A 144,179-nucleotide genomic window follows, 5' to 3' on the forward strand; every position below is an offset into this window, starting at 1 on the left:
CTTTACAGTTCTCGGGCTTCCTTGATGAGAGAGAATTACAAGATCAGTTCAAGTCTGTAAAGCAATAGGCCATGTGAATTAGGGTAGGATGAGGTAAAAGGTTAAGGCAGTCCCCCGTGCAAGCACCGGGTCATTCCTGACACATGGGGTGACGTCACATCCCAACGTTTACTAGGAAGACTATGGGTGAAAACACATGGTCGTTTTAGCCTCCTTTATTCCCTGTTTCAGCCAGGATTCAGCCAGGATCGAACACATGTTCAGTAGACAGACAGACAGACAGACAGACAGACAGACAGAGACAGACAGACAGACAGAGACAGACAGACAGAGACAGACAGACAGAGACAGACAGACAGACAGACAGACAGACAGACAGACAGACAGACAGACAGACAGATAGATAGATAGATAGATAGATAGATAGATAGATAGATAGATGCTGTCAAAGGCAAACAAATGCTTGTTAGAACAAAGCCAGGGCAAAATGTCCTCACTGTGCACACAATCTGGCAAAAGTCAGGCATACCTATGTCCTATTGAGATGAATGCACTTAGATGCTTCACAGCCTGTCCAAGGGCTGAGGCATTTCAACAGATGATATATTGTATGATGCGGATATAGCCATCTCCTTGACTGAACAAGCAGAGCCTTTAAAGGAAATACTGAAGGAGTTTTATTAGTACAGGAAAGCGTTGGGGTGCAAATTATGAATGCAACAATCTGAAAACTGGGGGGTCAAAGTGAATCACGCAACAACTAAAAAACGTCAGTAAAAATGGTTTACTCCCTTCTGTGGAAAGAAGTCTCAAATAAACATCTGGGTATTGACCTGCGGAACTACCAACTCTGCTTAAGCACTTTTGCATCAGGAATAAAAGACATTGGTCATTTATGCATGGGTACTGTCACTCAAGTTCGCCCCTGGTCTGAATTGATTTGAGCTTGGAGACTGCTGGTGCTTAGATTCTTAACAGGAAAGTGTGGGTCCAGCGAGCAACGAACCTCAGGTAAAACTCCCATGCATAAATAACCATTGAACTGGAGCCTGCAAAGGTTTTCCACTAATGGAGCAGAGACTATTCCCACCTCCTGTTGCAGACATCTGACGCCCATGCTGTTCCTGGGGCAGTAGAGGTCTCCTGCCCTCCAGAAGCAGCAGTTTGGAGGCCATTTTGGGCTGCAGTGGGAGGAGGAAAGCAGGGAAGTCCTGTTCCACTGGCATAAATCGCTTGTTATTGGGTCGCCAACCTCCAGGTACTGGCAGAAGATCTCCTGCTATTACAACTGATCTGCAGCTGATAGAGATCAGTTCACCTGGAGAAAATGGTCACTTTGGCAACTGGACTCTATGGCATTGAAGACCCTCCCCTCCCCAAAAATCTCCCGCCGGTGGCAAAGAGGGACCTGGCAACCCTATCCATTATGGAGAGATTTACCACAGGATCCAAGCCATTAAGAAGAATATCGAGAGAGATGAATGTCTAATGACTTCAAAAGTTAATGATCCAGAAATCTAACATATGTCTTAGACAGCTTTTTGCCCCTTTTATCTTTTCTTTTTTTGCCATCAAGTCACAGCTGACATATGGCAACCCCATAGGGTTTCCAAGGCAAGAGATTAACAGTGGTGATTTGCCATTGCCTGCCTGGACTTCCTTGATAGTCTCCCATCCAACTCCCATCCAGGGCTGACTCTGCTTACCCTCTGAGGTCAGATGACATCGGGCTAGCCTGGACTATCCAAGGCAGGCCTCTCTTCTATTACCTATGAATATATCAGATAGGATTTTGCATCTTTGGAATAGTATGTGTATTAAATATGAATAATGGTACCTGTGGTACCTAGTTAAGTTTTGCCAGAAGAGTTAAAGATGGGGGAATGAACATCCATGATATTCACATATAGAGCAAGATTTGTATATGCTGGGGCTAAATGTGAGCTGGAGAGCCAGCGTGGTGTAGTGGTTAAGAGCGGTGGTTCAGAGGGGTGGATTCTGATCTGGTAGAACATGGTTTGATTCCCCACTACTCCACATGAGCGGTGGAGGCTAATCTGGTGAACTAGATTTGTTTCCCCACTCCTACACACAAAGCCAGCTGGGTGGCCTTGGGCTAGTCACACTCTCTCAGCCCCAACTACCTCACAGGGTATAGGGTGTGGGGAGGGGAAGTGAAGGTGATTGTAAGCCGGTTTGAGTCTCCTTTAAGTGGTAGAGAAAGTCGGCATATGAAACCAACTCTTCTTCTTCTGAAGAGATTGATAGAATTCCCGGGGGGTGGGGGGAAGGCTATTTTTTAAAATTATGATGAATTATGCACAGAAACGGGAAGGCTTTGCCCTCCTTTATTACAATATTTTTATTATAATAGAGCATGTTAGGAAAGGCCAAGTGGACAGATAGTTGATGAGATCGAAAAAGCCTTTTGTAAAATACTAAAAGTATGGGTTTTTTTTAATATTGTAACATTTGCTTAGCAACTGAATCTTCCCTTGAACAAACATTTAGATCACAGTGGGGAAAGGATCTGAACTATAACTTCATAATGGATATGTGGGTGTATATATTTACTCAAGAAATAAATACTAATTAAAGAGGGGGATTAAATGACATACAGATGGTCTAGGATACCAGTTGAGTTAAGAAAATGACAATCGCGGGAGTAGTGGAAAAACTCGACTCGACTTGACGATTAGCATCTTTGGCAGGCTTGCCCTAAAGCGTTTGCATTTGGGAAGGAATACATTGCAATAACAAGAGAAAATAGGACAAGAGTTCCCATTAAATGCATGGATTGCTCATTTAGGATGTATGAAAGATTCTGTAAGATAGGAAAATAAAGTATTAGTAATCATCATTAACATCGAGGACTGAAACGGCATCTAAATGGAAAATTTATGTTTTATCCACTGAAGCTTGATAAATAGGATGGATGGAATTTATTGCCAGTGGTAGAACTCATTCATTTAATTTCACTTAGAGAGGGAAGAGAAATCAGGAATTTATTTATGGATAGCTAGAATTTATTTTTTAAGCTTTTGGAGCAGAAGAGTTTGATTATATGTACAATAAGTAGAGAAATGTTACTGTGTTGACCTTCCTTGGGGAACAGATTTCATTAGTACTGTGTATTTTGGTCAAACATTGTGAACTACTTTTTTTCCCTACTTAGATGCTTTCTTACTTGAATATGTAGGGAAAGTGTTTCAACAAAAATGTTAGGCTAGGGTGGGGTAGTGGTTAGAGTGTCAGACTAGGGTCTGGGAAACCCAGGTTTCAATCCCCAGTGTGCCATGAAAGCTCGCTGGGTGACTTTGGGCCAGTCACATACTCTCTGCTGAACCTACCTCACAGGGTTGCTGTGAGGATAAAATGGAAGAGAGCAGAACGATGCGAGCTGCTTTGGGTACTGATTGTTGAGAAAGGCAGGGTATAAATGAAGTAAATAGTAGCCATTTATGCAGGGTCAATTTTGATGCTCGCTCAAAGCTTTTTTTTAACGTGACCTTTAAAATGCCTATTCACGGTCCCGATGCAAAAGGAGAAATTTCACCCCCACCCACACACTCGCCTGCTCCTTTGCTCCTTCATTTGCATTGCCATTGGCAATGTTTGTTTGCATAGCTAAGCCCAGTTTGTGATTTTTCATGGTTCCTTCAGTAAATGCTTCGGTGCAGGGGCAAAGCAAACAGAAAAGGTCGCGTTAAAGGGGCTCTTAAGAAATGCGAAGCGGGTATGCGCCTGCTTCACAGTCACTTCATGAATGAGGGTTCAGCGTGAAAAACTGAAAAAAATATACGGGGCACTTCAGCCTGGAACATGCTGCGAATAACCAAGCATAAATGGCCAGTGTGTCTAAGTGCTGAATGCAGAAAAACCACATGGTATAACCCTCTAAGACAGTACTGTTTTCTAACCAAAAGCAAAAAAAATGGTTTTTAGCATGGTTTCCCAATTTAAAAAAATAAACACCTGTCTTCATCTAGAAATGTAGCATGTTAGGCTAGAAACCTAACCATCTCCTTCCATTTGCTCGTTTTCTCCTTTTTTAACATGGTCAGCTATTTAAACAAGCAACCCCCTCAGCCGAAGTCCAAAGTAGTATAACCCTATCATCACAAGATTTTAGGCATATCTAACCAATATGTCTCACTGATCTCAGAGGAAAACTCTATCCAGAGACTTTGGGTTTTGTTTTTTTTCCCCTGCTTCTCCCTAGAAAAATATAACTTGTCAATTCAAGGTTGGGAAACAATATCACATCAATCAAACCAGTTGCCTTGAATATGACTGTCAGTCAGCCTATTTTCTTTTCTGTTGCCCCAGAAGGTCGGACCAGAACCAATGGGTTGAATTTCAATCAAAAGAGTTTCTGGCTCAACGTTAGGAAGAACTTTCTAACAGTTAAGTGGAACAGGCTTCCTCGGGAGGTGGCGGGCTCTCCTTCCCTGGAGGTTTTTAAGCAGAGGCTAGATGGCCATCTGTCAGCAATGCTGATTCTGTGACCTTAGGCAGATCATGGGAGAGAGAGCAGGAAGGTTTGCATCAGTGTTTGGCTCTCATGGCCCTTTCTTGCATGGCCAAGGTAGTGCCAATCACCACTTTGGGGTCAGGAAGCAATTTTCCTCCAGGTCAGATTGGCCAAGGATCCTGGAGGGTTTTGTTTTTGGGGTTTTTTTTTTGCCATTTTCTGGGCATGGAGTAGTTGTGAATTTCCTGCATCGTTCAGGGGGTTGGACTAGATGGCCCCGGTGGTCCCAACTCTATGATTCTATGATTCTTCTATGATTCAGTCCCAAAATTTCTCTTTCGTAAATTAAAAAACCCAACATAAACAGAACTAAATGAACGAAAGCTGAGGGGAAAATACAGGTTCGTAGAAAACGAATCTAGGCTTTTCACAAGCAGACAGGACTTGGTTCTACTGCGGTGATTTTCTACAAATTGGAGACTTTAGATTTAATTAGGTTTGACCTTTATTTCGATCGAAACTAATGGGAAAGGTTGTGGCCTCCTTTAAGGTAATGTGGCACCTTCCCCTTGAACTTTGTGGCTTGATTAAGGTTAACAAGTTTCCTCATAAATTTGGTTAAAATTGTAGTTCTTTATTTTGGCTTACTCCCTTAATTCAAAAATTAATTCCAAAGAGCAGAAGCATGAATCGAATTAGCCCAATTAAAGCCAGCTAGATTGCTATTTGAAGGTTGGGGATGGTGCAATGCACAGATGGGACTTCCATGCAGGAATGCCTCTGCCCAAATCCAGGTGCCAGAATGTTCCCACAACAAGCACATCGCCGTACCCACAGCTCCTCCGGTATACTTCGTGAGCCCCGGAGAGAGCTGTGCCCACGTGGTCCCCGCATGGTGTATTGGTGTAGTGGTTAAGAGCAGTGGTTTGGAGCAGTGGAGTCTGATCTGGAGAACCAGGTTTGATTCCTCCACATGAGCGGCGGAGGCTAATCTGGGGAACTGGATTTGATTCCCCGCTCCTCCACATGAAGCCAGCTGGGTGACCTTGGGCTAGTCACAGCTCTCTCAGCCCCACCTACCTCACAGGGTGTCTGTTGTGGGGAGGGGAAGGGAAGGAGATTGTAAGCCGGTTTCATTCTTCTTAAGTGGTAGAGAAAGTCGGCTTATAAAAACCAACTCTTCTTCTTCTTTTTCTTTTTTTCTTCTTCTTTTTCTTCTTCTTCTTCTTCTATATACTTGATATGTACGACTAGGAAAATGGCTCTTGGTGGCAAGAGATTGAACATTGTGACACCTTCCGCTGCCTTGGCTGCACAGAAACTATAACCAAAAAATAAAACACTAGGCTATTGTCAAATTACATACTATGTTCACTACAAATTTCTATCAAACATGACAGTAATGTATAGAAACTAAAGTATTCATGCAATAGTTTGTAAGCAATTGCACAGAGCCCAACCTTCCAACAGAGGTAAAGGCAAACCCGAGAATTGAACAGGTAAGTCAACAAGGTTCAACGGGAAAATCAAAAAGTCCATATCTTTAAAGAACTAAGTGATATATCTTCCTTAGGTGCCAAGTGGGCCAGGTAAATATAATAATCCAAGAATCTCCAGAGACCCCTGGCTCGCAATAGATCAAGAAGATGGGGTCTCCGGATAATAAATAGGCTCCGTTTGCGCTTCCAGCTTCTTCAGTTACTTGATCCAAAAAGTCGCCTGAATAGAATTCCTATACTGTTACTTCTAACCTAATTATGAATGTGCCAACCCATACACAATGACGAATACAAAGAATACATACAATATATGTATGTGGCACAGAACTACCGCTGGCGTCGTGATAATGGCAAGGACTATGTGTATGCACGCACAGATGCCTGTTTGCACAACCATGCTCTGGCCATGTTTCCAGCAGCTGCCCCACACCATTCCAAGGTGATTCCCAGGGGCCATTAAATGTCCCAAAAGCACAGGTTACCCTCATTTTACACTGGTGCAATTTTAGTGCTCACTGCATTTATTTATTTGTTTGTTTGGATTTTTACCCCGCCCTCAATCCCCGGCCAAAGCCAGACTCAGGGCGGCTAACATTTCAGATACGAAATATTATACAAAATACAATAAAATCACACCTAGAACAATTCAACTATCCTCATAAAATCAGAGGTAAAAGAGCCCCGTGGCGCAGAGTGGTAAGCTGCAGTACTGCAGTCCAAGCTCTGCTCACGACCTGAGTCCAATCCCGATAGAAGTTGGTTTCAGGTAACCGGCTCAAGGTTGACTCAGCTTTCCATCCTCCCGAGGTCGGTAAAATAAGGACCCAGCTTGCTGGGGGTAAAGGGAAGATGACTGGGGAAGGCACTGGCAAACCACCCCATACACAAAGTCTGCCTAGAAAACGTTGGATGTGATGTCAATCCATGGGTCAGGAATGACCCGGTGCTTGCACAGGGAACCTTTACCTTTACCATTTTAAAAGAACAAGTCGTGCTCCGTTATAGGCACAGGGTCCACTATAGGGCTGAGAGGCAGGGAGGGCTAGGGTGGCCAGGTCCCTCTTCGCCACTGGTGGGAGGTGTTTGGGATGGAGCCTGAGGAGGGTGGGGTTTGGGGAGGGGAGGGACTTCAGTGTCCAATTGCCAAAGTGGCCATTTTCTTCAGGTGAACTGATCTCTATTGGCTGGAGATCGGTTGTAATAGCAGGAGATCTTGAGCTAGTACCCGGAAGTTGGCAACCCTAGGCTGGCCTGTGCATGTGCAGTTGCTAGGGTTGCCAGAAAGGGGGACTTATTGGTTGGGGAATCCTTGCCAGCAACACACTGACATCATTTTCTGTGCACACTGGAAGTGATGTCAGCATGTCACGGGGCCCTGGCCACCCTACGCAGTTGCCATGTGGGACTGAAAAGAAGACATGACAAGGATGGCTGAGTTATGTACAGACAGACTCTGGTTGACTTGGCACACTTACTCTTGCAGTCCTCCTAGACGTAAACAATTGTCTTGAGGGAAGATGAGCTGGTCCCTGTCCCCTTGATCTTTCTTTGCTGACTTCATTCCCATGAGATCTACTCATTCACTGTCATTGCTGTGACACCATTTATAGAGGGGGGCAGAAAAGGAGAGAGACAGGCAGGCTCAGCTTTCCCAGCAAGCAAGACAAGACATGAGTCAAGGAAGAGACATTTTGATTGTGACTGGGATCCCCAAGAGATTTACCTGAGACATTATTGGTTTTACAGAATAGTTTGTTCTTCCCCACTAGCATTTACTTTGCTAGCAGCTGAGAGATCCTGGCACAGTCATATTAAAAAAAAAATTGAAACGCTTCTGGGGTTGGTAGGTTCCGGCAAGATTTCCTTCGCAAGGGAAGGGGTACTCAGTAACTTTCCTGCCCCAGTTTGCTCATGGCAGACAGAGAGTTTTGAACAAGCCTCCATTTGGGGGGGCCTTTCTCTATTCGCCTCCACTTTGACTCTATGACCAGCACATCGCTGCCACTCAGGACCACGTGACACCCAAGAACATGGTGTTTTGGGCCACTGACAGCAGAAAGGAACTGGACCTATGGTTGGACCAGATTGATTAGGTAGCTATAGCACCTGCTTTATGCTTCTGCTCTGTCACTTGGGCCTATTGCTTCCACCCTGTTGAAAGGAGCACGTTTCACAGTGTGTTTGCGGGGGGGGGGTGATGTTTGGAATATTTAGCTCTTAATTGGGTATTCTAGAGTTGAAATTATTTTGATTGTTTGTATTTATTCATTCTCAAAACCAGGAATGTGGGATTATTCCTCTCCGTAAAATTTGTTTTTTATTCCACTCTATCCAGATAGAGCCTGTTAGGGTTGCCAGATCCCTCTTCGCCACCGGTGGGTGGTTTTGGGGGCGGAGCCTGAGGAGGGCAGAGTTTGAGGAGGGGAGGGACTTCAGTAGGCTTGCCAAACTCCAGGTAGTAGCTGGAGATCACCTGCTATCACAACTGATCTCTAGCCAATAGAGATCAATTCACCAGGAGAAAATGGCCACTTTGCCAATTGGACTCTATGGCATTGAAGTCCCTCCCCTCCCCAAACCACACCCTCCTCAGGCTCCACCCCCAAAAACCTCCCACCGATGGCGAAGAGGGATCTGGCAACCCTAACAGGCTCTATCTGGATAGAGTGAAATAAAAAACAAATTTTACGGAGAGGGACCTGGCAACCCTAGACTTCAATGCCAAGAGCCCAATTGCCAAAGCGGCCATTTTCTCCAGGTGAACTGATCTCTATCGGCTGGAGATCAGTTGTAATAGCAGGAGATCTCCAGCTAGTAACACTAAAGCCTGTTGAGGAGTCTCACCACTCTGTCAACAACAAGAAGAGTTGTTTTTTATATGTCGACTTTCTCTACCACTTAAAGAAGCATCAAACCAGCTTACAATTCCCTTCCCTTCCCCTCCCCACAACAGACACCTTGTGAGGTAGGTGGGGGGGAGAGAGGTCATAGAGAACTGTGACTAGCCCAAGGTCACCCATCAGGCTTCATATTTAGGTGTGGTGAACCAACCTGGTTCATCAGATTAGCATTTGCCTCTCATTAGGGCTGTTGAATTAAAAAAATTCGGTATAGTTCGGATTCGGCTGAATTCGGCCCATTTAGATTCGGGATATGCCGAAGTCCGAACTCCCCTGCTTCGGGTCCATGCAATTCGGCGGGAATTCAAAGTTCGGGGGGGAAATTCGGCCGAATAAAGCCATTAAAAACACAACCGCGCCTTTCCGCAGCTTTGGGGGGGCATTTTTGGGGGTAGAGGTCCCAAACTTTCAGAGGAGCTTCAAAGGACCCTTCTTGCCAGACCCCCCAAGTTTTGTAAAGGTTGGGTCAGGGGGGGGCTGAGATATGGGCCCCGAAAGGGGTCCCCCCACCCTTAATGTGCATCTCTGGGCAGAGCTTGCCACCCACACACAAAGCTCCCAGCCCCGACAAACAGCTGATGAGAGCAAGGGCGGGGCAGGTGCTAAGAACTTTGCAAAGCAACACCTTTACAAACATGCAAAGGGCGGGGCAGGTGTGAAGAATTTTGCAAAACAATACAACTGCAAAGCAACACAAGCACGCAATGCAACACCTTTGCAACAATGCAAAGCAACACCTGACACCTGGGAGTTTGCAAACCATGGAAAGGGACAGAGGCAGCTAGCTATGCATAATGAGCAGGAGGGGGTGGAATTTCTCCTTTTGCATTGGACTTGGGACCAGGCAGATGCATTCTTTAAGTCACCATTTGAAAACCAGTTTTGAGCAAGCATCAAAATAACCTAATTGATCTTATGAATGAGGGAAAACCTGAAGACATAAAAATGAAGCCCCCCCCCTCAAACCAGGGAGAGAGAGACTGGAGGGGGAACACACACCCCAGGCAGAACCGGCAAAAGCCCCCTTTGGCTTCCCCACCCCCACCCACAGAAACTGTTCCCTCCCCACACACACACAGACTCTGCTTTCCCCCACACACACACACACAGAAAAGAAAAATTACAGATTAAAGCCCCCAAAGGGGTCTTACTGTGGCTGTCTTCTGTTCCATCAGGAGGGGCTGGGAGGCTGGGTAATCCAATATGATTCCATTTGTATCCAATATGAGATCCATATGTATGCATCTTTCGAGGGTGATCCATTCATCCCAATAGGGAAAAGGGGAAAGCCCATATCTCGGGGGGCCCTGACTCAATGTTTACAAAACTTGGGTGGTCTCTTAAGAAGCCTTGTCTGAAGCTCCGCTGAAAGTTTGGGGTCGGCACACCCAAAAATGCACCCCCTGCAGCCATGGAAAGAGAAAAGGGGGGAGCCAATATTTCTGCCCCCACTGAACCCATCTTTACAAAACTTGGGTGGTCTCTTAAGAAGGATTGTCTGAAGCTATGATAAAAGTTTGGGGGCTGCACCCCCAAAAAAGCACCCCCTGCAGCCACGGAAATGGAAAAGGGGGGAGAGGAAAAAGGGATGGAGCCCATATCTCGGGACCCCCTGACCCAATGTTTACAAAACTTGGGGGGTCTCTTAAGAAGCCTTGTCTGATGCTCCGCTGAAAGTTTGGGGTCGGCACACCCAAAAATGCGCCCCCTGCAGCCATGGAAAGAAAAAGGGGGGAGCCCATATCTCGGGACCCCCTGACCCAATGTTTACAAAACTTGGGTGGTCTCTTAAGAAGGCTTGTCTGAATAGCCTCTGAAAGTTTGGGGTTTGTACCCCAAAAAAATGTGCCCCCTGCAGCCACGGAAAGGAGCGAATGTGCACAAGCACCCCCGCACACACACACAAGGATTTCCCTCTCTCTCTCTCTCTCCCCGGCCGGGCCGCACATCAGCTGATTCCTCCAGTACTCAATCCTGACTGATTGGCTAGAAGAAGACCCAGCTTGGCCACCGATTGGCCGGGGGAGGAGAATGCTGCTTACTGAAGGTTATGCTGCTTACTGACAGCCCCGAATTGGCCGGATTTATTCGTGAACTCCTGAACTCGCTGAATTCGCCCCCCCCTTTTCCTGCCATTTTTGAGTTCGGTTCGTCCCGAACTAAAAACCACCGAATCAAGTGAAATTCGGCTGATTTTCAGTTCGGGCCGAACCGAATCAACAGCCCTACCTCTCATGTGGAGGAATGGGGAATCACACCCGGATCTCCAGATTCGAGTCCACCGCTCCAAACCACCGCTCTTAACCACTACACACACAATCCTTTATAACCAGCTTGGAGGAATTTCTGTAAGCCAGATACAGAACCTGAGCCAGCAGCTCCTGTACGAACGATGGAAGGTTTTGTTTCACTTACGCTCAGACGTAATAGTGTGCTTTGGGGCCAAACTGGAAAGTGAGTCATATTCATCCTTAAACGTTTCTAGTGTACATCTTTTCCTGAACCACATGGAATAACAATATAGCACTTTAGAGTGTTCTAATATTTTCATACAATACAATACAATATATTCTTGTAACCCAGCCTCCTCACACTGTGGAGGGTAGGATGCCGACATCCAGGTGAGGCTAGACGTTTTCTTACCCATCTTACACCGATCTTCAGACTACAGAGATCAGTTTCCCTGGAGTAAATGGCAACTTCAGAGGGTGGACTCTATGGCATCACCCCCCCACACACACTAAACTCTGTCCCTGAACTCTGCCATCCGCAGGTACTGGCCCCAAATCTCCTGGAATTTCCCAGTCTCGAACTGGCAACCCTGGAAGAATGCCTAAAGCCACCTTGTGAGTTCACATTAGGGTTGGCAGGTCCCCCCTCTCCTCTGGCGGGAGGCTATTCTGCTAATATCGGGAATGTGTGTGTGCGCGCGCATGCACCAATGCACGCGTGTCACTTCCAGTTTAGAACCAGAAGTGCCGCCTCACAAGGGGCCTTATATCTCTTCGTTTGATTGGTAAAGTGGCCCTTTACCACTCAAACGAAGAGTTTGAGTGATATAAGGCCCTTGCGAGGCGGCGTGCGGTATATATGCGCGCATGCACGTTTGCCCACCGACCTTCAGGTGGTTGGCAGGCAGAGGGGTAAATTGCCGGGGTTTGCCCGCCACCAGCGGGCACCTGGCAACCCTAGGTCACATCCGCTGTGCTACACAAGCTCCACACATCTAAATTTTGAAATTGACATTTGACTTCAAAATTAGATATGCTATCTTCGGGATAGAAAGACAGATGGACAGACACAGACAGCAATGTTACATGATGACCCACGGTTTTAAGCAATTACACTGAACTCAGCTGTTACTCTGTTTAATAATATGTTTCCCATTTGATAAAATGAGCGAACGATTCTTTTTTTAAAATGTATTTCGTGTTATTAACAAGTCAGTGACCATCACCTGTCTACTGTTAAAATAGTAATTATCACTATCTAGTGTTGTCAAATTCTGATGTTGATGCACCAAGTTTTCACAGATTATTTGCACATGTGGAAAACACAATCAATATTAATAGGAAAGAATGCTGATGGAATTGGGGGGGAGCAAATCTGTTTCCGCTTCAGAACAAACTAGCAATAAATAGATTGAGTTTTGGGGCTGATAAAAGAAATCTTAAATTGGGGATAGATGAACATGCCAGATTATTTTGGTTGGCATTTAGGGACAGTTCTCTGCTGAAGCGATAGAAGCACTGGGAGACCTCCCATTTAATCACTCCAGACAGTAGAGTTATCAACCCCCAGCCCCAATACTCTATTTCCAAGGAACTGAGTATGAGGAAAAAATGGTCTCCACATAGTGATGTTCCAGGAACTTCCCCCTAGTCTCTATGGTAAAGCCCATAGAGATTAGGGGAGACAGCCTATACCATCACCTGCAGTTGACATCACATCTTCTCAAAACTCCACCCTTACCAGACACCACCCCCAAAATCTCCCAGCATTTGCCAAGGAAGTGTTGGGAACCTTAGATGCTGGTGGTGTCATTGCTATTGATGGTATGAGAGAAGGCAATGGGTATGGTTATGCCCATCATTCCCCCCAACATAGAAGTGCCTCTTACTCTCAGTGTGTCTGACTAAATGCCACCAACTAACTAAATGCCATCTCTGCACCACATTTTGATTGCTGGCACATCAATATCCTCACAAGTCTGCTGAAGAACCAGCTTGGTGTAGTGGTTAAAAACAGTGATTTGGAGCGGTGGACTCTGATCTGGAGAACCGGGTTTGATTCCCCACTCTTCCACATGAGCAGCGGAGGCTAATCTGGGGAACTGGATGTGTTTCCCCACTCCTCCACATGAAGCTAGCTGGGTGACCTTGGGCTAGTCACAGCTCTCTTAGAGCTCTCTCAGCCCCACCTACCTCACAGGGTCTCTGTTGTGGGGAAGGGAAAGGAAGGTGACTGTAAACCGGTTTGATTCTTCCTTAAGTGGTAGAGAAAGTTAGCATATAAAAACCAACTCTTCATCTTCTTCTTATTATTATTCTTCCTCCCAAGTTATTAATTGTATGAGTTTTAATGACCAATAGGTTGACTTTAATGAAATATACACAAACAGAACATGAGATCTGAAGAAACCTCATGCTCTGTTTTTTAGTTAGATGAGGCAAATATCTCACAGCAACTATCACCTTAGAAGAAGCATTCTCTCTAGCATGATGAATGCCTCTCCTAAGATGTTGCCTGCCCCCCCCTTTGATTTTTGTGAACGTTTGTATTAAAAATAATCCACATCTTTTTAAAAAATCTGCTATCCAATTAAGCACAAGCACCTTTTTAATCAATTATTTTTTTAAGTATCCAACTAATTAATTGTTGGAAACATTGCAGCCCTATTGATTTCATAAACTCCTGTAATAATAAACATGTAGGGTTTCAAAAGTGCCTTTAAAAAGAATAGAATTCTATTATATAAATATAAATTGTTTGTTACGGTCCTTTGACCAAACATAAAATATTTACAGGAACGTTGCCCTACCCAGAGCGGCAGTGTAAAACAGTACATTTTGATTAAAACGCTATACAAAATATTACTCTCTTTAAAAACTGGTCAGCAACATAAAATTAAACAATCAATCCCCTCTACAACTTTTCATTTCTATTGAGATTTCTTATAATTAAATACTATTCTGCAAAACTTGGCCACTAACTCTGTTACCTGAGAAAATTCATCCTTAAGAAGGATGTCAACTCTTAACAGCTTCAGGATAACCAGTACTCTTTCCTAAAAGAGGGCCAAGAATCTTCTCCCTGTCCTCCTTATAGTAGCTACACCTAAGGAGGACATGTTCCGATGTTTCTGGTTCCCCACTGTTGCAGGGTCAAAGCCTTTGTGAGAAAGGAATTTTTTGGAATTTTCCTTCTAGTACTGCAGAGGGCATAGCTGAGCATTGGGCTAGAGTAAATGCCCTCCTAGTTGTATTTCCTTCTAACATCGAAATGTATGTCGCTGGGCAAGGGATGTACTTGGCTTTGGCAGATGCCCTAAAAAAACGCCCTCTAGCTAGATCAGATTGCCTTTCAGTGTCTTTTATTCTTTGTTTTACTGCTTGTCTTGCTTTATCATAACCTAAAGCTGTCAGATTCTCTGGAGAAAATAGAATTCTATTGTAAAATGGGGATACACTGCACCCGAGGCAGTACGTCCAACATTTTTGAAAGGCACCGATGCACACAAACAGAAAACATTGCTTAAACCCATGACGAAAAGATGTTTTCTCTTCCCCAAAGTTGTCTGCATCACTCATTACCATTCATCACGTTTATGGCTGCATTTAATCCTCAGTTGACTCCATTATTTATGTGGAATTAGTTGATGGAAACCATAATGAGCTATGTGCCGAAAGGAATAGGAGCTCCTTTTCCCCAAAACAGAAAAAAAAGAAGCAGTAAATAAATGAGGAGGAAGAAAACAAAGAGAAGAGCTTGGTTTGATGAAAGAGACAATAAAGGTTGTTTGAGGCTCATTTGAATGCAGGAGTGCTGAAGCCGGTCAGTGCATTTTGGGTGACTATACTCTTAGAATTGACCCCTTCCTGAGAAGTGGTATGTTATCTTATTCAGATAGTCACCTACTAAGCAGGACTCAACTACTTTACTCACTTAAAAAGTAAGTCTTTTTATTGATGTACTCCAATGTAATTGTGTATATATATGTGTATATGCAAGTATTACAAAGTCTTAATATTCAGTAACAATGTATACAGTAAAGCAAGCAATTCAGTTTTAAAATCCAACACTTAAAATATAACAATCAAATAAGTCTGATTTAGTTCAAAGTATCTAATTCACACTCTAGAATAATATATTTGTAAAACCATACATACCAACTGCCTCTTCTGAGACCCTCTGAGAGAGGTCTGAAATTCTAGCCCTCTCCCTGCCTGTATTTATACTGTTTCAGTCTCCTACAATGAGATTGACTTTGAGAATCCAGCAATTCTCATTTTTACTGCACATGCTCAGTGGCCTCCCATTGTATTACCAAATAAGGACTTCCTCTTTCAGGAGGCTATTTTGCTAAACTATAAACAATCAGTTTTAAGCTTTATTATCACTCGATATAATCCATTTTAGTATCATTCTCATCTCCAGGAAAAAGGTTAAGATTGAACCCATTCATTAATTTCTAGCATCGTGTTTTCATGGTTAAATCATAAAATACACTTATTGTTTACATGACATCACATATCCTTGAATATAGTGGGTGGAGAGCATTTCTGCATATGAAGTCATTGGAAGGTAGGAATCTGACACTTTCTTCATTTCAATAGTTATATAAGGAGTTATATAAGGAGTGGCTAACAGTTTCTCATTAACAACATTAGCTAACCGTTTCTCATAAACAAATAGCTGAGAAAGGTCTTAGATAAGATAAACAGAATGTGTTGCTGGAAAATTACTGAAGCCTCTGACAGAGTAATAGAAGCAGAAGCCTCTTGGCAAAAAATATTCTCCTTCCTTTTAAAAGGAAATTAAACCTCTGCTATATATCTTTTGCAGTTTGTATGTGTAATTGGGGTTTATATTGAATAATTCTGCACATGTACAACATTAATACCATGTTCATGTGCTCCAATATGTCAAAGCCTGTAACAGTGCAAAGAGAAATAAGGGGAGGGGTTTAACATGCACACAAGGCTAGTTATATGGCATAAACACTATGGCCCTGGTATCAAAGCCACTAATTCATAACCGATTAAGACCTGTAAAAAAATAAATTGAAATAACTGATCCTAGCATAATTCCAGCTTCAGACCCTTAGGAATAGCGAAGCATTTACAGTTTTAACAAACCTCGATGAGGTCACATCAACCCACTGAAAAACTGATTTTGTGGGTAGGGTTGCCAACTGCCAGGTACTAGCTGGAGATCTCCTGTTATTACAACTGATCTCCAGCCAATAGAGATCAGTTCACCTGCAGAAAATGGCCACTTCAGCAATTGGACTCTATGGCATTAAAGTCCCTCCCCTCCCCCAAACCCTTCCTTCCTCAGGCTCCACCCCAAAAATCTCCTGCCGTTACATGGCATAATTACATGGCATCGTCAGGAAGCAACACTTCCCCTGCCCTCATCCTCTGATGGGAAAAACCAAATTTTCTCAAAGCAACATTTCCACTGGATCCTGAATTCCTTCAGTGCTGCCATAAGCATACATGAAAATATCCTGCCCAAGTTGGTACCTAAGAGCTTTCCTTGTTGCCCTTTTCCCACTTGGAGTCAAACAAGGATGTCTCCCCGGTAAAATAGGCTGAAAGGAGCTAAAACCCAGATTCAGAGAGCATCTGGATCTGATCCAAACTGGATCTGAGGTGGGCAGACTACCAATAATCTGGAGTCAGAACCACCCTCTCCAGTTTAATAGTTTGCCTCGTCACTTAGCAAAATGTTATGCTCCCAGACTACGTACATCTAGAAAGGCAGCACAGGTTCAATGATAACATTGGCAAGCATTTAAGTTTAAACAGATAAGTTATCTGTTTACTTTAAACGACAACAAATACTTAAGCCTTGTTTCTTATCTTCACCCGCTTTTAAGGTTTTTACCCCGGTACTAAAACATACCAACAATCCTCTGGGGTGTGACCATTCTATCTTGAATTCCCTGTCAAAACTTTCAAGATGCTCCTGGCAAAAGGCAATAAACAATGTCAAGTCATTCAAGATGCAGCCATCAATGACAGCCTCCTCCCTCCCCTTTTTAGAACCGGCGTCTTGCATAAATTAATCGTGCCCTGGGATTTTTTCAAGCCGACTCCTGCTTAAAAAGTTGGAAAGAAACTGGACTTCTTCTGACAATCACTGTGAACAGATTACAGCTGAGTTGAAGTGGGAAGCATGCTTGCAGGCACACATGCATTTAGGTGATTTTGAGGACGGCTGCAAATGGGAAGGGTGAAGGAAATGTTTGCACCGTTCAAACTATTCCGCTTTGTGCCGGGGACATGTAGAAAAGTCTAATTCGTTACATGGCATCGTCAGGAAGCAACGCTTCCCCTGCCCTCATTCTCTGTTGGGAACAACCAAAGCTACCTTATACTAAGTCAGACCACTGGTCCACCAAGGTCAGCACTGTCTAACTGGCAGCAGCTCCCCCGGGGTATCAGGCTGAAAGAGGTCTTCCCCACTACTTGAGATCCTTTAACTGGAGATGTCATGCACTTCTAGGACCTTCTGCATGCCAAACCGGAGCCCTACCACTGGGTCACCGCTCCTCCCTCTGAAAGTTGATAGTGCCATGAAATCAGATCCAGTTGGTTTGGTGGGGACATGACATCACATTGGGGAACGTCACCCCAAGAAGAAGCCTGTTTTGAAAATGGATAGTGCTGCAGCTGCAGACTGGGTTTCTCCGCGAGAAAGCTAGCTGTGGTGGAATCTCTAAAAGACAGCCCCCTATTAATGATTGTGAAAGCAGAGCGGAATTCTATAGTTTGGCTGCTTGAGGAATAAGGTCACACTCAGGCTTATTACTTTAGAAAAGAAATAGAAGTTCTTTACTGTAGGAGAACTCCATATCGGATAGGAAAGGCAGAGTAAAGGCTTCTAACTATCTAACTAAGCTAAGATGGAGAGAGATGGTAGAACACATGCCCAGGCCTCATGGTGGACAAAAAGGGAGAGAGAGAAGGAACTGGAAGGAAGAGAAACCCCTAAGAGTAGCATGCTGGGTAACAAAGGGACAGCAGTGGGAGTGGTTAAAAGGAAAAAGGTCCTATCTACCCCTATACTAACTCTCTACTGCCCTCCCCTGTAGCTCCAAGGCCTGTGTTAGCTTTAAGCGACATTGCACAGACCATTTCTTCCAACAGATTGTCCCTTGCAATGTACAGCTGCAACATGGAGTAGTGTTTGTTCCAGGCCATCGTGTCCTAAGTCTGTTCTAGGACAACACTGAAGCTCCACAGACCTGGCCACTTCTGTATATGTAGTGAACATAGGGGTTGCCAAATCAAGGTGGGATCTGGAGCTCTTTCATAATCCCAAATGATCTCCAGATCCTTGCCTGGAAGAAATAACAGTTCCAGAGAGAGGAGACTATACATGGTGTACCATTGAGTCTAGAACAATGGTTCCCAACCTTTTTTTGACCAGGGACCACTAGGACCTTTTTGTTCGGTGCAGGGACCCCAAGGTTCAAAATAAAAATTCTGAGAATTTGAAAATAAACTTTAATCATAACTGTTAGTTAAACATTAAACTTAGAATAATATTTGAATATATATTTTTATAATAGAGAACTTTTAATTGAAAATATTAATTTATTATGGGTTTATAACTTTGTTTTGCGGACCTTAATTTAGTTCTCGCGGACCCCTGGGGGTCCACGGACCCCTGGTTGGGAACCAGTGGTCTAGAAGAAACAGAAGTCCTAGAATGGCTACAGAGGGTGGATGCTCTATGGCTTCTGTTTCTCCTATGGAATAAACCATCCCTGCTGAGCTCCCTGCCCTCCTCAAACTTTGCCCTCCCCGGCCACCACCACCCAAATCACCAAGAATTTCCCAAGATGGAGTTAGCAACCCTGAGTGTGCATTCAAGAGGATGTAGTGATGGCGACAGGCATAGGCAGCTTTAAAGGGGGATTAGACAGATTCATGGAGGATAGGTCTACCAGTAGATATTAGCCATGGTAACTAAAGGGAATCTCCACGTTCAGAAGCAATAAACCTCTGAATCCCAGTGCCAGGAGGCTACATCAGGGGAAGGCCTCAGCCTCGATGCACTGTTGTTGGACCTCCAGAGAAACTGGTTGGCCACTATGTGAGATAGGATGCTGGACTAGATGGACCACTGGTCTGATCCAGCAAGGCTTTTCTTATATTCTTAACACAAACCAGAATCCTCAGTAATGCCCAGGGCGTTCATCTCATACTGAGATTCATTGGCAGACTAATTTCAGAAGGTTACCTGTGTCTTTTTGCAGTAAAATCAAACAGGAGTCTTGCTTTCCTATGAGTATAGAGGTAGAATCTTAAATTAGCATTTAGTATTGGAAGTTTATAGTTTTAGATTACTGATATAGAAAGGGTATGTGTTTATAGCATCGTAATAGCTACTAGTTGATTATTAATTACTAATTAAGTGCTCCCAATATCTTTGTTTTTCAATACGTAACCCAGAAGAACCATAAATTAATACTAGATTATAATAATGTAAGTTAAACATTGATAATGGACATATATATTACTACACCGAACCTTGAACACCGACATACTTTTTTACTTGATGGTTCCCCCTTCTTTTCCCCCTGCTTTTTTCTTTCTGTGCCCCAATATATAAAAATAGAAATTATTTAAAAAACAAACAAACAAACAAACAAACAGGAGTCTTGTGGAACCTTAAGGTTTATTTTATCAGCAATAGTGAAACTTCCAAGAAGGCAGAATGTGTGAACTTCATTGCATTAGACCATGTTGGCATTTAAAGATAAGCATCCGACAAGCCCTTCTTGCTGTTTTCACTGCAATTTTTTTTCTCTACAGAGAAAAGTCTGCATAATCATGACACCTGTATTCAGTGACATTATTACTTGCAGAGCTATTCATTCCAAAGGAATTCGGAGGAGAAAGCTTGAAGATGATACCTGTGCTGCGTTCTTGAGGTTGACAAACAGATATAAAGGAGGACTAAGCGTTCAGTGGCTTTTGGGTCAATAAAAGATCAGCTACCCACTTACACACACAAATGCAAGCATTACAAATTCCACTACGAGACGTGTGTGTTCTCTCTCAAATTCAGCTAGATAGACGCATGTAACAGAGTCATCTGTGTGTTATACTTTCTGCTTGCCATGATAAAACATCCTGCTGTTTGAAAAGTGCTCTACAACAAATGTAACAGATAACAGCTTTGTTATTTAATAAAAAGATAACTTTACAAAAAATCAGAGAAGAATCATGTTTATAATGGAAATATTCAGAGAAGAATCATGCTTATAATGGAAATATTCAGAGAAGAATCATGCTTATAATGGAAATATTCATCACCAGGCACAAAATGGGGGCTGTAATATGGTTCAGGAAGAAGGATCTGAAGAGATTTAAGCAGAAAATAGAACAATCTTTTTTTTTTAATGAGAACCAGCTAGCAGGCAAGAAATATATACAGAAGTCTCTACCATTCAGGCAACTGCTCTTTCTCAATTTACACTATCCAATCATGCAGGCAGCCTCCATACTATTACCTACATGGTTAGGATGCAATCCTATTCTATTTAGCACGTCAAAACAGCCGTACCAAAGAGACATCCTTTGATAGGATGGTTGTCTTTATTAAAGGCAAGGATAGCCAACTTTTTCAGTCCAGGAAGTAGGGTTGCCATCCAAGCTCTGGCACCCAGCAGGAGTATTTTGGGGGCCTGGAGCAACATTGTGCAAGGTTGTGACGCTCTAGGAATGCACCCATCATTGTCGCAAAAACCATAGAGATGGGTCAATTCTTAAAGCATCTTGATGGCACTTCCAGATACTAACCAGAAGTTACATTGCACAGTGTCACTTCCCACTGCTTTTTGCTCCTCCTGGAGTGGAAAGTCTCGCCTGGGCTTGGAGCCCAGGGGTGGGAGCTTGCCTGCCGGCCTGTGACACACGGGCAAATGGCAAGCCTACCAGGAGGCTAGATGTTGTTCAGGGGCCAGAAAAAACAGTGTTGCACTTACCTGTAACTGTGAGAGCCAGCATGGTGCAGTGGTTAAGAGCGGTGGTTTGGAGGGGTGGACTCTGATCTGAAGAACCGGGTTTGATTCCCCACTCCTCCACATGAGCGGCAGAGGCTAATCTGAAGAACTGGGTTTGAGAGTGCACAGGGAGAAGCTTTTCTCCCTCTCCCATAATACTAGAACACGGGGTCATCTGCTAAAGCTGGAGAGCGAGAGATTCAAAACAGATAAAAGGAAATATTTTTTCACACAACGCATAGTTCAATTGTGGAACTCCCTGCCCCAGGATGTGGTGATGGCTGCCGGCTTGGAGGGCTTTAAGAGGGGAGTGGACATATTCATGGAGGAGAGGGGTATTCATGGCTATTAGTTAGAATGGATACTGGTCATACTGCATACCTATTCTCTCTAGTATCAGAGGAGCATGCCTATTATTTTGGGTGCGGTGGAACACAGGCAGGATGGTGCTGCTGCAGTCGTCTTGTTTATGGCTTCCTAAAGACACCTGGTTGGCCACTATGTGAACAGACTGCTGGACTTGATGGGCCTTGGTCTGATCCAGCAGGGCCTTTCTTATGTTCTTATGTATTTGAATCCCTGCCTCTGGACATGCTGCTTTGTAATTGGCTGTGAGCAAAACCAATCAAGGAAACTGATTTATATCACCTGGATATCAGTTGTAATAGTGAGAGTTCTCCAGCCACCACCTGGAGGTTGGCAACCCTATTTCCAAACAATTGTTATGGATCTCACAATAATGGGTTGAAATTGCAGGAGGAAAGGTACCGGCTGGATATTAGGGGGGAAATTTACAGTAAGAGTTGTTCGACCGTGGAATCATCTACCTAGGGAGATGGTGAGCTCTCCCCCTCACTGGCAGTCTTTAAGCAGAGGCTGGAAAAGCACTTGTCAGGGATGCTCTAGGCTGATCCTGCAATAAGCAGGGGGTTGGACTAGATGACCTGTATGGCCCCTTCCAACTCTATAATTCTATGATCTACAAAATTAAATGCAGTGCTTTGTTACGCAATTAGGATTGTGAACTGCCAGATGGGGCCTGGAGATCTCCAGGAATTACAACCAGTCTCCAGACTACAGAGATCAGTTCCCCTGGAGAAAATGGCTACTTGGAAGATAGACTCTGTAGAATTATACCCTGCAAAAGTCCTTTCCCTCCCCAAAGCGTGCCCTTCCCAGATTCCACCACCAAATTTCCAGGAATTTCCCAATCTGGACTTGGCAACCCTATATGCAATGAAGGCAATTTTAAATAATGGGAATGGATGCTCAATAACTAAAGCATGATGTACAATACCAAGACAATTAACTGTTGATGAATAGCCCATGTGCAGCAGCAAGCCAGTTAGCTATCTGAATGACTGTACTGAGAAATAGTTTGGGGTACACATAATGGCAAGCCAGTTGCCCTATTGTTCATTGGGTATGATCCAAAATAGTATGCAAATCAGTCATCAAGGGGAGGGACTACTCTTGGAAAACTTACATATCCATTTGTAAGTGAACTGCAGAAAGAGCTGCTAGGCTAACCTGGCCCTGTAAGTGAACTGAATACATCATGCAATTTTTCAGCCGGGCAGAAATAGTCTCAGGGAAACAGGGTTGCATTTACCTGTAAGTGTTGTTCATCAAGTCCATGTGCAGGCATGCATTGGGGTCTGTGCAGGCTCAGTCAAGTTTCCTAGAGCTTTCAATAGATCCAGGGGATGCTCCCTTTGCCTGGATCCGAGTCAGAACCTTCCTGCCAAAACCACCTGCATTCAGTAGCGTTGCCAGCCAACCTCCAGGTACTAGCTGGAGATCTCCTGCTATTACAACTGATCTCTTGCCAATAGAGATCAGTTCACCTGGAGAAAAATGGCCGCTTTGGCAATTGGACTCTATGGCATTGAAGTCCCTCCCCTCCCCAAATCCTGCCCCTCCTTAGGCCCCAAAAATTTCCCGCTGGTGGCGATGAGGTACCTGCAATCTTAGCATTCAGCTTTGATATACCCAAACCAGAACCCTAGCAAATCCAACACTTGGGTTGCTTGTAGCAAAACTATAAGAATATGCTAAATATGTCTAGTGCCCCTGTTCAGACAGTGTGGTGACCATGTGCATTAAGAGGCGCATGTTCCTGATACGCATTCCCAACGCAGTTCCCTGAAATCTCTTTCTAAGTTTAAAAGTGGGTAGCACTTCAAAAAGTTCGAGAACCAGTGCTCTAAAGCCCCCTTTTTCTAAAAAGCATGCATCATGCAAATAAGTGCAATGTCATTTGAGGACATGGCAATTAAAAATCAAATAATCCGTCTCTTGTGAAAAAGGACTTATGCCGATCCTTGCGTAGCAGAACGATAACTGTGCGGCCTATACCATATCGGTTTGTTGGATAAAGGATCTTTAATTAATTCCCAGCTATGTCAGGCTTTAATGAGCACGGAATTCATATTAAAACATTAACCAAAAAAAGAAGAAGCCAGACACTTCAGCGCCCATTGTTCTTTGGGATAATGAAGCTCATTAAAGTTGATTAAGCTTCCATAGGCCAAATCCTCCGATTATGTATTTCGGTCATTACCAGAATGCAAGACAGACCTTGGAATTCATCCAGTTTCCATCAGCTGAGGCAATGGCCCATTACTAATCTCAAATTAGCAAATTAACTTCCTTCCTCCCCTCGTTCTCCCAAGTTGGATTTGCCAACTCGACACCAGAAACTTGTGGACACAGAAGAAAAGGACCATATGGTCGGTGGCATTCCAACCCCGAGAGCTATCTCCCGACCACCGAGGGCCTCCGGTTTCTCCTCGGAGGTTTCAGCTTCTCACTCATTGCGATGCGCGGCGGCGCCGTTGCACTTCTGCGCTGTCCGGAGTGGCATGGCTCAAAGAGGCTGGAGGTATTTCACGAATCTGGGGGAAAGAGAGAAGCCTTTGATGTCTCTAAAACATCTTCTGAGGTTTTCCTTTGCCTTTGAAGGGCTCTATGTGGGAGGAGGGGAAGTCAAATAGCTCAACAATAATCCGTATCTGCTGTGGTCACAGCTCCCTCAGACAACAGAGAATTGGGAACTTTGTGTTCAGAATATAACCCGTTTTCTCTGTTGGAGAATTTAAAACATCAGCATGTGGTAAGGAAGGACATATGTCCCACCATGTGAAATTTGGGGGGCCGTTCGTTCTTCGTCCTTGTAACACACATTTTTATCTTGCTCTTCGTCCCAAGAGCTGAGGGAAGAATAGTTAGGGTTGCCAGCTTTGGGTTGGGAAATACCTGGAGATTTTGGGGGTGGAGCCTGAGAAGGGCGGCGGGGAGGGACGTCAATGCCATAGAGTTCAATTGCCAAAGTGGGCCTTTTCTCCAGGCGAACTGATCTCTGTCGCCTAGAGATCAATTGTAATAGCAGGAGATCCCCAGCCACCACCTGGAGGTTGAGGATGTACAGCACCGAGTCTTGTTGTTTTTGGACCACCTGGAGGTTGGCAACCCTAGGAAAAGTTGATACGCCCTGCCCCTAGTTTACCCTCACAACCACCCTGCAAGGGAAGTAGGATTACAGGTGGAGACCGGAGATGTCCCTGAATAACAACTAATCTCCAGACTGTAGACATCAGCAGTTGCCCTGAAGAAAATGGCTGCCTTAGAGGGTAGATGCCATGGCATCAGACCCCGCTGACGTCCCTCCCCTCCCCAAACCTCACCCTCCCCAGGCTTCATCCTGACATCTCCAGGAATTTTCCAACCCAGAGTTGGCAGCCCTACAGGTAGGTAGACTGAGAGTACATGACTGGCCCAAGGTCACCCAGGATACTTCCAATGTGAATGGGGTTTTGAACCAGAAACTCCCAAATCCGAATCGGACACTTTAAACCATGACACCCCCTTCAGACCCTCAATTTTATTTGGGAGTCCACAGATGGTATTGAAAAATAAGGCAACACTATACCCGATCTTTTTAATACACTAGGATCAAGACTTCTCTGTCAAAATAATGTTGTTGTTTTTCAGTTTGAGCATAACCATCAGGAAAATCCATGCATGCAAGTTTACAAATGGGTGGGGCCAAAAAAATAATAACTTGGTGCTTAAAACACTTCTGTTTATGCCCACAGACATTAATTTCTGAGTCAAGAAAGTAATGGGTGAAGCCAGCTTTAGACATTTTATGCAGGGCTTTATATGGGGTCATTAGGGGAGGAGGTTGTAGGGTCCACAAAGTGATATTGAAAAATAATGCAAAGTGAAAATGAACGGAATTGAACTACTGTATAGATCAAACAAATATACACCGCTAAGCAAGCGAGGGAGGAAATTCAAGAATTACTGCTACTAATGGCTATTGCTGTTGCCAAAGGCATACATTTGTAGCTGTTTCCAAAGATCATAATCCCGGTGCCAAAAGCCATGTCCAAAAAGAGTCACAAAGGTGACCTATTCTTTTTCAAAATATGCACCGAAACCTGAAAATTATATTCCCAGGATCTCAAAATCACTAATGCAACATTAAAATAACCTTTCTGCCAATTGTCCCTTGGAGACACGCCTAACCTTTTTTCGCTTCGACCATCTGAAACAAACTCAACATGACGCCACATTAGAGCTGACATTTTTTGATCAATCGAAGAAACCGTGCAGCAGGAACTCAAGGTGGCTGGACATGGGAAAGCTTCGGCTATCAATGGAGCAGCTGCCTCCGATTAGAAATTCATTAGCAAAGTTCATTGAATTTCAAAGAGTAAAGGTTTCTCCATGAAAACCTTGCCATTAGAAGATTCCCGAGTCCCTTCCCAGCATCTCAGGAACATAAGAGAAGCCCCCCAAAAAAGTATTCTAGTAGCCATTGGTCTAAAGCGCATGGTCCCTTAACCCACTTTCTTCCCTGTTTATTCCCTGTTTCACCCAGGATCAAATCTTCGCGAACAGACAGTACCTTATTTACTGTTGGCTCAGCCCTGTCTCAAAGCCAAACGAACCCGGTTTTTGCGATTCCCGAGTCAAACCGTTATACCTGGCTAGTTTCAGATAAACTGAACGAGCGCACACATTACACGGGCTGAGTCTTCCCGCATCATAACGGCCTGCCCTACTCCAAACCCCTTCCTGCGCGAGCTCTCCGCCTTTTTTCCCCCTCTCGAATATTTATTTCAATCGACCAATCACTGGGGGTGGGGGCGTTGCTAACTTAGCAGGAAGTACGCGTCTCCCGCATTTTCTGTTTTCATGGATGGATCAGCACACAGTTTCGTCCCAGATCAATCAAGGTAATGCGTACAGTCCTCCCCCCCCTCCAAGCCCGGGTTAATTTTACCCTGGCTGGAACTGGGAAGAAAGTGGGTTACGGGACCTTGCGTTTTAGACCATTGAGACTTGGGAGTGCCAATGTGATGTCACAGATTTTCTTGAATAGCATCGGGGAGACCTGGATTCAAATATCCCCATCCAGCCATGAAAGCTCCCTATCTATCCTGTCTATCACACTCTGACATTCTAATCTACCTCACAGGGTTATTGTGAGGTGAGGATAAAACCTCTTTATTTGTTTTTTGTTTGGCACATACATAGCACTGCTCAAGAATAGCACAATATCATTTCCACTAAATACCATTCCCAAGGTAACTAACACATTAAAAAAAAAAACTGATGCATGCATTGCACTGCCCCTGGGAGAGATTTTAAAATTTTGAATTTGAGACGGCACAGTTGTAATGTTCCCAGAGTAGTATCATTGCAGTGTTCCATTAAATATGTTTTAAAATTATACAGTAGTGCCAAAAGAGCCACGCCAAATCATAGCCAGGCACAGGACAGCAGTAGAGGCATGAAATATTGTCGAAGGCTTTCACAGTCAGAGTTCATCAATTCTTGTAGGTTATCTGGGCTGTGTGACCGTGGTCTTGGTATTTTCTTTCCTGACGTTTCGCCAGCAGCTGTGGCAGGCATCTTCAGAGGAGTAACACTGAAGGACGGTGTCTTTCAGTGTCAAAGTGTGTTGGAAGAGTAATATATATAGTCAGAAGGGGGTTGGGTTTGAGCTGAGTCATTGTCCTGCACATTACCTTTGATACTTTTGCAGAACAATGACTCAGCTCAAACCCAACCCCCTTCTGACTATGTATATTACTCTTCCAACACACTTTGACACTGAGAGACACTGTCCTTCAGTGTTACTCCTCTGAAGATGCCTGCCACAGCTGCTGGCGAAACGTCAGGAAAGAAAATACCAAGACCATGGTCACACAGCCCGGATAACCTGCAAGAAGTAGAGGCATGCTCCCACCTCTGGGATTACTTTCTTTCTGGGCAGGGCACTGGCTAACTGTCCTTTGTTGTCCCCTTTCCTTTAAGCGCTAATATCCTGCCAGAGAAAACAATTCCGATAATGACACTGCATGTTTACGATACAGCCAGAATCATGAAATTGCGCTGTTCCCTCTGTGTGTGTGTGTGTGTGTGTGTGAAGTGCTGTCAAGTAGCTTCTGACCCATGGCGACCCCTATTAATCAATGTTCTCAATCCACAGTAGAGTCAAGAGGGGCATAAAGGGCCCGTGCAAGATCCATGCGCATTAGGGTTGCCAAATTCCAGGTACTAAAGCAAACACAGGAGCGAAAATGCATCACAAAGTGCAAAATGTAATATTATACAAGCTACACAACGTGGAAAACAGGACCAATGACAGTACAACTAAACATCTATCCTAATAGCTATAAAAAGCCAGTTAATTAACACAGGATTGCTATCCCCAAATGGGCTTACATGTGTTATAAAAGTCCAATACTGGTACAAAAGCCTGTAAGAGTATATGTTGTACTAAGTCTTCTTATTTTCAGATGTACTTCAGCCAGGTACAAGAGAAAAAGCAGGTTCATTTGAATGTTTAGTTGTACTGTCATTGGTCCAGTTTTCCACGTTTGGAGTTTGTATAATATTATATCTTGCACTTTGTGATACATTTTTGCTCCTGTGTTTGCTTTCTTACATTCTGTACTTACACAGTGGCGTCCCTTTTGAGTAACCTCCAGGTACTAGCTGGAGATCTCCCGCTATTACTGATCTCCAGCCGATAGAGATCAGTTCACCTGGAGAAAAGGGCCGCTTTGGCTATTGGACTCTATGTTTATGTATTTTATGGATTTGTGGATTTTAGGTATTTTATAAGTTTATACGTATTTGCTTGTGTATTTGCTTATGGCTTTGTTAATGAGCAATAAACCAAACCAAACTCACTATTGGACTCTAGGCACTGAAACCCCTCCCCAAACCTTGCCCTTCTCAGGCTCAGCCCCAAAAACCTCCCACCAGTGGCCAGGAGGCACCTGGCAACCCTAATGCGCATCCACACAACCACCCATGGAGTGCAGTACACTACTAATTTAAACCTGTACTATTTCTTAGGTTTTGTAGGGTTGGGAACTGAAGAACAGTACTATGATGTGATTCCAAAAAGAAAAAAGACTGGTTATCACAGCTACAGTCCACCATCACCTGTCTGTCACTACTGTAGCCTAAAACTGGTAAAAGGAATATCATTAAAAGATGGGTAGGCATGTTTCATTGTGTTATTATGTCTATTACAGTCCAACTGGGATTATAACTAAGTTTGCGCATCAAGAAAAGAAGAAATGAAGATAAGAAAGAAATGAAGATAAGAAAGAAAGAAAGAGAGAGAGAGAGAGAGAGAGAGAGAGAGAGAGAGAAAGAGAAAGAGAGAGAGAAAGAGAGAAAGAGAGAAAGAGAGAAAGAAAGAGAGAAAGAGAGAAAGAGAGAAAGAGAGAAAGAGAGAAAGAGAGAAAGAAAGAAAGAGAGAAAGAGAGAAAGAAAGAAAGAAAGAAAGAAAGAAAGAAAGAAAGAAAGAAAGAAAGAAAGAAAGAAAGAAAGAAAGAAAGAAAGAAAGAAAGAAAGAAAGAAAGAAAGAAAGACAGGACAAGAAATGTTGAAAACAACCAATATTACTTTTAGTGGGTAGTTTTTAATGTATTAGTGAGTTTATCACAACATATTCTGGGTGCCAAGGAAGAAAGGAGAAAAGAGCGTATTGTATGTATTTTTTTTATTATATTCTCCTGACTTTTCCCCTTCCCCTCTCTTTCTATCTTTTTTTTTAAAAGAGGGGGGAAATCTACTTGAGACATCTGAATTGAGACTGACCACTTAGATGTCTCCAGTATCAGCCCATTAACCTAGCTAATTTTGCAAGTCAGTTCCTGCAATCGCTTCCGGGTGAATGCCCCTGGAAGACCAAGCACAATAAGCAGGTTCTACTGGACTCGAGCTGTCTTGGTGGTTTCTGACAGCTTTGTGGCGTTTTCCCGCTGACAGAGATGGTGGTGCCCTGACTTGCTACTGGGCCTTGAAGACAGCCTGCGCACTTCACACAATCCCTCCTAGATATTCTCTCTCACCTCGCGGAGCCAGCCCAGCCCCTTGGTTTACAGAAGAGCTGCAAGCAACATAATGACCCCAAGGCTACATTGTCAGTGGCAAGATTTGTTTCAGTCCTTATATCCCTTCAACACTAGATATATGCTGCTCAAGATCAATTGATCAAGGAGCTTCAAAGGGATAAAAAGGAAAGGAAAAAGGAAAGGAAGCAACATAATAGCCATTGCTAGAACAATATGTAGTAAAACTCATACCAGGTAAGCCAGTCACAGATTTAAGATCATTTTAGAACTTTCTCTAAAAAGTTGTCACAGTGGGGGAAGGACTTCCTTCTCCATTACTATTGCTTCTGCACATCCTGTGGAGATTGTCCTTGTTGTGAGCGGACTGCTATGGCTTGGCCTTCAGAGGGACGTGGATGAGTCCTTGGGAGCCCACTGTGACCAATTTGCGAAAGGCTTCATTGATAAAATTGCTCAATAGCCACTCCATCTTGACCTCTGCGAGTTTGGATTTAACTCTGGATGTGTCTGAGGTGCCACCTTTCCAGGCTACGGCTTGTGCATCCCGAAAAATTTGTACTTTGTTTTTTTTAATAGTCGTGGTATTTATGAAAATCTACACTGCAGCTGTAAACTGGCTTTCATTGCTATGACTTCTCCTAACGATTCTTGGGAGCTGTTATTTGGCCAAAGGGGTCAGAATTCTTTAGGACCTTCTGGTCCAGCATCCTTTTTTCGGACAGCAACCAGCTAGATGCTACTGGGAAGCCCACATGAAGGCCCCACGGGCCACAGCTAACTGCCCCCAAGCACCTGCTGACCGGAGGCTTTCTACCTCAGAATCCAGGGATCACATTCAGTTGTCCTTTTTATTCACTGAAATGTATTGATACTGCCTTTCTTAGCAATACTGCAGGCTCAATGGGTTTTACAGATAAATATAAACGATAAAATCTCCTCCCTCTATTAAAACAGTAGACACAAGACAATATACCTACTAGCGATTTTTTTTTTTAAGCTAGCAAAAGCCTGCCAGCGGCAGAGAGAAAATGGTGCCAGATGTGGACAGGAAGGTTGAGAACACTGCACCCTCCAGTCTACCCAGCAGGCAACTCTGCTTCAACACCCATCTTTCTGGAAAGACTGGAGCAAGCTAAGTTTGGCAAACTTCACAACCAACAACAGAAGAAAAATGGTTGGAGGATGGTATCGCATGGATGCTCGGAAGAACCCGGCTGTAGTTTGAGAGCCAGGGGGAGCCAGGGGGAGCAAATCCTCCATGTAGAACACACCCCCCCCTTTGGACAAAGATATACTTTTAAAAGCAAAACCCATCCATTCTTTTTTCAATAATCATTGTAAATGATTGTCGAAGGCTTTCACGGTCAGAGTTCATTGGTTCTTGAAATTCATAAACATCAGCACAACTTTAACAGAAAAGAAGAGAGTTTAAGAATGAATAAGGCTTGGCTTCCTGTTCTGAAAACCTGCAGACTAACAAAGACTACAGTCAACAATAGCCATGCAGATTGGATTTGGATTTCACACATTAACAGATCACTTCAGGATACAATGGTTCCATATTAACATACCACACCCTCATTAGCACATTATCTTGATACTTACAGGACAATGATTAGCACATTACCTTTGATACTTTTTGCAGGACAATGATTCAGCTCAACCCAACCCCTTTCTGACTATATATTACTCTTCCTACACACTTGACACTGAGAGACACTGTCCTTCAGTGTTACTCCTCTGAAGATGCCTGCCACACCTGCTGGCGAAACGTCAGGAAAGAAAATACCAAGACCACGGTTACACAGCCCGGATAACCCACAAGAACCATTGTAAATGAATTCACACAGTCTGCCAATGAGGAAGTTTATATTAATTAGACTGTGCCCAACCTTGCTTTAAATTTTTTTTAGCAAGCTCCATTTCTCTATATTAATTTAAAACTCCCCTGAGCTTCTCTTTGCAGTACATTTGCTGGATGAGCAAAAATATACATTATGCTCATATTGTAACAAATGGAGAAAAATTGTACCAAATAGCCAACAGTTGGCACTAAATAAATGTTAAATGGTTTGTAAAAAGGGAGGTCATGAGTAAGTCGCTAACATAGATTTAGCATTTGTCTGCCAAGTTTCTAATTACAAAGATGAAATTACCCAACTGGAACACTTTGTTCAAGTCTTTCTGACAAAGTGAATGTATTATATCCCGCTGAGCCATCCCAAGGCCCACCCTCCCCAAACACCACCCCCAAATCTCCAAGAATTTCCGAGTCTGGAATTAGCAACCCCGAAAAAGTCACTTTGGTTCCCCATTGAAAAGAAAGGCAGGATATAAAAATAGCTAATAATAATAAATAATCTCAGTTCTCCACCCAGAATATCCAGGCCGAAGACACACAGCAGGGAGTAGGGTTACCAGATCTCTCTTCAGCACCAGCGGGAGCCTGAGGAGGGCGGGGTTTGGAGAGGGGAGAAGCTTCAATGCCATAGAGTTCAATTGCCAAAGCAGCTATTTTCTCCAGGTGAACTGATCTCGTATCAGCTGGAGATCAGTCGAAATAGCAGGAGATCTCCAGCTAGTACCTGGAGGTTAGCAACCCAAAAAACAGCAACAACTGCAAACAATATACATTTATGCTTCTCAGAGCAATTAAAGATACAACCAGTATCTAATACAACATGGACAATGTCCAAAAAGTCAAAATATGACCACAAGGAAGATAATACAGTCCCAGGATAGTAACTAGGAAAGTTTCCTTCTCTCCAAGAGGTAAGGAGTGGAAGATACACAATACCTACAGAATTCCGGTATTCTTTCTGTTTCGGCTTAAGATGACAGCCTTCCTCAGGGGCCACTATATAAACAAAAGAATAATATGCAGTAGAACGGCATATCAAACAATACAGAAGAATTTGTCCTAGGAAAATTAATTATTAAAATACTCACACACTAGCTGTAAGTTACAATGCTTTCGCGTTGGCAAAATAGCCATGTTGCCGCCCCCATTATATAGAGTACAGTCACATGGGTTAAAGGTGCGGCTTAGCTTTAACAATTTAAAGAGACAGAGTACAAAGCAATGTTATACAGGAATGTCAATACAATAATACAAAAGTCATAACCTCTTACAAAAAACCATGTTAAATCCAGCGCAGTATTTAAACCTCTAGGATTCAGTGTGTCAAATAAACATATATATTTAGATTCTTGACGTGGCCCCGAGCAGCCGAGTGGGCATATAAGCAGGGGTTCATTGCACAGTCCTCTAGTTCTGTTCCTGTTCCCCTAATAAAGCAGTTGCTGTTGGAACGCCGTCTCTGGTCTCGTGTATCGCCCACGCATACATAATAGGAGTGATGTTTCACCAAGGATGCTCCAGGATGCAAGTGAAGATGTGCCTAGCAACCATCCAGGTTGGATTATTGGAACTGGCTCTGTGGGGGGGGTCGTCCTTGGAGGTGGTTTGGACATTCTCAGTTGGTGCAAACCATGGTGGCTATTATATTCATGGAGAGCCACTACAATGAATATGAACAGGAATATTAATTCTACGTCTAAAGCATCTGAAGGACTGGCTATATCTCCATGAATCAATCTAGTCTTGAAATCATGTGGAAAACTTGCTCTTTCAAAAAAATTTAGAAGAAACACATGGAGGACCTTACACCCCTAAAGTATGGACCTTTCTCCCACAAGTGGCATGCTTGTCCTCTTCCTTGCAGAATCCTTTAAAGACCTATTTATTTTTGGGAGGCCTCTGATAATGGTTAAAAGTTCTGCCCTGAGGCTCTAGTTGTATCGATGTTTTGTGGTTGTATCGATTTTTTCCTATTGATTTTAATCTACATTATTTCTTGTCTTCTGTTGTCAACCGCTTTGTGAATCTTCTATGGAAAGCAGTGTATACATTTTTCCTAAAAGAAGTTAAAATAATAAATGCTTTGTGCTGAAGGCCCACAGTTTTCATGGCACTTAATAAGGCTTCCATCCTGAAAACTCTGAAGACCGCAGACTCTTCCCCCATGGACAGCACTTGAAGACTTCAGGCTGTTACTTCTCCTGATAGCAGCATCTGTGTTTTTTTCCCCAACTGTTGCTGTCTTTGTTTCTCAGAGTAACCTGACATTTATGAAGCAGTCTTGTTTTAAAATGTTTTATTTTTAAAGAAAAGAATACAATACATAAACACGCAATGACAGTAACAAACATAAAAGACATTACAAAACATAAAATCAAGTGTGTCGTTTATATCTAAATTTACTATCTGTTACATTTTTAAAATACATTGTCACCCCTTCTAATCTATTCTTTCTTACTATGTTTATCGGCAATTTAAGGCCTTTCAAAGTGTTAACTACATTAATATACTTATTTATGAAGAAATCTTGTATCTCAGTCCACCTAGCCTAGCATTGGGAGAATTATAAAAGTGGGCCAAAAGAGAAAGATGTTTTAAAAAATGTTATGTTTGCTTGTAAGAGCTTATTCTTATGGAGATTAGCATGTGGAAGAAAAGGTCTATAAAAATAAATTGATTGGTAAAATACCCTCATTTCCTCCTGAAGAAATGTGCACAGACCCAATGGAGACTACATGGATGAGGCTATGTACATTGGACCCTATGCACCTTGGCCCCTCTGTAGACAGGGTTGCCAATCTCCAGGTACTAGCTGGAGATCTCTCGCTATTACAACTGATCTCCAGCCAGTAGAGATCACCTGGAGAAAATGTCCGCTTTGGCAATTGGACTCTATGGCAATGAAGTCTCTCCCTTCCCCAAACCCCACCCTCCCCAGGCTCCACCCCAAAAACCTCTTGCCAGTGGCAAAGACAGTCCTGGCAACCTTATCTGTGCATGTGAAGTCCAAGAGAAGAACATCAGGAGCAGCATGAAGGAAGCCCATGGCAGCATGGTCTATCCCCCCACATGTACAGCCTAAACATTTGCACAGTGTTCCCATTTCTAACTCTCGAAAGTACAGAGGTATAAATCCTTCCCATACTGTGACTTTTTTCCCCTCCTTAAAAAAGAGCAACTTGTAAGAGCACACTCGTGAATGGAAACTGGAATGTGGGAAGCGGCCTTAACTGATCATCTATCTGCTTGATCTTCTTCACACTCATGCAAGAATTATTTAGCACTCTATGCCTCTCCAAAGCACATAATCCTTAACACAGATTAAAAGCTTAGCTGTTTTCCAACAGAGCCACTTAAATGTGCCAACCAACAACTCCATATGTCAAGCAAAGATGTTCTCCTCTCAAAGACTGTGGAACTGGGACCATACAGAGAAAAAGGGAAGATTTTGGCTAGCCTTATCTTCCAAGGACTTTGATGTGTGTGTCTAGACCACTGACTTAAGTTGTTGGATAGCCATTCCCTCTCCCTAGGGAGGTGCAATTCTAATAGATCTCTGAGATAATTCTCAGCTACTTAAGAGTTCTCGGAATTCTTTCAAGGAAGACAATAACACATGAAGCTTTCTTATAGTGAATCAGACCCTTGGTCCATCAAAGTCATACTGTCTAATAAGACTTGCAGACCGTTGGTCCATCAAAGTCATATTGCCTACTCAGACTGGAAGCGGCCCTCTAGGGTCTCAGGGAGAGGTCTTTTACATCACCTACTGCCTGGTCCTTTTTTTAAATGGAGATGCCCAGGATTGAACCTGGGACCTTCTGCATGCACAGCAGAGACTCTTCCATTGAGCCACAGCCCCTCCCCAAACAAAATGGCATAAAACCAATATAAGCTTGAAGTAAACATCTATCTAATGCAGGGTGGATAAAAAAATCAATATTTTTTTAATCAGATTTTTTTATTTATATTGGATTTTTTTAAAAAAGGCTTTTTGAGGGGAAAAATCGCTCTAAATACAGTTTTCTACTTAAGACACATTATAGTCCAAAGGTTATTCATCATGAAATAAGGATTAGTTTTTTTCATTATGTAGCATGAGGCTGTACATTTCTGCAATGTTTAATTTTTTTGGTAAATGAATTCCATTAATCCATGCACAATTTCATGCTCTTCTAGTGGTTTCTGTAAGATTATTTTGGGCAATTTTTTTATCTAGAAGATATTATCACAGATGCTTAGTTTTGCAGTTCTCAGAACTGTGAATTTGAGTCTGCAGCAATAACATGCCTCTTCTTCACAGCAAAAATGTTATAAAATAAACAAAGAGCTGAGGAAAAGACCTTAATCCCACTGTTTCTTTGCAAATCTATCTACACAGAATCAAACCCAGGGCCATTTTAACGCATGGGCACACTGGGCAGTTGCCTGGGGACCCCACGAGCATAGGGGCCCCATGCTAATCTATGTATGTTGTGACTAGGGTTACCAGGTCCCTCTTCGCCACTGGCGGGAGATTTTTGGGGCGAAGCCTGAGCGGGGCGGGGTTTGGGGATGGGAGGAACTTCAATGCCATAGAGTTCAATTGCCAAAGCGGCCCTTTTTCTCCAGGTGAACTGATCTCTATCGGCTGGGGATCAGTTGAATTAGCAGAACTCCTGCTACTACCTGGCAGTTGGCAACCCTAGTTGTGACTTGCTGTCAATAAATAAATAATATACTAAACTATAAACATTATAAACTATAAATATGTTATATTGTTCAAACATTTGTGTTAATTTTTGCTGTATAGCATTTTTTTTAATGTTTAAACACTGATCTTGTTGGAAGTACCAATGAATATATCTTTAATTTTATTGACCATTTACATTTTTATTCCTGTGAAAGGTTGTGTAGGTAGAGGCCCCAGTGCACTGCTTTGCCCGGGGGCCTATAATGCTGTTAAGACAGCCTTGCCCTTATCCCTTAAGTGCTAAGGTTCAAGAAGTTCAATGAATAGAAGATTGTTTGGAGTGGAATAGATCTGCACAAGGAGCTAAGTGTGAGGAGGGAGGGGCAAGCAGTAAAAATGAAAGTGAAAAATTTTGAGCCCAATACTACACAAGTCTCGGGATCTTTGTGTGTATAGCCTGAGGTTTGTCATATTATTCTCTCCCTGAAGGAGAAAACCTATGATGGCAGCAGGCCGTAAAAGAGTGTATTTGCTCAAGACCAACCGTCTTGGATCTAATTGGCAGTCTCCCCGGTAGTCATCTACTGTGCATGACCAACTTACTCAAGTGAAGCCGGGTTGTTACATTCTGGACTGTTCTGCAACGCATCCGGCTGCAAGTTTTATTTCATTTAAAGACTTTTGGTTTGCTTCGGAGTATGAGGTTGATAGTTTGTTACTTATCTGTATAGGCTTAGGTGCTTCTTCGTGTTTAGTCGTAGTGTTTAGTTTTTGTAATAAGTCTTCATTAATTAATACATGGTTGTTTATATATGCTGTTTTGTTTCTGTTGCTGGTACCTGGAGGTTGGCAGCCCTAACATGGAGGCTCCCTATTTAGGTACCCTGGTACAGATGCTTATTTTATTCTTAGAAGAGAACAACGTAACTCTGTCCTTGGTGCTTCTCTGAATGAGAAAAAAGGATCCTGCATAGGAAAGCTGCACAGGAAACAGCTACAGCTCTTGTCTACATAAGACCCTTTTCAGACATTACAAAGCTAAGAAACCAGGCATGGACAACCAGTTGCAAGTGCAGGAAGCTGGTGGCGCCTGCTTGCCACAACTGAAATTGAACTCTGAGATCTGCAGATATCTTCTACTTCTTGCAAAGTCATAGCTGCTCATGCAATCTCTTCTCTCTGCTTCATCTCTCTCCCCCACCCTGTGTACAGAACACTATGTCTATCTTTTCCAAAAGTGCCAACAGTCAGCGAAGAATCCCAAAGGGAATAGACAACAACAGCTGCAACTTAATATAAGAAGTACAGAAGAGGAAAGCAAGTTAATAAAAAGGCAACACACGAAAAAGCATCTTGCTGCAACTTCCTTTCCAGGGCTAGTGACATTTACAGTCCATCAAAAATTGATGCGTCCAATATGAAAGCAGACTGAGAAGAGAATGCCCGGTTGCTTTGTCATGCTCACGCTGCAAAAAAATAAAATAAAATAAGCAACCTCAAATGGGATTATTTGTCTTATGAAAGAAACAATAATGTACAGATAAGAAAAGACAGACGGAAAGAAAAAAACAAACATCTTTCTGCTGCACTGTAGCATAACCAAAAAATTGGAGGCCAGGACAAGGCTGTGCTGATGAGTGGATTCATTTCTTAATGGTCCTATTGGATTCTGTGGAATGAAGAAGACAGGTGCAGTCATTTCTCAGGGGTTCCCATTGAATATGGATGAAATTAAATGGGCTACACCCTGGGACTGAGCTGAAGGGGGGGGGCAAGGATTGCACAAAATAAGGTAATTAAGGCCCAAGGAAGGTTTAGCTACCACCCCATCATTGCCCCCCGATAGGGTTGCCAGGTGCCACTGGAGAGCCACCGTGGTGTAGTGGTTAAGAGAGGTGGCATGGAGCAGTGGACTCTAATCTGGAGGAACCGGGTTTGATTCCCCCCTCTTCCACATGTGCAGCGGAGGCTAATCTGAAGAAGCGGGTTGGTTTCCCCACTCCTACACATGAAGCCAGCTGGATAACCTTGGGATAGTCACAGCTTTTTAGAGCTCTCTCAGCCTCACCTACCTCACAGGGTGTTTGTTGTGGGGAGGGGGAGGAGATTGTAAACTGGTTTGATTCTTCCTTAAGTGGTAGAGAAAGTCAGCATATAAAAAACAACTACTACTACTACTCTTCCTCGCCACCGGTGGGAGGTTTATGGGGCAGAGCGTGAGGAGGAAGGGGTTTAGGGAGGGGAGGGACTTCAATAGCCCAGAGTCCAGTTCCCAGAGAGGCCATTTTCTCCAGGTGAACTGATCTCTATCGGCTGGAGATCAGTTGTAACAGCAGGAGATCTCCAGCTAGTACCTAGAGGTTGGCAACCCTACCCCCGCCCCAAGACACAACCTTTCATTTATCCCTTTGTAAATGACTGGCTGCAATTTGCACCTAAGGGGAGAATGTAAAACCTGATATAGCTTGTTCTGTGGTTGTTCTGTGGTTGTTCTGTGGTTGAGCACGGTAGCACCAAGATGGCATGGCGTTTTACAAGTCTTGAATGAGTTCAACCTAACTAAGGCTCTCCAAACACGGTTTAAGTTGAAGCTCTTTAGGTGTTCTGCTATCATTCAAGCGCCATTCCTAAGAATCCTAATGTTGCCCCGAGGGCCTTTTTGTCAGCTTCAGCCGATCCATCTGCTGGAAATGAGACCATATAACTATCACACGGGAACACAGCCAGCCTTCCTTGCTAGGTGGAACTACCATATTTCTCGGTGTCATTTCAAAGAAGTGAATGGCAAATCAGCGATTTCCTCCTAACCAACAGACTTTCATACCCTTCTATGCCATTTTAATGATGGAAAGTGATCTCCACGTCCAGACTGCTATGGACCCTAGAGGGGAAAAGACAGCCGAAGAAGACGCCTGTCTTCTTTTTCTGCCCAAGGCTGATAACCGTCCAGAGGAGATGGTTTTGATTGGTGAAACTGCAGAAGAAGGAAGGGGTAAGCGCCCTCTTTCTCCACACCATGGCCCCAATCCAAATCACTGACCCACACAATGTTACTATTTTCTTTCACAAATGCTGACATGAATCTCTTCCTCACTTTGGTCTGGGCTCTCACAGCTGAAGTGGGATCTGTTTCAATTATTTAAGCACGATACGAGGGACAGAGCTTTTGAGCATGCTTCCTGGAGTCAGAGGAAATCTTGGGTGGGTACAGCATGGTGGGTTGGGTGGAGAGAATTTTGATCACCAGCCATTACTGACATTTTTTGAACTGAAAACATTTTTTAACAGCACCTGAATGCAGGATTGCCAACCTCCAGGTACTATTTACAAGTAAAACTCGGATTGAAACGTGGGATCGCCATTGTGCACGAACAATCCTCAATATTTCTTCAGCAAAGAATCTGAAAAAAAGAAGAAACAGAGGATTAATGAACTATAATTTATGAAATCATACTTACCAACTGATGAAAGTTTATATGAAACAGGAAAATTACCGGAAGCCTGTTTTGATTTTGATTGATATTATTATGTATAATTTTTATCTTTGTGAAGGAACAAAAGATGAATAAGAAACTGAACCTTTAAGATATTGTTATCATTGGTTTTTGTTATAAATAGCCATAGTGATTGCCTTGCATTGACTAACCTCCAGGTACTAGCTGGAGATCTGCTATTACAACTGATCTCCAGCTGATAAGAGATCAGTTCACCTGGAGAATATGGCCACTTTGGCCATTGGACTCTATGGCATTGAATTCCCTCCCCTCCCCAAATCCCACCCTCCTCAGGCTCTGCCCCAAAAACCTCCTGTTGGTGGTGAACAGGGACCTGGCAACCCTACTTGAACGACTTAAACTTCAACCCAGCAGAAGCTTATACAGGTCAGAGCTCTCTTCATCAAATTAATGTGCTGTTTTTACATCTACTTTTGTGGGAATTGTGATTTCAATATTAGTATTTCAACACTGTATTTTTGTATGAGTGTTAATAATACTGGGTGCTTGATGGCCAGTGGAATACATATCTAATATTACTTTATAGCTGTACTAAATGTTGCCATATTGAATCCGAAGTTTCAGATGAAATACATCTACATGAAACAGTGCAATTGACCCAAGTGAAACTAAAAAATGAATGCAACATTTCATAGCTGTCAATTAGTATATTCAAGGGAGACATTCAAAACCCAAAAGGAGCCATGAATGAAGCTTCAAGCAGATATGAAAACCCAGGCGATTACCAATTCAATATGTATCAGCACCATGAGAAAAAGTCTCAACAAGAGGCCTTTTGCTTCAAAGAGGATGTCACAATGATTTAAGGCAGTAGCCGATCCAAAAGGCAACATCTCTGTTCAGTCCATTGTTTTGAATTCCCGGCGGTTATGAATTTTAATCACCATCTGCTGAAGGTGTCGCACAGATTCCCTTTTAGAAAAAGGACCGAAAGTTCAACAGGCCCTAGTGTAATTTCCCATCCAGCTCATGTGTTCAGCTTTATTCCCTTCTTATAGAAAGCTATGGGGAGGGGGATACATAAGCTCCCAGAAATGGGCAGAGACAAGGCACCATTACCACAAGGTACAAGTATGCCTGTTTTCAGCAGACTGGTCCCATCAGGACTAGAGCACAGAATTGTTGAGAGAGGAAATCTCTCTATGAAATATACAGTAACGAATCTGAGATTGAATTTTAAATGGTTAGCTCCCTACAAAATACAAAACCAGACCTGCATGCCTGCCATTATTATGGGTAAGCACAAAATGTGGTACTGGGTGTAGAATTGGGGTTCCAGAAATGCCACCCTAGCTTTCATTCAAGACTTCAGCCTTCTCAACCTGCATCTCCTCCATCTTGGCAGGATGCAGCACCAACTTGTTTACCTTTGACTATTAAAGCACAGCCGTCAGGCAGTGGCTCAGGACCTCTGCAGCTTCGTCAGGTGATTTGGATAAATAAATATAAAGTTGTGTGCAGGGCTTTCCTAATGAATGGGCACGCTGGGCAGTTGTCCAGGGGCCCCACTAGCATAAGGGCCTAGGGTTGCCAGGACCCTCTTTGCTACCAGCGGGAGGTTTTCGGGCCGAGCCTGAGGAGGGCAGGGTTTGGGAAGAGGAGGGACTTCAATGCCATAGAGTCCAATGGCCAAAGCGGCCATTTTCTCCAGGTGAACTGATCTCTGTTGGCTGGATCTCCAATCACCACCTGGAGCTTGGCAACCCTAGTTGACAACCCTATAGGGGCCCCATGCTAATCTATGTATGTTGTGACTGGCATATTTAGCATGTGTTTTACTAAAGATAATGAACATTATTAATGCTAATTTGGGAAAAGAGAAAACTAGCATTGGGCTTTGTGACAATGTGCATATGTGAAATACTAATTGCATAATTAGTACTACTTTGATATGCAAATAGTAGCCTCGTGCACAGGGTCTAGCTGCTTACAAGTCAATCCCCAGTTCATGACTGGCAAGCAGAATATGTGCCAAACTTTCATGGATCTCAGCATCCCTAATTTGCATCAGTTTATGAAGGCTGAGGGTCAATATGTTTGCAGCATTGCCAAATGTTTGAAAGCTTTCCTGTATTTTTTTTTATCCCTGTACCTAAAAACCTAACATGCTAACGACAAAGGCTCTGCTTTAGGCTTCTTACTAAGTGATGCACACATTTTTATAAGGAGAAACATTCAAATATGCAATCCCCCTACTTGCAGCCTGAAGAGGTACACTCCAACAAATGGCAGGCAAAATGGGAACCCTGTGGATCAAGTCGCTTGGTTCTGAGCCATGACTTGTCCTGCAATGATCCTCCTTGTAGAATTGCCACTCCGTTCTTCCACCACTCCCCCATGACCACCCAAGTCTGAACTGCTCTAATCTTTACTGAAGACTGTAGATATTGCAATAATCTTCAGTAGCTGATGCTTTAAGCATACCTTTTTGTGGGGGGCTAGAGCAGAGGTGGGAAACGTCAGACCCAGGGGCCATTTAAGGCCCGCAAAACCATTTGGTCTGGCCCTTTGTGGGTCCAGCAGATCTTTAGCTCAGAAGGATCTAAGACTGGCGATCCGCTCCCTCCGGCGGACAGGAATAGCCTCTATTCAAGGCGGATATGAGTTTGTTTTGCCGAGAAAAGGAACCTTTTTTTCCCCTTGCAGAAGAGTCGTTAGCTATGGGGCTGCTAGAACCGCCCAAGAAACTGTATTAACCCTTTCCCACCTGGGCCATGGAGAACCGTATTCCTTCTGTATTACAAGAGGGCTGGGGGCGGAAGTGATGACAATGGAGGAGTTAAAGGGGGCAGGGCCAGAATTCACAAGGGGGGAGTTCTTAGCCAGTGTGTCCTCATTTCATCCCTGCAGGCGGAGGTAGCAGGAGCCAGCTGTAGAATCCGGCCCCGACCATGCGGAGCAGGAGCAACTCCAGCATGTGGCTGGACAGCTACGCCTGGCTGGTGCAACAGACCATCCTGTGCCACCAGGTGGGTGAGTACGCCACTGGTTGGATGCCTGCCTGCCTGCTTGCCCGTGCAGGGGGGGGTCATCTGGGGCAGCTGCCTGCTTGGGGCTTGGTCGGCTAATTTTTAAGTTGATAGTTTTGTATGGCCCGTGAATGATATTATAAATATCCAAATGGCCCTTGGCGGAAAAAAGGTTCCCCACCCCTGGGCTAGAGGAATGTAGCCAGCTGTAAGAGACGCAAGATAGCTGGAAAAAAGAAGCTCTGGCGGACTCCACGATGATGCTGGTGATTTCTGAGGAAACTGATGCTGCTTTGCTGACCAGGAGCATCTGAGTGCTTACCGGCTACCCATATGCATTGGGCGTTCATGTGTAAATAAACAGGTATCATAGACCTGCCATAAGTCTCTTGTACTCTCCCATCACAAGGAAACAGACCTTTAGGGGCTGCACTAGGGTTGCCAGTAAGGTTGCCAGGTTCCTCTTCACCACCAGCGGGGGGTTTTGGGGGCAGAGCCTGAGGAGGGTGGGGTTTGGGAAGGGATGCCATAGAGTCAATGGCCATAGAGTCCAATGGCCAAAGCGGCCATTTTCTGAGGTGAACTGATCTCTATCGGCTGGAGATTGGTTGTAATAGCAGGAGATCTCCAGCAAGTACCTGGAGGTTACTAATGAAAAAGGAAACCTATGCTGAATAAAATGCAAATTGCAAAGCAAAAAACAGCACGGTGGCTCTAAATCAGAAATGTAATAACAAGAAAGATATATGCAAAAAAACACAAACATACTAACAACACCCACTATATACAATGTGTTACAACGCAGAAACAAGCAGCAGATCAACAGGCAATAATTGCACAAATATACAGTAGTCACTGGTTACTTCAGACATTAGCTCCTAGAGGTCTGAATACAGACGTTGATCTTTCCAGCTTTTTATAACATTGTGTACTATTCTAGAGTCACCGTGCTGTTTTTTGCTTTGCAATTACCTGGAGGTTGGCAACACTAGTTGCCAGCTCTGGGTTGTGAAATACCTGGGTATTTTGAGGGTGGAGCCTGAGAGGGCGGGGTTTGGGGAGGGCAGGGACTTGAATGCCGTAGAGTTAGGGTTGCCAACCTCCAGGTAGTAGCTGGAGATCTCCTGCTATTACAACTGATCTCCAGCCGATAGAGATCAGTTCACCTGGAGAAAATGGCCGCTTTGGCAATTGGACTCTATGGCATTGAAATCCTTCCCCTCCCCAAGCCCCACCCTCTTCAGGCTACGCCCCAAAAACCTCCTGCCGGTGGTGAAGAGTGACCTGGCAACCCTACATAGAGTGCAATGGCCGAAGCAGCCATTTTCTCCAGGGGAACTGATATTTGTCACCCGGAGATCAGTTGTAATAGCAGGAGATCTCTAGTCACCGCCTGGAGGTTGCCAAGCCTAGGCTGCACCCAGAACTGCCCATCACTCATGCAAGAGGGAGCCATGTCCACAACAACAATATACTTTTTTTTTCCTGAAAGCACATTAAAGTATTTTATTGATACCAGAGGAAATGCACGCCTTCCATCTGACCATGGATGGCATTGTGCCACCAGGATCGTAGGCGTTCCAAATCACACTCCAGAGAGAAAGCTGCAAGAGAAGCACGTTCTGTGCCTGTTGCTGATCAGCTGACTTCGGCTTGAATTCATCCTGTTTACAGCACGGCCACCTGGTTTATTACACAGAGGTCCAGGCAGGATGGAGAGTGCATCCAAGCAGAGAGCCCAGTTTGCTGTCTGTCATACTCCATCTGCTGGGATCGACTGTTCCTTGCGTAAGCGCTTGCTGTTAGCTAGCGTGAGAGGAAAGTCACCCCTTTTCCGCCAGCCGGTGCCAAAAAGCATTCAAGCAAAATCCATGGAAAATGTAGAAAGATCATCGATGGCACATCTAATCCTCCACAACCTGAACTGGCACACAGAACTGAGTCTCCCAATTGCGCTGGAGGGCCAAGGGTTAGTCATTTCAGGCATCTCTGCTCTAAGCTGAGTACTCCGGAGATCAAGCTGTAAAAACTGAGCTAGCATAAGGGGAGAGCTGGGAGACCGCATTAAGCTTATTTATATGACTTTGCAGAGTTTGGGTGAGGAGGTTTGACTCCAGTTCCAAGGACGGGCTCTGAATACGTTTCGATCAAAAAGGTATGAATTAATTCCCTTGCTAAAACAATCAAAAACTTGCTCAGCAGGAAAGCCAAACTACATCACAGCCTATCAAGCAACCTTTCCAATTAGAACAACTCTTTCCCCCTACCATAAACTTGCTAATAAGAGAAAAAATCCAGCATTAAAATTGTTTTTTTTTAAACCTGGTTCCCGTACTTGCTTCTAGGTATCCTTTTGCTAACCCTCTTTTCTCTCCCACACACAAACTCAGAGTTCTAGGGGGTCTTTTAAATTTTGCTTTGATGGAAACCACAGGAAATCCTTGCCTGTAAAAAAAATTAAAAAAAAATTAGCATACATCGCCAGGTTTCTATGGGACAATTAAAGGCTGCTTTCCACATCTGAGCAACTCCCAAGCTCAAATCAGAAGCCTGATGAAAGCATCAGATTCCATATTAGCACTGGCAAATCATGCACACACTCACTTGCTCTATATTTTTTTAATTCTCTTATTCCCGGAAAGCTGTATCCTGGTTGTCCAACGCCCCCCCCATCAGTGGCTGCAGCACATTTATTAAATTGCAGCAGTTGTGTTTGGAATAGGAAGCAGAATATTTACATTAACTAATTCAGAGCCAAAATAAGAAGAGACGTCTCTTCCTCTCCCCCCCCCCCTTATTCATGAAGGCGTGATGAGCTATCGGCTGTTTCTGAACTGGCTGTTTGTTGATTGTGCTTCAAGAGTGCTACTCACTAGAGCAGCTAATGCATATCTAATGAAGTTAAAAGTTGCCCGGGCAATTTCAAGTCAGAAGAGACAAATTTGCAAATGCAAATTCTAATGTGGGAGAAATACATTCTCAAAACTGCTTGCAGCTTGTCTCTTTTTTCATACCTCTCTAAACCATATCGTCCAACATTTGAGAGACAAAAGCAGGGCTCCCCTGCTGTACGTGTAGCACCCTCGTTCCCGTTTGTTCATTTGCGTACTTTTCGCTCCCCTTATATTACCACGACTCACACACCAAGGATCACTGCCTAAGGACACCCCTTTGACATATGCTAAATACGATTTGCCGCCTATTGTACCTTACACCAGGGCTGCCAAGAGCAGCCACAGGCTTTCAAACAAACGTTCCATCAAGGACCCCCTCACTAGGCTTGCCAACCTACAGGTGGGGACTGGAGATCTCCCGGAGTTACAACTGATCTCCAGACTACAGAAATTGCTTATTTATTATTTATTTATTTAAAACAGTCCACTTCTCTTGGGCAAAATGGCGGCTCTGGAAGGTGGTCTGCATGGCAATATACCCTACCAAGGTCCTTTCCCTCCCTAAAGGCCACTCTCTGATGCTCCACTCTCACATCCCCAGGTATTTCTGAACCCAGAGTTGGCAACCCAACCCTTCACACAGCCCAGATCCAACCTACACATTGTCAGAAAACCAATTACATGACTTGCCCATCTCCATGGGGCCTCCAATTGGCCAAGACCCCTGGAATTTTGTCCCCCTAATTCTCCGCCCTCATCAGCACTGCAGTAACTGATCACAAATGTTCAGTTTAATAGTGTGCGTTGTCTCACAATGGATCTGGTTACATTTATTATGCAGCAGCCGCAGTTCAAAAACAACTGGTAACATTTGCTATCTGGATGGGAAGCTGGAGAGGGCATGGAAGGGAAGAAATACAGGAACATTTTGTATCTGTGTACATTAGGCTTGCCAACACCAGGTTGGGAAATTCCTGGATCTATGAGTGTGGAGCCTAGGAAGGATGGGGTTTGGGGAGGGGAGAGACCTCAGCAGGATATAATGCCATAGGGTCCACCATGGAAAGCAGCAGTTTTCTCCAGGGGAACTGACCTCTGCAGTCTGGAGATCAGTTTTAATTCTGGGACATCTCCAGGCCCTGCCTGGAGGTTAGAAACCATAATATATTAACGTTGCGCATTGACATTTATTTTACAGAAATAGTTATATGCCTGCTTTCCAAAATCATAAAGCCATACTCAATAGCAACACAATAACCAATCCAATCTCAGTTAAGATCAGATTAATATAGTATAGCAGAGAAAAAGAAACTGCAGCAACACATCAGCAATCTCCAAACACTGGGGACAGTGAAATAGTCCCACAAAGAAATAAGGTAGAGGTTTTCGGCATACTTAAGGAGGTTCCTAGGAATGCAGAACAATTTTCATCTGGGGGAAAAGCCCCCTCAAAGAAAGAAACTTCCTGTTAGGGACTGAGCATGTTTATTGCCCTTGGAATGAGCATGTTTATTGCCCTTGGAACAAAGAGAGCAGCTGAGAATCAGTTAAAGATGGATATACTGGCCACCTCTAACCAGGGGTTCGCATAGGGAGGGGAGAGTCAAAGAGAACTTTTCCTATGTATCTGAGTAAGCAGTACATCATCATCTATATACTAATAGCAAAGTTAGCCAAATCTGAGGATCATCATCATCATTTCTTTATTGGCATAAAAACATAATACAAAAAGGGTGCAAAAGGAATGGAGGTATTAAAAAGTGCCCTTTATGGCATAGTTAAAAGACAGTTACATCAAACAGCGCTGTTTGTTGATACTGCCATCTAATTAACCGTTTGGCGGGCTTTTAAAACAAACTTTAAAAACTGTGTCACTGTCTCTAATATATGGGGTGAATAATTATTCAATAAATAGGAAACGTTAAAAAAAATCTGAGACTTTCTGTCCATTAACCAACAGGGGGCTTAAAAGTTCGTTACGAGATTCTGTGTAGAAACTGCAGTAAAATAAGACATGAGCAACCCTGAAATTAGGGCTGTTGAATTAAAAAAAATTCGGTATAGTTCGGATTCGGCTGAATTCGGCCCGTTTAGATTCGGGATATGCTGAAGTCCGAACTCCCCCGCTTTGGGTCCGTGCAATTCGGCAGGAATTCAAAGTTCAGGAAAAAAATTCGGCCGAATAAAGCCATTAAAAACACAACCGCGCCTTTCCGCGGCTCTGGGGGGGCATTTTTGGGGGTAGAGGTCCCAAACTTTGAGCGGAGCTTCAAAGGACGATTCTTGAAAGACCCCCCAAGTTTTGTAAAGATTGGGTCAGGGGGGCTGAGATATGGGCCCCGAAAGGGGTCTCCCCCACCCTTAATGTGCATCTCTGAGCAGAGCTTGCCGCCCACGCACAAAGCTCCCAGCCCCGACAAACAGCTGATAAGTTTGCAAAGCATTGCAACACAACTGCAAGCAACACGACTGCAAAAGCAACACAACCTTGTAAGCAACACCTTTGCAACTGTGCAAAGCAACACCTGACACCTGGGAGTTTGCAAACCATGGAAAGAGACAGAGGCAGCTAGCTATGCATAATGAGCAGGGGTGAAATTTCCCCTTTTGCATGGGACTCCAAATGCATTCTTTAAGTCACCATTTGAAAACAAGTTTTGAGCAAGCATCCAAATAGACCTAACCGCTCTTATGAATGAGGGAAAACCTGAAGACACACAACTGAAACCCCCCCTCAAACCAGGGAGAGAGACTCGAGGGGGAACACACACCCCAGGCAGAACCGGCAAAAGCCCCCTTTGGCTTCCCCCCCACCCACAGAAACTGCTCCCTCCCCACACACACACAGACTCTGCTTCCCCCCCACACACACACACACAGGAGAAAAATTATAGATTAAAGCCCCCAAAGGGGTCTTACTGTGGCTGTCTTCTGTTCCAGCAGGAGGGGCTGGGAGGAGGACTGGGTAATCCAAGACATTTCCATTTAGGCACGGGACGTTTTGCTCTGGAGGAGATGCATACAGGATCCCATTCATCCCAATAGGGAAAAGGGGAAAGGGGAAAGGGGAAAGCCCATATCTCGGGACCCCCTGACCCAATGTTTACAAAACTTGGGTGGTCTCTTAAGAAGGCTTGTCTGAAGCTCCGCTCAAAGTTTGGGATCTGCACCCCCAAAAATGCGTCCCCTGCAGCCACGGAAAGAGAAAAGGGGGAGCCAATATTTCTGCCCCCACTGAACCCATCTTTACAAAACTTGGGTGGTATCTTAAGAAGGATTGTATGAAGTTATGCTGAAAGTTTGGGGGCTGTATCCCCAAAAAAGCGCCCCCTGCAGCCATGGAAAGAAAAAAGGGGGGAGCCCATATCTCGGGACCCCCTGACCCAATGTTTACAAAACTTGGGTGGTCTCTTAAGAAGGCTTGTCTGAATCTCTGCTGAAAGTTTTGTGTCTGTACCCCAAAAAATACGCTCCCTGCAGCCACAGAAAGGAGCGAATGTGCACAAGCACCCCCACACACACACACGAAGATTTCCCTCTCTCTCTCTCTCCGGCCGGGCCGCACATCAGCTGATTCCTCCAGTACTCAATCCTGACTGATTGGCCAGAAGAAGACCCAGCTTGGCCACCGATTGGCCAGGGGAGGAGAATGCTGCTTACTGACGGTTATGCTGCTTACTGACGGCCGAATTTGCCGGATTTATTCGTGAACTCCCGAACTCGCTGAATTCGGCCCCCCCGGTTGCCCACCATTTTTTAGTTTGGTTCGTCCCGAACTAAAAACCACCGAATCAGGGGAAATTCGGCTGTTTTTCAGTTCGGGCCGAACCGAATCAACAGCCCTAGTTTCAATACAATTGATGCCACCAGGGCAAAGCCTGTCAGACAGAGGAATTTTCCGAAATCTGCCTTCAAGTAACGCAGATGGCAAAACGTTAAATCTGGCTAGAGAAATGGCTCTACGTTGAGAAGGATCACACAGGTGAGATAAGTATGGGGAGGGCTGATAAACATCAAAAGGTACCCCTAAATTTGTTGGGGAGCATGTTTTATTGGCATGGATGGCCCAGGCTAGCCTGATCTCGTCAGATCTCAGAAGCTAAGCAGGGTCAGCCCTGGTTAGTATTTGGATGGGACACCACCAAGGAATACCAGGGTTTCTTTGCAGAGGAAGGCACTGGCAAACCACCTCTGTTAGTCTCTTGCCATGAAAACCCCAAAAAAGGGGTCGCCATAAGTTGGCTGCGACTTGAAGGCACTTTACACACACACACACACACACATGTTTTATTAGCAGCGCTGTTTAGGTCTTGAAGTCCTATATCTAAGAGTCTGCATTTTATCCTTTGAAAAGCTTCATCCTCAGTAAGCATAAACAAGGAGTCGAGGTTAAAGCTAATAGATTTAATTTTGCTCTCCATATGTTGAAGCCACTTAGAAGCATGTGACTCCATGAGCATATAGTAGATAAGGGAAGAGGAATCTGCTTTAAAATGGAAGCATAACCAGAATTTTACAGTCATGAGTCACGCTCTTGTTTCAAGTAGCATTTGGCCAGTTTCCAAGAACAATGCAGCATATGGGACACAACAGGGCATACCCATTATTTTTCTGAGGATTTGGCTTCCCCTTTGGACTTGAAAGGAAAAGGGCACCCAAAGGGTGTGTGTGGATGAGTTAGATCCCATAGAGGGGCTTTTGGGAGTGACTCTCCATTACCAGGGGCGCCACCCCTCCTCAACCCAATCCCAGATGCCCAGCCTGCACAATCACCCCTGGTACAGGCAGCTCCTGTGGCACAGAGTGTTAAGCTGCAGTACTGCAGTCAAAAGCTCTGCTCACGACCTGAGTTCAATCCCAACGGAAGTCGGTTTCAGGTAGCCGGCTCAAGGTTAACTCAGCCTTCCGTCCTTCCGACGTTGGTGAAATGAGTACCCAGCTTGCTGGGGGTAAAGGGAAGATGACTGGGGAAGGCACTGGCAAACCACCCCGCACACAAAGTCTGCCTTGGAAACGTTAGGATGTGACATCACTCCATGGGTCAGGAATGACCCTGTGCTTGCACAGGGGACCTTTACCTTTTTACAGGCAGCTCCATTGAGCGGGGTAGCCCCTACCTCGCAGTACATTCCCCTTCCCTCTTGGAAAGCAACTGTGGATTCTACTACAGAGGTGCCTCCCAGCAGGAACTAAAGGATAGGGCAAGACTCTAACCTCCAGACTGGTTTACCCTGGAGTGCCCACTTCAAGAGATGCCTAATATGGCTGGTGGGATCGCAGTGCAATGTTTCAGAGTATTTTTACTACTCGCTAACCAACCTGGGCTGATTGTCAGACTATGTTGGATTTGTTGTTGAGCCCGGAGAAAAGGCGATTAGCAATTGGCTCAGTGGAACAGCAGTAGCAGAGCTGCTCCCACTACAGAACCCACATTGGGAGCACGCCTCTGATGGAGATAGGGGAAAACATCAGAGTTGCTGCAGTGGCCTCTTGAGGGGAATGGAAAATGCAGTGCCTAAGAAAGCAAATCCAAGCAAGCTGTATGAGGTCAGACAAGTGAAAGATGAGGATACTTCTAAATTTTTGGCTAGGCAGATGGAAGCATATAAGGTTTATAGCAGGGGTGGGGAACGTCAGGCCCGGGGGCTCTTTAAGGCCTAGGAAATCATTTGTTCTGGCCCTTTGTGGGTCCTGGCAGATCTCTAGCTCAGAAGGATCTAAGACTGGTGATCTGCTCCCTCTAGGGTTGCCAACTGCCAGGTAGTAGCAGGAGATCTCCTGCTAATTCAACTGATCTCTACCCAATAGAGATCAGATCACTTGGAGAAAAATGGCCACTTTGGCCATTGAACTCTATGGCATTGAAGTCCCTCCCCTCTCCAAACCCTGCCCTCTTCAGGCTCCTCCCCCAAAATCTCCCGCCAGTTGTGAAGAGGGACCTGGCAACCCTAGCTCCCTACCACAGACAGGAATAGCCTCTATTCCTGGTGGATGTGAGTTTGTTTTGCTGAGAAAAGGAACCCTTTTCCCCCTTGCAGAAGAGTTGTTAGCTATGGAGCTGCTAGGGCCACCCAAGAAACTGTGTTAACCCTTTCCCGCCCAGACCGTGGAGAAACATATTCCCTCTGTACTACAAGAGGGCTGGGGGTGGAAGTGGCGACAATGGAGGGGTTAAAGGGGCAGGGCCAGAATGCGTGGGGGAGGTGGATTCTTAGCCAGTGTGTCTTCATTTCACCCCTGCAGGCAGAGGTAGCAGGAGCCAGCTGTAGAAACTGGCCCCAACCATGCGGAGCAGGAGCAACTCCAGCGTGTGGCCATCCTGTGCCACCAGGTGGGCAATTACGCCACCGGTTGGATGCCTGCCTGCTTGCCCGCGCCGGTGGGGGTGTCATCTGGGGCAGCTGCCTGCTTGGGGCTTGGTCAGCTAATTTTTAAGTTGATAATTTTGTATGGCCCGCAAATGATGTTAAAATATCCAAATGACCCTTGGTGGAAAAAAGATTTCCCACCCCTGGTTTATAGAGACATAGGCCCAGAAGCAGAGGAAAATCAGAATATGGTGAAGGTGATGTTTACTGGGCAATTGTGGGAGGACATTTGGGGAAAGTTGCAAAAGATTGTTGGGCAGCAGGAAAGAGCTTGTCTGAACTGGTGGAAATCACCTTTAAAGTGTTTGTGAATAGAGATAAGGTGGAGGAGCAGAGGAAGATGAAGCAGCAAGCCGGCATGATTGTTCCAGCAGTGAACACAGGCAGGGGAGGGGCAAAGGGAGTGGGCAATGGCCCTTGATGGAATAGGCAGCATGTCCCTTTAGACAAAGATGCCTGTGCTTTCTGTAAGGAGAAGGGGCACTGGAAAAGAGGATGTCCAAAGCTGAAAGAGGGAAGGAAGAGGAAAGTGGCAGATGGCTGAGAGGCATGTTGGGGAAAAGGAGAAGGATTGACAGGACCAGGGGCAAAAGAGTCAGCAGACCCACATTTAGTGTTCCTCCCAGGAGCCCCTGGTGAAATTGAACCTGGGAGGTCACACCTTTGACTGATGGTTGACTCAGAAGTTACATATTCCGCATTGCCCCATCCCCTGCCTAGGTCTAAAAGGACACAACAAATGGCAACAATTATGGGAGTTGATGGAAAGCTTCACCAAGAGTAGTTTTTAACCCTCTTGGACTTTATTATAGATGGGCATAGGGCCATGCACTGGTTCCTCTTAACCCGAGACTGCCCAGAGATGCTGCTGGGGAGAGACTTGCTGTGCAAATTACAAGCCACCCTGTCTTTTGATCAGGACCGCATGACAATTAGCATGCCTAAGCACCAACTTTTACCATACTAGCTCCTGTTAACCCAAGGCCACGACCCAAAGCAAATGATCAATTATGAATTGAAGGGTCAGGCAAAATGTCTGGGCAGAGAGTGGGATTCCAGGCAGAGCAGTCAATGCAACTCCAGCACAGGTGCACTTAAAGCCTGGAGCTGACCCAATTCACATAAGACAGTATCCCTTGCCCCAGGAAGGAAAGGAGGGCTTCAAGCTGGTGATAGAGAGGTTGAAGAAGGAGGGGCTTCTGAAAGAACGCAGTTCACCCTTTAACACTCCTGTTTTAGCAGTGAAGAAGGTAAGAAAGGAGGCGGGCCAGGTGACATGGAGACTGGTGCAGGACTTAAGAGTCATCAGTGAGTGGGTTGTGTCTGTATATCCAGTGGTCCCCAATGCACATACCATTCTAACAATTCCAGGAGGCCATGGGTGATTCAAAGTTTTGGACCTTAACGTTGTCTTCTTTTCAGTTCCGCTAGCACCCTTAGTAGAAACCTATCCGCATTCTATTGCGAAGACCCAGAAACAGGGATGAAAGAATATTTAAGGTGGACAGTATTACCCCAAAGATTTGTAGATTTTCCTGCCATCTTTGGGAAGGTGTTAGCCCAGGACCTGAGAAGGTGGCAGCCACCATCAGGGGCAGACCTGCTCCAGTATGTAGATGATCTGATGCTAACTGCCTCAACTGGGAGCAAGCTCACCATGGACCACAAATCTGTGAGCTGTTGGAGAGCTTGCAGAAGCCAAAGAAGGTGGCGGTCATCCATGTGAAGGCCCACCAAAAGGGCAAAACCGCCAAAGTTCAAGGCAACCAGCAGGCAGATTTAGCTTCACAAGCAGCAGCTAGGGGGCCATCAGAGGGCCTGAAGTGGGTGGACTCTATGGCATTGTACACTGCTGAGGTCACTTCCCTCCCCACACCTCACCCTCCCAATGCTCCAACCCCAAATCTCCAGTAATTTCCCAACCTGGAGCTGGCAACCCTAAGGAGGAACTGATGGCTATAGTTGGGAGATCCATTATAATTCCAGGAGATCGCCAGGCCCCACCTGGAGGTTGGCAGCCCTAGAAGGAGAGAAGGAAGCAGGAAAAGGGGAGAGGCTATGGGGGCTTACAGGAAAGAAGAAATAGTGGGGAAGGGGGACATGAGTTCCCACTTGTGTCTAATAAGGTGAGAGTTCTTCAATGCCTCTGATGTCACACTGTTGCCATTGACAGAGTTAAAAATCTTTCCCCGATATTTAATTTTGCATGTAAAAACACAGCAGATGTTCCTAATGTGGTAAACGCTTGTTTGGACTAAAGTCAAACAGGAAGTCCCAGCAGCCAGGATTCCTCTACCAGAAGACAGCTAATCTTCCTTATAGGGTTGCCAGGTCCCTCTTCACCACCAGTGGGAGGTTTTGGAGGCGGAGCTTGAGGAGGGTGAGGTATGGGGAGGGGAGGGACTTCAATGCCATAGAGTCCAATTGCCAAAGTGGCCATTTTCTCCAGGTGAACTGATCTCTATGGGCTGGAGATCAGTTGTAATAGCAGGAGATCTCCAGCTAGTACCTGGAGGCTGGCAACCCTACTTCCTTATGCCAATGTTTGTGTCCGTGTCAACATATAAATCCAGCAGGTTTCATGCTTACTAGCAATTCAGGCACATCCTATTATTGACCTGAGTCATTAGAGCTACAGACAAAGTTAGAAGGCAACTCATGAAAAAATATTGAGAGTGTTTGACTCTGCCATGGAAGCTCACTGGGTGACCTTGGGCCAGTCACAATGACCTTTTATGCATGGCTGTTTCCCTCACGGTCACCCCTCCAATGACTACTGGACTTTGTTTGGATTATCCATGCTGTTTTTGACCGTCAGAGGTCACCTCGCTCTCCCCCTGGGTTTCCCCGTGTTTTTCCCAAATTCAAGATAAAACAGGTCCCTGAAAACGTGGGCCAAATGCGGGGAAGCACAGGGGGAGAGTGAGGGGACCACTGACAGTCAGAAACAGCATGCATAATCAACACAAAGAAGTGGTGGGAGGGGTGACTGTGAGGGAAACAGCCATGCATAAAAGACCAATCTCTCAGCCTGGCCTACTCAAAGGGTTGCTTTTAGGAAGATAATAAATAATAATAATGAACAATGCCCCTGGTTACCAGGTGCTGGGAATCAGTCAGCAAGTGAGGGCGATTACCGGTGGGCCCTGTGACCTCTGGCTAGCCACTCTTGGAATTAGGATTAGAATTAGGATTCCACTCTGAACTAGATGGACCGTTGGTCTGATCCATACATAGTTCTCATACATAGTCTTCCAATGGCTCCGTTATGAACAGAATAGCCACTTACAGCCACTCCATCAACCTCTGTCTTTTAAAAAAGAAAAAAGACAGCAAGAAAAAAAATATCTTCATTGATTTACCCTTTAATACTTCTCCCTTACTAATACCAAACTGATACTTGGCAAAGATCCCACACAGCCTGTAATACCGGTATACTTGATTCAAAGTGGAGATGCATTCTCAGCTCTGCGGGTGGGAGGAGAAAGAGGAGCCGATATGGATTGCAGGGTGTGTGTGATTTTTTTTCCTCTTCAATCAATATTGCTCACGAACACCGAGACACACAGGAGGCACAAATAATATGCCTGCTGGGAAGTGTGCTGGTTAATTACCACTGGAAATATACGAACTGAACAGAGCTCTCCGTGCCCGCGTTAGCCCAGAGACTGATTGCCTAGGTGAAAAAGCCATTAAGGCTGAGACAGACTGTCTCGAGGCCGGTCCCTTAGAAAGAGCTCTTGGGTTCATCTTGGCAATGGGCTGTTTTTTGTTTTTTAAAAAAAACTATCAATTTTTTTTCCTTTGTGCATAACCCTTCCTGTCCTGCTTTTGTTTGTCTGGAGTTAAGTGGTAATTTATTGCTTAATTAGGCACCACGAGGCCAGTGCTCTAAAAACCGACGTGAGCACTGAGCAAATTTTGCAGAGCCTCCAGGTCATGTTATGATTGGCAAAGAGGAGCCTGCGCCAGCCACAGAAGAACAGGACCGATCCACCCTTAAAGCACCTCACTACCCTGTGTGCAAACAGTTCAGAACAGGTCGCGAAGGAGGATCCTTTGGGGGACCACATCTTCTTGCAAATGAGAATTAAGCAGACTGCTAAGGTCAGTGAGCAGGTCTCGCCAGCCAGAAAGCCAATGGCATCCCTGTTTGGTGAGTCATACCCAATGGCGTACACTTCATTAAGAATGTAAGTGTATGCAGCAACCTCGTTACAGCGATGCGGCAATGAGAAGCATCATCTCGCCTTGTGCTTCTACCGGAGCAGAGAGAAAAAATCCAAACTGCAGCCCTCCTAAACAGCCTGCAAGTAAGAAAGCCTGCTGAAATAAGGCAGCATTGAAGCCTAGTCGCTCGTTAAAAAAAATAGCGGACATCATTTTTAAAATGTTGCTGAGACATTGTTCCTCCAAGAGCTGCTGTTTTTGATGGGTGGGGTGGTCAGAACATCCATACAGATGGAATCGGTCACTTTATGGATGGGACATTACAACAACGCGCATGGGAATACCTTTACATCCTGATAAATATGTTAAGCCAAGAGCCTTCAGCAACACAGGCTGAGTTGCAGAAAGCACTCCAATGAAATTTTTAACAGTTGCTGAAGCCTTTAAAGCTCTAAATGTCAGAAAGGTGGGGGGAAAGGAGGGAAATGGATCAATTTAATTATCCTCCCACATATTCCTCTCTCTAGAACTCAGCAGCGGCAACCACTAGATTTTACTGAGTTAGAGGGATGTCATATACTATTTAAAAATATTCCTTCACTACCCTGAATAGTCTGAAGCCCCAGCATGGCTTTTGAGGGTTAGAAACATACAGGTTGAGCAGGTAGGAAGCAAGTGTCCATGCAAGCAATACAGGCTCAGTCCCCAGAAACTAGAATACCACATCTGCAGTATCTGAGGACCATTTCCATCAGCCCTCAGGAGTTTGACCAGGGGAAGGAGCCAGTGCTCAGTGGTGCAGTTATTGGGTTTTATATATGGTTAATATGGCAGTTTGCCCAGTCATGGAAGCATGATATTGAGTGCAATAAAATCAATCTTCCCAAGAAGTAACTTGCAAAAAGGTAGAACGTACATTTATTCAAGTTTAGTCTGTTAACATTCTTGTTGCAGTTGATAAAAGATAGAAAGTCTTATCTAAAGAATACATTTCCCTGTACAAGTGGCTAGCTAATCCAGCATCATGTGAATGCAAGTGTATTGTATTGTGTGTTTTTTAAAGAAGAGACCTGTAGAAACGTCTGTCTCCATGCAGACCATGTGGAAAAAGAGAGAGACAAAATTGCTACTGAGAAAGGAGGAGGAGGGGTTAGAGGACAGTCCCCAGGTTAAGACAAAGAGGAACAACCCAATCAAGATATAACAACTACAAACTGAGTATAAATTAGTGCTCCCTAATGTCCAGGCATGCTGAGTCACTCTCACTCCAACAGCAGCATCTGCTGGACATGCAGAAAGTCCCAGGTTCAATCCCTGGCTGCCATGGGGGTGCAGCCAACCACAAAATGACTGCCACAGCCAATCCTAGTTAAAGGGGAAAGCCCTGCTTGATCACTCCAATTACCTATCTAATCCCATATTATTTTTCATTTATTTAATTATCCCCCACCACCCCCTCTTGTGGTTCAAGGCTGCTTAAAATTCCAAAAATGATAACACAGAAGATACCCTAGCCCAAGAAAACACCTGCAGTTTAAATCTCATTAAAGCCTTCACATGTAAAGAGGCCTTACATCACCTCCTTAAAAAAATCTCAAAAACAGTGCCCCCCCCCCCAAACTGCTCAGGGAGCCCATTCCACAAGGTGGGAGACACTATAAAAAGGAGGAGGCTCTCATAGGTGCCAAGCAGGCCACCTTATGCATGAGAACAACTGAAATATTTTTAAAAGAACAAGAAGAGTTAGCTTTTATACCCTGCTTTTCTTTACCTTTAAGGAGTCTCAAAGCAGCTTACAATCACCTTACCTTCCCCTTCCCACAACAGGTGTTAAGAGAGTTCTGAGAGAACTGTGACTAGCCCAAGGTCCCCCAGCAGGCTTCACATGGAGGAGTGGGGAAACCAACCCAGTTTACCAGAATACAGTCCACTACTCTTAACCACAACACCACACTGGCTCTCCAGGTGGCCAGTAAACTGAGAACAGCCTAGGCAGTCATCCCCGATGCGGTGGTGCCTTTGGGTACCATGGCACCTACCAAGATGCTTCGTGGTGCCCACTTCTTCCTTCCCCCAAGGAGTTACTTTTCTCTACCTTACTGGAGAAGGAGGTACTTCAGAAGAGCCCATAAGGAATTCCCTTTGTGTTTGCAGGGAGAACCCACTTAGAAACAGTTGCATCCATCATAGGAGGACACCTGGCATGAAGCCTCTGCTAAATTTTATGACTGGTACCAATTCCCATGGCAGTCATTTTGTGGTTGGCTGCACCCCCATGGCAGCCATTTTATGTTGGCACCCATTATCTGTTCTCAAAATTTCAGAAGTACCCATAAGATCAATAAGGTTAGGTATTCCTGCCCGGGAGAGGCCATTCTTCCAGCATTAAATTTTTAACCAACAGACAAACTGGCAAGCCTACAGAAGGCAGGCAATATGGCATACCCATAACCTATCTTCTCATCCATCCCATCCCTAGCATTCACATGTAAGGGTGACCCCCTATCCCATCTACCTACAATGTATGGAAAATGGAATAGACTGCAAATCATTATATTTAACTCTGAACAGTGCCCTAGAGTGGATCAAAGAATCCACACAATGGGCCAGGGGTCAGACAGGATGAACTTTTGTACAAACATGAACAAATTCCCCAGATTTGCAGGGAAATCTGGATTTTTTAAAGTTGGTGTTTTAAAACCCCTAAGTAATAGAAACAGCACCTGTAGCTTTAAGAGATGAATGCCCCACTGAGATCTCAAGAGATGACATTGTGAGACCTTGATGGCCACTCTGGAAGTTGCCAAGCAACACCCAACCAGCTTTCCTGAAGATTCCAACCTTAGTTAGTGTGAGCAAGAGAGACATTAGATTAAAAAAGGTAAAAGGTAGGTAGATGGGAAAGCTGGAAAGCTGGAGTGGGGAGGAGCAAAAATGTTCAAAAAGGAAAGCTGAAGAGAGGGGAGGAGACAGGAAAAAAATGTGGATGAGTGGTGAGAGGAAGAAGGCTGCCAGGGGAGAAACAGAACAGGATAGTTAGGTGAGAGGAAGGGAGAGGAAAAGTGCGAGTCTGTAGGCACTTCCAGGGGAAGGCAAAGAGGAAATGAGATCTTCTCCCACGAGTTCTTGTGGGTCTCCCCGACTTGTCCTATTCTGTATTAAGTACAGCCAGATCCATTGTTTTCTTTAAAGGTAAACTGTTAGGACCAGTTTATTAAGACATCTTGCTTCAGTTACCAGTGCAGGATCAACTCCTGTAAATCAATGTAATGTACAGCAACTAAATAAAGGTATTTCATGATAGCTTTCGTGAGCTACAGCTCACTTCTTCAGAAAGCTCATACCCTGCCAGAAATTTTGTTAGTCTTTAAGGTGCTACAGGACTCTTGCTCTTTTCTACTACCTCATATAGTTTTTGCAAGGATAAAGGGGGGGCAGAGGAAATCATACTGGAAGGGAGATTCTTGCGTATACCCTATTCTCAACATTTGTGTTCCAGCTAATTGAACATAGTCGAAACAGTGGAGCATGTGTTATTATATCGTCCATTTTATAAGGATATCCGTTCCACATCCGTTCTACACTCTATCTAAGTTCTCAGAAAGATCTGGAAAATTGTACTCCTTTCTCCTCCTTGCAGACAGCTCCAATGGGCCCACCTCTAAAGCGGGCAAATTCTATGCTGAGACTTTGTCCTTTAGAAAGCAGATATCCCAAATGGTTTAATAACTTTTATGTACAATTAATTACAGCACAATAAGGTTATAAATTTTAATCTATGTATATTAATTTTATATGTGTATGTAAATTGTGCTGTTAAATTGGTTTTTTAAAATTTATTTTATTTATTTATTGCATTTTATCCCACCCTCATTCCTGGTGGGAATTGTAATAAATATTATTGAATGAATGAATGAAAATGCAACAAAATAAAATAATGTGTTCGCTTTCATCATTGAAATGTTGAAGGCTGTGAGATGCCAAGTAAGATTTGCTTCCTGTTCTGAGCTGGACCGGATCTACATTTTTTTTTGAAGGGGGGCAAAAGTATAAAATGACACCCTCCCATATATTATTTATATATAGATAGATAGATAGAGATAGAGATAGAGATAGAGATAGAGATAGAGATATAATCAACGTATATAATAAACATATTATCAACAACTCCTTTAAACGATAGCATAAATTGTATTCATACCTTTATTCTGCTGAAGGTATGAAGGTTGAAATAAGAAAGACTTCTACAGATCCCTGTAGCAGATGGGCGGCAGCTGTAGCCTCTGACCAATGTAGCCTCTGACCAATGGCTGCCGCAGTGGCCTGTGTCGCCTGCTGTCTGCTGCCACCACCTCCTCTCTTCCTGTGCATGGGGCAGCTGCCCCTCTCACCCCCATAGATCTGGCCCTGCTCTGAGCAGCAAAACAATTAGGCTCCCCACTGTTGAACACAGACCTGTGTTTCCTTGGTACTGCCTCATCTCATCCCCAATTTATTAAGATCCAGAATGGACACTGTAGAAAGTGCCATGGATGCTTTATCTTAAAACTGCAGGATCTTTAACGGCTTAGCACATTAACCTGGCTCTAACCCCCACAGCCCACAAAACAGATGCATCCTGTTTGAAGGATATCAGCCACTATTAAATACACAACCTAGAAGAGAAACTCTGATCACTTTAACCATTTTTACAGTCTCAAAAGTCTCAGTAATATAATTCCAAACAAGTTATTTCAGAAATATGTCAATTAAAGTCTATTCAGAGGGAAGTATGCATATCTCAGAAGACCCAAGATCATGATTCTCATTCTCACCTGCACAACAAGATGTAAAACCTCTGTGCCTCACATTTTCATTCAAAGAAGCTTTCAAGTCATATGCTAACTCTTGTGCAGAACAAAAATTAACTTCAAATTGCCAATTCCTTATGTTACCTATCATAAGAATTACCACCTGATTGGCTACCTATTGAAAATGCAATTGTTGAAGAAAGAGACCAAATCTACTGTTGCATTTCCAAGCACTCAGGACTTGATTGATACATTTGAGAAGCATTACTCAATTTCATTTCCACTAGAGCTTTCACAATTCACTTGATTCTTGAGCTAATTCACATGTCATATTGAAGCTCAAGAAATAGAAGCATACACAAGCTGCACTGGTTTCCTTGCTTCCACAGTAAAGTGGATCCATAACCTCTGACGGGTCGTCTGGGACTAGCACATCTCACCTTGCATGAGATCCACAAGTCTGCACTCCCACACCTATTAAGATCTGATGGGAAGGCATTGATTCAAGTCCCTCCCTGATCACGAATTGGCAGCAGCAGGACTGGGATGGTTTTGTTATTATCAGTTATTTGTGTCTGCATGAACCAAGATGGTTCATGGGGACAGCATGAAAGTTGGAAAATGGCAGACGATTTGTGGAGGGAGAGAAAGAGAAGGGTGATAACGTTAGCAGGCTCTGTTGATAGAGTTTTTTTAGACTGACAGGACAAGGTTATAGAAATAGAATCAGCTGAAAGACAGTATGTTCAGCTAGGGGATAGTAGAGTTTCTGTTCAGAGGCTGAGGTAGGTCATTTATGCATGGGCGTTTTACCTGAGGTTCGTTGCTGGCTGGACCCACACTTTCCAGTTGGGAATCTATGCACCAGCAGTGTCCGAGCTCAAATCAAGTCCCTCCCCTTTAAATGCTGCTTTGTAATTGGCTTACTTCGCAGTGCTCACTGTGAGAGAAAATCCCCCCAAAAACCCAATTGCCGCATAAAAGAGCATTTTAAGAACAAAACAAAAACAAAAAAAGGAGCAATCTGAAAGGAAGGGGGGGGAGAAATCTAAGCCTCGGTTTTAAAAAGCCTTTCTTGTGCTCAGAAGCAGGAAGTATTTGAAGCAGGAAGTATTTGAATCCCCGCCTCTTTACACGCTGCTTTGTGATAGACTGTGAGAGAAAGCCAGCTTCTGGGTACAGTGCTTTGCCTTCTGCATGGAGATTGTGCATTAGTAAATGAATTTTCCTTTGTGAGCCCTCGTGCTGTTGTTATTGTAAGTATCTGGAGATTGGCAATCCTAACAACCATTAAAACACAACCATTAAAAACAAAGCCATAAAACAAGCAGATAGAGATCAGTTCACCTGGAGAAAATGGCTGCTTTGGCAGTTGGACTTTATGGCATTGAAGTCCCTCCCCAAACCCCACCCTCCTCAGGCTCCACCCCAAAAACCTGCCGCTGGTGGCAAAGAGGGACCTGGCAACCCTAATGGTTGTGTTTTCTTACCTTAGTTGGAAGCCGTCTCTAGAGTCTCTGAAGTGGCAGCCTATGTGTTTTCTAAATAAATAAATAAAATTATTCTTGGTTTGAATCCAGAAAAGCACACTACAGTCATTTATGCCTGGGTACTTAGACTCACGTTCCCCCCCCCCCCCGGTTTGTCTTGGTTGTTCCTTGGAGTTATGCATTAGTTTTCTGTCCATTGGAAATGAACTCGCTGCCAGCCCTCGCAATGTCCAGGTCTTCCCATTCCTCTGTTAACCCGACTCTTCCGTCTCCCCTGAACTCAGCCCAGCTGAAATCTCCATGCAGAAGGCAAAGCACTGTACCCAGAAGCTGGCTTTCTCTCATAGCCAATCACAAAGCAGCGTGTAAAGAGATGGGGATTCAAATACTTCCCGCTTCCTGGGGGCTCTTTCTGAGCACAAGAAAGGCTTTTTAAAACCGAGGCTTGGATTTCTCCCCACCTTCCTTTCAGATTGCGCCTTGTTTTGTTTTGTTTTTTGTTCTTAAAATGCTCTTTTATGTGGCAATTGGGTTGGGGGGGATTTTCTCTCACAGTGAGCACTGCGGAGTAAACTCAAAGGGGACAGATTCCATTTAAAGAAAACAAGCCAAATCAAACGCATTATTAAGGCCGGCCAGGGCCATAGATTTAAAAAGAAAGATTAGTTTCATTTCTTGTCTGTGCAGAATTTTTATTATATCCTGTTGGCGAAACGGTCGCTGTTTGTATTTCCAGAGAGCAAAAAATAACATGTCATTTTCGGAGTGACCTTTCTTAAGGTAATGCTCCATGAGGGGTGCGTCCATTACTCTTGCGCGTATTCTCGCCCAATGTCTCCAATTCTTAATTTTAATTGTCTAGATGTGGAGCCTATATAAAGAAGAGAACACGGACACAAAATTGCGTACACAACATTGCGTGATAAACAGTTACTAAAATGTTTAATTTGGAACTTAAATTTAAACACGGAAGAACTCACTTCCTTAACAGGTAAGCTGTATGTACAAACAGAGCAGGCACCACACTTATGATGGCCGATGGCATTAACCCCTGGTGGGCTTTCCATGTAGTCAGTTTTAACTAAATGATTTTTAAGAGATTGAGTTCTCCTAAGACCAAACAAAGGAGGCTGTTGGCATCCTGGCACATTCTGTAAAATGTGCCAGTGATGATGTATGATCTTTTTGAGATCATTTGTAAGATGGTTAAATTCCAAAGATGCATAGATTCTAGGGGTCATTTCACCCTGATCCCTTTGCTGGCAAAGAAGTGAATCAACCACGCTGGTGGCGAAGAGGAACCAGGCAGCCCTAGGTATAGTGCAGCTCCTCCCTTACCCCATCAGAAAGAAATGCATGTCACATCTTTTTAAACCTCCCTTACCCCATCAGAAAGAAATGCATGTCACATCTTTTTAAACCGGCCAAGGGGGCATGAGGTGCCATCAATAACTGGATATATGCTGCAGACACAGGATTTCGGTGAACTGCCCTTTCTCATTTCCTTGTCAGTCCACATCCTTGCCATGCTTTGACTACAAGGTGGAATGAAATCAAATAAAAAGAAATGCCATGAAACCAACCAACCCCTCCTTCCTTTTCCCCCTTTGGAACACGCCGTCCAAAGAGTCAAATGAGCAGTGCTCCAAGCCAGGTTTTTAAAAGCTCCCACTTCGGAGGTTTTAGTGCTCTCTGCTAATTCCCTGGACGGGCTCAAAAGCTGTGCATTAGCTAACGTCATCAAAACTCAGGCAGCAAGATTCCCTAAAGCACTCCTCATTCCCTGGCACTTGGCGTCGTGACAGGCAGGACCTTTATAGCTTGCATCCTCCCCTCTGCATCAGTGTTTTCTCTCTTAAAAACAGAACGCAACAAGGGCACCTCCCTACCACACACACACACACACACACACACACACAAAAAATGCCCCTGCCCTTTCTGATGCGTCTGTCTCCCTGCTTCTTACTTTAGCAATAAGGCACCACCAAGCCTGCCTGTGGGTTTCCGACACCACCACTAATTGGGTTTGCCTGTAGTAGGGTTGCCAACTGCCCGGTTGTGGCAGGCAATTGCCCGCCAATCAACCGAACTGTCCGCCAGCCAGCTGATGGCCGGCAGGAGGAGCAGAAAGGGGGGGACGATCCCCTGTGTGCTCCCGAGAAGGCTCCAGCCTCCTGTTCTACAATGCAAGCCCAATCGGGCTTGTAATGTGGAGAGGGAGGCTGCAGCCTGCCTCCCCGTCCCAGCCCCGCTGTGCGAGCGCTTGGAGCATGCGCACAGTGGGCTGGGAAGATTCCAGCCCCCACCCCCACGCTACAAGCCCGATCGGGCTTGTAACGTGGAGAGAGAGGCTGGAGCCTGCCTCCCTGTCCCAGCCCCACTGTGCGCATGCTTGAAGCGCGTGCACAGTGGGGCTTGGAAGGCTCCAGCCTCCCCCCCAGAACCTGCCTTCCTCAGGCCCTGCCTCCAAAATCTCCCACCGGTGGCGAAGAGGGACCTGACAACACTAGCCTGTAGTCATGAGGCAGTAACCATACCTATAAATCAATGGTTTCCAAACTTTTCGGGCCACCGCCCCCCCCCTTGGTTTCATGAACTCAACCCCAGCGCCCCCCACCCTATCCTATAAAAAGCATTTTTCAAAATAGGGGTTTGCATGACTCACTAAAGAAGATAATAATAATAAAATTTCCAAACAGTAAGAATTCATTGCACATCTATTCGAAATCAAATTAAAACTTTTTAGTTGAAATTTATTCAACAAAACTTGGTCCAGTGGTACCAGCTCTTCAAAGTCTAGAAAAAAAATTCTGATAGTTTCCACCAAATTTGTCAGCATGGGGCCATAGCTTGATCTAGTGTAAATCTATGAACAACACAGTTGAAGGGGCCTACCTCTAGTGTCCCCCAGGTAATACCACCGCCCCCCCAGGGGGTGGTACTGCCCACTTTGGGAACCACTGCTATAAATGGAAACAAAGCGTTTTTAAAAAAAGTTACTTTTGCAAATTAAATCACTGCTTGATTCAAAGTTTAACCAATGTTGATATTCTAGTCAACTGGTCAGAACACCACCATATAAGATGGAGCTCATTTACAGGGAAATCATCATGGTTTGGGTCAGTTTCAAGTCTGGAACTTCTTTAAGAGAATCACATGTTGTGTATAATTAATTCAAGACCAAGAACAGTGTGTGGGAGTGCTTGTCCTCTGGGCAAAATAGGTTGCTTCCCTAGGTACTAGCTGGAGATCTCCTGCTGTTACAACTGATCTCCAGCTGAGAGAGATCAGTTCACCTGGAGAAAAAGACCGCTTTGGCAATTGGACTCTAGGGCATTTGAAGTCCCTCCCCTCCCCAAACCCCATCCTCCTCAGGCTCCGCTCCAAAAACCTCTCGCCGGTGGCAAAGAACCTGGCAACCCTATGCTTCTGGAAGAAAAAAAAAAGAGGGGGGGGGACCAAATGGAACTCAACCAGAGTACTGATTCCAAACCGAAGAGGTTGAGCTGAAAAATGCTAAAATTACAAATATATAAATTTTAATAAGGTGCACATTCAAGTTAAAAACATAGGCCTCTAGCACAGGCAAAACTTTCACATTCAATGTACACAAACATAAAACCTGCAATGTACAATCTTATATTGACCAAAGTAGGATCCAAAAAAGGACCAGATGCGTTTCGGCCTAAGAAGGCCTTCCTCAGTGGTCAGTAATATAGTTATAGTTTAGCACACATCCTGATAATATAATTATATTATAAAGAACAGTAAAAAATGTATAAAAGCCCTTCTAGTATAGTGAAGCTCCCTGTAAGTTTATTTATTTCTTATATACTAGAACGTGGCTTCCATGTCTCACCTTCTGGTGCATGTCAGGCTCTTAAGGATGTGTATACATCAAGCAGTGTAATAGGTCAATAACCCTATGCTTCCCCCACCATGCATGAAACAGTTGGGCACATTGCATTGCATTGTATTGCCCCTTCTATTAGGCATCTCAGGTACACAGTTATTACTTATATCCCCTAAAAAATTGCATGAAGATTGGAGGAATGGTATGCCTCCTTCTATGTAATGGGCCTTGAGCCTGGAATCGCAGATTGAGTTGCTAGATTCTGCACAGCTGCTAGCGTCTACCAAGGTTCAGTCCTGGTTCAGTGAAATACACCTGTCATTTTTATACTTTTTATGTAACAGTTTTCTCCAAACATTTGGCTAATGTATGTTTTACTCTGCTGCTCTATGGCTGTAATAAACGATTGATAGCTTAAGTTAATATATCATGATCAGCAAAAGATAGACCCTTGAAAATATAGTTATATCTAGCTTCTTGCCTGTAGACTTTGCCTACCTAATGAAGAAAATAGTTTAAATGAAACATAATGAAAATACCTAACATATCTAGGTAATTAGACTCTCTACGGAACTCTGAATGACAAAGCAAAATAGAAAGAACAATCCTACCTGCAAATATTATACAAAAGTAACCTAACTATAAACCTCACTAACCAATGGGAATATAAATGAGTTGGATAACTATTGTTGGTTACATAATTATTTTCCATGAATGTCGCTCTGATCACTAGAGGAAACCATTGGAGTTACTGCTAAATGCATTTCTTCTTGACTGTGGAATTCTCAAAAGAAAGAAAAGATTTTGATACAAAAGTCAATAGAAGACTTCTACAAAAAGAAAACAAAAGTAATGTTGTCAGATTTTATTTGCTGGAGTATCAAAAATTTCACCTCCATTACCATGAATTAAGATGTAATCTCAAGAGATCAAACACAGGGCAATCCAGAAGATCTGTACCTATAATTCAAGATGCAGGAGTAGCACTAAATGTCCAAAATATAGTTCTATTGTCAAACCGACTTGCTCTATAAACAGTCTAATCAAAAGATGTGCAATCGAAAATTCAGATTTTTCACTGAATATGTTAAGTTTCTAACATCAAAGTCATTTTGGGACTGATGGGATTATTTTGATTAGTAAAAATACCATAAGCAGATCAGAGACATGGCTCTCAGCCCATAGCAACAGATCCAGGATGAACTTGTCTGCTGATTTTCCATGCAGATATATACAGTGATAGCCAAAACATCTCCCTGCCCACAAATGTATGGGTTGCAGTTCCAAACAGAGTGAAATGAGAGGAAGGATCTTGACATCCTCTTTAGGACTTCCCAGCTGATAACTGGGACACTCCTGTCTTATATACACCTCAGCTCTCACACCAAGGATCACGGCCTGAGTCCCCTTGTTTGAAAATAATTGAGAGCTGCTGTATCAGTCAGCATTCCACAGCCTCTGACACATTACAACATTTTTCAGGATCTGACAGCTGGCATTCAGGAGCAACCAGTTTTTAATGGTATCTAACATACAACAGCATTTAACAATAAAGACAGCTGTCAGGCAAGAGATGTCAGCACTGACTACACTCCATATATGACACAGACCTGACGTTGGACTGTCACATTAGTATTGGACAGATAGGGTTGCCAACCTCCAGGTACTAGCTGGAGATCTCCTGCTATTACCACTGACCTCCAGCCGATAGAGATCAGTTCACCTGGTGAAAATGGCCGCTTTGGCAATTGGACTCTATGGCATGGAAGTCCCTCTGTAAGCTCTAGCCCTGCGGCAAACCCATAAACAGATTTCAGCAGACAGCAAATCCACGAAAGCAGTTTTATTGGTTAGAATCGACAGGTTTCAGAAGCCATATTCAAAAGGACACTAGTAAGGGTCAAAGGCAAGGCACATAGCATATATGGGAGAGAAAAAGGAGATAACCAGTTACCCAGGCAAAAACCCCCCCTCCAACAGGCAGGAAGGAGCACTCGGCGATTCCCACAGTATGGGAATCTATGAAGACTAAACACGGGGCTTAGACTGGCCTTGGACAGAAAAGCACAACAGCACCTGGAAGCAGCACAACAACACTACCACATACCATCCTCATGGCCTGCTCCTGACATTCTGCTCCCCTAAAGACCCCCCCTTCACCCTCCCAGCGTAGGTTTGTGAGGGTAGGTGGCATGGAATTCTTGTACCAAGCGGGGGGCGGAGACATCACAGATGCGCACCCATTCATCCTGGGCGGGACTAAAATGTTTCCAGCTGACCAGGTATTGAAGGGTACCATAGCAAATGCAAGAACCCAGTATTTTAACTACTTCAAAATGTTCCTCCCCCCCCCCGCCCCACCATTTCAGGCACTTCGGGTTGTGGCTCAGGATGCCATTTTTGGGAAGGAATGTATGGTTTTAAAAGACTGACATGGAACACAGGATGAATTCTCCATAGAGACTTGGGCAATGAGAGTTCTACAGTCACTGGATTAATAATCCGGGAAATGGGGAACGGACCCATGTACTTGGCACTGAGTTTATCACACGGGCGGGTGGATCGTAGGTTCTTGGTGAACAGATAGACGAGATCCCCCTCCTTGCATTCCTTACCGGGGGAGCGATGTTTGTCAGCCTGAGCCTTGTACTTTCGTTTGGCTCGCTCCAGATTTTTAACCAGCCATGGCCAGATTGTTTGAATGGAACGCACCCATTCGACCACATCAGCTCCCCCCTCCTCCTCAGAAACATCAACATGACCAGCGGGGCCAAACTCTTTACCATGGACAACCTGGAAAGGGCTGAACCCTGTGGATTGGTGAACCACATTAATATAAGCATATTCAGCAAAAGGCACCAGGTCTACCCAATCATCTTGAAGGTAATTAACATAACAGCGTAAATAGCATTCCAACACCGCATTCACCTGTTCAGTTTGACCATCCGTTTGGGGATGGAAGGCACTAGACAGTATTGTTCTACTCTGACCAATTTGAGAAAAGCTTTCCAAAATTTGGCCACGAAATTTGAACCCCTGTCCGTCACTATCTTGCACAGAAAGGAATGGAGACTGAAGACATGTGACACAAAGAGGCAGGCCAATTTCAGGGCTGAAGGGATACCTGCGCAGGGTACAAGATGCACCTGTTTTGAAAACAGATCAGTAATCATCCAAAGAACTGTCTTTCCCCCACTAGGGGGTAGGTCCATTATGAAGTCCATTGCAATCACTTCCCATGGTTTTGAGGGAGTCTCTAACGGTTGCAAAAGTCCTGGCAGTTTGCCCTGAGATCATTTGGCTGCTGCACATATGGGGCAGCTGCGGATGAAGGTGTCCACATCTGACCCCATGCCCGTCCACCAAAACTGTCTCCGTAGCAAATGCAATGTCTTGAGAAATCCAAAATGTCCTACAGTCTTGACGCCATGAACCAAACCCAAAACGTCCCCCCGCAACACTTCCGGAACATACAATTTAGAATCTTTGTACCAAAATTCCCCGCATTTAATTAGAGTAGCTGGAAGGGCCTGCGAGGAAAGTTCTGCTTGATAACTGCAAAGAAGAGTCTCCTTAAAGGAATCAGTCAGTCCTTCCACCCCCTCCGGTGTTGTGCCGGCAGGCAGCTGGACCGGGGACGGAGACGACGCAGGTGCAGGGAGTGCTCAGGTCCCCACACCTCGGGAACCGTGGCTGTCAGTCGCTCAGGGGGAGGAGGAAGTGAGGCGGGTGGCACTGCCAGCTCATCCGGGCGTGGGGCTTCCCCTCCCACCGAAAGCGGCGGCGGTGGGGATCGGGTCTGAGAATGGGTTAGTACAGCTAAGGTGGGCAATAGACCTCATTGGGCAGGGGTGAAGAGTGACTCTGTGCCGATCAACCTTGGTGGGGTATTGGGGAAGTCAGGATAAAGTGTCAGCCAGAAGGTTTTGCTTCCCTGGTACATATTTTAGGACGAATCGAAATTGGGCAAAGAAGTCCGCCCAGCATACGTGTTTCGCAGACAGCTTGCGAGCTCCCGTTAGGGCCTCTAGGTTTTTGTGATCGGACCACACTTCAAAAGGCACCTTGGAACCCTCTAAAAACTGCCTCCACATTGTCAGGGCATGCTTTACCACGGCGGCTTCCTTTTCCCAAACGGCCCAATTGAGTTCGGATTGAGTGAACTTTTTAGAAAAATAAGCGCACAGATGCAAGTGCCCATCCTCCCCCCGCTGCAGGAGCACACACCCCGTCGCTATGTCAGAAGGGTCTACGTGCACTACGAATGGTTGATTGCAGTCTGGGTGCTGCAAAACAGGTTCGAATGTAAAAAGCTGCTTAAGACTATCGAAGGCGGCTTGACACTGGGGGGTCCACTCCACCCGGGCGTTGGGTAAGGTGGCTGTATTCCCCTTTCCCTTAGTTTTAAGGAGGTTCGTGATGGGTAGCACGATCTGAGCGAAATGTGGGAGGAACGCCCTGTAAAAATTCGCAAACCCGAGAAATCTTTGGACCTGTTTACGGGTAGAGGGTGGTTCCCAACTGAGCACTGCTTGCATTTTTTCAGGATCCATAGTCAATCCCTGGTGCGGGATAATATATCCTAGGAAAGTCAATTGCTTTTATGGAACTCGCATTTAGATACTTTAGCATACAGCTGATTGTCTCTGAGATGTTGCAACACCTCTCGAACCAAGGCAACATGCTCATCCATGGTTTTAGAGTAAATGAGAATATCATATAAATAGACCACCACTCCTTTGAACAGCAGATCATGGAGGATCTCATTAATGAGTTGCATGAAGACCCCCAGGGCCCCTTTTAATCCAAAAGGCATCGCCATAAATTCAAACATCCCAAAGCAACTGGAAAAGGCTGTCAAAGATTCATCCCCCTTGGACAGAATAGCACAACAACACCTGGAAGTAGCACAACAACACTACCACATACCATCCTCATGGCCTGCTCCTGACACCCTCCCCCTCCAAACCCCACCCTCCTCAGGCTCTGCCCCAAAAACCTCCCACTGGTGGCAAAGAGGAACCTGGCAACCCTATGAACAGATGACTTAGGTACCAGTCAGGAAGACCCATGTCAAGATATAGGCATCCCCACACATGCAGGTCCCAGACCCTACCTACAGGGATAATGTTAGTCTTTGTATACATACCCTGACCTGGGTAGCCCATGCTAGCCTGATCTCAACAGATAGTTGCTAAGCAGGGTTGGCCTTGGTTAGAATTTGGATGGGAGACCACCAAGGATACCAGAGGCAGGCAATGGCAAACCTCCTCTGGACATCTCCTGCCTTGAAAACCCTACGGGGGTCACCATAATTCAGCTGCAACTAGGTAGGGAGGTAGGGAGGTAGGGATGGATAGATGGATAGATGGATAGATGGATAATACAGAGGCCATTTGTGCTTGGTAATTAGCAGCACATTCCAGGCTGAAGTGCCCCACATATTTTTTTTGAGTTTTTCACGCTGAACCGTCATTCAGGAAGTGACTGCGAAGCCAGCGCATACCTGCTTCGCATTTCTTAAGAGCCCCTTTAACGCGACCTTTTGTGTTTGCTCCGTCCCCGTCTCAAAGAATCCCCTCAAGGAAGCATGCAAAATCACAGCCACGCGTTAGCTATGCAAATGGCAATTGCTAATGGCTATCGAAACGAAGGAATGAAGGAGCAGGCGAGTAGGGGTGTGTGGAATAAGCATTTTAAAGGTCACATTTTTAAAAAGAGCTTTGAGCGAGCATCAAAATTGACCCTGCATAAATGGCCACAGAGAGAGGCAGGAGCATAACTATTTTTACCTTCATTGTGCCAACCCAAGAGTACAGAATATGAGGGGTGGAATGCAATTCTGAATGCACAAACAATACCGAGCAGTTCCCATCAACAGCAGCTGAGCTTCCATTCCCAGACCTAAGTAATCACCCATCAGATTCTTAAGATGAAACAGAGTGAGGAAGTCAGGCAAACAAAAGGGCTTTAGGGCAATTGCTTCCAAAGTAATCATGGCATGTCTTCAGTAGTTCTGCAACACTCCTTTCTTGAGTTTTCGTTTTCGTCTCTTGCGACGAAGCCATGCTTTGGCGAGAGACAGAGAATGCCAATTTGCAAGCTTAGCTGTTCTTTCACCGCAGCTCTCGTGAAACACGCCTGGGAGCTTCTTTTATGGATCTCCACAAAGTGAATCCAAGTCTTCATCTGGATGGCTTTCATTTACATCCTGTCACGTCCCATTAGATTGTTTACAGCCTTATGGAACTTTCTCATCCCATCTGCCTCGCATACAGTAACGCAAGGCAACCATTACCCACGTATAGCATATTCCTTATAAATCAGACTCCTACCTAGGCAACAATTGAAACTGCCAATTTGTTTTTGTGAGGCTTCGTGTTCAGATCAATCACAGGATAGGCCAATAATGCTGCATGCACAGGAGGAAATCAAAATGAAATGACAAAACAACTTCCTAGTGTGCAAACATTCAAATGAAGGGCCTCGGTTGTAATAAAAGCAGGTCCTGGGTTCTGTCTTTTTTTTTTTCACATTGCAGTTTTACGACCAAACACCAGGCTGGAGCTTTGTAGGTAGGGACAGGCCAAATTCTCAGTGGCCTCCATAGATCCCTGCAAGACACTGGCTCAGTGGTAGATCATCTGCTTGATATGCAGAATGTCCCAGGTTCAATCCCCGGCATCTCCACTGAAAGGGACTAGGCAAGTAGGTGATGTGAAAGACCTCCACCTGAGACCCTGGAGAGCCGCTGCCAGCCTAAGTAGACAATACTGACTTTGATGGGCCAAGGGTCTGATTCAGTAGAAGGCAGCTTCATGTGTTCTCCTCCATCACCTTGATGTGAAATAACAAAAGTGGTATCTTGATTCAGGTGGGGCAAACATGCCACTCACTCTACTTGAGGCAGTAGGCTGGAGACCTTTTCAGCAGTGCTTTTATTGTCCCGGTGGACAGAAATGCCCCCAGGTGGGCAACTCTGACAAGAGGCTATTTTTGTTGCTACCAGAGGGAGATGTGCACATGCATTCCAATTACTGTACCTAGATAATTACCACCCTGATCCTGCTGCTCCCACTAGGGTGGCCAGCTTCAAGTTGGGAAATACTTGGAGATTTTGGGGATGGAGCCTGAGGAGGGCAGGGTTTGGGAAGGGGAAGGGACTTCAATGGAGTATAACGTCATACAGTCCACCTTCCGAAGTGGCCATTTTCTCCAGGTGAACGGATCCCAGTATCAACTCTGCTACATAAAGTTGCTATTAATTTTTGGTTGAAAGTTCTCTTTTGTCCGGATGGCTTAATTTTGGCTTATATTGAGATGAAAGCCAATTCATGACAAAGTCATACAGTGAGGGGAAAAAGTATTTGATCCCCTGCTAAATTTGCCCATTTGCCCTCTGACGAAGAAATGACCAGTCCATAATTTTAATGGTAGATTTATTGTAGCTGTGAGAGGCAGAATAACAACAAGAAAAACTCCAGAAACCCAGAAGACAAAAGTCAGAGATTGATGTGCATTATAATGAGTGAAATAAGTATTTGATCCCCTATCAACCAGCCAGATTAGGGTTAGGGTTCTGCTGTCGACAGAAGCAATCAATCCATCAGATTCCAAACTAGCCACCATGACCAAGACCAAAGAGCTGTCCAAGGATGTCAGGGACAAGATTGTAGACCTGCACAAGGCTGGGCTGGGCTTCAAGACTATTGCCAAGCAGCTTGGTGAGAAGGTGACAACCCTAACCCTAACCCTAACTGTCAACCTCTCTCGGTCTGGGGCTCCATGCAAGATCTCATCTCGTGGAGTTGCAATGATCATGAGAACGGTGATGAAGCAGCCCAGAACTACATGGGAGGAACTTGTCAATGATCTCAGGGCAGCTGGGACCATAGTCACCATGAAAACAGTTGGTAACACACTACGCCGTGAAGGACTGAGATCTTGCCGAGCCCACAAGGTCCCCTTGCTCAAGACAGCACATGTACAGGCCCGTCTGCAGTTTGCCAATGCATATCTGAATGACCCAGAGGAGAACTGGGTGAAAGTGTTGTGGTCAGATGAGACCAAAATCGAGCTCTTTGGCATCAACTCAACTCGCCGTGTTTGGAGGAGGCATGCTGCCTACAACCCCAAGAACACCATCCCCACTGTCAAACATGGAGGGGGACATATTATGCTTTGGGGGTGTTTTTCTGCTTAGGGGATAGGACACCTTCACCGCATCGAAGGGACGATGGATGGGACCATGTATCATCAAATCTTGGGTGAGCACCTCCTTCCCTCAGCCAGGGCATTGAAAATGGGTCGAGGATAGAAAGTTCGGCTGATGAACAGTTCACTAGCTGTATGGTGGATCGCTCCTTATAACTATAGGAATAGTAAGAGTTATTGTTAATTTTTTAGCTATCGGGGTTTATGTTTTAAATGTTTATCGTGTATTTTAATCTTCTAATGGAAATTTTATGGATTTTATTTGACATTGTGATTGCCTTGTTTTGTTTCTTTTGGGGGTTTTTTTGTTGGTTTTTGCTATGGCTTTGAGCTGAAGCAATAAAAACAAATTGACAGTAAAACAGAAATGGGCTGAATGATGTAAGTTGCTTTGGGCCGCCACTGGGGAGAAAAGGGGAGTATAAATATCTAAATAAACAGTCTGTGGAAGACCATTGGTACTTCAGGCTCCCAAACATAGATTTCCTCTGGGTCCTCCGTCACACTCAGTAGAATATTTAAGATGCTTGATTAGAGCAAGTTCAGGGCTGCTATGGGGCTGCAGGGTGGCCCAGTCCCCAGAATTTTGTGCCTCAAGTCCCCCACCACCACCACCACCCATGCCCTGATCTGGATAGCCTCAGGCTAACCTGATCTCATCAGATCTCAGAAGCTAAGCAGGTAAGTATTTGGACATAGGGTTGCCAGGTCCTTCTTTGCCACTTGTGGGAGGTTTTTAGGGCAGAGCCTGAGGAGGGTGGGGTTTGGAGAGGGGAGGGACTTCAGTGCCATAGAGTCCAATTGCCAAAGTGGCCATTCTCTCCAGGGGAACTGATCTCTATCGGCTGGAGATCAGTTGTAATAGCAAGAGATCTCCAGCTAGTGCCTGGAGGTTGGCCACCCTATTTGGATGGGATGGTAAGTATTTGGATGGGAAACCTCCAAGGAATACCAGGGGCGTGACGTGGAGGCAAGCAATGGCAAACCACCTCCGAGCATCTCTTGCCTTGAAAACCCCACCAGGGGTCACCATGGCAGCTGTGACTTGACGGCAAAAAAAGTCCCCCTCACACATGCACACACATCTTAGCAGCCCTGGTTGTGCTAAAAGATTGAGTGAATGAGCTTAGCTGCAGGCCTGTAGGAAGCAGCACACAGGCCATTTGTTCTTAGAGGACAGTCCGTTTAGTATCCTAACCACATAAAACCTTCCTGGATAACCTTCACAGAAGACTGGAGGGAAACGTTGCTCCAGAATGGGACATAGGCTGCCCCATCCTCACCTTCAAGGAAGTAAGAGGAGGGGTGTGGTTTGGCTACTGGTGGTAGGAATGGAGAGCCAGTCAGCTGTCACACCTGGGGCCTGACACAGAAAGAGAGGTGGCTCAAGTAGGGTTTCCAGGTCCCTCTTCACCACCGGCAAGAGGTTTTGGGGGGCAGAGCCTGAGGAGGGCGGGGTTTGGAGAGGGGAGGGACTTCCATGGCATAGAGTCCAATTGCCAAAGCAGCCATTTGCTCCAAGGGAACTGATCTCTATCGGCTGGAGATTGGTTGTAATAGCAGGAGATCTCCAGCTAGTACCTGGAGGTTAAGCAACCAAAATAAACACTACTGCACTGATACCACAGGTAAGGAAGAAAAGTGCAGGAATTGCTGGAATTACTGAGATATAACGGACAACACACAAGTGTGACAAAGGGTATCAAAGTGTATCAAGTGTACAAATTAACATATAACAAACACACAATATAATACAAAACTCTTTCAAAGTCCAAGGTAAGACAAAAGGAAGACGAAGCTTATTTTATTCATTTATTTCAACCTATGGAACCACAAGGTTTGAATCTAGACAATGATTTATCATGCTTTATTTAATCCTGTACCTTTAAGACACTGGGACTACATATGCCACCTGTGGCTAATTTAACTCCACACACTTTGCAGCTGAGGCAGTTACTTGCAGTATCCCGGTGGGAACAGTTGAAATGTTGAATTTGTCTGTACAATCTGTGTATTGATAATGTTGTATCCTGTATTGGAACCTTAATTTGAAAGACCATACACAGCTTGATCTCCTATCAGTTTGAGAAAGAGACTGTATTTAAATTGGATAACCTTATGTGCATATAAGAGAAACTTGAACTGTAAGTAACACTCATTATGTTATTATCATAGTAAAAAAAATTAAATAATGTAAATTATATAAGCATCTTTTCCTATATAGAAATGGAACTGATGATGAATACAGAAACGATCGTCTTCCTAGCAACTTCTATATGAAGAACTCCTTGATGCTTGGCTCTTAAATTAGCATTTTGTACCTTGGACTTTGAAAGAGTTTTGTATTATATTGTGTGTTTGTTATATGTTAATTTGTACACTTGATACACTTACCGTATATACCCATGTATAAGCCGACCCGCGTATAAGCCGAGGTGCCTAATTTCTCCCCCCAAATGGGGAAAAATTAGGCACCCGCGTATAAGCCGAGGGTCGGCTTATAACCCCCCCCCCCGCAGGCTTACCTTACAGGGCTCTCCAGCGGCGAGGGTCCGGTGGCGGCGCGGCCCGAGAGGGGGCGGGGCAGCCTTCCTGCAGCTGCAGGAGGCTGCCCAAGGCCGCACCCGGCAGGGAGAAGCGGCGGGGAAGGCTGGGCAGCCTTCCTGCAATTGCAGGAGGCTGCCCCAGCCCGCTCCCGGCAGGGAGAAGCGGCAGCGCGGCCTGGGGGGGTGGGGCAGCCTTCCTGCAATTGCAGGAGGCTGCCCCAGCCCGCTCCCGGCGGGGAGAAGCGGCGGCGCGGCCCGGGGGGGCCGGGGCAGCCTTCCTGCAGTTGCAGGAGGCTGCCCAAGGCCGCTCCCGGCGGGGAGAAGCGGCGGGGGGGCCGGGGCAGCCTTCCTGCAGTTGCAGGAGGCTGCCCCAGGCCACTCCCGGCGGCAGGAAGCAGCACGGCACGGCGGCGGTGGTAAGTTTCCCCCCTTCCTCCCTCCTCTTTCCTCCCTCCCCCCATATTGACCCGCGTATAAGCCGAGGCCGGCTTTTTCAGCCCATTTTTTGGGCTGAAAAACTCGGCTTATACGCGAGTATATACGGTAGTCACACTTGTGTGTTGTCCGTTATATCTCAGTAATTCCAGCACTACCTGGAGGTTTTCAACCCTAGGCTCAAGGAAAGGGCAAATACTTTTTTTTTGTAGAGAAAGTTTGATGAAGAAAACCTATAAACCCTTTTCACACCGAGAAATCTTGCACTTCATTAAAGAGTCTCTCTCCGTCGCCAAGAGTGTTCCATGCAGACAGTTTAATACTTGCAAATCCCAATAGAGAAAACAGAGCTGGGGACACTTTACAGTGTTTCCTCCAGAGAATTGAAGAGAAACAGCAAAGAGGAAAATGGGGTAATTAAGCTCTCGTTAAAAGAAACATGCTCCTGTCAAGGATCTTATACTCCCATGCCCACTAGCAAATGCAGATAAAGGGGGGGGGGTTGTTGTGGTTGTTTTGTGTTTTCATCTGAGCATCAGAGGGCAATCTACAAGAGGACATTTTACCAATGCTGTGCCATTGTTCCATTGTCCCATTGTTCTTCTGTTATCAATTGGAAGGAGGATGAACACAGGCAGGCTGGAAACGCTAAGTCCCTCCCTCATCTTCATGTGGACTGGGCAAAAATGGAGCCCTTGCCTTCCTTCCAAAGCAAGAGGGCAGACATATGCGTGTTTGTGCGCTTGAGTCATAGCGATGCCAGTTCTGAGTAGGGAAGTTCCTGGAGATTTGAGGGTGGAGCCACTAGGAGGAGGGTTGCCAGGTCTCTCTTCGTCACCGGCAGGAGGTTTTTAGGGTGGAGCCTGGGGAGGGCAGGGTTTGGGGAGGGGAGGAAATTCAATGCCATAGAGTCCAGTGCCCTAGATGTCTTAGATCCTTTTGAACTAGAGTTCTGCCAGGACCCACGAAGGGCCAGACCAAATGATTTCGCGGGCCTTAAACGGCCCCCGGGCCTGACGTTCCCCACTCCTGTATTAGAGAATCACGCACACACAGATGTACCTGAAGAATAGTATATAAGTTCCTGGGAGCTACTTTTTCTCTCTGAACCTGAGCTCAGGGAATGGCGCTGAGCACACTGGCTGACACCCAGAGTCCACCCGCTGTCATTCTTCAGGGTTCCAGGTAGGGTTACCAGGTCCCTCTTCACCACCGGCAGGCGGCTTTGGGGGCGGAGCCTGAGGAGGGCGGGGCTTGAGTAGGGGAGGGACTTCAATGCCATTTTCTCCAGGTGAACTGATCTCTATCAGCTGGAGATCAGTTGTAATAGCAGGAGATCTCCAGCTATTACTGGAGGTTGGCAGCCCTAGTTCCAGCAGCTAGAAGGAGTGTGGGTATAATTCTCTTTTATTCTCTATTTATTGCTTGTGGTTTGTGGATAATAAAACTGCTTTTCTTCTACCGTGGGCACAAGGAATGAGCGTGTATTTATTTATTTGTTTGTTTTAAATTTATAGCCCACCCTCATTCCTAGCTAGGCCGGGCTCAGGGCAGGTAACCACATTTTAAAAACAGCCTAAAACCATAAAACATCTGCTTAAAATAACAGTAATCACAGAACACCGTGAAATATCCAGATGGCATTTGCATAGAAAGGTAGTAACTGCCACTGTAGACTCGGTCAAGTAGCTAAGCCCCCACAGAGCAACAGAAGGTAGGGAGGCAAGCACTGACGTAAAATTTGCAGCTGACCTCAGTTATAAGCCTGGTAGAATAGTTCCATTTTGCAGGCCCTGCGAAGCTCTTTAAGGTCCCGCAGGGTCCTGATGTCACTAGGAAGAGTATTCCGCCAGGCCGGGGCTGAAAAAGCCATGGCCCTTGTCGCGGACAACCGTACACTCCTCGAACGGGGGACCACCAGTAAGTTATTATTCGCAGAGCGTACAGCTCTCTGGGGGTGTACCAAGAGAGGCGATCCCATAGGTACAAAAGGACATATCCTCCCATCCCATTCTTGGGCCACCCCTAGAGTTACCAGGTCCCTCTTTGCCACTGGCGGGAGGTTTTTGGGGAGAAGCCTGAGGAGGTCAGGATTTGGGGAGGGGAGGGACTTCAATGCTGTGGCTCAGTTTGTAGAGCCTCTGCTTGGCATGCAGCAGGTCCCACGTTCAATCCCCGGCATCTCCAGTTAAAAGGACTAGGCAGGTAGGTGATGTGAAAGACCTCTGCCTGAGACCCTGGGGAGCCACTGCCAGTCAGAGTAGACAATACTGACTTAGATGGACCAAAGGTCTGATTCAGTAGAAGGCAGCTTCATATGTTCATGTGTCCAATTGCCAAAGCGGCCATTTTCTCCAGGTGAAATGATGTCTATCAGCTGAAGATCAGTTGTATTAGCAGATCTCCAGCTACTACCTGGAGGTTGGCAACCCTAGCCACCCCGCCTAGCCTCACCTCACATGGCAAAGGGAGGGACCTGCCCTGTCTCACCCTGTCCAGCCACCCAGCTTGGCTAAGCACCTCTTTGGAAGTGTGGGGGCATGGGCAGAGCAGACTGGGGCTACACCCTTTTCGCACGGTCATTTCTCCCCCCCCCCCCTCCCCATTCTCCCTGGTTGGAGTTGAGGGTTTAGGGAACCAGAGGGAGAGTTCATACAGATATCTCTGTGCAGGCCATAAAATGATTTCCCACTAGGTATTCAAATTGCGCCAACAGAGAATATAATCCAATGTTAGCAAATTGAATGGCCAAATGAACGAGGGAAGAGGTTTGCCTTTGCACCTCCTCCTACTGATAGCTTAATCTTCCAGCACCCAGGTGCGAATGACAGCGAAGGGGGAAGAGCCTGAAGCACCAGCTGCGTCCTGCATATGGCTACTGAATCTTTCATGAAACCAAGGCACCCGGCGCTGTTGATAGCTGAAACCCACCAGCTGGATCACTATTGTGATGGGGGAGGGAAGGGGTGTTCAGGAGTCATGCACGCCTCCACTCAGATACCACTGGCACACTCTTCAACGGTTTATGCCCAAAGGCCTTTAGTGGTGCTGCCAACCATACCTGCTTTGACCTTTCTCAAAATGCTTCCCCATTTTCTGCTCTTTCAGCCAGCGGAGATGCCTGCCTCGTTCTGAAACAGTGCGCGAGGCTGTTGAGCCTCGTCTTGGCACCAGTCAGCGCACTAAGCACAGAAAGGAGGGATCAGGCTTCCAAGTGACCTTGCCCTGCCTTTCGATAATTGCAAAAAAAAGGTTCCACAACATGATGCCTTTTTCTATTGTGCTGGGTCATGTGGGCATTACCTTTTAACGTCAGAACCATACAACTGTTTTCTGCAACCACTGTATGCATTTTCATTGCACTCTTTCTCCAAGGAGCTCAGAGCAGCGCACATAGCTCTTCCAGATAAAATGGAGGAAGGGAGAACAATGTTATAAATGAAGTGCCTATAAACTTCATTTATGGGGAAAACATATATTCTTTCACATGTATGCATATTCACAAGTTAATATAAGATGCCCTGCTCATATATAAGAGCTTAGCATCAGACACATATGTAAAGGCACTATGCATGATGGGTAAAGTATGAATCTTTGGTTCAGAGATTCACTAGTGTGAGACCTGGGTCAGCCTGACCCAGAACCATTTCTAGTCAAGTGCTAGTGAGATCATTCTCTGGTACAGCCAGTCCCTAACAAGATCTAAACCTTTGATTTAAGAGATCAGAACTGTCAGCCAAGAATGTTAGGTTTCAGTTCTGCTTGAGGATCAGATGGCCAAGCTAAGTCAACGCCTTCAGGCCACTCCATAGGATATGTTAATTGTTCTGTATACGAATCTAGTTTGTATTGGCTCTGATATTCTACGTAATTGTACTTAGTGCTGTCTGTCTTAATGACTATAAAACCTAATGTCTCCCTTTGTTCGGGGTGGAAAATGTCTTGACACTTAGAAAGACATTAGCCACACGCGCTTTGCTTGTTTTATTGGCCAATAAACGTACTGTTTGATCTCTAACCTCTCCTGAATTACTTAATTGACTGCTTTAGAGTAATTTAGGGCACTACATAAGCCACTTTGGGCCCCCATTAGGGTTGCCAACTTCCAGGCGGCAGCTGGAGATCTGCTATTACAACTGATCTCCAGGCCAATAGAGATCAGTTCACCTGGAGAAAATGGCCGCTTCAGTATTCGGACTCTATGTAGGGTTGCCAGGTCCCTCATCACAACCGGTGGGAGGTTTTTGGGGCGGAGCCTGAGGAGGGTGGGGTTTGGGGAGGGACTTCAACGCCATACAGTCTAATTGCCAAAGCAGCCATTTTCTCCAGGTGAACTGATCTCTATCGGCTGGAGATCAGTTGTAATAGCTGGCGATCTCCAGCTATTACCTGGAGGTTGGCAACCCTAACTCTATGGCATTGAAGTCCCTCCCCTCCGCAAACCTCACCCTCCTCAGGCTCCACCCCAAAAACCTCCCACCTGTGGTGAAGAGGGACTTGGCAACACTAGTCCCCATTGGGGACAAAAGTGGGGTTATAAATCTCTCAAATAAATACAATTATCTTTCTGACAACCTTGTGGATAGGTTAGGCCTAGAGTGACTAGCTTAAGGTGACCCAGAGAGCTCCATAAATAAATGGGGACTTAAACCTGGGACTCCAAGGCACCTAGTCTGATACTCTGGCCCATGGGGGTCAAACATAAGGCCCAGGATCCGGATGCAGCCCTTGAGGGTTCTTACCTGTCCCACAAGCCACCTTCCCTAGTCCCAAGGTGTCAATTATCAAAGATGGTTAAATAAAAGAAAATACTGTAAGAGTGTTATTGTTTTAAGCCTGTTTTTAGTTTAAGTAAAAAACAAAGTAAAAATTAATGTAATTAATTGGCTTTGCCTGTGCCCTCTATAAAGTTTGTATCTCCTGTACCCGGCATAAAAGTTTATGGAACACACACTCCGGCCTGATCAAATGACATTTATGTCATATCTGGCTCTCGTAACAAATAAGTTTGACACCCCTGCTCTAACCACTGTACTACTACATACTACTCTGGAGTCACCAAACCATTATATTAGTATGAGACAAGAGGCCCAGAGATTTCTGACAGGCCTAGGGTTGCCAACCTCCAGGTGGGACCTGGAGATCCCCTGGAATTACAACTGAGCTCCAGACAACTAAGATCTGCCCCCCCCCTTTAGAAAATGCCTGCTTTGGAGGGTGAATCTTATGGCATTACACCCTGTTAAAGCCTCTCCTCTCTTTAAACCCTGCCCTCCTCAGACTTCACTACAAAATCTCCAGGAATTTCCGAACCTAGAGGTGGCAACCGTAGCCTGGCCTGGCCTCCCTCAAATGCAAAATAGGCCTGGAAAGGGCCCTGCTCCCTCCCCCATGCCTTGCAATGCAGTGGTTGCCTAGCAACAGCCACTGAAGGAATCTGTTGCTTAAAGCTACAGTCACTCCTTCTATCATTTTTGGGTTTTTTAAACCCAATGTATATTTTTTTAAGCTTTCCAATTTGTCTGCAAACCTGGGGCCCTTTTCAGGTTTGTAGAAAGATCTGTCTTGCCTGTTCACACCTGATTTAAGTACCCAAAGATTTGGCCGACTTCACTATTAGATGATAAACACTTAAAACAGAAGAAGGTAAGTGGTCCAGGTAACTGAGAATATCATTAATGCTAAAAGTGTGTCCAAGAGATAGACGATGATGCTTGTCCACCCCTCCAACTGCTAAGAATCCAAACAATACACAGGATTAGCCCTTGCAAATATCAATGGTGAGACTTTGAGTCCAACCATAAGGAAATCATTTTTTTCTGCCTCACAACTATTTGCTTATTCAATTCATGAAAATGTTTCTATTTTCCCAGGCTTCGGTTAATTTTTCTGAGGAGTTGTCTTATGTTGCTATTCTGTGGATTATTGGCAAGCAACACTGTTTTTGAAACGTTGATCTTTAACGATTCTGCTCTTTGTGAGTCTCTGGTGATTATTATTTGTTGCTAAATTTGTGTTAATTATCTTTGCTGGTGCTTCAAATTTTACTGCCCTTAGTCTCAAGTGATAATTTTGCAGTGGGTTCGGCTGCTGTTCTTGGTTTTATTGCTACTTTTATATGTGCTTTGAGCATTATAAATCGGAAGCTGCCACAGGAGCCCATAGGCTGAGAAAAATGTTTAAGGAGATAAATTCAGTAACTTTAAACATACTGGTCATATTGGGTGGCACAAAGTGCTGTCAAGTCACTGCTGATTTATGGCAACCCCATAGGGTTTATAAGGCAAGAGGTGAACAGAGATGGTTTGCCATTGCCAGACTGTGTAGTAACCCCCAATTCTTCTGGAGGTCTCCCATCCAAGTACTAACCAGGGCTGACCCTGGTTAGCTTCCAAGGTCTGATGAGATGGGACTACATGGGCCATCAAGGTCAGGGCAAGACATATTTAGGCATCCAATATTCCTCATTGTCACAGTGCTCTCTCCTTCCATCATCAAGGTCACTCAAGGCACTTTGCCACAGTACCCTCCACCTTTGCCATCCCAGTTGGGTGTCTCCAAGCTCCAGAGGCAACCTCCCTGCAGCCCACCGTGGACCCAGGTACTAGCAGCCTGCAATCCTTCCCCAACACTTCCAACCATATTGCCAACTTCCACCAATTTGATGCCCTCGAACCCTGCATGCCACAAAAGTTTCTGGTTACACGCCTAACACGATCTTAGGGAAAAGATGTAACGGATGTGAAGTGATCTGAAGATGATAAAGACCTTCATAACCTGAACTAAACAGAGGCCAGCAAAATAGACAAATGCTTTATAAGCAAGATAGTAACCCTTGGGTTAATGAAACATGAACCAAGCAGGTTTTTTCACACATATAATATAGCCCAGTGGTTCCCAAACTTTTAAGGCCACGGCCCCCTTGGTTCCACAAACTCAACCCCAGGGCCCCCTCCCCTCTTATTAAAAGCATTATTCAAAATAGGGGTTTGCATGATTCACTAAAGAAGATAATAACAATAAAATTTCAAAACAGTAACAATTCATTGTGCATTATTCAAAATCAAATTAAAACTTTTTAGTTGAAATTTATTCAACAAAACTGATGAACTTGGTCCAGTGGTACCAGCTCTTCAAAGTCGGGGGGGGGGGATTCTGATAGTTTCCACCAAATTTGCCAGCATAGTGCCATAGCTTGATCTAGTTGAAGGGGCCCACCTCTACCGCCCCCCTGCTGCCTTCTTGCCTCTTAGTGCCCCCCTAGTTAATCCCACCGCCCCCCATGGAGTGGTACTGCCCACTTTGGGAACCACTGATATAGCCTATTTTCATTTTTCCTATCCCACAGGGCCTTTTACATTCCACAATAACCTGTATTACAAACAGTGTGAAGCGGAGACAGTTCAGTGCAGTGATTAGAGCAAGGGTGGGGAACATCAGGCCTGGGGGCTGTTTAAGACCCCCGAAATCATTTGGTCTGGCCCTTCGTGGGTCCTGGCAGATCTCTAGCTCAGAAGGATCTAAGACTGATGATCCGCCCCCTCCCACGGACAGGAATAGCCTTTATTCAAGGCGGATGTGAGTTTGTTTTGCTGAGAAAAGGAATCTTCTTCTCCCCTTGCAGAAGAGTCATTAGCTACGGAGCTGCTAGGACCGCCCAAGACACTGTGTTAACCCTTTCCCACCCAGGCCATGGAGAAACATATTCCCTCTGTACTACACGAGGGCTGGGGGTGGAAGTGGCAACAATGGAGGGGTTAAAGGGGGCAGGGCCAGAATTCACAAGGGGGGAGTTCTTAGCCAGTGTGTCCTCATTTCATCCCTGCAGGCGGAGGTAGAAGGAGCCGGCTGTAGAATCCGGCCCCAACCGTACGGAGCAGGAGCAGACTTTGAAGAGCTGGACGGCTACACCCGGCTGGTGCAACAGACCATCCTGGGCCACCAGGTGGGCGAGTGTGCCACCGGTTGGATGCCTGCCTGCTTGCCACACGGGGGGTCATCTGGGGCAGCTGCTGCTTGGGGCTTGGTCGGCTAATTTTTAAGTTGATAATTTTGTATGGCCCGCGAATGATGTTATAAATATCCAAATGGCCCTTGGCGGAAAAAAGGTTCCCCACCCCTGGATTAGAGGAATGGATTAGGACCAGGGAGATGCAAATCTAAATCCTTAACCCCACCAAGCTCACAGGGTGCCTCTCTTGGCCTAACCAAGCTCACAGGCAGTATTTAGAAAACAGTGGAGGGAGAATCCTCTATACCGCCCTAAGTTCCTTGGAGGAAAGGTAGCAGACAAAAAAAAAATGAAATAAATGTAGAAACTAAACACATTGACATGGTAGTAAATCATTTTCAGCACTTTCCATTCGTTGCAGAGAGACGACCAAAAATCCCACCGTAAAAGAGGAAGACAGATATGCCCTCTCTTAATTACTCCCACTGAGTGTTTCTGCCAAAATACCGAGTCTTGTAAATGGAAGCAGTGCCTCCTTTATTATATCTGATATTTTCCCTAAAGCCAGACGCACTGGGCCCAGTAGCTGCCTGAAGGCGCTATGTGCTACCATTTTACAAGAGAACAGTAACGAACAAAAAATGGTTTAAGAGAGAAACAGAAGCTTCTCAGATTCTAACTTAACTGGAAAACTACTTCCACGGCCTTGAAGTGTACAATACGGTGAAGTGCCACAAGCAGTTAACAGTGGCAAATGATGTCTCCACTAAGGCCTCATTGGCAATACAAGCTAGAAACCATGCGGTCTAAGGGGCTGCTTCACACATTACACAGCAACAAACCCAGGCTGGCTAGTCAACCCCAGCTCCCTGTCAAACATATGCGTGGATTACACATCATTGCATACATATGTGCACTTGGACTTTTTAGGCCCTTAAAAGCTCATAAGTGTACAGCAGAACTGCAATGTTGGTATGCTTCCAGGATCAACTGAGATGCTGGTTTGGACCTATTAATCTATCATCTTCAGCCTTGCCAGACCTGAGGTCCAGCGACCATGGAGCCCACCAAGCTGCAAGCCCATGACAAAGTCATGTGACATCATAGCCATGTGACCAGAAGAGGGGGCCCAGATTTATGACTTCACCAGTGTCAAGGATGATGGGTGGGAGAACAAATAGGGTTGCCAGGTCCCCCTTCACTACTGGAGGTTTTGGGGGCAGAACCTGAGGAGGGGAGGGTTTGGGGAGCGGAGGGGCTTCAATGCCATAGAGTCCAATTGCCAAAGCAACCATTTCCTCCAGGTGAACAGATCTCTATCGGCTGGAGATCAGTGGTAATAGTAGGAGAGCTCCAGCTAGTACCTGGAGGTTACAGCAGTTCAAAAAGGATAAGTACCAATATTCTATAATGCAAAACAAAACTTTAGTGAGAGTGAACAAAGTGCAAGGGTGAACTGAGACACAAGTCAACAACACAATACAATAAACATATACATAGCTCTCAAGAAGTCTTCAATGTAGTCGTCTGGAATTAATAAGCTAGTCCAAAATATTATTCATTCATGAATGTTCTTAAAAAGACGGTGGAAGTGATCAAATCAAAACGCAGTCCGGATTAACTTAACGTTTTCACCGCAGCGGCGGCGGCTTCATCAGCGCACCGTTTAAATGATGGGAGATAAGGCTCCTCTATAAATGCAATAAATAAATAAATATTCTTTCATGCTTACAATAAATAGGTTAATTTAAACATTGCACAATAAAACTTAAAAAAGAACAAAATTCTGCCTGACATACCTTAATACCAAAGTAATTAATTCTCTGAAAGTATCAAGGGAATTCAAAAGCGCTCGAAAGGCTGCTCCATTCAAAGTCAAACCATTTCCTCCAGGTGAACAGATCTCTATAGGCTGGAGATCAGTGGTAATAGTAGGAGAGCTCCAGCTAGTACCTGGAGGTTGGCAACCCTACAAACAAAAGAGCTGGGGTCAAAAAACACACGCCAGAACTCCAGAGGTATACCATAGTGTCAGAGCCATAAAGGAATCTTCTTCACTACTGAGGGACCTTACCTCATCATCCTGTGTGTGCTCAAAGGCAGCCAAGAGGCATGGCACCCTTGTTCTGTATACAGCAGTTCTTTCCAAAAGGCAACCAAGATTAATCCAAATTGAGTCCCCAATCTGGGATTACATTCCCTCCCGTGACAGAGCATCCCACGTAGTATCTTCACTTAATTCGAGCATTCGAGCAACAGATTCAGGATCTGAGTCACAGTTCAGGGACAAGGAAACAATGTTGTGCTGTCTGTAGAAGAGGCAGCACCACTAGGCAAGAATAGCCCACTGTGTGAAAGCTGTTCCAAAAGATCTGCCCAAAACACAGTGCACATTAGACTCTCTTTTTTTGCTGTTGTTGTTTTCCATTTACTACAGCCCCCTTGTTTGGAACAGTGCAGCCAACTTTCCCCTGCCTCCCTTTTACCTAGGGTTGCCAGGTCCCTCTTCGCCAACGGCGGGAGGCTTTTGGGGCAAAGCCTGAGGAGGGCAGGGTTTGGGGAGAGGAGGGACTTCAATGCCATAGAGTCCAATTGCCAGAGCGACCATTTTGTCCAGGTGAACTGATCTCCATCAGCTAGAGATCAGTTGTAATAGCAGGAGATCTCCAGCTTAGCAACCCTACTTCTACCCCTTGAGCAGAATTCATATTTACGCAGAATGTCACTGTCATTGCTTGCTGGCATGACAAATTGTCTAAAAAAAAAAACCCACCAAAAAGTGTTGTTCGATTTTATTTCTTAAAGCAAAGCCATTTGATCAAGACTGCTATTATTTGGAATTACATTTCCTGATACACATGCCTTCGGCAGGGACGTTTCTTCCACAGGTAAATAATAAAAGCTTTGGTGAACCAAAACCATCAGACTGGAATGTGACTAAATATGACTTAGCGGAGCAGAGGCATTCAAGAAAATCTACACCAAAGCCTGACTAAATTGTTTTCCACGACTCATGAATAAAACAAGGATCATCCATATTTTTATCTTACTTTCTCTCTCTGAAATATATTTACTGGATTTACCTTCATTTCCTCTCATTTCTGTCCCTGGAACTAACACTCAGAAGAGGATTAGTGGGGTAGAAAGGGGACACATTTGGAAATAAAAAGGAAAAATGATTGAGCAGAATGTCTCCCAAGGCGCTGGCGCGGGGATGTACACCGGGGAAATGCTGGCAGGAGGCCGTGCTGGCGTCCGAGAGCCACACTGCCACCGCTGTCCACAGGGCTGACGTAAGTAACCCTACACCGGCGTCTGGGCTAGTTTGCACAGCGCAAGTGGCATGGATGCTGGCGTAGGGGTCACGCCGGCTCCTATGGGCATTCGCCCCCCTCCCTTCAGAACTTCATGAATAGAGTTAGCCTAATGTCTGCTCTGGGTAAATTAATAGAAACTATTATTCAAGAGAGAATTATTCAGCCCCTAGAAGAACAAGCCCCTAGAAGAACAAGAATCAGCACGCTTCTGCATCAAGTCCTCCTACTTTGCCAACCTCTGGGGTTCTTGGAGAATGGGGTGATCTGGCAGACAAAATCCCTTACCAAGAATTCCTAAGTAAAATTTAGTGATCATGATGCAATAAGATGATCCTCTTATTAACTAGTGAGTGGTTAAACAACAGAAAGCAGAGAGTAAGAGGGAAGAACTGGGAACCTCCCAATGCTTGCACTAAGACTAGTGCTTTTTAAATGTATTCATGAAGTACAAGCACTACAGATTGAGATGCAATGACATAAAATTCAAACATAATCAAGAAAAAAACACAGCCCATTCATAATAGCAGTACTAACACAATTAGCTTTATGAAGGTGGTTGAGAGAACTGAGGGATTTGAAGGATTGGGTCTCTAATAATTACGACGGAGGACAGAATCCAACGTCACTACACTACTCTTCCCTACATACAGCCTTTCATTCTCTCTCTCATGAGAATGAATAGCAACCATTCACTTATATGGAAGGAAGTAAACAGAAATCACTGAGGGAGCTACCAGTTCCTTGTGCTTTGTGACCCCAGCTTTTAAGAAGCAAAGGTTCCAGACTCACCTGGAGCCAGCTTTGGTGTCTGGGGCGGGGGCGGAGAGCGGCAGAGTTGCTTCGCTCTCCCGGTATCGCCTCTTCCCCCCCCTTTACGGGGGCGCATCTGATTGGCCCAGGGAGCCGATTGCTCCCGACCAATCGGGCGGGGCCGGGAGGCTGTTGCGAGGCAGGGGAGGCTTGGCTCGGCCCCCTCCCCCACTGCGCATGTCCAGCGGTTCCCGACAGTTGCCTCAGTCTGTCTCCGGCTTTGGCCCACCCTCCCTCCCTAAGGGCTTTAGGTGTTGATGTTATGCTATATTTGTCACAACTAAGGCGGTTTACGCATGGGGCTGGATGGGTTTTGATGGGGGGAAGCGGCCTGTGTGCCCCTTCCTCCAACTGGGGGACCCCAATAAGGGGTTTTGGGGGAGGCCAAGGAGTTGAGTTGCCGCATAGGGGGCGGCAGGTTTGGCCTCTACCTGAGTGACGGGGGAATACCAAGTGGCGCAAGCCCATGTGTATCCCACATACCGTCATCCTCTACAGTTCAAGCCTGCATCAGTTCGCAACGGGATGGCTGATGCCCCCATCCAGCCTCCCCATGCTTTGCCAATGCGTCAATAACACTGTTGCCATTAATTTTAGTTGTGGCCATAATTTTTCCAATATTAAAATGTTTCCAATAAAAATACTGTTCTTTGTTAATAAAATTGTTATATATTTATTAAAGATGAGTAGTAGTATGTTATATAGTCAGTTCTCAGCCCAATAGCCCTTGGACAGCAATCAAACTCATTCCATGCCAAGATTTGTTCCATGATCATTCTTAGAGTAATGAAATGTCTCAAGCTGAAGATGCAGCTTCTGCCACCAAGCAGCATGTTGCCAAGGGACAGCTAAGGCTCCCCTAGGTACTAGTTATCATATTGTGAGAATAGTACAGCTGGCACTTGTGTGCTTAATTCTGACTTAGGCAGTTCTAAATGATACACTTAACATGTCCTTGGCTGGTGATGTGACGTCTGACAAGAGAACTTGCCATGAATGTTGTTCAATGCAGATATTAATCTGTGCTGTGTAATGTAAAGGATAATTAAGGAAAAACTTTCCAGACGTTTCCTATCCCATAAGCTATTGCAAGCTTTCTAAAGGAAATTATAGAGTTCAGTACTTTGATAGGAGAACCACAGATGGCTAGATGGTCTCTGTTCTTTCAGATGGTTTGGAATCAGAACTCTACTAGCAGATATGCAAATCTTCAGAAGGCCACTGCCTAAAAGCATCACAGGTCACCATCACAGAACTGCTGCAGCAACTTCCTGAGGTGGCAAGCTACCAATTCAAAATGCCAAATGTACATAGTAATTCTTTTAAATTAACAACTGTGTCAAGTGAAAAAAGAATAGTCCCTGTGAGGTGTGTGTGTGTGTGTGTGTGTAAAGTGCCATCAAGTCACAACCGACTTATGGCGAGCCCTTATGGGGTTTCAAGGCAAGGAGCTAACAGAGGTCATTTGCCATTGCCTGCCTCTGCATAGCAACCCTGGTATTCCTTGGTTGTCTCCCATCCAAATACTAACCAGGCCTGACCCTGCTTAGCTTCCCAGATCTGACGAGATCAGGCTATACCATGCTGCCTTCCCTCCTCTTTTAGACCCTGCGATGCCTACTCCTGAATAATTAACTGAAAAAGTTAATTACAAAACTCAAGCATATAATGTGTTTGAAAATCCCAGATTTTTATTTTATTTTACTAAATTCATAGCCTTCATAAAGGCTACCCAGGTGGCCACAGCTTGATTTGGGGACCTAGTAGACACCCCAGGGCAATGAGACCAGGATCCTTAACGCACAAAAATACCTGATAACAGGTTTCTACGTTAAACCCAATAATGGGTTTAACTCACAGGAGGAAAGGTACCAGCTGGATATTAGGGAAAACTTTTTTACAGTAAGGGTTGTTCAGCAGTGGAATCAGCTGCCTAGGGAGGTGGTGAGCTCCCGCTCACTGGTAGCCTTCAAGCAGCGGCTGGATGAACACTTGTCAGGGATGCTTTACCCGCCCAGAGCATGGCCTTGGCTGGGAATGAGGGCGGGCTATAAATTTGGAATACATAAATAATAAATGCTTTAGGCTGATCCTGCATTCAGCAGGGGGTTGAACTAGATGGGCCCCCTCCAATGCGGTGATTCCACCCAAGAGGTCCACCTGTATCATTCTGCTCTCATGCATGATGATGCTGGTAATCTTGGAGTTTCAGCAAGAATTAAAAACCTTTCTGGGAGTCCATAATTAGTCATTTTAACCCTTTGCTCACTTGAAATCATAGCAACCGCTGTCCTTTGGCAAAGGAGCACTTGCCAAGAGTTATTAAGTGAATGATTCTAGATTCCTAGAAAGGCTATTGGTTCCGTTAAGGATTGGTGAGTTCTTCCCCTTCCTCATTTCTATCTCTCTTTTTTCTTTAAAAAATTGAGAGTTCAGAGGAAATCCCCACCCCACCCCACCTCAAGAAGTCCTGGTTGTTCTCAGCTGCTCTGAAAGCTCCTGACCACTGTGGAGAACTGTAACAAACTAGCAGCAATTTAAATCAGCTGTATCTGCTCACAGTATTTGCAAACTGGTGCAAATAGGGTTGCCAGGCCCCTCTTTGCCACTGGCGGGAGGTTTTGAGGGTGGAGCCTGAGGAGGGCAGGGTTTGGGGAGGGGAGGTTACTGCAATGCCATAGAGTACAATTGCCAAAGCAGCCATTTTCTCCATGGGATCTATCAGCTGGAGATCAGTTGTAATAGCAGGAGATCTCCAGCTAGCACCTGGAGGTTGGCAACCCTAGGTGTGAAGTTGCTACGAAAACTGCTCAAAATGCAGTAAGACACGACACACAATGCCTTCCCATCTCACACACCACGACACACACACACTCCCAGCTCTCGTGCAGTTAACTCTCCATTCCAGCCAGGTAGGCAATTGCCAGTAACAACAAAATGCCCCCAAACCATCACTTAATAAGACAAAAATCTGATTTATATTGATTGGGTCTTTTTCTTTACTCTCTCGATTATTTAGGCTCCATTGCAGTTGATGATGATGAGTTAAGCTTTGGTTTACATCTGGATAAGTTAATGATTTTATTCTAAGTAAATATTTACTGAGGTTGTTGTTTTTATTGATTTTTTATTTAAAGCCACTTCAAAAAGTGTACTGTATTAGGATGGGAGCGCAGAAATGTTTTAAATAAATAGGGATTGGGGCAAAACCTGATAGCACATTCCTAAATGTCATTGCTTTATAGTTTTTGTTTCTGGGATTACAGTAGGCTGGAGAATTTGCATTCTTCCCACGTTCTGTTTCCCATCTCTCTCTCTCTCTGACAAAACTGGGACCTTGCAAGAATTCATGATAAATACAGAGAATTATTTATAAATCAGCTGAAAATAAACTTGAAAGAAATAATTTCACTCGCTGCTTCACAGTCTTTTCAAATGTTACGAACATGCCCAAGAGTTTTGTGCCATTGTGATTCAAAATAACTTCAGCTCCGAGAGTGCTGACGGATACAATACGGAGCGGGCTTTCCCTATGAAAATTAATAGGCAAATGTTACATTTCTTCAGGGCCTGATTACATTGCATAATTGCTTCAAGGCTGACGTGAAAACACTGTTGAAACACCCTGGACAATGTGAGCCTTTGGATCCTCGCAATGTTTTCAAATGAATTATTAAAACCAAGTCTTACAAGGTGTAAATACGTTTTAGGCAGACTGAAAAGAGACTAAGGCTTCAGAGGTCATTTGGATGCAGGGATCTAGGCAAAATATTAGGACTGAAGTGGATGGGACTTATTAGAGTTATAATAGGGTATTTTTGAAAGCTGTGCTGCTATACTCTCAGAACACTTTTACACATGCTGAATCATGCACTTTCAATTCACTTTCAATGCACTTTAATGATAGTTTGCAAGCGGATTTTGCTGTTTCACAAAGGTCATTTATGCATGGTCACTTTAACCTCCTTTATTCCCTGTTTCAGCCAGGATCAAATTTTTCAGTATGCACGCTATCTCATTCTTTGGAAGCTCAACGCTGTTTTGACACAAAATGAACCAGGCTTTTCCCATTCCTCTTCTGGCCAGAGTTAAACCGTGGATCTTGGCTCATTCCAGAGTCACAGAGCATGCATACTGCATTGGGGGGTGGGGGGACACACTGAAGATTGGCTTCTCTCACAGCCAATCACGAAGCAGTGCAAAGAGGCAGGGGTTCAAGTGCTTCCTGCTACCTCGGAGCTCTTTCTGAGTAAAAGAAAGGCTTTTTAAAAACAAGGCTTGGATTCCCCTCCCCCCTCTTTCAGGAAGCTCCGTTTTTTGTTTTGTTTTTTGTTCTTAAAATGCTTTTTTATGCGGCAGTTGGGTTTGGGGGGAAGGGAATCTTCTCTCACGGTGAGCCAGTTACAGAGCAGCATTTAAAGGGGTGGGACTTGATTTGAGCTTGGGAGACTGCTTTTCTGTATTCATGGTTCGATTAGCACACAGTTTCGTCCCTGATCATTCAAGCCAATGCATACAGTTTCCCCCCAACCCGGGTTACTTTAATGTGCAATGAACCCAGGTCCAAGCAGGGAGATCCAGCCGATGCATAAAAGACCAAAGTAAAATCCAGCTGCAAAGTGCATTGAAAGTGCATTATTCGGCATGTGTGAAAGTGCCCTCAGAGTCCATTTGCGGAGAAAAGCTGGTGCTCAAGGTTTTCAATAAACAAACATCAGTCATTCGTTGGATCCACTAAGTGCACACCCCACACTTTCACCCTGTTTATCTTTTGTTAGGAAAAGAGTTCCATAGCGTACCAACACCCTGCTTGTGTCCACAAAGGGATATTTCCCCTTGAGGCAGTCATTCTCCTGCAAATACAGGAGCACTCGCAATGACATCAGAGCAACCACACTGGCCTTTTCACCATTGTTTCTTTGCCATCTACATAGGTAGGGTTGCCAACCTCCAGGTAGTGGCTGGAGATCTGCTATTACAACTGATCTCCAGCCAATAGAGATCAGTTCCCCTGGAGAAAATGGCCACTTTGGCAATTGGACTCTATGGCATTGAAATACCCCCTCTCCAAACCCCGCCCTCCTCGGGCTCCGCCCCAAAATCTCCAGGTATTGCCCAATCTGGAGCAGGCAACCCTATACATAGGATTGCCACTCTGAGTGGGGAAATACCTGAAGATGTGGGGGATGGAGTCTGAGGAAGGTGGGGTTTGGGAAGGGGAGGGACTTCAATGGGGTATAATGTCATAGAGCCTACCTTCCAAAGCAGCTATTTTCTCCAGGTGAACTGACCTCTGGTGCCTGGAGATCAGTTGTAAACACAGGAGATCTCCAGCCACCACCTGGAGGTTGGCAACCCTACATCCTCACTACCTCTGTGGGAGGGCTTTTCCCCAGATTTTTTAAAAAGCTCATAGTTGCACTATTGCTAATGATGTTTTTAAAGCAGAGAAAAAGCCCTCTGGTGGTGCAAAGGATGGAAATGGGCACGAGAGGAAGACAGCATAAATGGGGTCTATGGGGACTAGAGATTCCAAAACGTGTTCTTTCCCATTCACAATGTATGCAAACAGTGTTTTGACTGTAATCTTTCCTGGCAAGGCAGCAAAAGTGGGGAAGGGCAGCAAGCAAATGAATCAAGGGCATCAAACCAGAGCAAAATGAACACAAGAACATAAGAAAAGACATGCTGGATCAGACCAAGGTCCATCAAGTCCAGCAGACTGTTTACACAATGGCCAACCGGGTGCCTCTAGGAAGCCCACAAGCAAGATGACTGCAGCAGCATTATCCTGCCTGTGTTCCAAAGCACCTAATATAATAGGCATGCTCCTCTGATCCTGGAGAGAATAGGTATGCATCACGACTAGTATCCATTTTTATTAGTGACCATGGATAGCCCTATCCTCCATGAACATGTTCACTCTCCTCTTAAAGCCTTCCAAGTTGGCAGCTATCACCACATCCTGGGGAAGGGAGTTCCACAACATTGTGTGGAGAAATATTTCCTTTTATCTGTTTTGAATCTCATAAGAACGGAACACTGGTTACTTGACGTGAGGGTTCACTCTGCTCTGAGGTAAGGAGGGCATCTTGAAGATGGGTGATTCCCACTTGGCTTCTCAGGGAGGCAGGACTGATTTTTCTACTTTTTGTCTCCCAGTTGGGAATCGTCCACTCCTCCTCAGTTCAAAAACTTTCCAAGCTATAGTAAGACAGGAAGGAACTGGAAATACCGAACAACAACTAGAACAAGTGCTGAATTTGACAGAAAAACTGAACAGTGTGAAGGAATAAACAGTAGGTAAATAGGAGGGATTGCTACTTGTCAAAAATCGGAGTTCCTTAGTGTTCTTTGTTCTTTTCTTCCCACAGGTCTAGCCTTGACCCCTGTCTTCTCTCTACTTCACCTTGGGCAGGCAAGATGCCCTTCTTACATCAGAGCAGAAGGAACCCTCGCGGTAAGTAACCAGTGCTCCATTCTCTCTCTGAGAAGGAGGGCATTTGAAGATGGGACCTCCAAAAGCTGTGTCCCATCCAAGGGCAGGTTCTAGTCTTCTTCCACCACACTCCGCAAAACCCGTTGTCAGAAGGCTGCATCCACAGAGAAGGAATTTAGCCTGTAGTGCCTGACAAAGGTCAAAATAGATGACCAGATTGCTGCCCTGCATGTTTCCTCCACCGAGGCTTGATGATCAAAGGCGACGAAGGTAGCTGTGCTCCACACAGAAATGTGTCCAGGTCTCCCTCCGGGAGGAATCCGTCAGCATTCTTCTGTGGATCTGGCATTCTGTTTTTGCGGGAATCGTGGGGGCGGGGGGTAGAAGGTAGAGAAGATGAAAGGAGAGAAGGGTAGCCAAGGAAATCGAAGCAGACTGAGAAGGGGGAAAAGGCAATAAAAAAGAAGTAGAAGTGCAGTCGATAGGATAAGAATCATTAGAAAAAGTCCCTTAAGCCTAATAGCGCTGGTAGCAGCAGAGGGCTGCTTCGCTACTGCTCTCCCTGGCGAGGCAGGAAAAGAACTGAGGAGGAGTGGGCAATTCCTGTTCAGGAGACCGCAAGTAGAAAAATTAGTCCTGACTCCCTGAGCAGCCAGTGGGAATCACCCATCTTCAAGATGCCCTCCTCCTCAGAGCGAGAAGCTTCATATGGAAGTAACCCCTGAATACCTGGAAGCAACAGTGAGTTGGATCCCAACACAATTTTCCTTTAACAGAAGATACTTTCTCCAATGGAACAGAACTTTGCTGTTTCCCCCTTTCTTCTGCAACCCCCTGATGTCCCCAGAAAATATCATTTTAGGAAGCTCAGCAGGAGGGGGGAGGCAGAAAAGTTCTGTTCTGTTGACAGAAGCATTTTCCACTTACAGAAACCAAACTCTGGATCAAACCCAGTGTTTTCCTACCAGTGGAAAAGGAAGGAAGGAAGGGGTCCCATATGACCACCCAAAAAAAGGCTACACTGGGGATCATGGGACCTGCATGGACAAAAGCCATGTAGTTTGGGGTCTATAGCAAGGGAATGAATTGGGAAAGATTGAGCGAAAAAGCTGGCTGGATCCAACTCACTGTTTCTTACAACCTTTTCCTGACACTGGCTAAAGTACGGAACAGTGTTAAACATACATAGTCTCCTCTAAGCCAAAGCTTCTTAAACTGTGGGTCACGACCCCATATGGGACCGCGTAACTGAATGTGGGGGTCGCGAAAAATTTGGCAACCATATGCAAATTAGCATGCAAATTTGCTTTCGCCTTTAATAAATGGTAAAATTATATGTATACCAAAGAATTGTTTTGAAATAAATTTCATTGTGATTTACTATCAGTAAATGTTTTATTTGTATACCTATTTTATATACCTATATACCCGGGGTCGCGTAAAAATTTCTTGGGTGAAAAGGGGTCACGAGTAAGAAACCCTGCTCTAAGCAACGATTGTCAACACCAGCTTCTCTCATCTTGGAACTGAACGCAATTTCATCAAATGCTAAGCACAATAGGCTGATTTCAGCAATCAGGTACCACCGACCCCCCTCCAATCCAAAGTTTAAATCTTTTCTTTGCAAATAGGGCTTCTTTAGGGCAGAACCACACGTGTCATTCCATGGTCCTTTTGACTTCTGCCTTTTATTAAATGCAGCTGCAACAACCATAATTTCAAGACAGAAATCAGTGCACAGTGTAAGATTTCTCCAGCATGGATAAAAACATCTTAGGGTGGCTATTTTCAGCGGGGAAATGACAAAAGGCCAGTAAAAAAATCCTCTTCCCATGTGCTGGTCTCCTCCTTTGCACAGGGAGACATCGCTTTTGTACACTTAAGCCAAAAAAAGGCTGCTTAACCTTCCCTCTGTACTGTTGTGAGAATACCACCATCAAAAATAACACCTTCCTGTTCTTAACTAAGATTTACAAAAAAATATCTTGAAGTTGCAGGTGAAAATTCATACTATTCAACCAAACACAAATGTCTAGTATAACTTGTCATTTTCAGACCAAGCTTCTGCTAAATCCTTTAGATGAAATAGTAAACAGACTACAACTGAAATCCTTCTGTGTCTTGCTGATTCACTGTGCTGAAAAACTGTGAAGCTGCCATGAAGCACACGACTGACATATGCAATGGCATAACTGCTTCGGTCAAGACATTCTAACTTCAGCCACTGTTTGCCTACTCTTTGGGTTGTATCTGAGCAGTGTAACAGATGAGGAACATAAAATATGAAAATCCGGCCTAAGCACAAGCCACACAGAAAAATTAGCCAGATGATTACGCAGAGACAATACCATGTAGTGTACAAACTATCAGATTTGGGCTAGGACAAGCCGAGCTGAAATTTCTGCTCGCCTATGAAGCTTGCAAAGTCATCCTGTGAGTGTTATGGTTGCCAAGGATCTGAGCCCAGGTGTTCACATTCCCCCTTTGGTTTTAATCTATATGATCCCACGTCTGCTTATAGAGTGTTTTCTGCAAACTGTAAGAGACTGCAGAGCACCACTGCAAGGGAATTTCAAATACGTATTTGTGCTTGTGACCTGGACCCTCTGCAGTAAGATAAGGTACAACTATTGCTAAAGAAGAACGAGAGAGCAAGAAATACTTCACATTCAACAATCCCCTGTTCTCCAATAGAGAACCACAGAACCTGTGTACAATCTGCACAAGGTGTTTTCCAGGAAATTGTACTAAGACCACTCACCCTCAAACCAAAATCACTATTCTCAACCCTAAACTAAAACCAGAGAGTGTTCACTGTAACCCTAGCACCGTGCCAATGTTCTACTTCCCCTCCAAATTTGGTATGGAACTCCTTGTCATTTCCAAATTACTAACAACAAGAAACGCATGTTTCCTTTTCCTGTTTGAAATTACTAGCACCTGTAACAAGGGTGCTTGGATCTCACGTCAGAAATCTGGATACCTCAAGAACAGACTAATGTTTAAAGATATTGCAAGCCAGCAGAAAGACCACAGTATATTAATTATAAATCACAGTCACTTTACACACAGGAGGAACCCTCTATAAGGCATCAATCTGTGTCAAATGCAGCCCTCTTAAAGATACGAGGCTATTATAAAGTTATCAGGGTGGAGAAATCAATCTTTCAGTTTGATTTATAGGTGTCAGGGGTTGTGGCTATTGACAGAGAGAAAAATTTAGTGTAACAGCTGCCCTGATTTTATATTTTGGGGTGAAAATTGTTCAGAATAAACCAAGATGTGTGCAAAGGTGTCTTCACCACCACCACCCACAAAGACTTTAGCATAACTATCTCTTTCTGATGCACTTCAACCAAAGACAAACGGACTCTTAACTCTCATATGAATCCTAATGAGACACAGGAAAAGACGAGTGAGCAGCAAAGAGGAGGAGGAGGAGGAGGAGGAGAAGAAGAGTTGGTTTTTATATACCGACTTTCTCTACCACTTAAGAAAGAATCAAACTGACTTACAATCACCTTCCCTTCCCCTCCCCACAACAGACAACCTGTGAGGTAGGTGGAGCCGAGAGAGTGTGACTAGCCCCAGGTCACCCAGATGGCTTCATGTGTAGGAGTGGGTAAACAAATCCAGTTCACCAGATTAGCTTCCACCGCTCATGTGGAGGAGTGGGGAATCAAACCCGGTTCTCCAGATCAGAGTCCACCGCTCCAAACCACCGCTCTTAACCACTACACCACGCTGGCTCTCTACCTAATACATAGGCTCTCTACCTACCTATTAGTTTGTTATCCCATTCATCTTTCAAGGTGCTCAGGGCAGCATACATGTCTCTGTCCCTCACCCATTTTATCCTCACAACAATCTTGTCAGATAGGTTGGTCTGAGAGAGACTAGCTGGCCCACAATCACCCAGAGAGCTTCATGACTGGATGGGGATTTGTTCAAGAGGTACACAAAAAGAGAACTACCTGAGCTGCTGCTTATCAAAGATGTAAAAAAGGGTCTTGCAGATATGTCAAAAAACCCAGTCATATGAACAGATGAAGCTGCCTTCTGTTGAGTCAGACCATTGGTCCATCAAGGTCACTATTGTCTAGTCCACTGTTTCCCAAGCTGGGGTATGCGTACCCCTAGGGGAACAAACCAGGGCATTTAGGGGTACATGAAGAAAACTGAATAATGGCAGGGAAAGGCACATACATAAACAGTGTAAGACAAGTTACAATTAATTGAACGTTATGACAAGTGGTGGAGCAGGTTTTCTTCGATATTGAACCTCGCAAAATGCCCCATTCCCTCACATTGTTATTTTGGTGAATTAAAGTAACAAATGTAATGTATTAATTAATGTAATTTTCAAATGTAATCTGTGATGTATTTAAAGTAAGTAAAGTAAAGGTCCCCTGTGCAAACACCGGGTCATTCCTGACCCATGGGGAGACGTCACATACCGACGTTTACTAAGCACTTTGTTTATGGGGTGGTTTGCCAGTGCCTTCCCTAGTCATGTTCCCTTTACCCCCAGCAAGCTGGGTCCTCATTTGACCGACCTTGGAAGGATGGAAGGCTGAGTCAACCTTGAGCCGGCTACCTGAAACCAACTTCTGTTGGGATTAAACTCAGGTCGTGAGCAGAGCTTGGACTGCAGTACTGCAGCTTACCACTCTGTGCCACGGGCCTCCATTAATTACAAATATTTCGGTAATATGAAGGGTACTTTTTATGGAAATAGGCTGCCAAGAGGTACACACGTGATTAAGGTTGGGAACCACTGGTCTAGTCTGACTGGCAGCAGCTCTCCAAGGTCTCAAGCAGAGGCCTTTCTTATCACCTGCTGTCTGGCCCTTCTAACTGGAGATACCAGGGACTGAACTGAGATCTTCTGCATGCAAAGCAGGTGATCTTCCACAGAGCCATGGACCCACACCTACAGGGAGAGTCTTTTTCCTTTGAGAGAACTTTTAATTGAAAAGAGTTCTTGCCAGTCTGACAGCTCCCAATCTTTTCCCCGTTTCTTTCATTCTTTTAGGCATAATGTTTTTTTATCCTTCAGACTACAGAAACCCTCAGATTTGTTACTTTTTACAAAATATCATCACAGCCTTACTTTGAAACTCATTCTTTGCTATCTGGTTCGGTTGTTATTTTTTTCCCCCCTTTGCAATTGCAAAGGAATTCACAAGCTGTTTGGATAGCATGCTATGAAGATTTAAGAGAAAGAAAAAGTAATATTACATAAGAAATAAAAAAATGAAGCACAGAAAAAAGATCAAAGGGGAAGCGTATTAAAGTTAATCTTCTCAAAAGACAACCCAGTCATCTAAAATTTAAGCGAAATGCAATTTAATGATTCAGAGTTTTCAATTTTTCAGCAGCATTAAAATCCCCACTCCAGAAAACAGGATAATCACACAGAAGATACAGCCACTGATCAAGATCAAAGGCATCCAGATTCACAATGACAAGCTTCATTTCAAAATGAGTCCTCAGATTGCGAGGCATTTTGCTACCATTGATTCCAACAGATTTTTATTCTTTTAACTTACCGAGCAACCGTTCATTTGGATAGGGCAAGGCTGGAAGAGAGCTGATGTTGTCCAAGGCCCTCTCCACGGGTTGTAACGCATCGCTCGACCCAAAGACGACACCGTGGATCCTCATGGAGTTCCTCACAACGGCGAATCAACTCTTCAGTTTCAGAAACAGAGAGTTAGATTTGAGTACAGTAGCATCTTAGAGCTCATTCCTGAGCCTAGGTACCAAATGGGCTTAGGAGGCGATGCAAAGTGCAAAGTGGAACGGATGCTGATGTAGTGCCACTTGCGGCGGCCCCCTAGGTCTGGCGTGGCAGTGTGGCCCATGGACCCGGCTTGGCCTCCCGCTGGCATCCTAGGAGGCATTCCTGGGGCATTCCGGGGGACGGGGCTGCTGGTAGGCTGCATCCTAACCCCTTCCAGCCTGGGGATGCCTCCTCTGAAACAGGTGCTGTGCCAGGTTTTTCCTGTGCCAGGAAGAATCAAACCAGCTTACAATCACCTTCCCTTCCCCTCCCCACAGCAGACACCCTGTGAGGTAGGTGGGGCTGAGAGAGCTCTAAGAGAGCTGTGACTAGCCCAAGGTCACCCAGCTGGCTTCATGTGGAGGAGTGGGGAAACCAACCCAGTTCACCAGATTAGCGTCCGCTGCTCATGTGGAGGAGTGGGGATTCAAACCCAATTCTCCAGATAAGAGTCCACCGCTCCTAGCCATCACTCTTAGCCACTACACCACACTGGCTCTTCCCTGTGCTTTGAGCCTACCTCATGATACCCCAATAAGCTATGTAAAGAAAAGGCTTTGTATGCTGGATGGACAAAGTTATTTCCTTCCAAAGATTCTGGCACAAGATGGAAATGCCCCATTTGACCAACTCATGTGGTTCTTCTAGAGATCCTACTGAGGCAGTGTGGGAGTGAACCATGACAAAACGATGCCCACACTTTATCTACAACCTACTAATCCGGCCTGAGCAATTGGTAGAAGTACCTGATAAAATTTTATTTAGGCTAGAAATTTGGTTTCAAAAAAACAAATGTCACATTAAGAACTCTGCATTGCTGGATAAATTCTCAGTTGTGACTGCCCATTATCTAAATTAGAGCTGACTGTGCTCTGAACTCAGAGTTCAAATTTTGCGTCAAACTGAATTCTGCAGCCAAAAATTGTTTTTGTAAACATGCATAATGTCTTAATTCTAATAAGCCCTTCCCCTGTTCACTGAAAATACTTTTCAGCCACTGGGTTCAAATTTCAGCAGGCAATATCTGCATTTTTTCACATATATTTTTGCAGTCATAAGTACTAGAAACTTGCTTATTATAAAATATAAAAGCTGAAATCCTCGAGAAGCAAAATTCTTCAGCCAACACTACGTTCTCCTTTTTCATATCGCCCTAAACTAACCCCACATTTATTTGTTTATGCCATCCTTTTTTCCTTAAGGGGAACTTGGAGTAGCTTTAGGGTTGCCAGGTCCCTCTTTGCCACCGGCGGGAGGTTTTGGGGGTGAAGCCTGAGGAGGGCAGGGTTTGGGGAGGGGAGGAACTTCAATGCCATAGAGTCCAATTGCCAAAGCAACCATTTTCTCCAGGTGAACTGATCTCCATCGGCTGGAGATCAGTTGTAATAGCAGGAGATTGCCTGCTAGTACCTGGAGGTTAGGAAATCAGTACAGGAGCGAAATCTACTTAAAGTGCAAAAAATAGACTTTTATATGCTACTAAACTAAGAATTTACAACATTCTACTCACATGTACTTACAATATGTACAATATATAATAAACCCAACAACATATGGGACATACAGTTAGACAACACAACACCAAAAGGTGACCAGTTTGAAGACTGTAGCAAAAATTGTACTTGCAAGTAGGAGGCATTGCCATGGGCTCTGCGGTAGCCCCCACTATTGCCAATATTTTTATGGTTGACTTCAAACACAAATATATATACAGCGACCACCCCTTTAAAGATCTTATATGGGGGTATCGTCGTTATATTGATGATCTCATTTTTCTGCTTTCTCCCAAAATTAACTTTGATGAATTTCTGCTTTGGCTTAATAATTGTGCGAATATAAAATTTACTGGTAAATGGAATGCTTAACAAATACCATTTCTGGACACCATGGTATACAAAAATAATGACAACAAATTGGCTGTGACCCTGTACAAAAAAGCAACAGATAGAAATGCCCTGTTGCATTTTAATTCCTTCCATCCCAAGCATTTAAGTCATAATTTGCCGTTTGGGCAATTTATCAGAACAAAACGTAATACCAAGATTATCAGGAAGCCACTGCCGCTCTATCAGTTACCCTAAAGGACAGGGGATACCCTGTCAATATTATACGTAAGGCCAAACATAGAGCTGACGTTTTAGACCGACAAGAATTACTATACAAGAATAATACAAACGGTCAGAGCAGTCCTTAACGTTTGCACTGCAATATACGCATTTGTCAGGACAAATCACTTCCATTATTAAGAAGCATTGGCATTTGCTAGCAGACGTTCCGGGATGTAGCCTTCCCCCTAAAATTGGATATAGAAAAACTGCCTCTATCAAAGATAGACTTGTACACTCAGACATCTATAGGGATATAGAGGCACAGACCACGAAAGGACATTTTAAATGCCACAAATGTCTAGTATGTAACTTTGCCCTGGAAGTCAAGGAATTTAAAAGGACTGATTCTAATTTCACTTTTCAGCTTCGGTCCCTTACTAATTGTAACACCAAATTCTGTGTTTATTGCTTATTGTGTCCCTGTGGAAAAATTTATTTCGGTTCTAGTATAAGACCAATAAAAACCGGCATATTAGAACACAGGTCAAGAATACGAGCGCATTTGACTTCCGATCCCGTTGTGGAGCATTTTCTTCAACTTCGGCACAATGAAAATGACATGCGATTCTTTGTAATTTGGTGGCTGAATGTTAAAAAAATTCAATAGATGTGATAGTGAACGATTGTTGAGACAGAAAGAATCATACTTTATCCATATGCTGAACACTATCACGCCTCACGGCTTAAATCTAGAGAACGATCTATCCTGTTTTTTGTAAATTGGACAGTATCTCTTTAAGAATCGCCCTTACAGCCGCGCCGCTACAGATGCACACAGTTAACTTCCCTGTCTCCCGCACCTGTTAGCTATTTATTAAAGATTGAATTATGCTGTATGTATTGCTACACTTTGTATCTTACCCTTCGTGGGAAGCAACATGTATCCAGGACTCTGAGAATTATGACTATGTGAGATTATGAGAAGAATTTTAATGTAAGTATGCACTGTATGATGGAGAAACTTTTATAAGACATCAAACATGGAAATTTGCAAATATGTAAATTATTATAACAGGAAGGACTGATGAAAAAAAGAATTGAAACAATCGTATCCTCCTTGTGAATTTCCCTCCTTGGGAACTTGATTTCTCCTCCACCTTGTGAATTTATCTTCTTGGAAACTTGATTTCTCCTACATAAACCTACGCAAGAAAAGGAGCATTATTGAAGATGTATGAACTCTCCTAGAGACATTTCATATATATATATTTTGCTACATTCTTCAAACTGGTCACCTTTTGGTGTTGTGTTGTCTAACTGTATGTCTCATATGTTGTTGGGTTTATTATGTATTGTACATATTGTAAGTACATGTGAGTAGAGTGTTGTAAGTTCTTAGTTTAGTAGCATATAAAAGTCTATTTTTTGCACTTTAAGTAGATTTCGCTCCTGTACTGATTTCCTACCCTTTTGATACTAGTGTCTATCTTTTTTCCAGTACCTGGAGGTTAGCAACCCTAGGTAGCTTGCCTTGTTCTCTCCTCCTCTATTTTATCCTCACATCAATCCTGTGAGGTAGGTAAAGCTGAGATTGAGTGATTGGCCCAAGGTCACAGAGTAAGCTTGAAAAGCAGGGTGGGGAATTTGGAGTCACCCAAAGTAAATAACCAAAAATATCCTGGCAGAATGTAAAACATGGCCTGGACAAAGAAGGTGTGTGGCTCAAAAATTATCAGCCATAAGTAGAATGCCGTTGGGTGTGATGTTGGGTTGACAGCTTTTCATATCTTCACGTACACACACATACACAGTCAGACACACATGCACACAAATGTAGCTACAAATTTTTAAAACCTTGCCGTTTGTTAAAGGCAGACATGACAAACCTTCCATTGATTTACAGATAGGTCTGTAAATAGGGTTGCCAGGTCCCTCTTCACAACCGGCGGGAGATTTTGAGGGGCGGAGCCTGAAAAGGTTTGGGGAGGGGAGGGACTTCAGTGCCATAGAGTCCAATGGCCAAAGTGGCCATTTTCTCCAGGTGAACTGATCTCTATCGCCTGGAAATCAGTTGTAATAGCAGGCGATCTCCAGCTAGTACCTGGAGTTTGGCAACCCTATCTGTAAAGCATTGCCGAGGGTTCGTGAGGGTTAACTAAATTATGAGGAAGCATCCACTGTAACCGGATATGGAGCGTGACTATTTAATTTCATAATACGAAGTTACAAAGAAAAAGATACAATTACAGAAAAACTGAATACACATATAAAAATGGGGAAAGGACAAAACCAGCAATTAGCGATTCCCCACACTAATTATGTTGAAAGATACCATAATTTACACAAGACGAAACAAGCGGAGAAGCATGCACCACTGTTCCCTGTTCAAATTATACATATCAAAAAGAGCTGAAACCAAGTCAAGGGTCTTGGGCTTTGTGCGGCTGGCGTTTCTACTAACAGAGGGGGGAGATGATGTATTTGCTGACTCACACATTACTTCCAGTCACCAAGGAACACACACATTTGAGTCTCCTATCTTACCTGCTACATTTTTACCCTGCCCTTCCTCCAAGCAAAGCGCACAGTTCTATCTTCCTTCCCCATAGCCGAGTGGGGATTTAAACATGGGTTTCCCAGATCATAGTACATCACTGTGAAAGTCTGAATCCTCATGTGAGGATCATAGTAAAAAGTAAAGGTAAAGGTCCCCTGTGCAAGCACCGGGTCATTCCTGACCCATGGGGTGACGTCACATCCCGACGTTTTCTAGGCAGACTTTGTTTTACTGGGTGGTTTGCCAGGGCCTTCCCCAGTCATCTTCCCTTTATCCCCAGCAAGCTGGGTACTCATTTTACCGACCTGGGAAGGATGGAAGGCCTTGAGCCGGCTCAACCTTGAGCCGGCTCAACCTTGAGCCGGCTACCTGAAACCGACTTCTGTCGGGATCAAACTCAGGTCGTGAACAGAACTTGGACTGCAGCACTGCAGCTTACCACTCTGCGCCACGGGGCTCCTACAGGATCATAGTACCACAGTTAAAGTCTGTACCACGCTCTTAACCATTACACCACTCTGGCTCATCTAGCAAGTATGTTCCCTAAAACTCTTCTGACGACACATTCTGGGTGAAGGAAACCTTTGCTGAAAAAACAGTTAATTCCAAAGGAGAACATATGTCATAGGCTTTGTTTCACTACTCTCCAAAACCTTTGATTTTTCCACCAGACAAAATGGGGGGGGGACACCTTTCAGTCCAGTTTTTTGACCCACCACCTGCTTTCTTACTTGTGAACTGGAGGCTGAGTTTTTCCCTCCAAAGGCTAAGACGAGCTGAGGCAGGAAAAAAGCAAGTGCTTTTTACAGGAAATTACAGATAAGAAACCCTGATAAGTTCTACCTCACAGACAATTTGATCTTTGCTCCTCGTCGATCTTTCACAACGATAAATTCTGTGTCATAGCAGAAGATCCATACATTCACTTCGATGAGCTGGATATTGCCTGTGTCGAGGCAGTGGCATTCTACCAGACCAAGAGAACTTCTCCAGCAGTAGTGTGGTGGTTCTTTCTGAGCAGGAGGCTTTATGAAAGCTTTGCAGCAGAATTGCAATTCAGTAGGACAATCCAGTAAACCAGTTGTTGTGTCACCTGTGTCTTCAAGCCATGGGTCAAGGCCCTCAGGTGGGTCGCAAAGCTCCTTGTGGTTGATTGTGAGCCCCTTCAAAGCTGCCCTTATTGAAAGGATCTGCTGAAAGTGCACAAGCATAGACAGCAAGGGTACCATACCTCCCACTTATCATACGTACACATGGATCTGCGTTACCCTGAGTCAGACCACTGGTTCATCAAGACCGGTATTGTCTACTCTGACTGGCAGAGGCTCTCCAGGATGTCAGATGCACTTATTTTCACATCATCCATTATCTGATCCTTTAAACTGGAGATTGTGTGTGTGTAAAGTGCTGTCAAGTCGATGCCGATTTATGGCGAGATTACGGGGACTGAATCTGGGACATCCAGCAGGCAATGCAAATGCACTACCAACATGTCACAACATTTCTCTCCACTCATATGCTGAGAAGAGGGGGAGGATGGTGAGGCAAGGTCATTCAGCAGCATCGTTAAATTGTGGAACTCCCTGCCCCAGGGTGGGGTGATGGCTGCCAACTTGGAGGGGAGTGGACGTGTTTGTGGAGGAGAGGGCTATCCATGGCTACTAGTCAAAATGGATGCTAGTCATTATGCATACCTATTCTCTCTAGTATCAGAGGAACATGCCTATTATATTAGGTGTCGTGGAACACGGGCAGGATGCTGCTGCTGCAGTTGTCTTGTTCGGGGGCTTCCTTGAGGCACCTGGTTGGCCACTGTGAGAGCAGACTGTTGGACTTGATGGACCTTGGTCTGATCCAGCATGGCTTTTCTTATGTTCTTAGAAATAATTATTTTATAGCACAGTCAATACTTGCTACCCCGAACACTCTCTCTTGTCTGTCTCTCTCTGTTCTCCCACCCAGCCCCCTGACTAGTTTTCCGCCCATTGCGCCACATTAATTTGTAGCATGGACCTCCCTCCTGAGTGAAGTCACAACTGTGACTCCTCTGCCCATCACAGGATGTTGATGCTGTGCAACGTCCTGTCACGTGCTTGCAGCTCAGTGGTTCCCGAGTTGCCTGGAGGTTAAAAGTGGGTCCTGGGTCTAAAAACGTTGAAGATCACTGATAAAAAGGTCACCAGAGGAGCTATACCTGAAAAAATAGTTGGAAGTATATCATTCGTTTGCACAATCTAAATTTTTCCCTGTAACGTTCAGATATTTGGGTGGAGGGCGTAAATATATAGGCGTTTATTAAAACAGAAGAGAGAAGAACGCGATAAAAATAAGGCATGATGAAAGTAGGCTGTACATTTTTATCCGTGGGTGTGAATTGGTTTTAAAAGAACTGCTATGCCTAATGGAAATAGAAGGTAAAATATACAAGCAATATTCTCTCTTCTGTGAGATGTAAATCTTCTACTGCCCGGTATTCTGGGCTGATAAATAAAAGGCAATTGCTGTAACATTTCTGCTATAATATCAGGATAGATAGCGAAATTTCCTTGGTGAAAAGCACTTCCTCTGCAGCAAAGTGCATAAACAACCCACCAGTGGGGCTACAAAACCTGCCTGCCTACCAGGCCATTTTGTCAGCTGCAGCTTTATAGCAAAATATAAATGAAAATGAATAACAGCCCTCCCCACTGTGGCCTACGAAGTGGTTTGCTGCTCTCTCCCACACAGAAAGGAACATGGCTGTGAATAGCCATTCTGTCCTAGTGATAGAATAGCAATCCAGAACTCGTCTTTCTCTCTCGGATGGCAGGGCTGATATCAGTAGGATTGCCAGGTCCCTCTTTGTCACCAGCGATAGGTTTTTTGGGGCAGAGCATGAGGAGGGCAGGGTTTGGGGAGGGGAGGGCCTTCAACGCCATAGAGTCCAATTGCCAAAGTGGACATTTTCTCCAGGTGAACTGATCTCTATTGGCTGGAGATCAGTTGTAATAGCAGGAAAGCTCCAGCTAGTACCTGGAGGTTGGCAACCCTAATCAGGGGGAAAGGAATGACCCTGCCCCCTAGACTGAGAGATAATTTCATGAGGACCTAACTACATGATATACTGTTCCCAGGTCCATCCCAAGGTTCCATTATGGTCCTGGTTGAGATTTAGATGTTCAGGTATGTGGAGGTTGCAACAGAAATTGGGTCCACGGTGCACAGGATGGGGGGGGGGGCTGTTGAACTGTCTCCATGCCGATTTCCTGACCTAAAAATGGTTCATGTTTGCAATCTGTTCTCAGGCAAACTTGGGAAATAAAGGATGGAGAGGTCAGTTTTGGGAACTGCAAAGCCTTTGGCTGGAACTACAGTGTGCTGCTGGAAACAGAATCCTCCCATCAGCTATCCCCGTTAGTAACATGTACTACTCACATTTACTCAAAAGGATGGCAAAGATGACCCCCTAAAAAATGTTTTACACCCAAACGTTTATCTTTACCGGACGCAACTATAACTTGTATGTAAGTGTCAAATGACCCCATCTTTTTTTTTATGGCATACCTGGGGAGGGGGTCTTGCTTTGGAATCAATATTGCAAAACCTCCCCCATGCCCTGATCAGGACTGCTGGGGTGGGAGAAATATGGGGGGGATTTAAGGGGGCTAGATCACTCTGGGTACTCATGGAGCTGGACAATTCACGTGATTTGTTTGCATCGAATGTTTGGATCTGGGTGGGGTGAGAGGAAGCCAGAGGGAATGTTTCTCTAGTTTACTGCGGGGTGTCTCTGCAGTCCTGTCCCAGCACCATCAGGCTGTGCGTTTCCTCTTCTCAGCCCCACCAAAAGCAACAGCCAATTGTGTGGATGGAGCGAAAAAACACACAGTGGTCGTTTATGCTTGGGTACTTTCACTCACATTTGCCCCCCGTCTGTCTCGGTTGTTCCTTGGAGCTATGCATGAGTTTTCCATCCGTTAGAGATGACCTCACTGCCAGCCCTCACAAATCCTGGAACTTCCCGTTCCTCTGTTAACCCGATTCTTCCCTCTCCCCTGAGCTCAGCCCGGGTGAAATCCCTATGCATAAGGCAAAGCACGGGACATAGAAGCTTGATTTCTCTCACAGCAAGCATCCAACCAATTACAAAGCAGCATGGAAAGAGGTGGGGATTCAAATGCTTCCTACTCCCTGCTTCCTTAGAGGTCTTTATGAGCAGAAGAAAGGCTTTTTAAAAGGGGGGCTTGGATTTCCCTCCCCTCTTCCTTTCAGATTGCTCCGTTTTTTGTTTTTAAAATGTTTTTTTATGCAGCAATTGGGTTTTGGGGGGGGGTTTCTCTCACAGTAAGCACTACAAAGTACGCCAGTTACAAAGCAGCATTTAAAGGGGTGGGGACTTGATTTGAGCTTGGAGACTGCCAGTGCATAGATTCCCAACAGGAAAGGGTGGGTTCAGAAAGCAACAAACCTCAGGTAAAACTCCCATGAATAAACAACCTATGAAAACATGATATAACATTCAAGAGGACAAGAAGTCAATACAAGAAACCATTTTTTTTACACCGCGCATTTAATCATGGGGAAACAGTTCTACTGCAATTGTGCAAAATCCTCCCCCCAAAAAAGCAAGCACAAGAGACCATATCCTGGTATTTAAACAACACTTTCTTTAAGTCCTGCAGAAGCCGAGAGACTGCCTCCAACCCATTAGAAGAGAGGAAAGGGCAAACAGGAAAAAAGGGCTTTCATTTTGATCTGGCTTTACCCTTTTGGCAGACACAAAGCAGCAAAAGCATTAAGACCCACAGCCTCCTCCCCCCCCCCCCGCCCCCCAAAAAGGATCCAGATTATCTAGGTCAAAGCATAACTCAGAATGGCGCTCGCTGTTTCCAAGTGAGTCAACTGCCAGCCTGCAGCAAGGAAGAAATACAATGAAAGGTTCCAGACATAAGACGACCCTTTGATCCGCTTACATTACCGAAGCAGGAGGAACAATGTTTCCTTCGCAGAGGTACCTTCTGCGGCACATAATGGATTCTTCCCTTCCTGATTACACTTCCATTGCACAGAAGCTCAGATGTTTCCTTTTTGCATTTGGCCTTTATTACGGGGAAAAAATATTACTAATTTCCTTTCAGGGCATTCATCTGATGCATCTGAGACAGGCACAAAGTTTCTTTAATAGAATTTGCAACTAAATGAGGCTATTTAGAGGAGCAATCTGACCCAGGTTGTATGCAAGGGGAGGGAAGAGTCTATGTTTTGTTCTTTAGACCAGAGAGCCATTAGTGGCTGAAGTTGGCCAAAATTATGCAGCTGTGGAAGACAGAGTCATGAAGGAGGTTTGACTAGACGAGGTCCAAGGGCTTCAAAATTAGGGTTGCCAGGTTCCTCTTCGCCACCAGTGGGAGGTTTTGGGGGTGGAGCCTGAGGATGGTGGGGATTGGGGAGGGACTTCACTGTCATAGAGTCCAATTGCCAAAGCGGCCATTTTCTTCAGGGGAACTGATCTCTATCGGTGTGAGCACTTGTCCCATGACAATCCCATAAACAACATCCATAGACAAGTAGTCCAAAAGAGAGTTGATTTATTGGAAGATCCACAGGTTTACAGCAGCTAAGAGTCAAGTTGGCACTAATGAGAACTAAAAGCATGGTGCAGGGTATATATGAAAGAGCATAGAACTATTCAGGGTGCCATGGTGACCCCCCTCCCATTGAGGCAAGATTCCCACAGAGTCCAGAGTCAAAACACATAGCTGGCAATTGGTAGAGTTGTTAGAGCTGACCTTGGGCAGCACCTGGAGAAAGCACAACATCCTTAGTCAGACCATGCCTGGCATTCTCTGCACATTGCACAGGCTAGGCCTGACAATCGGCTGGAGATCCGTTGAATTAGCAGGAGATCTCCAGCTAGTACTTGGGGTAGGCAAGAGCATTTCTTCCCTCCGCAACACCGTTCCGAGCCCATTAAGCTCTCTCTCTTTTTAATAAGCAGGTCCCCGCAGCTGCTGTGGGCTGCAGAGAAAGGTAAAATGTAGCTGAGCCCTTGCCCTGACCTGGATAGCTCCAGGTTAGCCTGATCTCATCAGATCTCAGAAACTAAGCAGGGTCAGCCCTGGTCAGTACTTGGATGGGTAACCTCCAGGGAACACCAGTTGTGACGCGGAGGCAGGCGACGGCAAACCACCTCCAAATGGCCCTTGCGTTGAAAACCCTACGGGGTCAGCAAAAGTCAGCTGTGACTTGATGGCCAAAAAAAAGAGGAAAAAGTTGAACCCATTGAAAACAGAAGTCCAAGGGAACGTTAAAGACCCAGCTTTTATGAGTCAGAGTTCACTTCATCAGAAGCTTACAGGAAGGAAATAATTTCAGAAATGTTTCATATGAAAAAATCATAGAAAGTGGGGGCAGAAAGAGGAGGGATTAAAAGCAGAGAGGGTTGATGTGAATCTTGTCAAACCTTTCAGGTGTGATTCCCTGCGCGAGGGACTGGAACAGATTTAGTTGTTTGTTCATCTTTAATTTGGGGTTTATTTTGCTACAACAGACTAACAGAGCTACCCCTCTGGAATTATCATGTACACATAGAACTAGAATAAGCCTGATTTCTCGTACAACTGCCCCCAGCTAGACTGTTGCAAAGGAAACTTAGGAGATAAAAACCAAACACCTCAAAAACAATCAAAGATTAAACCAAAAATCAATACAAGAAAACAGCAACGCAGTAAAAATTCATACCACATCCGCTAAAACACCCTCTGGAGTGAAAATATCTTTACTAGTTTGTGTAAGCAGGTCAAAAAAAGGGAGCCTGGCAGATTTTGCTGGTGCCAACGAAAGCAGAGTTTTCATCTTGACAGGGTTTTTGTGGCTTTTGACAAACTAAAATTAGTTTTCCTCATAAATAAAGTACAATTGAAATGGGTCACTGACCTACCTTCTGGAAGAACTTGCTAGTCACAGCATAAGAACATAAGAAAAGCCATGCCCATCAAGTCCAGCAGTCTGTTCACACAGTGGCCAACCAGGTGCCTCTAGAAAGCCCACAAACAAGACGACTGCAGCAGCACCATCCTGCCTGTGTTCCTTTACAGCACCTAAGATAATAGGCATGCTCCTCTGATCCTGGAGAGAATAGGTATGCATCATGACTAGTATCAATTTTTACCAGTAGCCATGAATATCCCTCTCCTCCATGAACATGTCCACTCCCCTCTTAAAGCCTTCCAGGTTGGCAGCCATCACCACATCCTGCGGCAGGGAGTTACACCATTAAACTATACGTTGTGTGAAGAAATACTTCCTTTTATCAGTTTTGAATCTCTCACCCTCCAGCTTCATCAGATGACCCTGCGTTCTAGTATTATGAGAGGGTGAAAAGCTTCTCCCTGTCCACTTTCTCCCTGACCTCTATCATATCTCCCTTAACTGCCTTTTTTCCAAGCTAAACAGCCCTAAACATTTCAACTGTTATTCATAGGGCAGTTGCTCTAGCCCCCTGATCATTTTGGTTACTCTTTTCTGTACCTTCTCAAGCTCTGCAATATCGCCATAGATTTGTCCAAGGGCAGTATGATAGCAGCAGTCTTATTCTTTATTCCTTGTCTAATTATGGCTAACATGGAATTTGCCTTTTTCGCAGCAGCCACACACTGGGCTGACATCTTCATTGAGCTATCTACTACCACCCCAAGATCCTTTTCTTGGTCTGTCGCTGCCAGCACAGATCCCATCAGTGTATATGTGAAGCTGGGATTTTTTGCCCCAATATGCATCACTTTGCACTTGCTCACACTGAATCTCTTGCCATTTTAATGCCCACTCCTCCAGTTTGGAGAGATCCTTTTAGAGCTCTTCACAGCCCATGTTTGTTTTAATCACCCTAAATAATTTGGTATCATCTGCAAACTTGGCCACCTCGCTGTTCACCCCCAGCTCCAGGTCATTGATGAACAGGTTGAAAAGCACCAGTCCCAACACCTAAGGGACCCTACTTATTTTATACCTCCCGGAATCTTCCAAACTTTCATCAGTCAATTGCATCATGCAGCTACTTTTTCTTCCTGGGTTGGATGCTGCTGCAGCAGCAGCAGCAGCAGCAGCAGCAGCAGCAGCAGCAGCAGCAGCAGCAGCAGCAGCAGAAGAAGAAGAAGAAGAAGAAGAAGAAGAAGAAGAAGAAGAAGAAAACAGAGTTTCACTTACCTGTAACTGTTGTTCATCTGGTGGTCTCCTATGCAGGCACACATCCCTCCCTCCTTCCCCGCTGTGGGACCTTTCCGCTAGACCAGTGGTTGGTTCCGTGGTGGCAGGTTGGAGAACTGGAGGGAAGAGTGCTCCCTCCCCCTTGGGTCATGTGACCGTTGGGCGGGAAGGCTACATGCCCCGAGGGGAGGGGGAGCACTCTCACTTTCGTTTTTGCTAGAAGCTGATAAATCTTATCCTTGCCTGGCCTGCGCCTGCGCAGTCCCAATGTGTGCCTGCATAGAAGACCAATGTGTGCCTGCATAGAAGGCGCAGGCCAGTCAAGGATAAGATTTATCAGCTTCTAGCAAAAATGAAAGTGAGAGTGCTCCCCCTCCCCTCGGGGCATGTAGCCTTCCCGCCCAACGGTCACATGACCCAAGGGGGAGGGAGCACTCTTCCCTCCAGTTCTCCAACCTGCCACCACGGAACCAACCACTGGTCTAGCGGAAAGGTCCCACAGCGGGGAAGGAGGGAGGGATGTGTGCCTGCATAGGAGACCACCAGATGAACAACAGTTACAGGTAAGTGAAACTCTGTTTTCATCTGCGGGGCTTCTATGCAGTCCCACATTGGGAGAGTAGCGAGCTCAGTTGCCCGGATGGTGGGTATGGGACAGTCACCGAAACAATGACTGCAAGATGGCACGTCCCACTGCCACCTCTCTGGATGAATCCACGTCGACCACATAGTGCTTCATGAAAGTAGAGGGGGTCGACGACGTCGCCATTTGACAGATGTCTCGGAGGTCAATTTTAAACGAAAAGGCGACGGAGGCAACGTAAACTCTTGTGTAGTGTGCCTTGACCATGTCTGGGCAATCCACGTGCGCTGTCTCCTACGACAGTCTAATGGCTGAGGTAATCCACCTGGACAGGGTCTGCTGGGAGGCCCGGTGACCTTTACGGTGGTCTCTACAGCAATAACATATTAATGTTTTCCCTGCAAACAAGTTTCTTTGTAATAAGAAGAGTGGACCCTCCGTACACTTAAAAGAATAGAGCCCTCTCTGCAACGGAAGAAGGGGTCGGCCATAACACTGGTAAAACGATACCTTGTGTAGAAGAAAGCTTGTGTTTAAACACCACTTAATCAGCGTGAAATTAGTAACCGGTGAGGAACGACCAAGAGCCGCTAATTCTCTGACACGACTGGCCAAGGTGATTGTGGCCAGGCAGGCAGTGTCATAGGATAGCAAAGATAGGCCCCCGGTGGCCAAAGGCTCAAATGGTGTTTCATGAGTTGGGACAACATGAAGGGAAAACTCCACTGAGGAGCAGGTGGAGATACCCGGGGATAGAGGTCGATATGTCCCCGTAAAAAAACTTCTGTGAGTCTGGGTGTGAAAGAGAAAACACAGAAAGGAGAGTCCAACTCAGCGTGAAGGGCTGAACAGTAGTCGAGGGATTGAACAGTCCAGCATCATAAACATACGAGGTAGTCAAAAATTGACAACAGGAGAGAGGCAGCTCCATACAAACCATTGTCAGCAGCCCGCAGGGAAAAATGTTTCCGCTTGGCATCAAGAAAAATGTCTCGTGGACAACTTAATGGGGTGCAGCAGCACCTGAGCCACCCTATCTGACCATAGATTACATAGAATTCTCCATGCTGCCAGCTTGATTCTGGAAGGAATGTGAGAAATATCTTGAGGAGGAACAGTACTCCCTTGAGTCAGGGGCATTAGAATCGTGAACTGAGATCCCCTGGGCTGGATGGTGCCACCAAGGTGCCACTTGTTGTGTTCGTCCAGATCTTGGCCAGAACCTTGCCCAGCAAGGGGAAGGGGGGGATCAACCAAGCCATTTGGAATGCGTCCCTCATGGAGCTTGGGCTGTCCCCCGTTCTGGAGCACAATTGAGGACACACTGAATTGTGCCAAGTCACAAGAGATACATTTGCGGGGTGCCCCAGATTAGGAAGAGCTAACGGAGATGTGAGTCTACAGTGAGTTTGTGACAATCGTCAGGGTGATAACTTACAAAGTCTACGAGAATGTACTCATGCCTGCGATGTGAATGGCAGTGACAGTGGAGCCATATGTTATAGCCAGTCCCAGACTGCGATGGCTTGTGTGCACAGCACATGGACCTTGTGCCGCCCTGTTTGTGCTGGGCGGTGCTGTCCATTGTGACCTGAACATGTCGATCCTCGAGGACCCCTGCAAAGGAGCAGAGAGGAAGCCTAGAATGAAGCTCAAAAAAAGCTAATGTGCAGGGTAGACTCTTGAGCAGGCCATACACCATGGGCCTTAAGAGCCATACAATGAGGTCCCAACCCTGATAAGGAGGTGTCAGGAACATATGAGTCTGTAGAGCAGGTGTTTGAAAAGGGAACACCGGACAAGAGGACCACCAGTCCAAGAGGCAATAACCGATGTAGGGATAGACAGTTTTTTGTATTGAGGGTCAATGTTCAGTTGGAATGCTGTCAGAAAACCGAGTGTGCAAGGGGAGCATCCGCAGACGAGCAAAGGCAACAACTGCAGTGGAGAAGCCATGAGTCTCAAGTAGAGAATTGTAGGGGTCTTTTGGAACCTTTCCTAGAACAAGTTATCTTTCAAATGGAGCGTATTCCCTGTATTAGAAGGTAAGCTCTAGCTGTGGCCAATTGCAGGTGGGTACCATGAATCTATGGCCTTAGAAGAGGTCAATGGAGACTTTTATAGTTGACCAGGAGACCCAGGTCGGTTAGGACGGAAAATAAAAACTTCTGCCTGACTAGCACAGGCAAGCTCTGAGTAACTGACTATCGGCCAGTCGTCTAAGTATGGAAAATGACACATCCCTGCAGGGCCAGGTGTGTAACTCCCAAAGATAAGCATTCATGAAGGTGTGAGGTGCCATAGCACGACCAAGGGCAAACCGCATATCCATAGTGCTTGCCCTTGCAGAGAAAATGCAACAGAGACTGCAGTCTTTGTGGATTGGAATGTGCAATATGCATCACTCAAGCCCAAAAGCTTAATAAAGCATCCATGCTTTATCATTTTGAGAACCCAATTACCATCAGTGATGGACATCATATACTGTAACGACCAGATAACTGGTCTGTGAAAAGCACTTGAGCGTCTAGCTACGCCTGCTTAGGTTTGTAGGGCGGTTGAGAGATGGGCTAGGACCCTTCCTGGGTCTAGGTGTGCCCAAAAACTCTCTATCCTGCTGGGCAGAAGTGAGAATGGAGGTGGAAGGTACCTTGGTACCTGTATAGGCGGGATGGTTGAGACTGGCTGCCAAAGTATCTTGGCTGGCACAGTGGGGCGATGCCCAAGGACTTAGCGGTTATCCTTCTTGAGACGATCAAGAAAGGCATCGTTTAATCACTGAAGAGCGAAGTGCCCTCAAGGGGTGGTTTCCCAATACGCAATGGAGGTGCCCTCAAGGGCAAGGTGCTAGATACACGACCAAGTGTCATACGGAAGGGTGGGCTGGTTAAGTCAGCATGCCTCCGAAGGACTATGGACGAGGCCATGACCTTGCTGGAAGGGTCCGCAACATGACGGGCCACAATAAACTGCTGTCTGTCAAAGGTCATATTTATGCTCCAAGCAGTGTAGTGTGATGGGCGTTGATCCTCTGGTAGGGTACTAATTTGAGATGAAATTCCATCACAGAGGGCAAATTAGTATCTGGCCATGATTGCCATGAAATAGAAACGTGAAGGCCAATGGCACTGGAAGTATAAACTTTTCTGGGTAAAGTCTCCAGTCTGCGTCCCTCCCGGTTAGGGGCAAGGAATGTGAACACGATTTATATTTGCAATGTCCACAGGTGAGGGTTGCGAGGTGCGGAATTCCAAGTCAGAGACCTGAGTAGCCATTGCATCGGACTCGGAATGGACCATATCCTTTAATGTAGAAGGAGACCTTGGTTGGAAGAGTCTCCAGGGGGAGTCTTTGCCTCAGCAACGTAGGCTCCGAGAGCGTAGGTGTTGAGAACGTAGGCGCCAAGAGGCCGTGGGCGCCGAGAGGCTGTGGGTGCCGAAAGGGCGTGGGCACCGAGGCGCTGAGAGGGTTGCCGAGAGACCCTGGGCACTGAGAGGCCGTAGGCTATGAGAGGCCGTGAGCGCCGAGAGGGTCGCCGGGAGACCGGGCCGCGGGCGCTGAGAGGGTCGCCGAGAGAACAAGGGTGCCGAGAGGGTCGCTAAGAGGCCGTGGGTGCCGAGAGGCCATGGGCTCCAGGAGGCCGCGGGCGCCGAGAGGCCGTGGGTGCCGAGAGGGTCGCCGAGAGGCTGCGGGCTCCGAGAGACCGTGGGTGCCGAGAGGGTCGCCGAGAGGCCGCAGGCTCCGAGAGACCGTGGGTGCCGAGAGGGGTGCCGAAAGGCCGCGGGCTCCGAGAGGCTGCAGGCGCCGAGAGGCCGTAGGCGCCGCTTGTCCGGAGTCGGAAAAGCAACACCCTTATGCGGCTGCAAAAGGAATTGAGTGCGGAGCTGTTGCTCATCCTGGGACCCGCTCTGAACAGGCAGAGGGGTTAACCAGGGAATCATGAGACATATCCTCAAGCTCCATAGACGTCGTCGCTCTGCGGCAAGAGACATCGACGACGATGGGAGATGCCGAGGTGAGTTAGATGCCGATCAGTACCGAAGTGGTGCCGGTGCGGGTCGGCGCCGAGGCGACTCCTTATTCCGAGTGACGGGGGCAAGAAAACTTGGCCGGTTTAATGAGGGTTTTCACCGATTAGAGGTCCGAAGGGAGGATTTGTCTCGGCCAGACGTACCTCAGATGTCTTGCCGAGTTTCCGAACGGGGAATTTTCCTCAAGGTAGAGGTAACCTCGCCGAGGACTCCATGTAAAAGTGATCAGTCCGAGTCTTCAATGCCCTCTGAGTGATCTAGCACAGCTCTTACATGAGGAAGGCAGTTTCTCTGTGACAATCAGACTTAATTATTTCTTGAAGAGAGGAGCCTTCATAGACTCCATAATGAAGAGAAGCTAAAGACACGTTCTCTCTCCGTGGCGGCAGAAAGAGAACTGGGGGGGAGAGTGCTCCCTCCCCCTGGGTCATGTGACCGTTGGGCGGGAAGGCTACATGTCCCGAGGGGAGGGGGAGCACTCTCACTTTCGTTTTTGCTAGAAGCTGACAAATCTTATCTGTGGCTGGCCTGCGCCTGCGCAGTCCCAATGTGTGCCTGCATAGAAGCCATATAGATGAAGAGTTGGTTTTTATATGCTGACTTTCTCTAACACTTAAGGGAGACTCAAACCAGCTTACGATCACCTTCCCTTCCCCTCCCCACAACAGACACCCTGTGAGGTAGGTGGGGCTGAGAGAGTGTGACTAGCCCCAGGTCACCCTGCTAGCTTCATGTGTAGGAGTGGGGAAACAAATCCAGTTCACCAGATTAGCCTCCGCCGCTCATGTGGAGGACTAGGGAATCAAACCCGGTTCTCCAGATCAGAGTCCACCGCTCCAAACCACTGCTCTTAACCACTACACCACGCTGGCTCAAGTATTCAAGCATAACTGCATATTTGTTTTCACTATGGAATACTAGGTCTGCTTGCCTTTTCCTCAAGCTTTTATGTTGCTTAATGAATACAAAAGATAACTTCGGGGTTCTGCTAAATATAATGGTACTGTGCTACCTCTTTTTCAGATATTGTGATATAAAACCATGTTATGCTGCCTTGCTTATTTGGGTAAACTTTTGGGGATGTTCAATATTAACTTCTCTGCCTTCTCTTTGACAAATATCTCCAAGAGCAAGATCACCAATGAAGGTACCATGAAAAAGGCCTTGTTGGTCTTCTTGAAGTTGACTCATTCCAAGTCAGACTATTGGTCTATCAGTCTTGTCCAGTCAGCAGCCCTCTCAGGCCTTGTGTCAAGGTCTATCACATCACCTATGACCTGACTCTTTTTTAGCTAAAGATGCTAGGACTGAACTTGAGACCTTCTGCATGCAAGGAAGGTGCTCTATCACTGACCCACATTCCCTTCCTCAAGGCTGCATCTGTGGATCTTAAGGGATGACGCGTCCTATGAGCTTGTTGTGTCAGGAGAGCCCATTTTTGGAACATTTGAACAGTGACAATATAAACCCACCATCGTCATCTCAGCGTGCCTTCTCTTGCCTGACTCCACCATCTTCCCTGTCCAATGGGCTAAAAGCTGTCTCCAAGCCAACTGCTGGGTACCCGAGGTTGGGTGAGAGGAAAATTTATGTAGGTCTATGTAAAAATGTTGCAAGTATAATTTATTAGAAGCGCTATACAAAAATTTACAATTCTTTAAAAGCATTAAAATAGCACAATGGCAAATCTTGAGGTTGATATCTGTAACCACAAACCAAACGCGTTTCGGCCTCTAGGGCCTTCATCAGTGGTTAGTTAAAACCTTTTCTTAAGTCTGCCCACAATGGGGGTTACCGCACTTTGTATTCCCAGCGATGTATTAAGAGTTTGAAAATGTTGTAAAAAACATCACTTTAAAAGGGTTTTTGGATACCACGGCTTATAAATGGTTGGAAGACGTCTTCACAGCTAAAGGGGCCAAACAAAGTGCGAACAGTATTTTTTATAACGTTTTCAAACTCTTAATACATCGGTGGGAATACATAGAAAGTGCGCACAGTATAATGTTTTCAAACTCTTAATACATTACTGGGAATACAAGTGCGGTAACCCAGATATACAGAAGACAATGATGTAAACAAATGCAAATACAAAGTTTAAAACCCAACCAGGCAAGTGAATATGTTGTAAAGTTTATTCTCAAGTATTCAAACAACTGGTATATTGGGTTCTTGTTGGAATACTGGTTAGTATAAGTCTCTCGTATATTTTGTGTGCAGGTATCGACCTGGTGATGCCTGCACACAAAACTGTTTGTATCCTCTCACCCAGCCTCGGGTACCCAGCTTTTGTTTTTAGGTTGGGTTTCATTCCCCTCTTTTTTCTTCCTCCAAGCCAACTGCACCATACCACACAACAGCATTTGAATACATCCATTCCAAGCTGGCAACTTTTCCTAGAGCCCATTCACTTTCAAGAAGACGTTTGGAGAAGGGGTGGAGAACCATTTTGGCCCACAAGCAGAAAATAATACATCTACCTGGGGCTGCGTCAGTAAACAAACTAGCAAGGAGGAGGAGAAGGTTGTAATTGACCACTGCAAAGGGGTAGCCATGTTAGTATTTCAGGTGGCAGTGGAGAGCCAGAGTTGCGTAGTGGTTAAGAGCAGTGGTTTGGAGTGGTGGACTCTGATCTGGAGAACCGGGTTTGATTCCCCACTCCTCCACATGAGCGGTGGAGGCTAATCTGGTGAACTGGATTTGTTTCCCCACTCCTACACACAAAGCCAGCTGGGTGACCTTGGACTAGTCACACTCTCTCAGCCCCGCCCACCTCACAGGGTGTCTGTTGTGGGGAGGGAAAGGGAAGGTGATCGTAAGCTGGTTTGAGTCTCCCTTAAGTGGCAGAGAAAGTCGGCATATAAAAACCAACTCTTCTTCTGCTGTTGCTGCTTTGTTTTGCTATGACAGACTAACATCATTTAGTTCAATATGAGCTTTTTTGAATCAGAGCACACTTCTTCAGGCAGCCGAAGAAGTGAACTCTGACTTTCAAAAGCTCACATTGGAAAAAAAATGTTAGTCTTTAAGGTGCCACCGGGATTTTGTTTTATTTTGTACTCGGCCAGACGTGGTTGGAGCAAACCAGGCTCCAGCGGCACTGCCAGCATCTCAGGGATTTGGCTTGCACTCACCTGCTGGCTATGCAGGTCTGGGAGGTGACGGGCAGAAGGCATGCCCGTTGTCTTCTTCTGCACTGCTGACCCCAAATGCCAAGCAAAATGGCCTGGTGTGCCACTGTTGGCCAGAAGACACGTACTCCTGCATTATAGCAATAGCAGAACAGCTCAGACTCTTTCACATCCTGACACCCTAGGGTTGCCTGGTCCCTCTTCGCCACCGGTGGAGGTTTTTGGTGTTGGAAGAGTTGCAATGTCTAGCGTGCAAAGGAACTGAGAAGAAGACCCAGCAGGGGGTGGGCAAGTGGTCAGCTAGTTAGGGCTCCGTGGTTAGAGACCTTTCCACCCTTTTTTCACACCTCTTGTCTGTCCTTAGACTGATATTCTTAGGGGACAATTTCCTCCTTCTCAGAAGTCATTCTACTCTCTCTCGCTCTCCCTCCTTAGATAAGACAGCTAGAGGCTCGGTCTCTCAGCTTTCCTATCCTAAAATGTAGTTCCTTCAATAAAGGCAACTTTATCTTTAATCAGTGAGACGGACCCTTTACTGCGTACTTAGCATACTCTGCCAACATTTGGGGCAGAGCCTGAGGAGGGTGGGGTTTAGGGGACTTCAATGCCATAGAGTTCAATTGCCAAAGCGGCCATTTTCTCCAGGTGAACTGGTCTCTATTGGCTGGAGATCATTTGTAATAGCAGGAGATCTCCATCTAGTACCTGGAGGTTGGCAACCCTAGCTGAGCCTGAGGAGGGTGGGGTTTGGGGAGGGGAGGGACTTCAATGCCATAGAGTCCAATGGCCAAAGCGGCCATTTTCTCCAGGTGATCTGATCTCTATCTCTGTAATATTAGGAGATCTCCAGCTAGTACCTGGAGGTTGGCAACCCTATGACACCCATAGGTGCTGGAACACTGTCAAGTCACTTTGGCTTTAAAACTACCGCTGGAGTATCTCTAACCTAAACTAGTCAACAGGCTTCACACTCTTCATTTCGAAGAATGTGTTTGGGATGTAAAGGACTTCTGGGGGGTGGAGATATTTGTCCTCCACTTGTCTGGATCTGGGTGTACTCTGAGCTATAAAGGAAATAAAGTTCTGGGTCAAGGTAACCCTCATTCTTTCACAAGAACATTGTGATCTGTACAAATCAGGCAGATTAAGCAAACATCAACCCGCTCTCTTACTTTACATAATTTATTTTGCTTATGCTAATCACAGGAAGGAGCAAGAACTATCCAGGGCACAGAAGGCCTGCTTCTGGCCACTTCATGAACTCCGCACTGCCAAAATCTCATGCCACCCTTTCAAGCATGCTTTCTCAGCCATGAGGACTAGAAACTAAAAACAAGGAAACAAAGATGCTTCTGCTATTACAACTGATCTCCAGCCGATAGAGATCAATTCACCTGGACAAAATGGCTGCTTTGGCAATTGGACTCTATGGCATTAAAGTCTCTCCCCTCCCCAAACCCCGCCCTGCTCAGGCTGTGGCTCAGTGGTAGAGCATCTGCTTGGCCTGCAGAAGGTCCCAAGTTCAAGCCCCAGCATCTCCAGTGAAAGGGACTAGGCAAGGAGGTGATGTGAAAGACCTCTGCCTGAGACCCTGGAGAGCCGCTGCTGGTCTGAGCAGACAATAGTTTGATGGACCAAGGGTCTGATTCAGTATAAGGCAGCTTCATGTGTTCATGTGTTGGAGCAGTTAGAAGATATTTGATCTCTTCTCCAGCACTGCAAAACAAGTGGGCGTGTCGGGCTCAGATAAGTATGATGCTGTCTTAGGAAGGTAATGTTAGAACGAACCATTGCAGGTCATGGTGGTGTGCTCAGCAAGCATCGCTTAGCTAGGGACAGGCTGTGTTTAGTGGCAGAGTAGCTGCTTCACATACAGATGGTCCTGGCTTGGTGAGGGAACTAGCTTGTTCTCTGTTGCTCCAGAGACTAGGACACGGAGTAATGGATTTAAACTAATAGAAAAGCGATTCCACCTGAACATTAGGAAAAACTTTCTGACGGCGAGGGCGGTTCGACGGTGGAATGTGCTGCCTCGGAGGATGGTGGAGTCCCCATCTTTGGAGGTCTTTAAGCAGAGGCTAGATGGCCATCTGTCGGGAGTGCTTTGATTGTGGGATCCTGCATGGCAGGGGGGAGGGTTGGGGTCACTGGGGACGTGTGGGGAGGTAGTTGTGAATTTCCTGCATTTTGCAGGGGGTTGGACTAGATGACCCTGGTGGTACCTTCCAACTCTATGATTCTATAATCCCTGACATCTCCAGTTAAAGGGATCTAAAGTAGTAAACAACATGAAAGACCTCCATCTAAGACCCCCGGGAATCATTGCCAGTCAGAGTAGACAATACTAGCCTGGGTATAGCCGTTGTCTGTTCTGTAAAAGACAGCTTCATCTCTTCATTACAGAAAGACAAATGTGCGTTTTTGCAGACTCCCTGAATTGTCACGAGCAGAAAGACTGGGACGCATAGGACCCTGCTGTAGATTTCCAGGTGAGTGATGAGCTGCTCACTTGCACTATTTCAGTAGAATTTCTTTCCACTTCACGTGCTCAATGGGCAACTTAATGGATGCCATTCACCTCTCCAGGAGAGATCATTTAATTTTTCTGGCTCCTTTTCCTCTCTCTTGTGCTCTCTTTCCAGAAGTATAAAGTGAATATGAATACGAACTGCTCTTCCCCCTGGAGAGTTGCATACTATTTCGAAACTCGTGCTGAAGTGAATTTCCAAGAAACGACATGATAACGGTGTCCTTCGGCAAATAAACCTTTTTCACTCACCTGAAAGTAAGGAAGAGGGAACTAATGCACAGAGTTGCATTGGTGTATAGATCACAAAATGATCATAAAAAGGTAAAGGTCCCCTGTGCAAGCACCAGGTCATTCCTGACCCATGGGGTGACATCACATCCCGACGTTTCCTAGGCAGACTTTGTTTACAGGGTGGTTTGCCAGTGCCTTGCCCAGTCATCTTCCCTTTACCCCCAGCAAGCTGGGTACTCATTTTACCGACCTCGGATGGATGGAAGCCTGAGTCAACCTACTTCTGTCGGGATCGAACTCAGGTCGTGAGCAGAGTTTGGACTGTAGTACTGCAGCTTAACACTCTGCGCCACGGGGCTCTGTACAATATGATCATACCTCACTGAAATTTAAATTTGCAAGAATTGAGAACTTTATATGGCGTGTGGTGCAATGGTTAGCGGGGCTAGGACTGGGAAGGCTTAAGTTCAAATCCCTAATCTGCGTTAAAGCTCTCTGGGGTCGTTTATGCATGGGAGTTTTGACCTGAGGTTCGTTGCTGGCTGGACCCACACCTTCCTGTTGGGAATCTCTGCACCAGCAGTCTCCAAGCCCGAATCAAGTCCCGCCCCTTTAAATGCTGCTTTGTAACTGGCTTACCTGTAGAGCTTATTGTGACAGAAAATTCCCCCAACCTCAATTGCCACATAAAAAAGCATTTTAAGAACAGCAGCATAAAAAATGGAGCAATCTGAAAGGAAGGGGGTGCAGAAATCCAAGCCTCGGTTTTAAATAGCTTTTCTTCTGCTCAGAACAAGCTCCGAGGAAGCAGGAAGTATTTCAGTCCCCACCTCTGGACATGCTGCTTTGTAATTGGCTGTGAGAGAAACCAAGCTTGCGTGCCCCACACTTTGCCTTATGCATGGGGATTTCACCCGGGCTTTGCTCAGGGAAGATGGAAGAGTCAGGTTAACAGAGGAATGGGAAGACTTGGACATTGCGAGGGCTGGCAGCGAGGTCACCTGTAATGGCTGGAAAAATCATGCATAACTCCAAGGAACAACAGAGACAGCCCAGGGGCAAACGTGGGTGGAAGTACCCATGCATAGACGACCTGACTTACCTTGGGCCAGTCACATTCTCTTTCACCTTAGCCTATAACTCACCAGCCTATAACTCTCACAGGAAGCACTACAAGTAAGCCAATTACAAAGCAGCATTTAAAGGGGCGGGACTTAATTTGAGCTTAGAGACTACTGATGCATAGATTCCCAACAGGAAGGTGTGGGTCTAGCAAGCAGCTAACCTCAGGTAAAACTCCCATGCATAAATGATCTATCTTTCCTGGGAACAAAGGAATAAACTGCTTGGATTTTAGGCTGGCAGGAGATGGTTTCCCTTTATGGAGACAAAAGGGCAGGATGGAGATTTGCCCACCTGCCAGGAAGGGCAAAATAGATTGCTGCTGGAATATTCTGAGTTAGGGCTACAAAAGTGGAGGGTGTGCACCTTGTTATGATTGGGTAAGGTGGAGCTTATGTGGGCACTCAAACTCAATTTCAGTGTAGGTCACAGAGACATTTCCCCAACCGGGACAGAAAGAGTTAAAAGGCATAGCACACTCTGTGAAAGGTGTGCATGCCAAGAACTGGGGAGAGATGCGGTGAAGTCTGTGTTGACGAGCCCCTATTTCGGAGTTCCTGCTTAGCTTGTGTCCATTCCTCAGAAAGGGACATCAAGGTAAAATCAGTAACTTGTACAAATCTAGTTAGCTCATGGTTTTGTTCCCTTCATATTAGCTTCTGTAATGTTCCTGCTAATGTTCTGATACTAGCTTCTTGTGCTCCTGGAAAATAAGAGCTGTGTGGTAGCAAATAAAGATCTTTTTATCCCTTCCAAAGATCCCAGACTGTGACCAAAAGTTCTAATCCAAGCACCTGGCCATTCAACCGTGCATTGACTAAACACCTGACTTTGGCTAGACGGCTAGCCAGGGCATGGGGAGGGCAGTGTGCAGCAGCGAGCATGCATGAATGCAGGACACCGCTGTCAGTGCCTCAAACTACTGATTTCGAAGGAAGGTCAGATATGTTTTGAGTGACGGCAGGAACCCACACTGTATGATCCCCCACCATCTCTTAGATACTCATGGGTCAAGAGAGTGGGGACAGGGGTGTGTGGATCATTACAAGGTTTTCAAGCATGGCTACCGTCCAGTAGTTAACTTAGACTTAAGTGATCTCGATAAGGTTACCAGCTCTGGGTTGGAAAATACCTGGAGCTCTTTAGGGTGGAACCTGAGGAGGGCGGGGTTTGGGGAAGGGAGGGACTTCAATGCCATAGAGTCCAATTGCCAAAGCGGCCATTTTCTCCAGGTGAACTGATCTCTATTGGCTGGAGATCAATTGTAACAGCAGGAAATCTCCAGCTAGTACCAGGAGGTTGGCACCCCTAGGTATAATACCATAGAGTCCACCATCCAAAGCAGCCATTTTCTCCAAGATAACTGATCTCTGTCGCCTGGAGATCAGTTGAAATAATGGGCGATCTCCATCCACCACCTGAAGGTTGGCAACCCTAGCTCTCAAAGATTCAACGTGGCATAATGGTTAAAGAGTCAGACTAAGATCTGGGAGATCCCCATTCAGACATGAAGTTTCCTGGGTATCCTTGGCCCAGTTACTCTCTCTCAGCCTATCCTATCTCACTGGGTTGTTCTTGATGTGAGGATAAAATGGAAGAGGGAGGGAAATACTATGTTGCAATCCACTTTGAGTCTCCGTGGGGGAGAAAAGCAGAGTACAAATATTTAAATAAATTGTCACGCCACTTCTGACATTCATTAAAGCAAGCAGAGCTACCAAGAACACCTGCATGCTTCCGTGAACCCTCTTGGCCAATCAAGAATTGTTACAGCATGCTAATCTTGACAAATTAATTCTTACCTGTCCCTCCTCTTAATTTGAAATTCCCTGTAACTACCAACTTTATTTCACCTTCACAACACAATAACAGGCTACAGACTTTGTTTTGTCAATTACCATCTTGTAAAGTTTGCAGGAATTATGTAAGAGATTTATTCAGCTAAAGGATCGTTAAAATGTCATAGAACATAAATTAGACCCTGCATTGTTCCAACCATTGAATTGGGTGTGAATCAGATTAACTAAAATAGCTCAATTTCTGGCTGAATATACACACATAACCACAGAGGTTGCGAAAATCCCTTTGCAACGTTAAAAGTCTGATAATTAAACAAGGCTAAATAAAACAAGCTGGAAATAGAGCCGATTATACATCTGCATTTGCAGATGTACGAAAGCAACATGTTCATATAACAATAGCCGCAGGAGCGCCGGTTCTATACTATCACCCTAGACAAAACAAGCAACCTCACTTGCCACTAGAGTTGCCAGCCAGGTCCCTCTTCACTACTGGCGGGAGGTTTTGGGGCGGAGCTTGAGGAAGGCAGGGTTTGGGGAGAGGAGGGACTTCAATGCCATAGAGTCCAATTGCCAAAGCGGCCATTTTCTCCAAGGATCTGACATCTATCAGCTGGAGATCAGTTGTAATAGCAGGAGATCGCCAGCTAGTACCTGGAGGTTGGCAACCCTACTTGCCATTGTCTGGAAAACTCGTGTCACCAAATATTGCTAGCAGAAATTGAAAGAGCCTGCACAGACGAGACGGAAAAAGCACCTTGTGGAACGGCCTGCCTGAAGAGATCTGGAAGGCCACCACACTTCTATCACTCCACAGAAACGCCGAGGAGGGCATTTTTAGAAAGAGATTAACAGAAAAGGATTGTTGTCCCCTGCGATGATTGCTGTAGCTATCACCTACTGCATTATCCTACATACCTTGTAATCCAAATTCTGTATTGTTTATAGTATACTTTGCCTTAGAGAGTTGTTTGCACTGTTCTCTAGTTCGGTAGTCATAGCCCCATTGTATTGTTCATTGGTTGTCTTATGCTAATTACACTGTTTACATTTTATAATCCACTTTGAGTTTCAGTTAGACCAGTGGTTCCCAAAGCGGGCAGTACCACCCCTGGAGGATGGTGGGATTACCTAGGGGGGCACTAAGAGGCAAGGGGGCAGCAGGGGGGCACTAGAGATGGACCCCTTCAACTGTGTTGTTCACTAATTTACAATAGAGGGCACCATGCTGGCAAATTTGGTGGAAACTATCAATTTTTTTCCCCAGACTTTGAAGAGCTGGTACTACGGGATCAAGTTCATCAGTTTTGTTGAATAAATTTTAACTAAAAAGTTTAAATTTGATTTTGAATAGATGTGCAATTAATTGTTACTGATTTGAAATTTTATTGTTATTATCTTCTTTAGTGTGTCATGCAAACCCCTGTTTTGAATAATGCTTTTTATAGGATAGGGTCGGGGGCGCTGGGGTTGAGTTTGTGGAACCAAGGGTAGGGGCCCCAAAATGTTTGGGAACCACTGAGTTAGACCATAATGAAGTAAATTTATGTTAATGCAATGATTCCCAAACTGTGTCCCGCCCCAGGAAAGGAGGCACTCTAAAAAAATTAAACCCCAATTTACAGCCAGCATGGTATAGTGGTTAAGAGCGGTGGACTCTAATCTGGAGAACCGGGCTTGATTTCCCCACTCCTCCACATGAACGGCAGACTCTAATCTGGTGAACTGGGTTTGATTCCCTGCTCCTACACATGAAGCCTGCTGGTGAACTTGAGCTAATCACAGTTCTCTACGAACTCTCTCAGCCCCACCTACCGCACAAAGTGTCTGTTGTGGGGAGAGGAAGGGAAGGCGATTGTAAGCCGCTTTGAAACTCTATAAGGCAGAGGAAATCGGGGTATAAAAAACAACTCTTCTTCTTTATACAAGGAGCACTGATCACGTTTCTCTGCCAGTATATGAGCAGTAGCATCTCAAGCGAGGACGACCAAGGAAGGTGGTAGATAGACAGCTGAGAATGGTGGGGGAATCCCAGATGCATCACTCTAGCTCAAAAAACACAGTTCCACATACTAAACCCAGACAGACTGGGGATAGCAATATTGCCTTCTCCAAGCACCAGTGTGATGTAGTGAGTTGTGTCTGACTACTCACTTGATCTTAGCCAAAAGGCCAAGAAGCACAGTTCAAACAGGAGGGAGTTATTGCAGGCGTTCCAAGACATATCACGTTACATTACAGAGAACAGTCAAGACAGTAAACAGACCTGTACGTTGGCAAAGTCAGATGAATCAGAAGTCAGCTAGTTACTGTAATGAGGTTATCAACTCCCAGTCTCCATCAAGCCAAAGCTTGGTAGTGTCAAACCCACATATTACTTTCGCTTCAGCAGCTTAACCTTGGAGTCTGTCCCTTTCGAAGATATTTTGGGCACAGCCACCTATAAAGCCACACAAGGTCGAAATGTTCCCCTCCATTGGCTTCTGAAACCTGCAAGGAAAACGTGATTGCCACAAATATTGCTCCTAGAAAATAATATCATTAATAAGTTGGGGAGGGGGAGATGAGCAGGTTAATGTATGCGCTGCTGAAGATAATATTCTTTACGGCTGTGGTTGTCAAGATATGAAAAGATTTTGAACGCTGACATGCGGAGAGAAAAACAAGCGTAGTCAAAAAAATATTCTTTGCCTCAAGATGGGATTATTTGTAGCACGGCTTTGCCGATATAGCATTCTTGTTAGAAAAGGAGGGGGTTGTAGTCCTCTGGGAGAGAACCTGCTGACTTTTCTAGTTGCTTGGCTAAGGAAATAGGAAGGGCAGATTTCCAAGAGTTTGGTCACCCTGAGACCCACAGACCTGGGCAAAGATGGGACTATTTATGTCTGTGTGTGCAGTGCGGTCAAGTCGCTTCCGAATCATGGCGACCCTATGAATCAATGTCCTCCAAAACGTCCTATCCTTAACAGCCTTGCTCAGATCTTGCAAACTGAGGGCCATGGCTTCCTTTATAGAGTCAATCCATCTCTTGTTGGGTCTCCCTCTTTTCCTGCTGCCTTCACCTTTTTCCTAGCATAATTGTCTTTTCCAGTGACTCTTGTCTTCACATAATGGGACTGAAGTACGTCAGCCTCAGTTTAGTCATTTTAGCTTCTAGGTAGGGCTGTTGAATTAAAAAAAATTCGGTATCGTTCGGATTCGGTTGAATTCGGCCCATTTAGATTCGGCATATGCCGAAGTCCGAACTCCCCCACTTCGGGTCCGTGCAATTCAGTGGGAATTCAAAGTTCGGGGAAAAAATTTGACCGAATAAAGCCAATAAAAACACAACCGAGCCTTTCCGCGGCTCTGGGGGGGGGCATTTTTGGGGTTAGAGGTCCCAAACTTTCAGCGGAGCTTCAAAGGACCCTTCTTGCCAGACCCCCCAAGTTTTGTAAAGATTGGGTCAGGGGGGGCTGAGATATGGGCCCCGAAAGGGGTCCCCCCACCCTTAATGTGCATCTCTGAGCAGAGCTTGCCACCCACGCACAAAGCTCCCAGCCCCGACAAACAGCTGAGAAGTTTGCAAAGCAACCCAGCTACAAAGCAACACAAACAAGTAAAGCAACACCTTTGCAACTGTGCAAAGCATGGAAAGGGACAGAGGCAGCTAGCTATGCATAAGGAGCAGGAGGGGTGGAATTTCCCCTTTTGCATCGGACTCGGGACCAGGCAAATGCATTCTTTAAGTCACCATTTGAAAATCAGTTTTGAGCAAGGATCAAAATAGACCTAACCAATCTTATGAATGAGGGAAAACCTGAGGATACACAACTGAAGCCCCCCCTCAAACCAGGGAGAGAGAGACTCGAGGGGGCACACACACACCCAGGCAGAACGGGCGAAGCCCCCTTTGGCTTCCCCACCCACCCACAGAAACTGCTCCCTCCCCACACACACAGACTCTGCTTTCCCCCACACACACACACACACAGGAGAAAAAGTATAGATTGAAGCCCCCAAAGGGGTCTTACTGTGGCTGTCTTCTGTTCCATTAGGAGGGGCTGGGAGGAGGACTGGGTAATCCAAGATGATTTCATTTACGCATGGGACGTTTTGCTCTGGAGATGCATACAGGGTGATCCATTCATCCCAATAGGGAAAAGGGGAAAGGGGAAAGCCCATATCTTGGGGGGCCCTGACCCAATGTTTACAAAACTTGGGGGGTCTCTTAAGAAGCCTTGTCTGAAGCTCCACTGAAAGTTTGGGGTCTGTACCCCCCAAAATGTGCCCCCTGCAGCCATAGAAAGAGAAAAGGGGGGAGCCGATATTTCTGCCCCCACTGAACCCATCTTTGCAAAACTTGGGGGGTCTCTTAAGAAGGCTTGTCTGAAGATATCTTGAAAGTTTGGGGGCTGCACCCCCAAAAAAGCGCCCCCTGCAGCCACGGAAATGGAAATGGGGAGGGAAAAGGGGTGGAGCCCATATCTCGGGACCCCCTGACCCAATATTTACAAAACTTGGGGGGTCTCTTAAGAAGGCTCGTCTAAAGCTCCGCTGAAAGTTTGGGGTCTGTACCCCCAAAAATGCGCCCCCTGCAGCCATGGAAAGAGAAAAGGGGGAGCCCATATCTTGGGACCCCCTGACCCAATATTTACAAAACTTGGGGGGTCTCTTAAGAAGGCTCGTCTAAAGCTCCGCTGAAAGTTTGGGGGCTGCACCCCCAAAAATGCGCCCCCTGCAGCCACGGAAAGAGAAAAGGGGGAGCCCATATCTCGGGACCCCCTGACCCAATGTTTACAAAACTTGGGGGGTCTCTTAAGAAGGCTTGCCTAAATTTCCGCTGTCTAAAGCTCACGTTTGGGGTCTGTACCTCCAAAAATGCGCCCCCTGCAGCCTCAGAAAGGAGCGAATGTGCACAAGCACCCCCACACACACACACGAGGATTTCTCTCTCTCTCTCTCTCTCCCCGGCCCGTCCGCACATCAGCTGATTCCTCCAGTACTCAATCCTGACTGATTGGCCAGAAGAAGACCCAGCTTGGCCACCGATTGGCCGGGGGAGGAGAATGCTGCTTACTGACGGTTATGCTGCTTACTGACGCCCCGAATTTGCCAGATTTATTCGTGAACTCCCGAACTCGCTGAATTCGGCCCCCCCTTTTCCTGCCAATTTTGAGTTCGGTTCGTCCCGAACTAAAAACCGCCGAATCAGGGGAAATTCGGCTGTTTTTCATTTCGGGCCGAACCGAATCAACAGCCCTACTTCTAGGATCAGTTCAGGCTTGATTTGATCTATAACCCACTGATTTGTGTTTTTGGCAGTCCACGGTATCCGTAACACTCTCCTCCAACACCACATTTCAAAGGAATCTCCTTTCTTCCTGTTTATACACCACTTTTTTCCAGCAGGGAACCCAAAGCATTTTACATTGCTCTCCCCTCCTTCATTATACCCTTACAACCACTACCCAGTGAACTAAACTAGGCTGAGAAAGAGCTATTGGCCCAAGGTCACCCCGAGCTTCCGTGGCAGAGTGAGGATTAAAATGTGCGTCTCCCAGATCCTAGGGTCTGACAATACATTAAATACAAGATGGGTTGGGAGACACCCCAATCCAGCTTGCATTTAACATGTGAGCCTGCACTCACCTTAAGGAGTGTGTGTGGGAATGCAAATCCATAAGAAGGAGGGCGCCTTGGCTATCTTCTGGGCATGGAGTAGGGGTCACTGGGGTGTGGAGGGAAGGTAGTTGTGAATTTTCTGCATTGTGAAGGGGGTTGGTCTAGATCAGTGGTTCTCAACCTTTTTCCGACTGTGGCCCCCTTCCAACTTTGTTTACTTCCTGTGGCCTCCCTGTCCTACCAGTAGAAAGGTAGCTATTTAAATGTTTTGTTTGAAAATAGCCAAGGAACAAAGAAGCATAAACAGCCACACAAAATGCACACGTGCAGTTCTTATTAGGAAACTGAAACTTACAAAATATACCCCACAAAAAGGGAATACAACACGCTAATAAACAATGTTCACATACAAGAAGAAGAGTTGGTTTTTATATGCCGACTTTCTCTACCATTTAAGGGAGACTCAAACCGGCTTACAATCACCTTCCCTTCCCTTACCCACAACAGACACCCTGTGAGGTAGGTGAGACTGAGAGTGTGTGACTAGCCCAAGGTCACCCTGCTAGCTTCATGTGTAGGAGTGGGGAAACAAATCCAGTTCACCAGATTAGCCTCCGCCGCTCATGTGGAGGAGTGGGGAATCAAACCCAGTTCTCCAGATCAGTATCCACCGCTCCAAACCACCGCTCTTAACCACTACTCCAAGGGAGAACAAAGCCTCTACCACCGTTGCACAAGATTACAGCGATACAAAAATCCACAGTTGCAAACGATGCATAGAAGTGCAATGAAGAAAGTCATGAAGAAACAGTACCCCATACACTGACACTGAGGAAGTGATGTTGCCGCAGAGTGCGCATGGCGATCTATCCACTAGGAAGTACGGTCACTTCTCTGTTCTATCTACTTCTCTGTTTTCTATTTTCTTCACTTCTCTGGTTTCTTCTTTCTTTTCTCGGTCACTTCTCGGTTTTCTTCACTTCTCACTTCACTCTGTGGCCCCCTAGTCTCGTGCCGTGCCCCCCCCATTTACGCAATTTTTACCTGTGGCCCCCTTGGAATATCCTGGGGGGCCCCGGGGGGCCATATGGCCCCAGATTGCGAACCATTGGTCTAGATCAGTGGTTCCCAACCTTTTTTTGACCAGGGACCACTAGGGCTTTTTTGTTCGGTGCAGGGACCCCAAGGTTCAAACTAAAAATTCTGAGAATTTGAAAATAAACTTTAATCATAACTGTTAGTTAAACATTAAACTTAGAATAATATTTGAATATATATTTTTATAATAGAGAACTTTTAATTGAAAATATTAATTTATTATGGGTGTATAACTTTGTTTTGCGGACCTTTAGTTCTCGCGGACCCCTGGGGGTCTATGGACCTCCAGTTGGGAACCAGTGGTCTAGATGATCCTGGTGGTCCCTTCCAACTCTATGATTCTATGAAATCGGCTCCTGAGCAGATATGTTGAACCAGCCATAAGATAAACAGCTTCTGTCTCTCTCTCTCCCCCCCCCCCCAACTTCTGCTAACAAAAGCACTCAGGGTGGGAGAGAATGAGGAAACCTCTCCTGGCACCATGGGTGTGCTTGGGAGCTAATTTGTCCCCCCACACACACACACACATACAGATCTCGATGGGTAGCTGTGTTAGTCTGTCTGTAGTAGCAGAAAAGAGCAAGACCTTTTATGCAGGGACGTTTCCCACCACCACCACCCGGTCACCCCCGGCGACTGCTTCGGGGCTTCCTTTTGATTAGGCATGCTGTTCCTGACCATTAGAGGTTGCCTCGTGCTCCCAGTACGTTTTGCCCGTGTTTTCCAGATGCCTCCAGTTTCCTTGCACCCGCAGCATACAAGAACTCATCACAATAGTAGCAGTGATAAGGAAATGCCTCTTCAGGAATGAAAACTAAGGTTCCTTTATCCTGAGTGATCAATACAGGATCACTCCATGTAGCAATACCACCACCTACTGGAAGTTGGTGAAACACATGGAAACTTGAAAGCTACGCCAAAGGCTTTGATTTGATTTCTATACACTTGTCAGGGATGCTCAAGGCCGATCCTCCATCAAGCAGGGGGTTGGACTAGGTGGTCTGTATGGACCCTTCCAACTCTATGATTCTATGTTGTGTGATGTTGATTTGATATGTGCAGAGGCAAACCACCTCTGAATGTCTCTTTCCTGGAAAAGCATACAGGGTCACCGTATGTTAGCTGCGACTTGAAAGCACTTTCCACCACCACATTAATCTGCCCTTTTCAACTTTAGATCATTTTTACAGTTTGTCGCCAAGACAAATGCAATGGCTTTGATCCGGTGGTGGGATTTCCCTGAGTGGAAGGGGAAAATACGGTTGCCCATTCCCTCCTCCCACTGAAGACCTCTAATTTCCCATCCAAATTGTTCCCATGGTTCCCCCTTCCCCCAAGAGCTGCGTGTCAGGGGAAATACGGGACTGGAGTGAGAGGCAGGGAAGTCATGCTTCATGGACAGAAACACTTTCCTGTACGGGGTGGGGGGGGGAATCTCTAGTGGGTCCAAACTTAAATATACTATTGGCAAAGCACAAAAAAAATTCATATAGACCGTTGAACTGTTAAGATGATGCCGTTTATATCTAGACATGCAATCTGCCCTTCTAAAAATCCAGTTATCCTCCTCTTCCCCCCACCCCAAATGGCTTGCAACACTGTTCACCCTTCCTCCATTTTATCTTCTCAGCAACAACCCTGTGAGGTAGGTTAGACTGACCCAAGGTCATACCACAAGCTTCTATGGCAGAGTGGGGATGTTGAACCTGGGTCTCCCAAATCTCAGCTTGGCATTCTAACCACTACACCACTCTGGCTCTCCGTTTACTGGCCCTTCTGGGCAATCACTTCTGACCCCTTTGAACTTTCCTCCCTACCCCATCAATCTTGCCCCCCAAACCCTCAGTTCTAAAGCATGGGCGCCCACATGGCTACCTTTTTTCCATTTGCTGCTTAGACAGCAAGGATACATTACGTCCTACCTCTATAGAACTAGGGTTGGCAACCTCCAGGAACTAGCTGGAGATCTCCTATTACAACTGATCTCCAGCCAACAGAGATCAGTTCACCTGGAGAAAATGACTGCTTTGGCCATTGAACTCTATGGCATTAAAGTCCCTCCCTCTACAACCCTGCCCTCCTTAGTCTCCGCCCCAAAAAGAGGGACCTGACAACACTAAGCAGAACAGCAAGACTAGGTCACTCAGTGGTAGAGATTATTCATTTTGCACAGGTTGGTTCAGAGACCCCCTTCCCACAAAAGCTCCCCCTTGTGTTCTCTTTCTTTCGTGCTCCCCCATCCTGCGCCTTTGCTTCATCAATGTTCCAGATGCACTTGGAGCACAGACCTACTCATCTCCATCTGCGATGTCATAACACTGGCTCCTCCTCTTCCTGCACCATGCCCATCACATGACTTCCTGCCATGCGCTTGCAGCTCAGGTGGCTCTAGTGCTGCTGGTCAAGGCATGAGGAGTGGCTCCTGGATCTGAGAAGGGCGAGGTCAGGTGCTCTTGGCTGCTGGAAAGCTCTTCATCTAAAATTGCCTCTGGGGATCACCCCAGGGAAAGTGAGCTTTGAAAAACACCCATTCCACCAGATGTGCCAACACTGAGATGATGCACACTAATGGAATGCCAAACAGTTGATTAGCAAATTAAAACACTTCGCTTGGCCAATCAAGACTCCAGCAACTCAAAAGGCCTAACAGGTTAAGCCTCACACCAAGACTAAAGACAACATGCTACATAAAGGATTGCTGCCATGTCGATACCAAAATCTACCTTTTGGCAGGACAGCATCCCCAAAGATATACCTGTATATAAAATCCTACTACTTTTTCTTCTCTCACATGAACACATGAGGCTGCCTTATACTGAATCAGACCCTTGGTCCATCAAAGTCAGTATTGTCTATTCAGACCAGCAGCGGCTCTCCAGGGTCTCAGGCAGAGGTCTTTCCCAACACCTACTTACCTAGTTTCTTTAACTGGAGATATCGGGGATTGAACCTGGGATCTTCTGCATGCCAAGCAGACGCTCTACCACTGAGCCACAGCACCTCCTCAACAAGAATTATATTAAAGAATATCTGTCCTTGATACACCCCCAGCCTTCAATTTCATTTGGAAAAAACTGTCAGCCTTCTTGCATCTATTAATTTATCGTTTGTTTCTCGTGCTAGGTGTTCTGAAAGGAAAAGATTTGCACATTAGATACTGGATTAGCATCCCCTCTTCATAAAGAGGGCATGTGCAGTTTTGCCTGTGAAAACACAGGCAAGTAAAGCAGAGTTCAACCTTTGGAAGCATGGATTCAGAGCCACATAGTCAGAGATTAGTCTTACACATAGGGAGAGGAAGTGTATCACGAGAAATCTATTTTTCCCCAAATACACATTTGGAAGCTATTCTCTCTCTGTATACATTTTCTCCTTACATGGAAGTTAACTATCATGCTGGGTAAGTATTATGTGAAGTGGCACTGAATCCTCATCTCAGAAAAAATACATCAAGTAATATTTGAAAAGGTCACATAAGTCGGGTTTGTTCCCTGCACGCTTTGGAAAGCAGATGTGCGCACTGTCTTTTGGCCATATCTCAAGGTTGAACCTGCATATTAATGTTTCCATACTGCCCTTCCCACTGCAAACCTTTCTCCTCTCCCTAGATTAATTCGACACCATCATTCTTCAGATTGTAAACAACTTGGGGCATGGACCCGTATTTCAGGCTTCTACTGTAAAGGGCAACAGTGCAACATAATAAATAAAAAACCTCCCAACAGAGAAAGTTATACTCCAGCATCACACAAGGTATGACTTGATCCGATTTCCCTTGCACGTTGCCTTCCAAATTTCAAGATATTACTTCTAGATTTACAAGGCCTCGAAATGGCTCCCTTACAATTTATTTCATCTGTCTGTTCAAAGTCCCTCATCTGTTACCAAACTAGTGAAATCCTTATTTTGTGAGAAGCCAACAGATGACAATGAATATAATACATATTCAACATGATCAGCTGGGGGGGAAATGTAAACAGCTGTCAAACATAAAAATGTCACAAGAACACTTACTAAGCTCCAGCAGGTGTTTGCTGGATGTTGCTAGAAACGGAATAGTGGACAACAGTTTTAAACCAAACCTTGCAAAAAATTTAAAAATCTTTACCAGCTGATAGCTCAATGCTATGAATAGCAAGAAGAGTGGGTTCCATCTCCCTTTGGGAGATACTGAGATGTCTATCATAAGGCAAAATTTTGGGAAGGGTTATGATTCTGGTATGGCACATGCTTTGTCCCCCATTCAATCCTCAGCATCTACCTGTCACAGTAGACTATACTGAGATAGATTGACAAGGGGTATGGCTTGGTATAAGGCAATATGCCTACCAGCCTGAAACCAACCCCCACAGGCTGATAGCAAAGGTTTGGTACTATGAATAGACTTGGTTTAAAAAAAAAAATTGGGCAAATAAGAATTACACAAAGCAATACAGAATGTACAATTGCCCTTATACACATTTTTTTTGAAATTCACAAAAAATACACTATTCATAAGACAGCAGTGTTGGTTTGATATAATCAAAGAGTAAAAGAGTTCACAATGAATGACAGTATTACAATTTTTTAAATTTACTTTTCAGTAACATCTATTAACTCCCACAACATTTCCCAAGTGGCCGATGCAGAGATCCAACCTTTTTCTTGAATCGAGAAGAGCATTCCATAACAGCACCATTAAAGGTTTGCTTTGTACACACAGCAAAATCGTTGCTCACCTTATGAGAAGACCATCATGTCTTACTTCATGAGCCACTGTTCTACATGCGCCTCTTGGTTGAAAAGGAAGCAATCCTAAAATCACATGCAAAGTAACAGGAAACCTCCTCTAGGAGTGGGTCATTCTGCTTGCATTTGTACGAGTTGCCTGATTGAGCCACCAATCACAGCTGATGTAGGCTCACTGAAAAGCAGCAAGACCACATCATGCAGAGATGCAGTGGACAACCTCCTCTGTGGGTGCACAACTTCACAGGGGCCTTAAGTTCTCTTGCTTTATACCCACATGCCTCAAACCCATAATTCAGGTATTGCTGGTCAATGACATGTCATGTTAGCAGTTGGTTCAGGCTCCTGGCCAGAATTTACTCACCTGTCTGCAGTTTATGATGCTGGAATAATGTTCCAAGTCAAGTCAAGAAGAAACAGCAAAATACCACAGAGGAGCCATGTTAGATTTATCAGAACTTCAAAAGCAGGCTGTGTGCACTTGGGTGCTAAAAATTGATTCAGTTGAACTCCTAAGGGAAAGAAAATTCTGCAACCAGAAAAGCTAAACTCGCTGCAAAATTAAGAAAATTACTAAAGTTTCTTCGCAGAACTTATGCTGTAATTATAGTTTGTAGAGCAGCCCACATTTTGGCTGATCAACTAACCACAGTTAGTTTAACTGTGTTAATAGTGTGTGGGGGGGACGACAACACAGACTCAAGTTATATTTGGGTGTATTCTCTACCCTGAGACAACTTCCAACTTATCTCAGCTCTGTTTATATGAGATGAATTTTTTTTTTGCTGAGATTCCCACCCTTTTTTCTTTTCTTCTTCTTATTTTTTTGCATACTTAACAGTCCACACAAGTTCTGTTGAATGTTATCAGGTCATCTTTCTTTGGAAAGAGGGATAGACTACATCTCTCCAGTGAACTTAACAATGATCCCCTGGATTTCCCTTATTTTGGGGGGTAGGTTAACCCCTGTATGTTTTCATTCTCAGGGGAAAATAAGACACCCCAATTGCCTTGTCTGGGGCAAAATACTCCACCTTAATTGCAAAAAAAAAATCAGTTTTATTTTTTAAGGACCATTTTGCACCCTTGGAGCTTTTTTTCATTCACATTATTAATGCGCAGGTGACAGTATCCTAAAAGCAGAAGTTATAAGTCATCTTCTCTCTGCATACTGCCTGAAGAAGGAAAACTGGGGAGGTATTTCTCCCCAGTACATTAGCACGCTGTTTCAATTAAACCGTGATTTCATGCTTTGCCTTAGCAGTCAAGACAGTCTTGTATCTGTGAAACATTCCTAATTATTATGCAAGAACTGGCAGGTGTTTTTTTTTTTTTTTTTTGGCTTTTATTACAAGCATATAATATTAATTGGCAGAACACTGAATACAAGCTTCACCATCATAAAATCAAAACATTAAGCAATAATCCCCCCAAAGGCTTATTTAGACAAAAACTAGCCACCAATAGTACAAAAGTTACACAGCAACACAAAGCGTAAAAAAATGTAAACTTTCAAATGAAACCAAGTCAAAAATATGATTTTTTTTAATACGGCAAGTGTTTTCAGTTATTTTTTATTATGCCACATAAGTGAGGATAAAGGCTTAAATGGTTGCACTGGCTTATTGTCCCAGAACCCTACAGCTATCTTGTTACAGATGAAAGGTTTGCTCGTCTCAAGACTGTTACATCACCACCGACTTCTACATAAGGTATCGGGCAATACCTTATTATCTAGTAGGTGTGCGCAATGCACCTCAGTTAACTTTCCTTAGGAGATAAAGGCTCTTACCCTTGAATGTACTCATTGACATAAATCTACTGGCTCTGACTGTTAAATGAGAGTGATGACCAGAAGCCATCCTTGACAGGTCCAGTGCCATGCCTGAGCACAAACCCTTAGATATCGGCAGATGACTTTTGCCAGAACCACAGGTATGGCAGTAGGCCCAGGTCTGGGGACTCAGTTATCCGTTGTAAAGCAGAAGGTAAAGCAGCAATTCACAGCACAGAAGGAGAGTATCAGCGAGGGTGCTTAACGTTTGGCTTTATTGCTCCCCTAGCCAGGACTGCAGGCACCTTGGCCGGTGGAGCAGGATGCAGCCTTCCACCACCCTTCTTCTGCAAACCTGCCTGATGACTTGCGTCTGCTGCTGGAGGCTCCAGATCCTAATCCCAAGACACTGCGGAGATGTAGCTCCAGCCGTTGTGAGCCGCCTTTGGGTATAGTTGGGTATGCTTTAAAAGGGAAGTAACTACCAAATTATGACATTTTTAGATTAGAAACGAGTTTCTGGGATACGCTCACCTACGCTACTCGCAAAAAGGGAGGAGTGCTTTGCCAAGCCAACAAGCATCATTAGAAAAAGATTGTGTTTCCAAGCGATCATTTTGATTTCTATGTGTAAGGCAGCTGCTAAAATGATTTTTACGTTAAACAGACTATTTTACCAAATATCAGACATTCTGTTTTAATTATTATGATATCTCTTTTTGTATAAACTGGTCTTTGACCGTAATAAACAAATGATGATGATTTCTATGTGAACATATCCACTTGTAATTCTGACATGCAATTGTCTGCCTGTGCCCCTAATCTCCTAAAGATTTAAATCCAAGGGCACGTGCGCACAATATAAGGTATCACGTGACATGTTTAAAACAGAGCAATTACCTGAGGAAATACAGAAATCAGATTTTTTCCCCTGTAAAATACAGTTTGGCCATCTGTAAGAAATGTGTTTATGTATGGGTGAAGATATAAAGTTATCAAATAGTCGTTGTGTGGATGTACAAACTGGTTGGCTTTCTCCTGTTGCATTGAACTTACAGTTCTATTTCAAATCACTGCAAGTAAATGTATCTATGCTAATAGATTTATCATCCATTGGAAAAGAAACAGCACAATAAATCTCTTAAGACTAATTATATTGTTATGAAAACAATAAAAGCCAGATAAGCTTTCAAAAGGCTCAAATCCTATTGAGAGAGAAAAAAAGATTAGCACCATCATACTTTTGACTTCTGATCATTTTAAAACATTTGTGTTTTCCCCAGAGGTTAGACTGTTGTGTCTGGACCACTGCACAACCACTAAGAAGGAAATAAAAATATTTCCCAGTTGATGGTACACAGAAACAAATGGGGGGGGGGGGAGATACCAGACATACCAATGGCAGACACGAAATAAAATTCAGATGGATTGCAAGTCTTGCCGATTGCTTCCACATTTCACATTTAAGATTTCTTGCCAGATCATTTTAAAAATATTGCTAACAGGTAGTTCTTGCACATAGACACAAGTCCCAAATGTCACTCTTTATAATCCCAAGAAACAGAAAACGAAAAGAAAAAAAGAAAAATGAAAGAACCCAGAAGAGACCATTTGAATGTACATTAAACCCACCTACATTCCTTTTTTCAGAGCCGCAGTTAGTAGATGCTACATTTACAATTTAAAATGTATGCCTAACGAAAAGCAGGTTTCAAAACTATTGCACAAAAAGCATAAAACAATGCTCTTTATCCATACAAAAACAAAACGTACCAAAAAAAGAAAAAAAACCAAACTTGAGACCAAACTGGACATTATACGTAAATCGGCAACTGCCACGGAAAACAACGGCATCTCTAATCCTATTCTCACCCTACCAACCACTTCATTGACATCTTGCACAATGCTGCAGGAAGGGGGAAGAGAAGCAAAACATTGCCATAGTAGAGCACTGGTAAATTGTACTAGACATTATGATTGATTGGTTGGGGGGCAAGAAGAAGAAGATGTCTGCAGCTGCCGTTTTTTTGGCACCAGCTGCCCATTAGTGTAATGTGTAATCTGTCTCTGGAAAGAAAAAGAAAGAAGAAGCTTGTAAAAAACATCTCACAATTTCATTTTATATGCCCATAAATAAAGCTGGACCATCAAAACAAAACAAAAAATACTTAGATGGTAAAAAGTAAGATAGAAGGCTTAAAATAGAATAAATAATTTTATAAAGTTAACTTTTAACCCCCCAAAATCTTATTTAAAATTCAATATTATATATTCTGATTTCTCTATTTTAAAAGACAGTTATACCAAGCGAGACCATGAACCTGCGTTATGTTCGTCTCTTTGCTGCCAAGGATAACGCAACAAGACTATTTTTACTGCATTTGTTTACCAGCTGTAAGCAGTCCTTTAAAAAAAAAAAGACTTCACAGTAACTTTATCCATAAGCTTCACGGACCAGGAGAAACTCCACGTGGCCAAAGCAAGCCCTAGTCACCCAAGCTGAATGTGATTTGAAGACCTTGAAAGCCAGAAGATGGACTGAACGTTTCACCAACACAGCCACTGCCCAACCTTGCCTCTTAAAAGCTTCACAGAAGAGAGACAATTTCTATCACAAGGATCTTCTCGGTTGGAATTAATTGTACGTAGTTTTTCTCATTTTAAAAAAAGGGCTAGCTAGGTCTTTGAAACCACAGACACCCAAGGAACACAGTTTCCACAGAAGGAAAAAAAAAGATATTCTGAAAAGCTGTTAAAAAAAATTAGGGAGGGGAAGGGAATTTCTGCCAAAGCTGTCCTCATCAGGCTCTTACAAAAGCAGAGATAAACTTAAGAGCAATAAAACCAGCTTAGGTGTCAACAGGCTGGCTTTGGTTTCATGCACCCAACTAGATATATATTTAAATATATTTATATAGCACCGTATCAAATTTCAAGTGATTCAAAAACTTGCTAGAAACTTAGCAATACAGATTCTGTAGACTGTTGCAGTCAAGAGATGTGGGCCTGTATTTTGCATCTTGATACTATTTAATAACCTCAGTTTAAATTACACAGATTAAAGATCTGTATTCTGTATTTTACGATGGCGGAAGGTCTTACAGTTCGGCTGTGTATCTAAGTCTGAGGTAGACTGACTAGTTGTATATGGTCATCAAACCCTTTGTTTAAAA

The sequence above is a fragment of the Euleptes europaea genome, chromosome 4 (genome assembly GCF_029931775.1).
Source record: "Euleptes europaea isolate rEulEur1 chromosome 4, rEulEur1.hap1, whole genome shotgun sequence".
Taxonomy (NCBI): domain Eukaryota; kingdom Metazoa; phylum Chordata; class Lepidosauria; order Squamata; family Sphaerodactylidae; genus Euleptes; species Euleptes europaea.